We start from the raw sequence: 122,907 nt of genomic DNA on the forward strand, positions 1-122,907 counted from the left end.
TGGAAAACATGAATTTACCTGTGTGCAAAATTCATTTGAGTAATGTTGAGTTACAGCAAGATAAGCTTATAAAGCTCTCATAAAGATCTTTGCATGTCACCTACATTTTGCAAATTAATGAAGATAAGTAGCAATAGCTCTTAGATCGAAATGCTACACGTTGTGTTTTACAGCATTCTCTGGGACGTTTACAGAGTCAATGTTTTGGCTCCCAACAATCTGGGTCCTCATTTTATCAACCTCAGAAGGATGGAAAGCTGAGTTCAACCTTAAGCCCCATCAGGATCAAACTCCAGGCTGTGGTCAGAGTTTGCTTGCAATACTGCCTCCTAACCACTCCGTCACCACACCTACTTAACCAGCCTTTGTTTAAATCGGATTGACAGGCATAATTTTCTTATAAATTTGGGATTTGAATGACATGTCATCTTCAAGTGTTGTCTGTCTTTTCTCCACTTGTTATATCTTTACTGTGTCAATGAATGCCGAGTCTGACAGCTGTCAAAAGGAAGGATGTACAAGATTTTTCCCAACGGCAGTCTTAAATACCTTCTATTCTTCCCTCACTGGAATCCATTCTACTTCTAAAGTATAATCACATGAATGCTGGCTTGGTTTTGGGTGGGGTTTTTTTAACTGTTTTTGCTTCTTCACATGCGCAAAAGCTAATTTTTGGGCACGGTGCATGCGCCACCATCTTGTTTTTGGCTTTTTTTTGCTGGTTTTCGGCACTGTGTATGCGTGCACACAAAGTACATGTGCAGCCATATGGTGTGGAAGGAAGCAAACCCGCGGCAAGATACGTAACCCTAATTCTAACTCTAACCCGGGGTGGGCAGCAGGCAGGACGGGGTGGAACGCAGTTCCAGCGGCAAAAATGAAGCTTTGTGTGCAGCTCCAGCTGATTGGCGGCTGTCACTTCCTGGATTACTGGTCTCGGCTCGGCTCTCCTTTTTCCCCTGCTGCTGCTGCTGCTGCATCTGGGCTCCTTGCTTTTTTCCTCTTTCCTCCTTCCTGGCCTCAGACGAACTTCCCTCTCTCCTGCCCGGCTCCCCTCCAGCCTCACGCGGCCACCTCCCGCCTGGGGTGCAAGCAGAAGGCCTGGGTGGAAGCGGCGCTGGCAGCATTTATGCTTCTGGCAGTCCCCGTTTGCCTGGCTACCCAGCCTGAGGCGGGTGGGGGGGCGACCCAGGAAGGGGAGCGTGGGAAACATGAAGCAAATTGTCACCCCAGCGAGCGACACTGGTAAGGTTGTAAGTCGAGGACTTAACAGTTCACTTGAACGATGATGATCACATAATCACATGGCTGGCAAGCCGCTCCTACCCAGTCACATGACCATTAAGCCACACCCACAAAATAAGCCACACCCACAGTGTGGCAGTAAAAATGTTGGCTGCCCATTACTGCTCTAACCCTAACCCTAATCCAAATCTAACCCTGTTTATAATAAAGAAGACGGTTAGTATTAATTGTGGCCTGGACTATCTCGAGAGGTTTAGAGGGCCTTGAGCTTAACTTTGATGTTTCCTGACTTGCTGGGTGCAGTCACCAAACTTTCTTTGCCATAGTGTGGGGCTGGTTTGCCATTGGTTGTTTCCCTTATATTGTTTTGATTTCCATGTACAATGAATCTGCAGCAGTGCTGGTGCTTCCTCCTGGCCTCCCATGCAGTTAACATATTCATTTCTTTGTACGGCTCCTTTGTTTGCCAATGAACAGAGCTGGCAAACAGTTTGCAGAATGTTAAGAGCCACGCAGGCCTCTTGACCAGAATTGATAATGGGGGATAGAGAAGTTAATAGCCTGCCTACAACTTTGGGGAAAAGTTAATGTTACCGTATAAATACAGTAACACATAGGGAGCAAGAGTTTTATTCCACAGCTAGTTATGTGGAAGCCTTGATATAATTCTTTACCATCTTCTTCTTGTGCCATATCCACCATCTTATTCATTTACTTTATTTGTCAAAACTTGTACAAGAATCGGGCTTCAGGCCTGGCTACAGCATGGAAACTGCTTTGGTCACACTGATGGATGATCTCTGGCGAGCACGAGATAGGGGGGTCATTCCTCTATCTTTGTGCTACTTGACCTCTCAGCTGCTTTTGATACTGTTGACCATGGTATCCTTCTGCAATGACTAAGGGAGCTGGGAGTGGGAGGCACCATGGTACGGTGGTTCTCCTCCTATCTGGCTGGCTGGTGGCAGTCGGTGTTGGTAGGAGAGGTTGACCCCCAGGCCTCTCTTTTGTGGGGTGCCTCAAACAAACAAACAAACAGACATAAGTAAAGTAGGTACAGGTGAAAAGAACAATAGGACAGTGAGACAGGGACAGTAGGCACAATGGTGCACTTATGTTTATGCACACCCCTTATAGACCTCTTAGGAAAGGGGTGAGGTTGACTGTAGACAGTCTAAGGCGGTGGTGGGCCCGACCCTGAACGGTGGGGAACACGGTTCCGGTGGTGGCAATGTAGCGTGTAGCCTAGCTCCAGTGGCGCTGCTGGGCGTGCACGCACCCCTGGCGTTTCCCCGGATCTATGCCTGCCCTGCCCTGCCGCAATCCCTTCCTTCCCACGCTGCGAGCGCTGCCTTCCCCCGCCATGAGTCCCTCGCTCGCCTCTCTCGCTGGCTCCCCACCATCACCCGCACTCACGCCGGCTCTCCCCCCTGCCCATCCCTGCTGCCGTTCACCGCGAGAGCGATAGACGGGTAAGGCGAATGGCAGCAAGAAGGTGATGTGTGTGGGGGCAAATGGTGGTGGGCAGCGGCGACACCGGCGAGTGGGCACTTACCTGTTTGCCATGGGCATGCGCAGAAGCAAAAAGGACCCGGAAATTAGACACATGCGCATGAGCGTGTACACTGGGGGGGGGGGGAGCGGAGGCATGCTCCTGGCCCGTTCCGGTAGGGCCGGGAATGGTAGCCTGCCCCTGGTCTAAGGTTAAAGTTTTTGGGGTTTGGGGAAGAAACTGAAATCTGACGTTGGGGATCATGTTGGGGATCCAATTTTTATCAACAGCCGCAAGTAAAGGAGCTGTTGAGTTTTGTCCAAACCAGGCCCTGAGATTTTGAAGCCATGATATATTTTTTCTGCCTGGTTCTGTTTGCCTTCAATCTTTCCCTGGAGCATTAAGTAAAGAATGCAGTATTTTTTTCCCAGGTGTCGCATCACATGTCTGAACTATTCTAACTTTCGGTTTTGAATGGCTTTGATGACTTCCCTTGGCTTTCCCAGGCATAATTCAAGGTTGACTCAGTCTTCCATCCATCTGAGGTGGGTACAAATGGGGACCCGGATTGTGGGGGCCATAGGCTGACTCTGTTCAAAAAGTGTTGTTGTAAGCCGCCCTGAGTCTAAGGAGAAAAGCGGCATCAAAAATAAATCGAATAAAATAAATAAATAAATTCTGTACCGTAGCTTTTCTTTAAGTTTACATTTTCAGCACGCCAAGTTATCTTCCACCTCAGTTGGTGCCTTTGAGATTCGATCACAAATTTCGGAGGGAGTGTGGAAATGTTAAAAAAGGGAAAAACAAAAGAGAACCAGAAAGGAAGAGATTGAGTTGGCAGTTTGGGTGGCATTAAAGAAAAAAAAAAGGACAGAGGAGAAGACGGCATTCAGGCAGAGCGGTGGGTGAATAGAACTTTGGAAACATCGCCCTGAAGGAAGAGTCTCCAAATCCACAATAGGAAAGGGATAAATAAAAAGAGAGTTATAAATTCATCTATTTGCTCTCGCCTGACCCTTGCCTCCACGGCTCTTCACAGCAACTACCCTGGGAAAATGGACAATGCTCTCCCCTGTCACAATATTGAGAAAAATTGAAATGGCGAAGAAAGACCAGCAGATGCTTTATTGTCTCAGACGTTTCCACATAATTAGCCGGGAATAAAACTCCTCTGCACGCTTTCATTGCCTTGAATGAACTTGGATATTGCTACACAGTAGTGTTTTATGATTCATGCTCTGTTTTCCAGTGGCTTTTTTTGAAAACTGCCAGCTACTTTATCATTGCTGGCCAAGCCGGGGCCCACAACTTAAAATGCAGCAATGCAAAGTTAACTGTGTGTGACAGATGTCCATGAAATTGTTTAACACACCCACGCACACACTCACTTGGAGACAAAAAAGCTGGCTCCCTCGCTCCCCTTTTAGCTTTTGTACGAGGGCAAGTGTGTGTGTCTGTCACAGGTTCAATGTTGTTATTAAACATAAATTAAAGCTTGAACAGCAAGAAGAGAGGGGAAAAACACAACAACAGCCCATTCACTCTCTCTCGCTCTCTCTCTCATTTTGCCACTAGACAAAGATAGCGAAGGGAGATTTGGCTGTAACTAGGCTTACGACTTGCCAAAAGGAGAGAAATCGGACAGCAAAAAGGAAATAGAAATAATATTGCGGAGGCCAAAAAGGGTCACTTATGAGACTAGCATAGAAATGTGTTGTTTTTATTCAGTAATGGGACCCATCACTGTATCCAGTAGTGGGGGTAGTAAGTTTATACACTATTGAATACTTAATAGTTTTTGTTATTGTCCTTCCTTCTCTGGTACCTTAGTATGATCCTTAATTACTTTTAAAATAGGAAATAATTAAATAGCATGTTTTTACCCATAAATGCTTTAATCATTATCTAGAACTGAACTTTTATAGCAATTAAAGAAAATTGAGCTACTTGCCTAGTCTGTGATCATACTGAACCTTGTGGGTTCAGTACAAAACCATAAAATGTTACTGTGCCCCTCAACACATAATGCTGTCTATCATTTATCCTTTTTTGTGGCTATTCAAATAATGTGACTTAAATCAATTAAAAAAGAGTCCAAGCAACTATTTGAAAACTTATCTTGGTCGGGAAGCCTGAAGAAAGGAACATGACTGGATTTTGAACCAAAATAACTCAGACCCACCCCCAAAAATTTTTTTTAACTTAGAAATAGAGTTCCCCAGATGGCTGAGCTTTACTCGCAGATAATTATTCATAAATGAACAGTATCAATCTAGATATTTTTTAAATATTAACTCATTCTGACTCTAAGATAAGTCAGAATACTTAAGGTAGTGAATACACTATCAACTAGCCTTCTCTGTGGGGGCCCCAGCCCTCTGGAATCAGCTCCCCTCAGAGATTCCCACTGCCCCCACCCTCCTTGCCTTCAACAACAACAACAACAACAACAACAACAATAATAAACAATAGTAATAGTAATAATAATAGTAAAAATAATAGTAATACTACTACTACTAATAGTAGTAATAATAGTAATAATAATCATAGTAGTAGTAGTAATAATAATAGTAATAGTAATACTGTAATAATAATAATAATAATAATAATAATAATAATAATAATAATAATAATAATAATTTTAAAAAAATTAGATTTGTATGCCGCCCCTCTCTGAAGACCTATTTATGCCGCCAGGGCCATTGGATCGTAGCTCCCTGACCAACAAGTGTATTAGTATGTTTTGTTGAGGGAATGGTAATGAATATTTTAAAATCATATCAGAGTTGTTTAAGGTCTTTTTAACCATATTAATTGGATTTTTAGATGTATTTGTTTTATTTTTTCTGATAAGACAAATTCCTGGTGTGTCCAATCACACTTGGCCAATGAAATTCTATTCTATTCTATTTGTTGTGAGCCGCCCCGAGTCCTAGGAGAGAGGCGGCATACACATCCAATCGATCAATCCATCGATCAATCCATCGGCGAAAGGTCGAGGCGCGCACCTGCATCTCCTCAGAAGCACGGGGCCTCTGGCTGGAGCCCGTGGGTGGCCCGTCTCGACGTCCCCTTCCCAGCCCTTGGGCGATGACCCTGGCCAGGCCACTTTTATGCCCGTGACAGCTTCATGAAGCGCCAAACACGGAGCGCTACACGGCATGAAATCGGCCACAAAGCGGGGCCAGAGGCAGGATGTGGGGACAATATGGCTGATTAGATCTGGAAGCAGATGCCAGCGGGGGACATTGTCCCGGTGACTGGGGAGGCGTCGCCCCTGAGGTAAAGACGACAACGCGGGGCCCCTCGCGCGCCAGGAAGAAAAAAAAGGGGGGGGGCGCGCGGAATCAATCAAGCCTCGGAAAGAAAATGGAGGGCGGGAGAAAGGCTGAGGAGAAACTCGTTCTTTTTCTCCCGCCCTTTTTCTCTTTCACGCGGCTGAAGCCCGGACAGGGGGGCGGTTCAGCTTTTGGCAGCTCTCGGAAACCCGGGCGGACAATGGCTTTTTAACAGATGGGAAGGCGAGTAAAAAGGGGGCCGAGGGCGGCAGGGGGGAGAAGAAGGCCGTTTGTTTAGTCTGCAGGCGTCGGCAGGTGGCCTCGGCAGGACGACCCCTTGCCTTCCATGACACTCGCCGGCCTTTCTTTCTTTCTTTCTTTCTTTCTTTCTTTCTTTCTTTCTTTCTTCCTTCTTTCTTTTCCTTCCTTCTTTCTTTCTTTCTCTACCTCGCTCCCTCCCTCCTTTCTAATGCTCAACTTTTCTAATAGAGTTCCTCATGCTGTGGTGACCCCCAACCATAAGTCTAGCCCCAATTTTCCCAACAGAGCTTTAAGTTGATTGGCAGGAAGGTCCGAGCGACACCCCCACTGTAAACGTTTCATTGGTCAGATGGTAAAAATATGTCCCAAGGTGCCAGAATAGAAGCTTTAGTTCCAAACACCAAGGGGAATTTCTCTTTTCCCTTTCTGTCTTAGGTGACCCCTGTGAAATGGTCATTCGACCACCTAAGGGGTCCTGACCCCCAGGTTGAGAACCAATGGTATAGAAGAACCCAGCATTGAAAAATATTTATAGCGAGGCCGTCAAGGAGGCAAGTTCTCCACCCAAAGAGTCTGCATCCCATTCCCTTTAAAAACCAGATCTCATATTTTAGGTGTAGGTTAATACTTAGGTAGATTTTGATGTAGAGTGGTGTGAAGTCAAGTAAGTATGGTTTATTAAACAAACCAGGATTAAGCAGAACGCCATTTCACGCAAAGTGAAAATCCAGTCTACGGGCCATTGGAGTAATTTTGTTTTTAAATACATAGAAATCCTGACAACATTTGTTCTGGCCCATATCATCCTGTGAGTGAAAAGAAATGAAACTCAGCCATGGAAATAGAACTTGAAAAAAGGAGAAACTTCAAAAGAGAAAAAAACTGTTCAGATCTTGAACAAATTCCATGTTAAGAACCAGATTCAAAAACGGCGTTTTTCCATCTTGTCAGCTTTAAGATGTGTGGACTACAACTCCCAGAATTCCAGTCAGTACCTTAGTTTTTTAATAGAACCTGACTCTGCTCAATACATCGTCTTTTGCTACTAACCTGTATTTGTACTGTTCCTTCTCTTCTATCCTGCTGGACTAACTCAACTTGATTTTCAGTTTCCCTTAGATAAAATTGAGCCGATCTAGTGGTGTGTCTGGTGCAGGGGTAGGAGGCAAAGTTGGCTCTTCTGTGACTTGTGGACTTCAACTCCCAGAATTCCTGAGCCAATCATGCTAGCTCAGGAATTCTGGGAGTTGAAGTCCATAGGTCATAGAAGAGCCCACTTTGCCTACCTCTGGGATACTGGGATTTTTCTTAGTCACCACAAAAAATAAAAATAAAGCCTGGTTTATTCTTGAAGCAACACAAGCAAATGTAAGCTGCAGCTTTTTCCATATTACCTGGACCTCAGAGCGCCTTTCAAGTTGCTAGACCACTGTGATTCAGTGATAACGGAAACTAAAATGGGATTCAATTCATGTGGGATGCGTACGAATCCCACAAACTCTTGTTAATCCACATCTTTCCCCAGACCTGCACAGTCATTTTTGTTTGCCTGCTTTTGGTACAAACTGAGACTCTAGTTGAACAACTTTATTAAAAAAAAATACTGTAATAGAGTTTGGGTTGAGCTATGATATATCCGTGATACGTTAAGAAGTTTCCACTTCTAATTCAAATGAGTAGTTACAAAATTTCTATGAATCATACAATTTCTATGAGGTCAGTAAGGGGCGTGTTTAAGCGCACCAGCCTGCCTCCCGTCCCCTGTCCTATTTGTCTATATATCCTATCCTTCTTTATATATTTTTTATTCCTTTCCTATATCTTTTCTTCTATTCTCTCATTGATATTGTATTCCTATATTTTTCCATCATTGATACTTTCTACTATGAATATATCCTCTGTAACCTTTGTCAACTTTTGGACAATGAATGAACGAACAAACAAACAAACAAACAAACAAACAAATAAATATCTAGAGCTCCCATTTTAAATTACTCGCTAGATCCGGGGCATCAAATGCAAGGCCCGAGGGCCAGATCCAGCCCATGGGATACTTAGATTTGGCCTGTCCAGCCACTCTGGAAACCAAGAAGGGTCAAGCCACACCCCCACAATAAGCTCCACCCACAGTGGGGGTAGGAGAGAACGACCGAACCTTCCCTGGTCCCCACGCTCCCCAGGAGAAAGACGCTGAATGGAAGGCGGCCAACAGCCCCCAGGTCCTTTCAATGCCAGGCCGTGCTGTTTCCTCACTGGGGGATTGTGGTGATTAACAGTAGCCGTTCTCCCCCGGCCCCCCCTCCCCTCCTCCAGCCTTTTAATGTATTCATTGCCTAATTTTCATACATGCTGATTGAATAGTGATTTCTTCTCCAAAGGCTGCGCGAGCCACAACCGCCCCCCCCCCCCCGACTAAATGTAAAATCTTTATTCCAACCAATGTCTAAATCATTGTTTTCTGGCGGCGCCGATCATGTGGCACCCATTATTAATAGCTCTGGTCTCTCCGCCACTTGACACGGCGCTCTAGCTGTCACTCTGCTCTCTGGCTCGTATGATTCTTGTCCTGGTGAAGTGCCAGGCGCGGCCTTCTCCCATCCGTCACTGTCACCCACCCACCCAGTGATGAATAGCTTGGCCGTGGCGGTGGTGAGGCCGGGACTGGGATTCACATGCGCCTGGCTTTTACCAGCTCCGGCCCGCCAGCTGAGGCCTTTCCCAGCTGAGGGAGCCTGCAACGACCTGGAAAAGCTCGGGGCCTTCCACACCCACTCACCCACACGCCTTGGATTAGTTAAAAACTGCAACAAATCCTAATGTGATCATGTCACTAATTATGCATTTAATTCAGTTATAAGGAGCTAATGGCTCCCACAGTGACAGCTTTTACTGCTAAAAGGCAATTCATTCCCGAAACGGAGAAATCTAATTACACAAAATGGTTCGTCCTAATCCTTTCAAAGAATAATCTTATTTGTAGACATTAACATCCCAGATGCTGCTGCTGTTTGTCCATTATGACAGTGTTTGTCCTGAATAATGTATAAATAGCTCTTGCTGGACAGTTGCGTGTCACTAAATCAATACAATTTGCTGCCTTCTGTTACATTAAGTCAGTCTGGGCAAGCCAGGGAAAATTAACCTTTTGTTTCCCACTCAAAGGGCCCCTTGGAATTAAAAGGAATATATATATATGTAGATTGTTCTGAGTTCGGGTTTTGCCCTGTGTAATATTTTGCATGTCTATGCGACGTTTCGGTGAAATCACATTCACCATCATCAGGCTGAAGTTCCAAGCTTCGTGCTGTTGTAAAATGGATATATATATATATATATATAAATGGAGCTGGGAGAATGAGAGAATTTTTTCTCTCTGGCTTTGCAAAAAAACCACAATATGTGCAGGGCAAAAAGAAATTTCAGTGGGAATGTTGGTGGCGGAAAGTGACTTTATTAAAGAGCAAAGGGAAAAACGAAGCAAACGTGGTTTGGTTCTGTTTGGAGATGTCAAGAATCTTTCCAGCCTCTCTTCTTTCTTTCCTGGAAAATGTTGTTCCTCATTTGATAGTGCTTGGACTTAATACCCAGTCCGAGGCTTGTTGAAATGATGCACCAGATCCTGAGCAAATGAAAGAGGGCTGCTGACATTTTAAGGACCGCAAGGTCTTGCAACTGCTGGGAACAATTTAACACATATTTATTTATGTTTATTTATTTCATCCCTCCTTTATTGTTTTTATAAATAACGTAAGATGGCAATCATATCTAATATTCCTTCTTTCTCCTAGATGCCTCGCAATAAAAACACTGTGAGGTGAGGTCACCTGAGAGAGAGTGACTAGCCCAAAGTCACCTAGTAAACCTTTATTTTAATGTATGCTGATTAATGTACATTCAAAGTGACAATAAAATTATTCTAAGTCTAAACTTTCATGGCTAAAATGGCAGTAGAACTCACTGGTTTCTAGCCTGAAGAAATAAGACAATCACCCTAAATACATCTGAGTGAGAATTTATATTAGAACTATTAGCTGGATACCCACACTTCGCTATGAATTTATGTGATCGGGCTTGATAAATTGATAGTTAAAGCTTGAAAATCTATGTAGAATGTATAACTCCTTAGCATCAGAGCATGTTAATATAAAGCAGCTGGCAGTTGAAACAGAGCTCTTTTCGGGTGGGGAGGAAGAGTAGAACACCTAGCGCCTTAGCATCAGAGTGTGTTAATCTAATATTGTATAAGAAATACTAATGATCTGATGGTCATTTTGAATCTTTTCTTAGGGTCCACGTAGAAGCCAAGAGAAACATACGTGCCAAGTTTCACCTTTGGAGGCGTTTCTGGAGATTTCATGAGTGAGTGGTATTTGGCTTTTATCTGAATAGTTTCTACAGTACATGTGACTGAAGGCATACCCCATTGTGGTAAACTGCTCTAGAATGAGTCAGGACCAATGAGGTTCTTGAAACATCTGCAAGAACACACCTCACAACTGTTAGCTCCTACTTTTTGAGCTCTTATTATTCCCATTAATTTACTTATATCTTTGCTGTTGTTTTCAATAATAATTCCTCCCTATGTTGCTTAGGAATCTTCAGATTTATTTTTCCCTCTTATCATATTACACTTATAAAAATCAGTCAAAAGATAATTTTAGAATAGAAAACTCATGTTAACATTAGTCCAACTGGAACTGTACCTCGCTTATTAAAACAAAAACCAAAAACCAGAAGTTGTAAATGCTCCAACGGTGGAAGTTTATAAGAAGAAATTGGATCACCATTTGTCTCTGAAGTGGTATAGGTTTCCTTTATTTATTTATTTTATTTATTCCTTTTGTAAATCCTGTATTAGAAAATAAATATTGGTCTATACATAATTTGAATGCATGAAATGTATAAAAGTAAAAGGGAACATTAGGAAAGGGACAGTAGGCACACTTATGCATGCCCCTCACACACCTGTTAGGAATGGGGTGAGGTCAACAGTGGACACGTCTAAGGTTAAAAATTTTCTAAGGTTAAAATTTGGGGGGGGGGTTGGGGATGAAACCACAGAGTAGGGTAGTGTATTCGAGTTGGACTATTTATTTTTATTGATTGATTGATTGATTTTGTCCATTACACAATGAGGGTTATATTGGGTATACATATAGTAAATGTATAATGAAGGTTATAGAGGATGTACTCATAGAAAAATATATCTATGAAAGAATAGAAGAGAAGATATAGGAATAGAACATATCAATGAAAGAACAGAAGAAGAGATATAGGAATAGAAGAAAGGTATAGGAGATATAGGAGAGCAATAGGAGAGGGGACGGAAGGCACTCTAGTGCACTTGTACTCGCCCCTTACTGACCTCTTAGGAATCTGGATAGGTCAACCGTAGATAATCTAAGGGTAAAGTGTTGGGGGTTTGGGGATGACACTATGGAGTCCGGTAATGAGTTCCACGCTTCAACAGCTCGGTTACTGAAGTCGTATTTTTTACAGTCAAGTTTGGAGCAGTTACTATTAAGCTTGAATCTGTTGTGAGAACTAGAAGATCTCCAAGATCCCTTCCAACTCTGTTATTCTGTTCTGTTCTCTTCTATTTCATTCCATTCCACTCTACCCTACCCTACCCTACCCTACTCTACCCTACTCTATTCTATAGTTTATGGGAAATTATTAGCAATGCAATCGAAAGAGCAAATTTAAAATACAAGAAAACCCATGTGAATTAGCCGTTGCGACAGTAGTTATAAAAGCCATGTTTCAAGGATTACAAAGCCCATCCTCTGTGGCTCTCACAACGGTAACTAAGTGAACTGTTGTAAGTTAAGGCTCACCTATATTTCTTCAGCATCTGGGCTTTAGAGAGTGCAGGAGATGGCTTAACAGACTTCCGTGGATGTTGGCAAACTGTCACGTCTTCTGGTTTGTTTGGGGTTTTGCTTTGTGCTCATCCTCTTTTCACTAGGATGCCACCAAGTAAACGCACACCCAGATTCCCAGTTATTGTCTTAAGTGGCAGTTTGAAGGCTATGCGTTCTCCTGTGGTGCATGTCCCACAAGACTCCAAAGTATATCTTTATTTATGCTTTCAAAGGATGTGACTGATGGCAGCCACTTTGCTTAATTGAATATCCCACAATGTTGTCTCAGAAGAGAAGGCAAGGCAGCGAAATACAGACAGAGCCCGTTTAGTTTTGCTGATTTGCACAATCCTGAAGCCATGTGGGGTGGGAGTGGCACATTGCCACACTTAAACAGAAAGCCAGGAAGCTTACATTGGCCGTAGAATAAGATGAAGACCGTGGCTTTCGGTATATCCGTAAAATAAAACACAGTGGTCCCTCTACTTACGAACTCAATTTGCTCCATGACCACGTTCTTAAGTACAAAGGTTTGTAAGAAGAAGCAATTTTTCCCATAGGGATCAATGTAAAAGCAAATAATGTGTGCGATTGGGGAAACCACAGGGAGGGTGGAGGCCCTGTTTCCTCCCAGGAGATTCCTAGAGAGGCCCCATGGAGGCTTTTCCCCACCTTTTCTGGCCCTGTTTCCTTCCAGGAGATTCCCAGAGAGGTCCCACCGGAGGCTTTTTCCCGCCTTTTCCGGCCCTGTTTCCTCCCAGGAGATTCCCAGAGAGGCCCCACGGAGGCTTTTCCCCGCCTTTTCCGGCCCTGTTTCCTCCCAGGAGATTCCCAGAGAGGCCCCACGGAGGCTTCTCCCTGCCTTTTCCAGTTACAATTTCAGAGATTCGGGTTTGTAATTGGAAAATGTTTCTTGAGAAGAGGCAAAAAAATCCTGAACACCTGGTTCTTATCTAGAAAAAATCGTAAGTAGAGGTGTTTGTAGGTAGAGGTGCCACTGTATGTGAAAATATTGACTGACCCCTCACATCCTGGACACAAACTGCTTCAGCTCCTGCTCTCAAAACGTCGCTGCAGAGCCCTGCACACCAGAACAACTGGACTCAAGCGCAGTTTCCCTCTGCTAAACAAACGTGCAGTGATTTGCCCATTCTTTGGCATCGCCTTTCTTTGCAATTGGAATGTAAACTGACCTTTTCCAATCCTGTGGCCACTGTTGAGTTTCCCAAATTTGCCGGCAAATTGAGTGCAGCACTTTCACTGCATCATCTTTTAAGATTTTGAATAGCTCAGTTGGAATCCCGTGGCCTCCACCAGCTTCCTTGTTGCTCGGATTTCCCAAGGCCCATTGGATTTCACGTTCTAGGATGTGACTTGTGGTGTGTTTTTTCTAAATGCAGTGAGGTTGAATGTGCAGTTTTAGAAGAGCTGTGTGTGTGTGAGAGAGAGAGTGTGTGTGTGTCTGTACATACAGATACAGTATATATGGTAGATAATGTATCTTTTTCTGTGCCTGTGTGTAATATATATATACACATATGGAATATACACATAGGATTAAATAGTATATTTTGGATGTTCAGTAGTGTTGGGCGAACCAGCTGAATAAAATACAATATAACAATAGAATAGTTAATTGTGACCCATTAAAAAGAGCTTTATAGAGGATTGCCAACACCTTGAGTTGCCTATGCTGAACCATAGGCAGGTTCTGGCCTTGCTTCAGTGCTCAGCTTATTGCAGAGTTTGTGTCTCTGGCTGGGTTGATGTGGCCAGGCAGGAAAACCTGACTGAGCCACCGGAGTTTTGCCACTCCTCCATCACTGTCAATAAGCAAGATGGAAGGTCCTTACATCATTTCATCTACTATTTCAATGATTACATAGATCATTGCCTCCCCATTGTTTCAGTGATGGATTTAATTAACTTCCAATTAATCACAGCGGGTGATATTTAATGCTCAGCCTGGCGCTCAGGACAGTGTCACAGACCAAGGATATATTTTGAAGGCTTCGGTAATCAAGAGGTCAGAGAAGATAGATGCTCCCCATTTGAAAGACCAGCCAGGAAGATAAATTTGTCCGTCCACTCCACTCTCGCTAGCTGGTTTTAGGATAATTGTTTTGCGTTCAGATTATAACTTTGTAAAAAAGGTCTATGGGTGAACTCCATAGCAAGACAAAGAAAGAGACAGAAGGTGACCAATAATTGCGTTCTGCTGGAAAGGACTTCACCTGGTCATAATCCCCACATGAAGACAACAAGAGAATTTTGAATGCAATTTGAATTGTTTGATGTGATGTGAAATGGCTTCTTCAGAAGCAGCAATAAGAATACGGGCAGAGAGAATTTCACGATTACAAACAACCTGCAGATGAGGGGAAGGGATTGTTTCAACTTCAGAAGTCACATCACTTCTTCAGAGTGCAAAGGGGTTGGGGAGTGATCTCCAGCATCAGTTCTATTGTATTTTTATAACAATTTCAGTAGGCATTGCAATTAAAAATAGCAACTAATACAAACTAAAGAGGAAAAAAAAGAAAAACAGAAAGTACAGAAAAGGAAGTTAGAAACATGAAAAAGAAAAAAATGAGAATATGCTAAAAAAGAAAAGAAAAGAAATATACAAATAAATCGCTTCCCCCTTCATCGCAAATATAAACAGTAATGTAGTAACTTCTCTTAAAATACAGTATAACAAAAAAAATAATCTTTTTTCTATAATTCATCAGTTATCTATAAACAAGTCATTTAAGTTCTGATGCAAAAAACTCCATTAAGGTGATAACAACATACCTATTTTATCCTTGATCAAATAAACAAACTTTTTATTCTTTCCTTTTATTTGATTTTTAATCCCTTCAAATAATGTTCTCTAATTGATTGCTGTTTACTTTAACTGGGTTAGAGAATGTCCTCATGTGTCAGGGCATTGTTACTGTATAACATTATCACTATTGTTTTTTGTTGTTGCTGCGTTTGTTGTTTTCTTAATCTTATTTTCAATGCCAGTGATTGTATGTTACATACTATCCATAGGCCTGAATGAATACAATAACATATATTTATTTTATTTATTTATTATTTGGATTTGTATGCCGCCCCTCTCCGAAGACTCGGGGCGGCTCACAACAAGTGAAAAAAAACAATCCAATACAATCCAATTAATATAACCATTTCTTCATCTGTTTTTTTTTTAATTAAGGCACAAGTTTCTGTAGTCACCCTTTAGAAAACTAGCTACGTTCCATCACATAATATTCTCAGAAAATTTGTAGAAATTAAGGGTCATTTTTTCTCTTTTCTTCTCATTCTTATTCAAGGGGATGATGGCAAGGGTGAAATTCAAAAATTTTCCCTACCGGTTCAGTGGGCATGTCTTGGTAGGCAAAATCTCCATCCCCTTCCTGCTCCACTCTGGCGCCAAGCGGAGGTGGCGTTTGCCGGTTCTCTGAACTATTCAAAATTTCTGCTACCAGTTCTCCAGAACCTGTCAGAACCTGCCGAATTTCACCCATGGATGATGGGTATTATATACTATACTACTACTACTATTATTACTATTACTATTATCATTATTATCATTATCATTATCATTATTATTTATTGCATTTATATGCCGCTCAATTCCAAAACAGACTCTGAGTGGCTACAATGGTTATAAATGCAATACGAGTAAAAAAAGCAGTAAAATAATATCAGTAAAATCACATATCTCATTAAACAAAAACCATGCGTACTAACAATCAATCTTAATCTCCGAGTCTTCGGAGAGGGGCGGCATACAAATCTAATTAATAAATAATAATAAATAAATAATTCCAGGCCTGCCGGAAAAGCCAGTAGAAAGGAAGGCTTAAATCTTTCTCAGTTAGACATTGTTACGTATTGAGCCGACTGAGGGGAAAGGCACAATGGTCACACTACGTCATAAAGTAATATGTCGCTTATTATGTCCGAGGGGAGGTGGCAATAACAGAGGCGAGCGGAGAGCTAACAATAACAAGCCTTGATTCAGGTTGACAGGAAGGCAACAGCAACACAACCATAAACACAGCTCTGGAAGTGCAGTCAGTCTCAGACGCGTTGGACAGCTCTTTTATAGGCAGCTGTCAGTCGCTGTGGCCAATAGGGAGCCTGGAATGTCCTGCTCTGCGGCACTTCCCGTCTTGGCCAATCAGGAGTGTTGATGGGGTTCTCTGGTGTCCTGAGGGAACAGAACCAGTAGTGGGTTGCTATTGGTTACGGATAAGAACACTGCGCTGGTAGCAAACGTTGGGCTGCGTGCATAGCTTCACTTCTGTGTGTGTGTATGCGTGTCCAAGCATTTTTTTTGCTTCTGCGCATGAGCAGCAAGCAAAATCTCGTAAGGGTACGTCGTGCATGCTTGCAAGATTTTGATAATTTTTTGCTTCTGCGCATGTGCGGAAGGAAAAAAACCTGCCGAACTCTCTCGCGCGCATGTCCCTCACAAGATTTTGCTTCCTGCGCATGTGCAAAGCAAAATTTTTGCCATAGAAGCTGCCCTGAGTCCCCTGGAGAAGGGCAGCCTAGAAATTTGAAGGAAGGAAGGAAGGAAGAAAAAATAAGGAAAGGAAGGAAGGAAGGAAGAAAGAAGAAAGAAAGAAAGAAAAAATAAGGAAGGAAAGGAAGAAAGGAAGAGGAAGGAAGGAAGGAGGGAGGGAAGGAAGGAAGAAAGAAAGAAAGAAAAAATAAGGAAGGAAGGAAGAAATAAAGAAAAAGGAAGGAAGAGAAAGAAAGAAAAGGAAAGAAAGAAAGAGTTTGACCTGATAAAAACCAGGTTATCTGCACACACAGCTCCACCTCCTCCCCTATTAAGTGTTTGCCATTTCTGGGAGCCCGCAGGGTTTCTTTCCTCTCTGAATTTCTGAATGCTTAACCATGTAAAATGGCATACGTATACATTGGGGCACATGAATCAGCGAGAAGGTCTGAGTGGGACTGAGAGGAGCATCGTCTTCCTAATGAAAGCAGAAGATAATGTCTCTCTTTCCTGTGGCTAATCGGAGAGTGCAAAGTAATTATCTTTCCAGTGACTTTAAATCTCTCTCTGCGGCATATATAGATATGTATATATATTGCCCGCCCAACATGTCAGTGCAACTCCTTCATCTGGCACACAGCTGGCCTGTCTCACGGCAGATCCCTCCAAAGAGTGATTTAAAGTTGTTTTCCATCAGTATTAAAACTAATGAACAAGAGGGATTGCGCTGAAACAAGAAACATCTTGACACGCTGAAGCTGTGAGGTGCCTGACAACAGCCATCCTGCCTTGGAAGCCATTCTAGACACCCCAGCAAGAAGCACAATAGTCTGGGGGGGGGGGGGTTTAACCAGAATATCTTTCTTTCTTCCTTCCTTCCTTCCTTCCTTCCTTCCTTCCTTCCTTCCTTCCTTCCTTCCTTCCTTCCTTCCTTTCTCATTATTTCCTTTTTTCTTTCTTTTTCTTTCTTTTCCAGAGGGCTGGGGCCACCACAGAGAAGACTCTTCCCCTGGGGCCCGCCAAGCGATTTTGTCTAGTTGAGAGGACCCAGAGAAGGCCAACTCTGTGGGACCTGATCGGTAGCTGGGACTCAGGCGGCAGAAGGCGGTCTCAGAGATAATCTGGTGCAATGCCGTGTAGGGCTTTATAGGTCATCACCAACACTTTGAATTGTGTCCGGAAACCAATCGGCGGCCAATGCAGACCGCGGAGTGTTGGAGAGACATGGATTCGCACAGCTGCCTTTTGCACGATTTGTATTTTCCGGACATTCTTGAAAGGTAGCCCCATACAAATACAATGTTTTAGATTTAGATTCAGGGCAAGTCACAGCAAGAAAAGAAAATACAACATCTAGAAATATTAAACTAAAAACATCCTGAAACCCCCCTTTCTTAAAAACCAGTCGCTCACCTTCATCCAATCATGCACGCAAGGGCATTTGGCAGCTGGGCCTAGATGTTAAAGTGAGTGGCCTCAAGTCTGTCGGCAGAGGTGGGTCTTTAAAGCAGAGAGGGTGGGGGCGGTACGAATCTCTGGAGGGAGTTGGTTCCATAGGGCCAGGGCCACCACTGAGAAGGCTCTTCCCCTAGGCCCTGCCAGGCGACGTTGTAAAGCTGATGGGACTTGGAGGAGATCAACTCTGTGGGACCTAACCTGCCACTGGGACATGTCAGGCAGCAGATGCCCCCGTAAGTAACCTGGTCCAAACTTACTTACTGACTTACTTACCTACTGTATTTTTCAGTGTATGAGACACACCTGTTTCCTCCCTAAAAGAGGCTGATAATTTGGGTGAATGTAGCTTTTTCTCCCTCAGCCCTAACTAGGTGCTAACGATCTTCCCAGCTCTTACCTTGCAGGCTTTTCCATTGTTTCTCTCTGCGAAGAATGTTTTCCAAGCCCTAAGTCTTTGCAGGGTTTCTTCCATTGCTCTATTTGCTCTGAATGTTTCTTTCCAGGTGCTCATGATGTTCCCAGCTCTTACTGGCTTGCAAGCCCTTTCATTGTTACTCTCTCCAAATAAAGTTTTTTTAAAGCCCTAACCAGGAGATAAAATAATGTGCTGGCTAAGGACGCTAGCCAGGTGAATACCTGGTAAGCAGATTCTTTTCCCTATTTTCCTCCCCAAAAACTATGGTGCATCTTATACTCCAAAAATATGGTACTTACTTATTTATTTATTGGTCAAACATGCACAAGATAGCAGGTATAGGTATAAACATAAACATAAGCAAAGTAGGTACAGATGAATGAGGACAAGAGGGCAATAAGACATGGATGGCAGGCGTGATTTATTTATTTATTTTGTTTATTTATTGGATTTGTATGCCACCCCTCTCCGAAGACTCGGTGCGGCTAACAGCAATAATAAGACAGCATATAATAATAATAATAATAATGCCTAAGCACCTCTTGTAGACCTCTTAGAGACCGAGAGAGTCTAAGGTTAAAGTTTTTGGGGTTTGGGGAAGAAACCACAGAGTCAGGTAGTTCACTCCAGGCATTGATCCCTCTGTTGCGGAAGTCGTATTTCCTGCAGTCAATTTGTAAGCTCTTATTTCTAGGGTCTTCCACAAAAGAGACAAGAGCATCTCCCCCAACTAGAACAATGCGCATCCCCATGACAAATATTACTCCCTGTAAAGCATTGTAAAGGGAGGAACATCGAAGTGAAAAGGTCTCCACTTCATATAAATGCTAATGAAGGATGAGATGGGGGGACTGTTGAGCAGGAGTGTGTTTTCGGTGGACAACTCAGCAAAAATGTAGATTCAGTGGGTGACTTGTGAGAGAAAACAAATCCATGCGGAGAATCACTGAACACAAGGCAACATACTTTATCCTTCCTTTATACAAATCTATATTGGAGTTTTCAAAGCGAAGAAAGGGGCAACAAACCATCTCTGGGATGGCAGGAGAATGGAGCTAAAAGCTGATGAAGAACAGCAAAACAAATCAAGAGACACCATGGTTTGGAATGAAAAAGTCCCCTAAGAATATTAATGACCAGCCACATGGAGACTCTCCTTGCCTGGAGTGGTCCAAAGTCTGTCCTCCGTGCAGTGAGACATCAAAGGCAGCTTTGTTCCTTAAAACACGTGAGCAGGGTTGTTCTCTGATTAACTGCCTCTTTCTTTGACCAGAGGACCAAAGTAGTGGTGGAAGGATAAATCCAGGTCATGCTCTCTGAAGTCAGATCAATAACTCAATCAGAAACAGGTAAGGCCTAAGCTCGGCTCTACATGTTGTCAGTCATGGAGTTTTTAGATCAGGCAGGTGTGATCCAATCCAGTCAATCTAAGAAGGATGGGAAAACCATTGATCTTTGCTCTCATTACTGCTGGAGCCATTCTCACTGACACCCGGGGAAGCCCCCCCATGGCAGGAACGAAGGGGGGGAACGATGCGCAGTGGGAGACCTGCCGCGATGGGATCAGTTATTTAGCAGGCTTCTCTATGAGGAGCTAAGCAAGTGGCACTTTAAGAATTTATTCTACATTGTTGTTGTTGTTGTTGTTGTTATTATTATTATTATTATTATTATTATTATTATTATTATTTGTTAGATTTGTATGCTACCCCTCTCTGAAGACTCAGGGCGGCTCACAACACAAAACATTACAAATCCAATATTTAAAAACAATTTAAAACCCTTAAATCAATCATACATCTCATACAGACTATACATAAAGCGGAAACGGCCCAGCTCTATTTCTACCTTGCTCTTTTAGTGGTACCCACATACATCTGTATGAGATTTCTTCCTGCAGGCTTCAAAAGAACCTCGTGAAGTCGTCTTTCTCTGCCACTGGGTTACGGGCACCCAGTGAGGTTTCCCTAGTTAAAATATCACTTTTTTTTTAGAAGCACAGAATGTCAGGGTTCCAAGTAATAATCCCACAGTAAACAAAACTCTGAGGCCGGTAGATTCCTTAAAGAATAGTTTTATTGGATATATCATATTTATTTATTTATGATTTATTTATTTATTAATTGGATTTATATGCCACCCCTCTCCGGGGACTCAGGGCGGTTTACAACATATAAAAGCAATATATGTATGTTTACAACATATAAATGCAATACAAATCCTAAATCCAATTAATATAAAACCCACCTATTTAATCTAAAATCTCCATTATATTAAAAATCAATCAACATACATCTTATTCGTCGGCCAGGTGGCTAGAGTCTAATGGCCCCAGGTCTGGTGGCATAAATGAGTCCTTAGACTCTTACAAAAGGTGAGGGGGGCAGTATGAATCTCTGGGTGGAGCTGATTCCAGAGGGCCGGGGCCCCCACAGAGAAGGCTCTTCCCCTAGGTCCTGCTGACTGGACCTGGTAAAAGGCCGACTCTGTGGGACCTCACCGGTCTCTGGGACTCATGCGGCAGAAGGCGGTCCCACAAGTAATCTCTTCCGATGCCATGTAGGGCTTTATAGGGCACAAGCAACACTTTGAATTATGTCCGGAAACCAATCGGCAGCCAATGTAGTGTCTAATGGAGTTTGTCTGTTAGGAATAGAGGGTCTAATTCGGGAGTGGGGTCCTACTGGTACGGTCCACTCTGCTAGACCGTACCAGTAGGAACCAATTACCAATCGCCTAATTTGCGCACGATGGCTGCAGTATCAACTTTGCTGGGCCATTGTGCACACCACCTCTTTCCCCAGATGTTTGGCTTTATTTTGCTTCCCATGCATGTGCGGAAGCGAAATCTCGTGAGGGGATGAGACGCGCACACACGGGCATCTCCTTGCAAAATTTTGCTCCTGTGCATGCGCAGGAAGAAAAATCATATCACATGATCAAGCCACTCCCACCTGGTCACATGGCTGGCAAGCCACACCCACAAAATCAGCCACACCCATCGTGTGGTAGTAAAAAAATGTGCAGCCCTTCACTGCATAGCAGCCAAGATTCTTTGGACAATACCTGTATTCACAAGGGCACATCCAGAACAGATCGAGTATAAATCAGTTCACATTATGTGCCTGTGTCATATAAATATAAGTGCATATATGCCCAGTGATGACCGACAGCCTATATCAGTGATGGCGAACCTTTTTTCCTTTGGGTGCCGAAAGAGTGTGCAGGCGCGCTGTCGTGTGTGCCCAGACTCATAATTCAATGCCTGGGGAGGGCGAAAACAGCTTCCCCTGCCCCCTGGAGGCCCTCTGGAGGCCCTCTGGAGGCCGGAAACGGCCTGTTTCCCAACTTCTGGTGGGCCCAGGCTCCAAAGGCTTCCCTGGAGCCGGAGAAGGGTAATAACACCCTCCCCCATCCCCCCGGAGGCTCCCTGGAAGCCAAAAACGCCCTCCCAGAGCCTCTGTGTGAGCCCAAAATCAGCTGGCTGGAACACACAAGGAGGTTGGAGCTGAGCTAGGGCAGTGGCTCGCGTGCCAGCAGATACGGCTCCATCGTTCCACCTGTGGCCCCCGTGCCATAGGTTCACCCTCACGGGCCCATATCAACCTAGAATTGAGGAACACACTGTTGGCAGCTTGAGTGTCCTCGTCCATGAAGAGTCTCTCTTTTGAGATCTTTCACTGTCAACTCACATGCCTGTCTCTTTCATTCTTGCCGAGTGCAAGGGGAAATTTGTCAAGGGACTGGTGTCACTTTGGTTCCTGTCAAACACAAAACCTGTCAGCCCTGACAATACCTCCAGCCTGTAAAGAGATCGGGAGCACCAATAAAGGCCTCGTTGAAGTTTCAAATTTGTGCACCAGTAACTGTTTTCTCTGTCATGTGCCTCTGATTTCATGCTTTACAAACCACGATGAGCTTTGCCATAGATCATGGTTTCCATTTTGTCCTAGAGAAACAAGGTCTGACCAGGGCACATCAATACATTTATTGGTAATGCAGGCAGGGAGGGCTGGGGAGAAGGGCAAGGGGGTCAAAGGCAATTTCAGAAGACTTCCAGCAAGCAAGGAAAACATATCTGTGGTCCAGTGAAATAATGCTCCAACTCTGAGTTTTATTGTTCTATCTCTTCGTACGTGTTGGAATACAGGTGATAGAAACACAGAAGATTGACGGCAGAAAAAGACCTCCTGGTCCACCTAGTCTGCCCTTATACTATTTCCTGTACGTATTTTATCTCAGGATGGGTCTATGTTTATCTCAAGCATAATAATGATAATGATAATTTATTCGATTTGTATGCTGCCCCTCTGCGCATGTTTAAATTCAGTTACTGTGGATTTACCCACCACGTCTGCTGGAAGTTTGTTCCAAGCCTCTACTACTCTTTCAGTAAAGTAATATTTTCTCATGTTGCTTCTGATCTTTCCCCCACCTCCACCTCCACATTCCTTGGGGCAGGAGCTGGACCAGAGCTAACCACAACAAATATGTGTGTACACATATGGCATATGGACATAGAAGTAAATAGTATATTTTGGATGTTCAGTCACAGAATCTCTTTGAGGCGAGGAGACCCAGGCACCCTAAACCTAACAATAACCCAAACCCTTGACGTCAAGCTGGTCACCTTTAAGGCAGTCACATGACCTTTAAGCCATCCCCTGGTCACATGATCGTCAAGCCACTCCCGCCTGGTCACATGATCGTCAAGCCACACCCACAGTGTGTTGTAGTAACATTTTTTGCAGCCCTTCACTGGTACTGATCTGCGCAGAGGTCACTGCACTGGTCTGCAGTTACATTCCCCACCATTCAGTCAGAACTGAAGAAGCTTCTTGGGTGAGAAGCAAAACATTTTCAAGGGAAACAACCCAAGAAAGTCTAGTTGCCTTTTGGAAAACAGCACATTTATAACAACCATGACCTGGATAATTGAGAATCTCTGTAGATAATTGGTCATTATTTTTTTTCCTCCCAGTCAAATCTACAACCGCAAACCTTTTGGTAGATCAGACTCCCAGCTAAGGACCAACAGAACCAGCCTTGCTTCATTTTTGCCAAAATATTGTTCCTGCCTAATGTATAACAGTCATTGATATAATCCATGGAAAACGGCGAGAGAAAGAACCAGCAGAGCAGTTAGAGTCAGGGCAGAATTAAAACATGACCGCCTTGTTTACGGGATGGAAGAAGTGTTCCAAATCGTTGAGTCATTTTCATTTTTCAAACCGATGAAAGGACTTTGGATAAACTATTATCACATGATTTAATATCAACACGTTGAAGCTCAAATTATATACAATTTAATCTATAATGCATAGCACTCACATAAAGCTCAAGAAAAATAATGTCAGATGGTGTAGTGGAAGAAGGAGCATAAAATAGAAACGGTCTATAAATATTAAGAGGAAAATCAATCAAATAGTTTCTAAGGGTTTTTTTCTAATTCAAAAAAAGGGGCTTCAAAGTGGTTGCAGACTTTCTGCCATAAATATAACCAGCTACATAAGTGTAAAGTGTTGTTTTTTGTAGACTCAGTTCAAAGATTAGGTTCAAAGACCAAAGGAAAATAGAAGCAGAGATGTGTCTGAATTTCACATACCTGGGTTTGGAAATAAGAATAGCTGGAAAGATCAAAACTTTCCTTTAGATAACATGATAATTAATAAATTAACAGATTGTGCTGAAATTACCAGGCTGGCAAAACAAGAATTGCAAAATAAACAAGGAGATTTTTTTATATATATAGTATGGGAAAATTTTTACAAGTGGCTACAAATTAGAAGAGATAATACAAACAAGTCAAATAAACAAACAGGAAAAATTGTTAAAATGTGACCAACAAAGTTCATGAAAATAGTAAATGATATAGATTTAGGATAGAGAAGTATAGACAGTGATGGGCTACTACGGGAATGGTCAGCAACGCAGTTCCGGTAGCAAAATTTGGAGCTCCACCCCAGAGCCACCAATTTGCACTGAAAGATGTTGAAACAAAATGCATAAGCCCACGGCCACAGGGTGGTAGTAAGAATTTTGGTAGCCCATCCCTGAGTATAGGTATATGTGTGTGTGTATATATGTGTGTGTAAAGCTAGAAGAAGTAATATTGTGAAGTGCGAATATATCTGGAAATAAAATAGTTGTAAAAGTGGTTGGTATTTACCTTATTTGTTTATATTTCATGTATTTTTGTACATCTTGTTTATAGGTTGTTTGTTTTTAACTCAACAACTTAATAAAGATTATCAAATAAGATAAGCAAAAAAAAAAAGAATATTAACAAAATAACAGAGTTGGGAGTGATCTTGAAGGTCTCCTAACCCAGCCCCTCGCTCAGACATGAGATCCTTCCACCATTTCAGAGAAACGGTTGTCCCGTCTTTTCCACAACTTCTGAAGGCAAACTGTGCCACTGTTTAGAATAGAACAGAACACAAGAGAAGATGCTAAGAAGATGCTGCATAACCTCTGTCTAAAGTGAAGTAGGGTTTCCTACCTAAACAGGGGTTGGACTAGAAGACTTCCAAGGTCCCTTTCAAGTCTAATATTCTATTCTATTTGTCTGAATGGAAATAGTATTTCAGTGTATCTTGAGGTCATCAGTTTGGGGAGGACCAATATGGAGCAATTTTATTTTCCCCTTTTAGAAACAGAAGCCCAACACTTATATGGCATCACTGCGTCCAGAAACCTCTTGCGTTGCTTGCTGCTAAAATACATTCTCTTTGGCTCCCTTTCCCATCCGCATTTCTATATAAAAACCCCTGCATGCAGTCAAATGCACAATTACCCTTAAAAGGCACAATGTTTAAAAAGCAATCCCTTGGTTTGTTTGTTTTTATGTACTACTTAAAATCTCAGCTAATATGGGATCATAAGGACAGAGCAGAAGTAATTTTGTTCTGAAATACATTTTTTTTTATAGCGACAATTTGCTGGAAGCAAAACTTGTGCTTCAAAAAGACCCCGAAAAGAAAATTAAGGAAAAAGAACAGGAAGTGGCTGTTTATTCGGTTCCTGGGAAAATTACCGTGTTCTTGCTGATATTTATTCAGCTGAACTTTAGAGTAGGACTTGCACCCCAGACTCCATAAGGTCTCTCAGTATATTTTAGTGTGAGGAGGAAATGGTTCTCTAAGATCATTGGTGGTTGCAATTGTTTTAATTAACATACAAAGTGTGTTTTCTTCTTTGTCCCCAAAGCAACAACTGAAGTGGGTATAAAACATAATCACATACTCTAATCAAAACCCAGAAACCCAATTAAAATGTATCAGCGAACTGAAGAATTAAAGAGAACCCACCAGTATAAATGCTTGTTAGTAATCAAGCCCACATGAACAGGTCTTTCACACTTTAAATGGATTCCAAGTGCAAATATAAAACTAGAGGTGGAATTTTACCAGTTCTGACTGGTTTGGATGAAGCGGATGCGCTGACTATCAGGTGGGACAAATCGGTTTGCTCCGACAATCAGATAGGCCTGGCCAGCCCGCAGTGACCCACCGTATTTTTCAGAGTATAAGATGCACCTTCCCCCCCCCCAAAAGAGGGTGGAAATGTCGGAGCGTCTTATAGGCTGAATACCATCATTTTTGGCCTTCCAAAGCACCATCCCCCATGTCCCTTGAGCTGGTGATGAGATTTGAACCACTGACCTGCAGATCCACAGTCAGCTTCAGTGGCCTGCAGTACTGCACTCTACCTGCTGCGCCACCCCGGCTGTTCGAGGGCCCCTGATGTATGAGACCAGTTGAGGCCTCTCTCGTTGTCTTTTCGAACTAACAAACAGCATCCGTCATGAGCTACAAGGATGGCAAAATGAGGCCTTTCCCACAACATCACTGCATTGACATTTGGAACGTTGTGTCTTTTGCATGTTAACATCATCCCACTTGTTATTCTTCCACACCGAGCCTGCAGGTGTCCATGCAATCGATACCGTATTTCTAATTTAAGGCAGCACCTAATTTATTAATAGACTGCTTTTAGACAGTTGCTCTTCAATTCATATGGATTTTCTCATAATCTGTTTTCTTCTGGAATGTAATTGCATTGAAATTGTTAGGTAGAAAGGTGGGACATATCAACGTTTTCAATAAATAGATTAAATCCCAAGGTGTATGCTTTATTATCAAGAGAGCTACTTAAAAAAAATACATTAAAGTAATTGAAATAATTTATTTATTTTATTTCCAAGGCAGAGGCTACAGATTCAAATCTTAGTAAGGCTATGGCTGGCTGATGAGAGCAAATAAGCTTGAAATAGATCTATACTAGTCTCCCTTCCATTTAATTATCAGTAAAAATATGTTACACACACACACACACACACACACACACACACACATTTTATATAATGAATTAAACATAAAAGCTAATGGGTCCCATTTGTTTCTATTAATGTTGGAGTTCTAAACGTAATAAATTGATTCATTGTTCATTCCGAACTAGGCGGCCGGTTTCTTTATATTCCGTCCGTTTTGCATGAATTCACCCTTCAGTTGTTTCTGTTCTGCTTTTCAACTTGATTCTGAAGTGTTTTTCAAAAATTCGGATTCAAACAGATATTTAGGAATGTGCAATCGAAATAAGCGCCCGTCAGAGAAACGTTTCCACCGAAAGTTGGAGGCTTTGAACTGAGAACTGCAAAGCAGAATCCTTGACAAAGTGTGAAATCCGACAGGTCATTCCAGATTCTCACTTGAGTCCAAGTTCGCGCAAATCAAGTCCCTTCAACACTGAGTTCTCCAAGATCAAAAATCGTTTGAAGACTCTTTACATCAGGGTTTATTAACTATTATTAATTTATTTTCTTTGACAACTTAAAGACATGTGGATTTCAATTCCCAGAATTCCTTGAGACAGTTGGTCCACAACACTTAAAGTTGAGAAACGTTGTTTTATATTCTGTTTCCATGAATAGATCAGATGGAATTTCCAGGGGTGATTGGGAAGAGAAACATGGGCAGTGGAAGGTATAGCCAGTCGAAATGTATCCAAAATATTTAAAAAGACGTTGAGACTCTAGAACAGTGGTTCTCAACCTGGGGGTCGGGACCCTTTTGGGGGTCGAACGACCGTTTCACAGGGGTCACCTAAGACCACAAGAAAAGACAAATTTCCCCTGGTGTTATTAAAGCTTCTATTCTGGCGCCTTGGAGCATATTTTTACAATCCGACCAATCAGGAGTTTACAGTGGGGGTGTCCCTCTGACCTTCCTGCCAATCAGCTTCAAGCTCTGTTGGGAGAATTGGCCCTAGACTTATGGTTGGGGGTCACCACAACATGGGAAACTGTATTAAGGGTCACAACGTTAGAAAGGTTGAGAACCATTGCTCTAGAAAGAGTGCAGAGAAGAGCAACAAAGAGGATTATGGGACTGGAGGCTAAAACATATGAAGAACGGTTGCAGGAACTGGACGTGGCTAGTTTGATGCAAAGAAGCTGCCGTAGACTACATTACAAGCTGCCCTGCCTCATTTCAGATGAAAGCAAAGGAAATACAACAATGTAACATGGGACTTACCAAAAAAATGAATTTCATTTAATTAAATAAACAGCTGAGGGATGAAATTTCACTAAAGAAAACATTGGTAATCTCGTGCGACTATAGAATTCATTTGGGAGCCTTATTCACTCCAAAGTAGATTCACCACAAATCAAGACTTTTAAATATTTTCAAGCCAGGGAGAAACACAGAAACATAGAAGACTGACGGCAGAAAAAGACCTCCTGGTCCATCTAGTCTGCCCTTATACTGTTTCCTGTATTTTATCTTACAATGGATATATGTTCATCCCAAGCAGGTTTAAATTCAGTTCCTGTGGATTTATCAACCACGTCTGCTGGAGGTTTGTTCCAAGCATCTACTACTCGCTCAGTCAAATAATATTTTCTGATGTTGCTTCTGATCTTTTCCCCAACTCACCTCAGATTGTGCCCCCTTGTTCCTGTGTTCACTTTCCTATTGAAAACACTTCCCTCCTGGACCTTATTTAACCCTTCAATGTTTCGATCATGTCCCCCCTTTCCCTTCTGTCCTCTAGACTAGATGTTAAGTCTTTCCTGAGAAGTTTTATGCTGAAGACCTTCCACCGTTCTTGTAGCCCGTCTTTGGACCCGTTCAATTTTGTCAATATCTTTTTGTAGGTGTGGTCTACAAAAGCACATAATGTCTTCCTCCTGCACCCAGATTTCCCTGTGAAGCAGGCAATGTTACAAAACAAGGTGGGAAACTTCCGTTTAGCTGCTTCTCTTCCAGAATCTTGATTAGACTTTTTATTTCATTGGAGTCTCCTGACTCCCCTTTTATTTTGAGAGCCAAAGCTGCTGACCCACTCAACCACAAAGATGTTTTCTGGGGCCACTAAAAACAACTGTTCACCGCAAAAATCTCAACATTTGGTCTTTATGCAAAGGAATGAATACATGAGACTTAATCTCACCTATTGCCAACTGAGGAGAGCCCTGGCCAGCAGATGGGCTCTGATTGCATCCACAGAGCGCATGGATTTGCTCTCTCTCCTAGTTTGTCCAGAAATACAGCCAATTTGATCGATTGGTCAAGATGCTAAGCTAAAAACCAGAAGGCTGTGAGTTCTGGTCCTGTTTAAACATGAAAGTCGGCTGAGTCACTTTGCGCTGGACATCCGGCCCAACTCACCTCACAGACCTTTTTTATTATTACTCAAAAGTTTTTTATTTATAAAATATTTAAAAAAACCATAACATATACAAAACAATGGGACACAATACAGATGGATAACAGAAAGAAAAAGGCACATGATGGTCCATTCAGTATATGCATTATATTGGTTATTCCCTTCCCCACCCCTAAAATTCATTTTTCAATATCTATTTCAGTTTCAGTTAATTTAAAATTTCTCCTTCATACTTTCAACCCTTTCATCTTGGTTCTCACCTCTATCCAGTTATACAGTTTGTTCCAGGTTTCAAACTAATCTGTATCCAATTTATCCTTTAATTCTAACATCAGTCTGTCCATCTCTGCTCATGTTATAATTGGATGGATGGATGGATGGATGGATGGATGGATGGATGGATGGATAGATAGATAGGTAGATGATAAATAGTTAATTAGATAGATAGATAGATAGATAGATAGATAGATAGATAGATCAATAATAGATTGATTGAACAATCGAACGATAGATAGAACAGGAAGACAGAGATAAAGAGAGAGAGATATACATTCTGTCTCTCTCTCTTTCTTTCTGTCACATACACACCCACACACCCTCACCATGTTGTATTTATATGTGTGTGTTGAGATTGCACCTTCCACACCTGCTTGTCAGTCTGGCCACCTATTGTACTGGCAGAAATTTCTGTAAAATTGCAGCCCAAGACACCTCCAACTTGGAGAGGATGTTTCAGCACCAAATAAACCCATTTCGTCAGACAAAGGTCAAGTCCAAGGCCAGATTTAGCCACATAGGTTGTCCATAAATCCTCCACCGCCTTCCCTTCTTTATCTCAATGCATCATTAAATAGTTTGGGGGGGGTGTATGCTTTTTTTTTTTAAAGAACGCCCTGGTGTCATTGCTTTTGACAGCCTTATGATTATGTTTAATATGGGGGTGACCCAGAATAACCCTTTAATGCAAGATCATGATGCGGCAGTGTTTATTTATTTATTCTTCCGCCTTTGAAACGGTGACGGTGATTAATAGGACTGCCTTCTACTGCTTGCCCTCTCCTTTCCAAGGCCACCCTTCAAGGACATCTATTTCTTTATAAAATGCTGATAAATCTAATCTTTCTTCCCTGATCTATGCAAATGAGGGCATGTTTAGTACTCTTCGTATTCTCATTTCGTAAAAGGCAAAGAGCTGCCCATTTAGACTGGAACCTAGCTCTCACTTTGGCCCAAACCATTTAAGATTAAACACATTGAATTGCTGGCTGATCTCAAAGACTCAATGTTCCACTAATAGTGAGAGGGGGATCCGAATTTGGCTGAGGAATATGCTGTTTTCTTCAGTTATCCCCATTTCACAGAGATTGGGCTTTTATTTTTTTTATTTTATTAAACTTATTAAATACATTTACTGTATTTTTCAGAGTTTAAGACACACCGTTTTCCTCCCTAAAAGAGGCTGGTAATTTGGGTGCGTCTTATACTGTGAATGTAGCTTTTTTTCCAGTCCTAACTAGCTGCTAACGATCTTCCCAGCTCTTACTGGCTTGCAAGCTCTTTCATTGTTACTCTCTGCAAAGAATGTTTTCCAAGCCCTAAGTCTTTTTTTCCCCATTGCTTTACGTGCTCCAAATGTTTCTTTCCTTTCATAACCAGGTGCTCATGATGTTCCCAGCTCTTACTGGCTTGCAGGCTCTTTCATTGGTACTCTCTCTGAATAGTTTTTTTAAAAACCCTAGCCAGGGGCTAAAATAACCTGCTGAAGGTGACCAGATTAAGGATGTTAGCCAGGTGAATACCTGGTAAGCAGATTCTTTTCCCAATTTTCTTCCCCCAAAACTGACGTTCGTTTTATGCTCCTGTGCATTTTGTACTCCAAAAAATATGGTACATGCCACCCAATTCCTGAAGGACTCTGGGCAACTCCTTAAAGCTTTGCCACTGGATATAAAACGTACTACAGATGCCTCAGTGTTGTGTTGTGGGAGGAGGGATGAAGCAGGGAATTAGCTTGGGCTCATTACATAAACACAAAAGGATACAAATGTGGAAAGTTGGGGAGAATTAAACAAATACATCCATGCACTGAATTCAGAGGCCTTGAATCTAAAGCCCACGCCCTCTACTATTCTCTTTTCTGTAACACTACATCCCACCAAGAGGGAGGGGGGCAGCTGAGCTCAGGGCTACCACACTTTTCATGGAAACATAGAAGATTGGCGGCAGAAAAAGACCTCACGGTCCATCTAGTCTGCCCTTATACTATTTTCTGTATTTTATCTTAGGATGGATATATGTTTATCCCAGGCATGTTTACATTCAGTGGCTGTGGATTGACCAACCACGTCTGCTGGGAGTTTGTTCCAAGCATCTACTACTCTTTCAGTCAAATAACATTTTCTCACCTTGCTTCTGATCTTTCCCCCAACTCACCTCCGGTTGTGCCCCTTTGTTCTTGTGTCCACTTTCCTATTAAAAACTCTTCCCTCCTGAACCTTATTTAACCCTTTGACATATTTAAATGGTTCGATCGTGCCCCCCCCTTTCCCTTCCGTCCTCCAGACCAGTGTTACCCAACCTTGGCAACTTGAAGATATTTGGACTTCAACTCCCAGAATTCCCCAGCCAGCGAATAAACACTGCTCCAGACTATACAGATGGAGTCCATGAAGTCTTTCCGGATGAGTTTTATGCTGAAGACCTTCCACCATTCTTGTAGCCCGTCTTTGGACCCGTTCCATTTGATCCATCTCTTTTTGTGTGTGGGGTCCTTTTTCCCCTTTAAAACTGAAAGGGCAGGTCTTGAATACAGGGCTTTGAGGTATTTTCAACTTTCAACAATGTGAGTATCATGAAAGTCAAATGGAAGCAGCCGAGTTGGGACGAGGGCAATGAAAAATAGCTGAGCACAAAATTGATGTCAATAGAGTCTGACTCATACCAGGAGGGAGAAGGGCAGGAGTGTTTCTGGAATTAGGTGACTGTAAAGATGCCCCTGGATTGGAGAATGTAGGCGGTGCAAACACTTCTTAGGCACAGGTTGTCCTCAACAACCACAACCGAACCCTTTGTCAAGTGTGGCAGTTTTGGAGTTTTGCCCCATTTTATGATCGTAATTTGCCGCACTCCTGACAATTCAAATAATGCATATCTAAAGTTTCGCATTCGCACCATTACTGTAGGCTGAGAAAAAAAATGTGGTGCATTATTTTCTGGGCAACCTTTATAATATGATGATTATTCTAACATTGACCTGTGTGAATTTAAGGCCTGGTTTTCCTTGGCAGCCCTTCAGTCCAGACTCTAGGATCCCTTCCTAATAGATCTGCATGGTTGTCAAGTCAGTCTGATATGACTCATCCCTCGGCTCAATACTTTTCCTGCCTGGTTTATTGTTCTAGCCGAAAACGTTGACCTCTCTATGTCCTACCTGGTAATTTGACAGAACTTTGCAAGGATGCACTTCATTAAGCTTACTCTTGCCTTAGGGCAGCTCTAAATAGTATCCGATTATTAAAATTTATCCTTCAGGGATCTTTCAGGAATGCTGTGGCTGCTCTCTAGCCCAACACCAAAACACCTCTAGCAGATGGGCGAGAATTAGCCTCCAGGAATGCTTTTGAAATAACGCCTGTCCTTTCACCATCCGTTTTCATCACTATTGAAATCCTTCCAGAATGTCTAAATTAACCTTCACGGAGAAGTCAGAATGGCTTTAAAGTTCTGGAAAGATTACAAAAAAATAAATTAAAAAATTTAGAAAAGAAGGAAGGGATGGAGGGAAGGAGGAGGGAAGGAAGAGGGAAGGAAGGAAGGAAGATAAATATATTTATATTTACGATTAACATTGCTGATTTCATTTGCATAAATGACAACGCAGGTTTGGCACTCCTGAGTTAGAGTGTAGTACTGCAAGCTTACTATGCCCACGGCCAGGGATTCGATCCTGATTGACTCAAGATTGGCCCAGCCGTCCATCCTTCTGATGTCAGTAAAATGAGAACCAGATTGTTGGGGGCAATATGCTGACTGTAAACCGTTTGGAGCGGCCTGTATAGCACCAGTTTGTCAGAGGGCCAGTCGTGAACGGAGCGTAAGGCTCTGCCCACCTGCCTGGATGCCGCCATTTGGGTTCTTTTACCCACTGCGCATGCCCAAAGCGTTCTGTTCATGTGCAGAGCAGCAAAGGCCTCCTGTCTTCAGCGCTACTTGTGCCCCCTATGTGGCCTTTGTAGGCTCTGGGGCCACGCACAGCTGTTGGTGCAAGAGTTGGCAAAACATTGCGTGAGGATGTGCACACGAGTAAGATTTTGGTGATTTTTGCCGATATTTTTGCTTATGCGCATGCGCATAAGCAAAAAATCAGCTAAAATTGCTAACATCTCATGGGCGTTGTTCTGCTGGGCTCTTGGCACGAGCCCCTAATGAAATGCAAAGGTAGAAAAAACAGACACACACACGTGATAAGTCAAGAACAACGTCTTTATCCAAAGAAAAATAGAAGCAAACCCCCCTTTTGGTAGTCAAAGGGCTCACTTTCAAAGCAAACAGACTTGAATGCAGTGAAAAAACAAAAACAAAACAAACTCAAAGCAATTAACAAGTAGTTGTGAAGTCGTCACAGCTACTCTCCTTCAGACGTTGTCCAACTCACACATTTGACTATTATTTACGTTCAGAGTCCTGATATCAAAGCACAGAGTCCTTGGAGAATCCGGAGAGTCAAGCCACATCCACTATCACGAACAGATAATCTTCCCCACTGAGAGGCCGGCACGCTGCCCATTTAACAGCAGCCCTAATTAGTTGAACCCCACCCAACCACAGGTGAACTCTCTTATCTACGTAGCTGCTCTCTCCTATTCATGGCCCTTCGCATGCGTGCGTCTATGACTGCTTCTTCCTCAGAGTCCAGTGAAGATGAGGAGGAGGATGAATGGCTTCCTAATGGGCTGCCTGCCAAGCCCCCCTCTGAGGGTCCCATTTCATGGTCACTCACTTCGCTGCCCGAAGCAGCCGGCAGTAAAACAGGCCTCTGACCCTGGGGTGATTCACCCACATCCACCCCCACAGTCCTTGGGGCAGGAGCTGGGCCAGAGCCAACCACAACAGGCGTGAGTCACCTTCACATGAGATTTGCTTGCTGCACATGTGCAGAAGCCAAATCTCACACGGAGTGTGTGTGCGCACGTCAGGGGCAGCTGCACACACATCCCAAAACTCGCTACTGGAATGTAGCACATTACTGTTCTAGTCGCAGGCCAACACTGGCGCACAGGGTAAAAGAACCCAAATGGCGGCATCTGGGCGCGTGGGCGGAGCTTGAAGCTCCCTTTATGATTGGCTCTTTGATGACGGACACACATAGCGGACTGGGAGTATTTCACCCCTGCTATGGAGCAATTCATTCATTCATTCATTCATTCATTCATTCATTCATTCATTCATTCATTGACTTACTTACTTATTAGATTTGTATGCCGCCCCTCTCTGAGGACTCGGAGTGGCAATTTCTGTTTTCTACATGTTGCCCTGTGATTGAATAAAGTTTGGATGTAAATGATGGTCAGGTTTGCATAGCTTTAATCCTAAATTAAATTCTTTCACTCCGTATTATTTAGCATTTCTCTCATCCAAATTAATGTTTCATGTGGCTGTATTCTGCCTTTCCCCTTATTTTTAAACCTTTCCTTGAGTTCCCCATACTTTTTCTTCTCTTGCATGGCAGTGCATTTAAAGCAGAGAGAGAGCATGAAAGGATTTTAAGGAGGCGGGAAAATTAACCAGAAGAAGTAAATCCCCGAGACCATCATTTCAAACGTCCCCTTGTTTTCCAGCCCGCTGTGCCAGCTCTGACCTGTCACACAGAAACATTTATTTTAGCAAAATATTATTTTAAAGTCCTGCTAACAATAATTAGGAGCAAATTGAGTTTTATCAAGTAACACAAACGAGGGGATTTCAGAGTTGGATTTCAGCTGGTATTTTAATGAAGTGTCTGTTAACAGCACAAAATCTTCTGTCACACCAGCAGCTGAGTTTCATATACAGACCTTTGATAGAGGAACCATATGTTAACACTCAGGCCCCTTAATCACAGATGACCTCATGAACTAACACTTGGGTCATCCATCACCCAGGCCACACATCTTTCCTTCTTCACATTGGCCAGGCTCAAGTGGTGTAACTACACTGGGTCCTTTCAAGACTATGGAGAGTGGACTTCACAGAGAGGCCTTAGTTCCCATCTCACCAACCACAGAGCTCCACTTCCTTGTCTTCTTCTACCAGGGGGAATTCCGTATATGCCAAGAATCCATTCCAGGAGATAAAGCAGACTCATCACTTCTACCTGCTTCTCATTCTTCTTCTTCTTCTTGAGAAATCTGTACACAGTGGACTCGGGGAGGCTCACAACATAAATGAAGCTGTCGTCCCACCCTCCCATCCTCCTCCTCCTCCTCGGAAAGTGGCAGGGAGGCCAGCACCGGCAGGAGTTGCAGGGGGCCCATTTCCTCCCCCCTCTTTTCTCAACAGCTGGTCGGCACCCGTTCCCCTAGCTACTCAGACCCAGGAAGGAGAGTGCCGGAAACGCCAAGCAAATTGTCACTCCAGAGAGCGACACTGCTGAGGTTGCAAGTCCAGGACTTAACAGTTCACTTGAACGATGATGATAGTTCAAGCCACTCCCACCTGGTCACATGGCCTGCAAGCCACTCCTATCCAGTCACATGACCATCACGCCACACCCACAAAATAAGCCACACCCACAGTGTGGCAGTAAAAAATTTGGCTGCCCATTACTGGATATGGGTTCTGCTTGAGCAGGGGTCTAGACTAGAAGACCTCCAAGGTCCCTTTCAGCTCTATTCTGATTGGTTGATTGATTGATTGATCTACATTTTTGATACAAAAATATGTCTACAGCTTCATACATAACTTGAAGAGACAGGAGAACTTGATTTTGAAAATCAACAGCAACAATCTGATTAACTTTGAATTCATGAATTGCCATTTGAATAATTCCATATTATTATGCCTGAGGAAAGCAATGGGATTTTGTTCCTCTTTAAGTGGTGGGCTCTGCAAATGGGAGCCTGGCAATTAAGCCGAGTTCCTTATTCTGATGGTCCTGTAATCTGATTAGTAAAAAAACCCCAGAAGGGTCCGCTTTCTGACTAACCATCAGTTTTATGAAAATGAAAATCCTCTTGAAATAGGCCGGGATGTTCCACCTACTACCGCTTGCCCTACATTTGAATAACCGGGTGTCCTTCGCTTCCCCTGTTTCCCCTGTAGCGCTGAATAATGTCCGAGAGGGTTTATTTTTAAATAGAGGACAATGTATCACCTGAAGCACGGGAGGAATCAAAGATCTTTTCTGCAATTGCCATTCAAGGTTGATTTAAGAGAACAACCAATGAACAACAAAGCCACTGGAATCTCCTTCCAACGCCAGAAGAAACTTTCTTTGGTGGGATACCATGACTATGACTGCCCAAAGGGGCAAATGTAAAATTCAAAGGTACATTGATCGATGTTTTTAAGAGCCAGCTTTCGAGCACTTCATTGCTCCTCAGTGTTCAGTTTATTGTGTTTTCATTTAAACGGTGCATTGATTAAGAGATTTTAAATCCCCCTCTTTTAAAAATGGTGGGAATGTTCAAAGAATTGCTGGATCACTCAAAGCAAGAGCAAAACTCAACAGGTTAAAATTTGCTAGGAATCATCATTAATTTATTAACAAAATGAATTAGTACTAATTGATAAAAATAGCCAGTAGCTTTCTATTTGAACGGCGGCAATTAGGCACATTATAGTGCGTTCTGGGCTCAACCACATGGAACCCTCTCTCCAGTTTCCCCTAGAGCAAGGGTGGGCGAAGTGGGCTCTTCTATGACATGTGAACTTCAATTCCCAGGATTCCTAAGGCAGCATGATTGACTCAGGAATTCTGGGAGTTGAAGTCCACAAGTCATAGAAGAGCCAACTTTGCCTACCCCTGCTCTAGATCAGTGATGGTGAACCTTGTTTTCCTTGGGTGCCAAAAGAGCATGTGGGCGCGCTATCGTGCTCGCATGTGTGCCCACACCCATAATTCAATGCCTGGGGAGGGTGAAAACAGCTGCTCCTGCCCCCCCCCCCCCAGGCTCTCTGGAGGCTGGAAAGGGCCTGTTTCCAAACTTCTGGTGGGCCCAGGAGGTTCGTGTTTTGCCCTCCCCAGACTCCAAAGGCTTCCCTGGAGCCGAGAGAGGGTAAAATCACCCCCCCCCTGGAGGTTCTCTGGATGCCAAAATCGCCCTCCTAGGACCTCTGTGTCAGCCAAACATCAGCTGGCCGGCACACACCTGCACGTTGGAGCTGAGCTAGGGCACCGGCTCGCCTGCCAGCAGATATGTGGGCCCTGTGCCATAGGCTCACCACCACTGCCCTAGATCTGTAAGAGTTGCAGGTTGGCTTTAAAAATCCATTTCCGAAAACAAAATCAACTCATGACTGATATATCTCTCTATTGGTTGATTTATCTAACTTATTTAAGAGCGCTGAGTGTCTACCAGGATTAATGAATTTCATAACGCCCATCTATCTGTAAAGACAAAGTCCTACGTGTCCTTAAGAAATCGAGACTCCTTCAATAATTCCGATCCCTAAATTAGCCCACTTTGCTTTTTTGGGGTGGTGTGTTGGGGGGGGGGGGAAGAGATTAGATCCAAGGATACAGTGGTACCTCTACTTATGAACTTAATTCGTTCCGTGACCAGGTTCTTAAGTAGAAAAGTTTGTAAGAAGAAACCATTTTTCCCATAGGAATCAATGTAAAAGCAAATAATGCGTGCGATTGGGGAAACCACAGGGAGGGTGGAGGCCCTGTTTCCTCCCAGGAGATTCCTAGAGAGGCCCCACAGAGGCTTCTCCCTGACTTTTCCAGCCCTGTTTCCTCCCAGGAGATTCCTAGAGAGGCCCCACGGAAGCTTCTCCCCACCTCTTCCGGTTACAGTTACAGAGGCTCAGGTTGTCAGTGGAAAATGGTTCTTGGGAAGAGGTGAAAAAATCTTGAACACCTGGTTCTTATCTAGAAAAGTTCGCAAGTAGAGGCTTTCGTAGGTAGAGGCGCCACTGTATTCCTTTAAAGGACACTTTCCCATTGTGTCATGTACAGAGTACAGAGTCTGGCTAGCCTTACGAATGCCGTCAGTTACCTCACCATTTAGGATAAATGATGACATCATTGGCAGGACGTTCTGTGCCCTGTTATACCACCGCATTAGGTAATCTTGGTGCCTGTGCTCTCTGCTGCCCCCCTCTGCCCATCGTAAATAGCGCACGTCTCTGGTGCTTCCCTCCACATTGCCCACGATCTATATTAGGCAGAATTGGGCTACACATGTATAATCGAGCGGATTTCTTATGGGTGGTAAGTCATAATTTTACCATTTAAAATAAACGCATAATTTCATTTCTAAAACCTAAGTGGAGCTTCCCCCTCCCGCCAGGCGTGTTTTGTGCCAACCTCCCCAATTATTTTGATTTTTGCGTACATTTAGGGCGAGCTCCATTTCTGGGAACCGAGTCTCTCGCGCTTGCAAGCAGATTCACGTTGCATCACAGACAGTGAAATCATTTGTGCTGACTTGTCTCTGTTCCCAGTGGAAACGCTCCTGCCAATTAAATTAAGTGATTGTCTTGATTATTATCAGAGGCTCGTGGGAGTCCATCACGCTAGGACACCGTCACTTTTATTTTATGAATTGCTTTAAGTGGGCATTGCATGAAGCTTCACCCCTTGGAAACGGGGAGGGTCTGCGAGGCTGCCTTCTGTCAGCAGCTGCAGTCGAGAGAGGGAGGCCCCGGGTTGCAAGAGGGAGAAAGGGATCCCACCAATTAAGTGCAGTCAATGCGGCTTTTAAGGGGAGGGGAAGGAGCTCCACCTGATCAGAGAGGAATTGCAACGGCAGTTAGACTTACATGCCGCTTCACAGTGCTTTGAAAGCCCCTCTAAGTAGTTTACAGAGTCCGCCTGTGGCCCCCAATAGGTTGTGTCCTTTTATGGCAGCTCATTCACCTAGGGGCCCCACCTGTCACTCAGACCTCACCTGTGGATAATAAATAATAATAATAATAATAATAATAATAATAATAATAATAATTATACAGTTGGCGGAACATAGCATTGCATGGCCAGTTCTTGGAGAAGATTGAAGGCAAAGTGGATAAAGAAAAGACCTGGTCATGGCTTACGAGTGGAATACTCAAAAAGGAGACAGAAGGACTAATACTGGTGGCACAAGAACAGGCCATTAGAACAAATGCTGTCAAAGCCAGAATTGAAAAATCAACAGACGATCCAAAGTGCAGACTCTGTAAAGAAACAGATGAAACAATTGATCACATACTCACAGACTGACTACAAGCATAGACATGATGCTGTGGCACCGATGATCCACTGGAACTTGTGCCGGAACTGCCATTTACCAGTGGCAAAGAACTGGTGGGATCATAAGCCCAAAAAAGTGGTCGAAAATGAGCAAGCAAAACTACTGTGGGACTTCCGACTTCGGACCGACCGAATTCTGAAGCATAACACACCAGACATTGTGGTCGTGGAGAAAAAGAAAGTATGGATCATCGACATCGCAATCCCAGGAGACAGCAGAATTGAGGAGAAGCAGCTAGAGAAATTAGTGAAATACGAAGATCTAAAAATCGAGCTGCAACGACTCTGGCATAAGCCCGTGAAAGTGGTCCCAGTGGTACTTGGCACGCTGGGCGCAGTGCCAAAGGATGTCAGCGGACATTTGAAAACCATCGGAATTGACCAAATCTCCACCTGTCAATTGCAAAAGGCCGCTTTACTGGGATCCACACACATAATTCACCGCTACATCACGCAGTCCTAGGTGCTTGGGAAGCGCACGACTGGTGATGAAATACGGAATCCAGCATAGTGATCTCGTTTGCTGTGTTGTATTGACATAATAATAATAATAATAATAATAATAATAATAATAATAATAATTTATTAGACTTGTATGCCGCCCCTCTCCGAAGATTCGGGGTGGCCTGGGGCCATGAATGATTGAAAGTATGTATGGTTTTTAAGCGTTATTAATATCCTTTTATGCCAGTGATGGCGAATCTAGGGCGTGAGTGCCACAGCTGACATGCAGAGCCATATCTGCTGGCACACGAGCCGTTGCCCTCGCTCAGCTCCAACATTCATGTGTGTGCGGGCAAGCTGATTTTTTGGTTGACACAGAGGCTCTGGGAGGGCGTTTTTGGCTTCCAGAGAACCTCCAGGGAGGTGGGGGAAGCCTTTGGAGCAGGGATGGGCTACCAAAATCTTTACTACCACCCTGTGGGCCTGGCTTATGCATTTTGTTTCAACATCTTTCAGTGCAAATTGGGTGCTCTGGGGTGGAGCTCCAAATTTTGCTACCGGACCTGCGTTCCTGACCGTTCCCGTAGGAGCCCACCACTGCTTTGGAGCCTGGGGAGGGCGAAATACGAGCCTGCTGGGCCCTGCAGAGGTTGGAAAACAGGCCACTTCCGGCCTCCAGGGGCCCTCCGTGGGGCAGGGGCAGCTGTTTTCTCCTTCCCCAGGCATTGAATTATAGGTATGGGCATGCGCACACTCACCCTCTTTCGGCACCCGAGGGAAAAAAGGTTCGCCATCCCTGGCTTTATTAAACCTTCTCATCAATGCTTGTTCCCTCTTCACCGAACTAATTCACAGCTGTTGCAGGAACAAGGGCAAAACGCTGCAATATAAGCTGCTGGCCGAACATGTTGCTGTTCATGTTCCCCCCCCTCACTGCTCTGGCTGTTTCCAGCGTGATTTTGCAAATATGCACCCACCACCACCCAAAGATATTAACCTCAGCATTTGCATCCCTTAACTTTGCTTAATGGCTCTGCTTAATGCGTAATAGAGTTTCAGATAAGGCGAAGGCCTCCTCCTCTTCCTCCTCTTCCCCCGAAAGCAAAGCCAGGCATTAAACAAGCCATTTCTTACCCCAGGAACTGGATGCTGGAGATGTGCGGCTCATTGGAAGTCTTCTTCCTATATGCTCAAGTGTCCCTGGAGAATTTGGAAAGCTGCACATGAATATGTAGACCAGCAGAAGACAAACAAAGCAGATGCTGAGCTGATCTCTTTGGGGCATCTTACATCACAGAAGCTAACATATGGCTCTCCATCTTCTGTCCCCCCCCCCCCCCGCCCTGCACCCCCGCCCCCTACCAATATCATTCCTTTCCCTTCCCTGAAACGATAAGATGCTTAAAAGGCTATCTCTTTTTTTTTTTCATTTGCTGCTATGCAGCGAAAGGACAAATTGTGGGGCAGGATTGTGCTGGAAATGTGCAAAAGACTATTGTTAAGGCCTTTATAACTCCACAGCTGCCTGCCGTAGCAATCCAAAGGGGGCTTATTTTATTTTATTTTGGTTTGGTTTGGTTGACTTTAGTTTAACTTAGTTTAGTTTGTCCAACATGTATGAGATAAATCTTATGCTTAAGACTTTCCACCATTTTTGTAGCCGAAAGGCTGGCCAGAAAAATGGTGGAAGGTCTTAAGCATAAAGCTTATCAGGAAAGACTTTGTGAACTCACTCTGTAGAGTCTGCAGGACAGAAGGAAAAGGGGGGACATGATCGAGACATTTAAATATGTGAAACGGTTCAATAAGGTTTAGGGTGGAAGTGTTTTTAATAGGAAAGTAAACCCAAGAACAAGGGGGCACAATCTGAGGTTAATTGGGGGAAAGATCAAAAGCAACATGAGAAAATATTATTTGACTGAAAGAGTAGTAGATCCTTGGAACAAACTTCCAGGAGACGTGATTGGTAAATCCACAGGAATTGAATGTAAACATGCCTGGGATAAACATGGATCCATCCTAAGATAAAATACAGGAAACAGTATATAGGGCAGACTAGATGGACCAGGAGGTCTTTTTCTGCCGTCAGTCTTCTATGTTTCTACGAGATAACAGGTATAAGCATAAACATGGACATGATCTACAGGAAATGAGTACAAATAAATGGGGACAGTAGGACAGGGATGGTAGAGCACGCTGGTGGGCTTATGCACGTCCCCTTATGGACCTCTTAGGAATGGGGTGAGCCCCATGGTAGATATTTAAGGCTGAAACTGTGGAGGTTTGTGGATGTAACCACAGAGTCAAGTAGAGCATTCCAGGCATCGCCCTGAAGTCGTATTTTCTACCATCGGGTTTGGAGCGGTTTGCCTTGAGTTTGTATCTATTGTTTGCCCGTGTTTTATTGTGATTGAAGCTGAAGTAGTCGTTTACAGGTAGGAGGTTGTAGCAGACAATTTTGTGTACTATGCTTAGGTCAGACTGTAGGCTCCAATATCTGAGCTTCAACTCCAGTATCTGTGGTTCCCCAAAACAGCCAGGGCTGATTTCCTTTAGGATGGTTGCATGCTTTTCAACAAAAAAAGAAGTTCCTTTCTTGAGGGAAGCTCATTAATCACAATTTGCTTACAAGTCTGAGATAGTTTCGCCTGCTCTCTGTCCCCCTTGAAGACCCTTATGCCAAGTATTCCAACATAGCAAGGAAGATCAAAACATATGCCTCCCATGGGCTCAGTCCACCCAGATTGTGGTTTTCCCTTGTGGAGAGAGTCCAGTCCAAGACGTCCTTTCAGGTTGCATGTATCATTTCTCCATCAGAGTTTATGTTTGAGACAATCACTCTTAGCAAGCCCAGTATTAGAACACAAAATACTTGAGCGTCTGCCATGAGCTCAGACTGTTCCATTTCTCAGTTCTACAGCAGCCGAACGTGAGAGGGCTGAAGTCCAGTTTGCTTGTCGAGGAAGACCATTTCTTTGGAGTATAAGATGCAACCTTTTCCTCTCTAAAAGAGGCTAAAAATTTGGATGAGCTTTTTGGGTGAGAAGTGAAATATCTTCAAGGAAAAATGAAGCCCCGTTGCCTTTTGCCAAAGCCCCTTTCGAGACCACCAGAGAAGGTATTCAACACTTGACCCGTCTCCCTGCTGCCTATGTATGGACAGATCCCCTGTTCTGCTTTGTTTGAAGCCGGAAGGATCATTAGTAGTAACCCTTTAGTCCGGGATAGTTCTATCCTGCCCCCACCCCTCTTGTAATAGCATATTACTAATGCCGCACAACGCAGCCCTATCTGCCTTTGCATTCAAATGTGCCCCATACCGCTGAGTAACAGATTACCTACTAATATAATTAGTTTCACCCACTGTTAATTGTGGCAGATGGTAATCTATCTGAGTAGCCAAAATTGCATTAGCTTCCAATAGGATTTGCATATATTCAGTCACGTTTCTCTACTACCTAGCATTAAGGCTTCCACTGTCAAACATGTGGATTGCTGGGGAATAAGTAATATTTAATAGCATTAACCGAGCCCATCTTGCTCTCGGTATCCAAATCTTTTTATACGCTTGTCAATTCACCCGGATCACTTGGTTGGCAGAATTGACCGTGACTTTTCTCCTCCTTACAAAGGAAGAAGAAGGGAGACATGGTCACAAGAGCTCAGGAAACCCCCTTGCTTCTTGGGCTTCAGGCCGTGCCAACAAGGGGGATTCTGAATCTGCAGAAAATGTACAGATAATCCTTGGCGAATGATGGTTTATTTTGTGGGTGTGGCTTGCCAGCCATGTGACCAGGTGGAAGTGGGTTGATGATCATGTGACTGGGGGTGGCTTAAGGGTCATGTGACTGGCTTAAAGGTGGCCAACTTGACATCATTCACGTCCAGGGTTTGGGTCAGGGTGCCCGGCCTCTCCTCCCTTCAAAGAGGGACAATTTCCCTCTCTATTTACTATGACTGAACATACAAAATATACTATTTAATTCTATGTATATGTGCCATATATGTACATACATATTACACACAGGCACAGAAAAATATTATTATTATTATTATTATTATTATTATTATTATTATTATTATTATTATTATTATTATTTTATTGGATTTGTATGCCTCCCCTCTCCGTAGACTCAGGGCGGCTAACAACAGTGATAAAAACAGCATGTGACAATCCAATATTAAAACAGCTAAAAACCCACACCCACAAACCATATGTCATCTACTATACAAACTGTATGTGTATGTACACACACACACACACACACACACGCACAACTCTTCTAAAATTATACACATTCAACCTCATTTACTGCAATAGGGAAAAAATACCCAGAGCCCAGAAGGGGGAAAAATAAAAACAATTCAAAATTTTTCTACCGGTTCTTCGTATTTGACCAAATTTTTTCTACCTGTTCTGCGTACCTGACTGTACCCGTAGGAGCCACCACTGATTGTAAGTTTAACACTCGTGCGTAATGCTAAATAACCACTTCAACATCTCCCAATCCAATTAAGATCCTCCACCTCTCCTGAGCTCTCTGTCTCTGATAAAATTGTTTCATAGTTCAAAGCACCAATAGATATTTGTAGATTTCAATTTCCAAAAGACATATTTCCCATTATGTTCTCTCACTCAGCATATTCCAGGAACACCAGCAAAGCATAAGAACAGCTGTGGCAAAATTCATTAAAACATCTGACTGAGGATATTTTCCAAATTTCTTCTGCAGTGCTCAGTCATCTCTATCAAATACTTATTTTAATCATTTTAAGGGTGTAACACTCTCGCCCACACGTTCATGTGCTCATCTATTATTCTATCATTTGGTCTTTATTTTAATTGCCTTGGCAACAAGGAACAGGGGTTTCTCCCCCACCCCCTCCGTTATACTTACATGTATTAGCATTTAAAATATTAGAGAATAAATGCCAAGTTAAGGATAATCACTTCGAGTTGACCTTCCGTGGTGGTAGTTGGTTTCAAAGTACGTTCTGAGGAACCTTGAGGTTCTTCAGAAGTTTATTGGGGTTAATTCAACAAAAAGATTAATAGTAAAAGTACCTGAAAATATGTCCACTCTGACTGATTTATCTCTGCAACGCATGAGCTTAGTTCAAAAGGTGATAAAAAGATCTGGCCAGTACATTGGTGAAGGAGTTAGTTTGAAAACACAGAGCTTGAAACCCCAGGGCTTAGTGAAATAGTGGTGTATATCAGAGGTAGAGTTTACTTACTTTCCCTATCGCTTCGCTCACCCATACCCAGGGGTGGGCAGCAGGCAGGACGGGGTGGAACACAGTTCCACCGGCAGAGATGAAGATGCGTTCGCAGCTCCAGCTGATCGGCGGCTGTCACTTCCTGGATTGCTGATCTCGTCTCGTCTCTCATTCGCTGGCTCAGGAATTCTGGGAGTTGAAGTCCAGATATCTTTAAGTTGCCAAGGTTGGGAAACACTGCCCTAGAGGATCCTAGGAATAAGATGGAGGTAGAGATGGAAGACAATCACTTATGCAGGGGTGGGCTTCAAAAAGTTTAGCCAGGTTGCTGGCTGGGTGTGAACATTTATTTTGTTTATTTATTTGTCAAAACATGTACAAAATAATAGGTATGGTATAAACATAAACAAAAGCAAGTAGGTATAGGTAAATTTGGACAATAGGGCAGTAGGACAGGGAGGGTAGGCACAATAGTGCGCTTATGCATGCCCCTTAGAGACCTCTTAGGAGTGGGGTGAGGTCGATAGGGCGTGTATGCCCTGTTGGTACCACTCCTGGTTCTGGTCACAAAGCCATTTCTGCACTGCACAAATCACCTCTTGGTCATCCTCAAAATGTCTAACCAGCGACTAACCGTACTTCTGTCGACTGCAGATTCTCCATAAACTGTGCTCAAATCCTCAGATGATTGTTCAAGTTACATCATCTGCAAAATAAGACAAACCAGGCCATGTTGGTTGTTTACTTCACTAAACGCGCAGAGGTCCAGAAACTAACGTTCAGTTTCTTACTTTTTCATACATCAATTCTTTCTGCATGTCACACTGCTTAGAGTTTAGGTCACAGCCAATTTGGCCAATAGTATTTAGGAAAGGTGGAAATCCATAAGAATTACAGTCCAAAACCTCTATCGTTTGCCCTTCTTCCTCCTCATCAAACTTCCCTACGTTGTTCTATGCGTCTTTGCTATGTATGGAATTTATGAACACATCAGCTGTTATAGATTAGTTCGTGCAAAGGAGTATAAACAAGAGAGTTATTATTATTCAGTGGAGGGACAAAACCTACAGCTGATCAGTAATAGCCGTGGATGATTCCTTTGCAATATCTGGCAACAGCATCTGGAGTGTTTTTTCCTGAAGAAAAGGGCCATTGATCCAATTCCTCTGAGTTGTTTTGATTAAACTTCTCCGTGCTCTTCTGTCACCCCCTGATTTCTTTCAAGAATAGATGGCATAGCATAGCATAGCATAGCATAGCACAGCACAGCACAGCACAGCATAGCATAGCACAGGACAGGGAAGGGATAGAACAACACTACAATTTTAGATTATTATCTTGTCAGTTTGAATACTTTTGCGTGATAACCTTTGAAACATATCAGCACTGACATTTTTTTATGCCCAGGAATCTGGAGAGAATCTTTAGTGATTGGCAGTCAAAATACGGTATGTGAACAAACTCCATTGAGAAATAACTCTTGTGAAGATAAGAAATCTATCTGTGCTCCTAGACCTGGGATATTGATGTTTGTAGCCGCCCTATGAAATGAGCATGAATGTTTGAGTTGGCTCTGAAAACGGCCTTGAGATTATTAGCCTTCTGAACAGCTTGCTCGATAAACCAATTTAACCAAAGTATTAGGATCTATGCTGATTTAATCCTGCTATGCCAAGAGGGGCAGATCATCTTTAGCTCTGCTGTGTGTCACTTGAACTGGTGTGTGGATACCACGGCAAATCCCACTCATTAAGCTCAAGTATGATTACTTTAAGTAGTTTGTATATTTCATTCTAAATCCTGCTCTCCATTAAGTCCTTCCTAATGCTTTCAGAAGAAACCTCCATCTCGCCACCTAATGGTCACACAGGGGAACTGCTAGATAAAGTTGTTTATATAAATAAAAAGGTAAATTTCTGCTTGTTCAAAATCTTCAATCTCTGAAAGTTCGTCACCGATTGCTTTGAAATTTTGACGTAAGGTTGAATTTGAATACACGTGTGTTTTTATATACCTATATTATATAGATGTCACACCTGTGACAGGTAAAACCATGGAGGTGCTTAAAACAGGACCTTCTTCACCGATTGCTTTGAAATTTTGACCCAATGTTGCATTTGAATATGTGCATGCTTTTATATACCTACCATTATATAGATATCACACCTGCGACATGTAAAACAGCACCAATAAAGCTGTATGGCGAATGCTTTCATTCCCCATACATGAACTAAGGACCGTTGTCTTAATTAGATTGGATCCCACAATGACATCGCCTTGGCTCTTGCATCGTCCGAAATAGCTGCGGCCTTGCTACCAGGTGGAAGAACTGTTCATTCCATTTTGAAATGGCCATTCAACATGCAACACGCAAAGGTCTTGCCCTCTCTGCAACTCCCTTCCTCCAGAGTTTATGCCAGGCTGGGCATCCAGCAAAGAGACACTTTTGTTGCGTCTCTTTCTGCTTTCCCACTGCCTCAGTTTCACTTTGGGAACACAGATAGTCCTTGACTTGTGCCCAGAGTTGGGACCAAAATTTCTGTGGCTGAGCAAAACGGCTCCTGAATGGATCATGGCTGATTTGATGACTGTTTTGCCAAGCAATTCGCTGCAGTTGTTAAGTGAATCATGAGGTTGTAAAAACAAAGATAGAAACATAGAAACAAAGAAGATTGACGGCAGAAAAAGACCTCATGGTCCATCTACTCTGCCCTTATACTATTTCCTGTATTTTATCTTAGGTTGGATATATGTTTATCCCAGGCATGTTTACATTCCGTTACTGTGGATTGACCAACCACGTCTGCTGGAAGTTTGTTCCAAGCATCTACTACTCCTTTCAGTCAAATAATATTTTCTCATGTTGCCTTTGATCTTTCCCCCAACTAACTTCAGATTGTGCCCCCTTGTTCTTGGGTTCACTTTCCTATTAAAAACACTTCCCTCCTGAAACTTATTTCACCCTTTAATAACAGATTTAAATGTTTCGATCATGTCCCCCCTTTCCCTTCTTCCCTTCTATAATAATAATAATAATAATAATAATAATAATAATAATAATAATAATAATTTCCCTTTTTAACAGCACCATTGACTACCTTGCCCAAACAGGTTGTATATCTACTTTAATGACATTAATAAATATTACTGTGGCTCTGAACTTTTACAAATTCCTTCAACATGATTGATTTCATTTTAAAGGACTAGAAAAAGCAAAGTTTGGCTGAATTTATAATGGAGGAGACTTCAACCTTGGATTCTCTGATTCATAAATTGTCCCTTTTCTACTATTGACATCTCTTCCTAGGCCCTGTTGTTGCAAGATTGAAAAAACAAGCGCAATTATTCAAATTAAAAATGATTTGAGTTTGACATGATTGTTTTGAATTCGAAAGTCATTGTTCTACCCTTTTCAGACGTGTTCTGATGCCGCTTTGATCGTGCTGGAAGTCTTCCAAGCTCTTAATGGCCTTATTTGGAATTCAGAAAATATGTTTCAAGTTTGAAGCAGGTTTGCATTGTCCAAGTTGGCATCTCACAAACGTAATATATTAATCATAAATCTGTCAGTCTCTTAATGATCTGGAGACAAGGCAAGGTTGCCGATGTCCCTCCCATGTTCCAGAATCTTCTGGATAGATATCTTGGCTTCCACTTCCCTCTTCAGATGGCTCTGTCACCAGACCTTATTCATGTATTTACCTAACTTCTATGGCTACCCATCTCAGTAAGTGAATTTGGGTGGTAATTCAAGGGGCGAATTCCTGCACGCTCACACAGTCAGTTTCTTTCCAGCTCTAAGAGGTGCTAACAATGTTCCTAGCTCTTACCGATTTGCAAGCTCTTTCATTGTTACTCTCTCTAAAGAATGTTTTTTCAGCCCTAAGTCTTTGCAAGCTTTTTTTCATTCCTCTACTTGGTCCAAATGTCTTTTTCCAGCCCTAATCAGGTGCTAACGATGTTCCCAGTGCTTATTGGCTTGCAGGCTCTTCTCTCTCTCTCTCTCTCTCTCTCTCTATCTATCTATCTATCTATCTATCTATCTATCTTATACCCAGGTGCATCTCACACTCCAAAAAATACGGTATTCTTATTTTCTTACCTTGATGGCTAATATGAGACATAATTTCAGACCTAGAAAGCCAGTTAATATTCCCTGGAAGACACACTCAAATATTATTATTAAGCAATTCTTTATCCATAATCTGCAGATTGTGGGATATATATTTGGGATAGAAGGATAAGTGACCTAGTGGAGCTTTATTTCCAATTCCTGGTGCCGGAGAAATGTGGTTCATGTACAACTACCTATTCTCTATTCCTACTCACATTGTATCATTGTGTAACGGTCTTATACAAAACACATTCTGACTTGCACAGACAGCTGAGAAACAGACTTTTTTCACCTCCTGGGGAAAATAATTACAGAACAACAAGTATGATGTGAATTGTTTGCATGAAATCAGAAACAAGGAGTTACAGATATAGCTTACTCAGTGTGTACACGAAGAAGGAAATACAAAGAGGCCAGAATTGCCTAGAGGTTAATTCTCTGCCTTACAAGGCAAATGTTGCAGGTTCAAGTCCCAGTGAGGGTATGGCTAGCGGATGAGGCCAAAATAAGGCCGAAATAGATCTATCCTAGTCTCCCTAATTTTCAAATTCAGCAAAAAAACATGTGACATATATTGTAAAAGCAAAGCTTTTCTTGCTGCTGTACATCTTTATCACAGCCAAAGGCCAATGATATTAATTAATCATATTAATTACTAACAAACAAAATGAAACACTTTTTTCATAAAATAATACATTTCTATAATAAAATAAAATACAGCTTACTCTATAGTACTCTCTACTACAATAAAGTAAGATGCAGTCTACTGTACTGTACAGTCTATTACAAAAATAAAATAAGATACTGGCTACTAATATTATACAACATGATATCTACTTGAGGAGTTACACTGCAGTTGTGAGTGTAAGTATTTACACCAAATTTTGCCAAGTTGTAGATAATATAGTCATCCTTATGTGATAAAATCCCAAAACAACAAAACAAGAGCAAACAGCTTGGGAATTTCAGCAGAATTGAAGTAATGTACTTACAGTGAGTATCTGTAAAAATTACAGTATAAAAGCGTATGGATAACATTTTCAATTGCTACTGATCCTCCAGGGCAGAAATGCTCCTTTAAGGAATATGACTATATTTGCTCTGTAGATCTGTCAATCGCCATGTATCGAATGCTGCTCTTATGAATACTCTCCTTTGTTTAGATGATATCAAAAAGAGAAGATTTCCCTCTAGAGCGAATGACCCCAGTCTCTGATTCCATCAGATAATGACACCATGTCGCTGAAGATCAATATTGTCCAATTGTTGCCTCACAGATGTTGCAACTTGCTTGTAGCTCAGGGAAAGAAGCGATTCAGGGGAGAAACGGACTTCTGCTGGGACGGAAAGATATTAGTGGATATATGGGGCACCAGATCAGTCAGCATCCCACAATTATTCAGAAAAGAATTGCAAATCAGGCTCTAGGTTTCTTTTTTTTAAATAATCTGAGAAACATAGAAGATTGACAGCAGAAAAAGACCTCATGGTCCATCCAGTCTTCCCTTATACTATTTCCTGTATTTATCTTTATTAAATATTTACATAACAGGACAACCAAACACAATACAGACTCTCAGTTTCAATAGCATTCCAATCTGTGAAGCTGTGTTTTTGATCAACTCAGAAGCGATAATATTGATATTATTTCTTACACGATACTTTGTAATTAGATTTGAGTTGCAAATATTTAAACAACCATTAGATGGTAGCATAGAGATATTCAGTGTCATGCTGCCATCTAGTGGTTATGTTATTTCTTGATTTCCAATTAACTGATTAATCAAAATGTAATGGACCTTTAGAGAAATGTCAGAAGCATTTCCACTGAAATTTAATTTATGATATTGGATTATACGAATTTAGTTGATCTGATCCCATCTCTTGAAGTGACAGTGAAATATAGAATTTGCTTGTGAAATAACTGATTGCTGAAGCTCATATTCTGTAGCTGTGGACATTTCAGTATAATTTAAGGACACTAATCAAACAAAAAATAAAGTTTGTCATATGGCTATATTTTAAATCAGTATATTTAAAAATCAAAACAAAAAAATCTTAACTATAACCCATGTGTTACATTTTCTGAAGATATTCTTGATGATTTAATATACAATTATGAGTTGTCATAATTACCCATTTTTCTGTATATCTTACCAACCTTGGCCACTTGAAGATATCTGGACTTCAACTCCCAGAATTCCTTAGCCAGCATTCATTGGCTGGGGAATTCTGGGAGTTGAAGTCCAGATATCTTCAAGTGGCCAAGGTTGGGAAACACTGCTTTAGAGGCAGACAAAACAAGCAGCTCAAGCAGTTTGATTTCCTGTTGATTTAGTTTCATTTCTCCTTCGCTGGGCCTTCCAGCAGCCGCCTTCAGTCCTCCCTCCCTTGTTCTCTTGTAAGGAAAATGAAAGAGATGACGGAAGTCTTTATTCCGGCTGTGTTCAAGTGGGGGTTTTAAGGCTTGCTAAGATCATATGCTATTTTATGCGTGAGTTTTCCATTTCTGCAGTAGTTAGCAATATGAAATTCTTAACACATTTTATCCAGGGGGAAACTGCCTGATTGAAGTTACTTTTTAAAAAAATTCTGCTAATACTCTGTAAAGAAACAGAAAAATAAATTGTTGTATAAATTGTTTATTCAGGGAGAGAATTTCCAATTGTCTTTTGTTTCTGTCCAACTTGCTTACGTAGCAATTTCATGTAGTAAAATGGGGAAAACTGCATTCAAATCATATTAAACCATATTCAGAATTTAGAATCCTCCTTTCTTTCACTTGGCACCGTTTCCTCCAATAATGGCCTGACTTTTGCTACTAGATCTTTGAAACATGTATTTTCTTTTTTCTCTAGAGATGTACACTTTCTTTTCTGAAGTTGAAAAATCTTCTCCCCCCCCCCAGTAAACAATCGCTGAAAGTTCAACACAAAAGCTACTCCATTGGTCATTTAGCTCTCTGTGCATATTTAGCACTTGGGGGTGGGGGATATTTAATTTGCCAAATTTGAGATGAGACTCAGCTTCACTTTCAGGTCCTAAAAGCAGGCAATTCAACTTGCCTCCTTCTCCTGCACCATGAACTGGTCACATGAAGCAGTGCTACCTGGTGTCCTTATGAACTTAACCATCACTTACATTAAAACCCGAAGATCGTGAAAAGAAAAAGCCAGCTGTTCAAAACTGCTGAAGTTCTTAAGAACAATACAGTTCATCTGTCTGGAACCCACACTGAATTTCGGACATAAACACTCTAGAAAAGGTCCAGAGATGCTTCTAGTGAAGAGCCCTCCACTCCTCCACTCGCAACAGAACCCCCTACGCAACCAGACGTACAATCCTGGGTTTAGAAACCTTAGGACTACGTCACCTTAAACACGATCTAAACATAGCCCATAAAATCATCTGCTACAACGTCCTTCCTCTCAACGACTATTTCAGTTTCAACCACAACAACACATGAGCACACAACAGATACAAACTTAAAGTAAACCGCTCCAAACTCAACTACAAGAAATACAACTTTAGTAAATGAGTAGTTGATGCATGAAACCAGACTTTGTAGTATCGTCACCTAACCCCAAAAACTTGACCCTTAGACTCTCCACGGTTGACCTCTCCCGATTCCTAAGAGGTCAGTAAGGGGTGTGCATAAGTGCACTAGAGTGCCTTCCGTCCCCTGTCCTAATGTTTCTCTCTTACTAGTATCAGTTATATAAGTATTGTTATATCTCTGTATACCACCAATACATACTTGACAAAAGAAATACATAGAAATAATAAATAAATAGAAATAATAACTAACTAACTAACTAACTAACGAAAGAAAGAAAGAAAGAAACACAAAAAGAAGCAAATTCTTGTAAACAGATGTCAAGGTCAGATACTTGTAGAATAAATTTCATCTCCAGCGGATCCCTGACCTAGGATGGTGGTAACGTGTTTAGCCTCCAGTCCTGCCAAAGAGTGGTTTACTTAATGACTTTTCTTGTCTCCTTACCCCCCACGCACCCTCCTCTAAGGCCAACCACCTTTGACGGAAAAGAGTTTGTTAAGAGAGCTCCATGTCATTGAAAAACAATGGCGGTTAACCCTCCTCATCAACAGATGTTAACTGCAAAGTGATAATACAGAGGAGGGCAGGGAGGCGAGACGGGCCGTTGTTCCAGCCGAAGTTCGTCTTGGTAAACCAAAAGACCCACAGGATCCCCGATCCCAGCCGGATTTCATACTGCTTTTCCAAATACCCAGCCCTCTGCCTGGTCTGCTTTGATGTTCTCTCCCAGATGGAGAACACTGTACTTCCCCCTCTGCCTGAGCAAATAAAGGCAAAGACATGGGAGTTTTCTCAGCAAATACAGTCAGATGGCTTAGGCACGGCTGCCTTTCATAGTGCAATCCTTGGAATTGAGTCAGGCCACTAGTGGACCGGAGCTAAAAAAACATTGAGTGATGTCCCAAGAAAAGGCAAGGAAAAGGAGAAGGGTGTGCTCAAGAGGGCCCAGAGAACACTGAGGACAGGTCATAGTTTTATGGAAAAAATTAGGCCTCCTCACTTATCCACACTGGCACCGAAGGGCTGCAAAAAAATTTTAATACCACACTGTAGGCGTGGTTTATTTTGTGGGTGTGGCTCACTGGCCATGTGACCAAGTAGGAGTGGTTTGATGATCATGTGACCGGGGGGGTGGCTTAAAAATCATGTGACTGACTTAAGGGTGTCCTTGTTTCCTCCCAGGAGATTCCTAGAGAGGCCCCACGGAGGCTTCTCCTCACCTTTTCCACCCCTGTTTCCTTCCAGGAGATTCCTAGAGAGGCCCCACGGAGGCTTCTTCCCGCCTTTTCTGGTTACAGTTTTGGAGGCTCGGGTTCATATGTGGAAAAGGTAGAAGTGAGAAGAGGCAAAAAAATATTGAACACCCAGTTCGTATCTAGATAGGTTCGTAAGTAGAGGCGTTCGTAGGTAGAGGTACCACTGCACATAAACGCACAGAGAGAGACGCACATACTTTATGTATGACTTTGAGGAAATTCCACTAGTCCAAAGCCGAGCAACAAATAGAGAAATAAAGTCAATTAAATGTGCTTTCCCTCTCTCTCCCGCGTATGGTGGGCGCATGCGTGTGCTGGTCTACTAATACATATGCACAATCAGGTGGCTACACAGACCCAGGCCCTGCTCACTCACACATTGTTTTTACATTTAAATATATATTGCTTTTAAATTTTAAATGTAGATGCGCCTGATAAGAGCAATGTCAGCAGAGAAATTAGATTGTGAAGTCAAGTGAAGAATCCTCTTCGTTCAGGTGGTTCAGGCGGCCATCAACGTTTCCACTGCGGGAATTCGGCACGGCACCCAAAGCAGAATGAAGAGGGGGGGGATCCCCCCTACTTTCTGCCCCTCCTTCTTAAATGGGGCAACTATTCTAATAACCCACTGATATTGTAATCTTGCAGTAACACTATTTTATGGACTCGGGTTTCAATAATCCAATCAAGCCCAAAACTGGGCTGGGGTTTATTTATTTATTTATTCGATTTTTATGCTGCCCTTCTCCTTAGACTTATTATTATTATTATTATTATTATTATTATTATTATTGTGTTATTGCGACACAAGGAAAACCAACCAAACCAAACCGTCCTCAACTTACCACCAGAATTGAACCCAAAATTTGTTTAAGTAGGTCAGTCGTTAAGTGAATTTCACCCCATTTTATGACCTCTCTTGCTACCGTTATTGAGGGAATAACTGCAGTCCTTAAGTTACTAACTCGTTTACTCAATTAATCTGGCTTCCCCCCCAATGACTTTGCAGGTGAGAAGTTTGCAAAAAGTGATCACCTGAACACCCAGATTCTGTGACCGTCATAAATATGGATAAGTTGCCACATGTCTGATATTCGATCATGTGACGATTGAGTTGTTGCAATGGTCGTTAAATGGAAAACCCCCCCAGTAATTTTCAGTATTGTAACCAAACTAGTGATGAACTGCTGCCCCCACAGGGAGGGGGGGCACAATGGGGGTCGTATGTTTATGCAACATTTATTGAATACTTAATAGTTTTTTTAATTGTCCTTCCTACTCTAGTACCTTAATAGAATCCTTTATTACTTTTAAAACAGGAAATAATTAAATAGTATGCTTTTACCCGTAAATGCTTTAATCATTTTAATCATTATCTAGAACTGAACTTTTATAGCAATTAAAGAAAATTGAGCTACTTGCCTAATCCGTTATCATACTGAACCTTGTGGGTTCAGTACAAAACCTTAAAATGTTGCTGTGCTCCTCAAGAAATAATGCAAATAATTTGTCCTTTTTGTGGTTATTCCAATAATGTCACTTAATCAACTGAGAAAGAGTCCAAGCACCTATTTGAAAACTTATCTTGGTCGGTAAGCCACTCCCACCCAGTCACATGACCTTTAAGCCATCCTCTGGTCACACGGCTGACAAGCCACTCCCCCCACCCAGTCACATGACCATCAAGGCACACCCACACAATAAGCCCCGCCCCGCAGTGTGGTAGTAACATTTTTTGCAGCCTTTCACTGCTTCCAATGGCCACCAAATGAGCTGCTGGGAGCTGAGGGCTTTGTTGCGTGAATTCTGTGACTGACAGAAGGTTTTTCTTAGCCCATCAGAAATCTATCTAGGAGGCTTTTAGGCTCTTGGAAGCACCTGGGAAATAATTCCCAAATTACGCCTGCATTTCTACCCAGGTCTTGTAAAGTTTTCCAAGGCAGAGGTTGCCAAATGAGGCCTCCGTTATAATGCCCAGAGTCATCTAGCAAATCTAAAATCAATACCCCCATTTTTATTCTAAGTTTAAAAGTGCTGCCAAGTATATTAATGTGTCCGTTGCGCCTCCTTGTCTGCATTTCTGCTTTTGTTCATTTCTGAATGTTTACTTCTTAAGACACGGACCGCCAGATTATTTCAGCCTCTGAAGATAATGGAGTACAATTACAGAGATGGAAAGGATCTTGAGGATCATCTAGCCCAGGGGTCCTCAAAGACTTGTGGACTTCAACAAATACCTTCAATTTGCCAAGGTTGGGAAACACTGGCCTATGGCACACACGCTATAAGTTCGCCATCACTGCTGTTATGTTTGCACGTTGCTTAATAAAGGAGACCACCGATTGGACCAGATGCAGCCAATAGGAAACCGCAGGCGCGACCAATAGAAAGCCTGCAAAGCGCAGCCAACGGGAAGACAGATCTTTGTCGAATCTCTTCTTAAAAATCTTCGGTATTAGAGCATCTCATTTCTGGAGGCAAGTTGTTCCACTGACCAATTGTTGTAACTGACAGGAACTGTCTCTTTAGTTCTAGCTGGAATCTCTCCTTCTTTAGTTTCCAACCATATTTCGTGTCCTGCCTTCAGTTGCTTTGGGGAACCCTCTTCCTTGTGGCAGCCCTTTAGATATTGGAACATTGCTATTGCGTCACTCCACTAGTCCTCATCAGACCGGATTGCTGATGTTCTCCTCATCCTTGTGGTGGGCCTCACATTCTGATCTTAGCTGAACCTCTAAGATTTTAATCAATATTGATTGTTTCTTCACTGCTTATTTGACCCCCATGACAATCATTAAGTGTTGGACCACATGGTTCTTGACAAATGTCTCTTTCTCTTTTATGTTGCCGATCAGTTTCCGGTCACAATTCAAAGTGTTGGTTATGACCTATAAAGCCCTTCATGGCATCGGACCAGAATACATGCCTTCTGCCGCACGAATCCCAGCGACTGGTTAGGTCCCAGAGAGTTGGCCTTCTCCGGGTCCCGTCGACAAAACAGTGTCGTCTGGCGGAACCCAGGGGAAGAGCCTTCTCTGTGGTGGCCCCGACCCTCTGGAATCAACTCCCCCCCAGAGAATCTAATAAATAAATAAATGTACACTGAGAGCATCTGCACCAAGACAAATTCCTTGTGTGTCCCATCACACTTGGCCAATAAAATTCTATTCCATTCTATTCTATTCTATTCTATTCTACTCTATTCTACTCTATTCTATTCTTCTGCTCATACAATACACAATTTCAGGCAGATCCACCCATTTTCAAGCATTGAAACACAGGAGCAGCCAGGACTCTAGGCTCCTTCCAGATTCTCCATGTCCATAATCTTAGGGCCACACTTGGAGAGGAGCGATGGTGACATCCAGGCCAAAAGGCTGGGCTCCTTCCTTCCACCCTCCAGCCGAGCTTTCCTCCAAGGTAATTTGGTATCTGCTCAGCAGACTATTGAGGTGGTTGTTTTTGGCTCTTACAAGAGAACTGATCCCTGAAGTGAAGCCAAGAACTTGTAATCGTTTGCTTTGACTGTTTGTTCAACAGTCTGGTTTTCTTGGGCCTTGGAGAAGTTTGATGACAGGCTGACGTCCAGTTCCAAGGAGCTCCACAGTCCTGGAGAAGATGCTGAAGTTGGTACTAAAGGTCCAAGGTCCTTAGGTGCATTATTATGAAAAGTGCAATTCTCAACACTGTCCAGGGCATCTAAAGAAAATGTATATAAAACGTTTTACCATTAGCATCACTCCCCCACAAGGCTAGCAAAGATTTCACCTGATTTATCTCCCAAATGTTGGAAGTGTAAAGAAAAAACTTGGCACCTACTAACACAGGTGGTGGATTGGTCCACAGGCAAAGAGTTGCTAGAACAGGATTTATTTATTTATTATATTTGTGCGCCGCCCCTCTCTGGAGACTCGGAGCGGTTCACAACAGGAATATAAAACAAAACAGTCCAGAGGCTTCAGTGAGGCCTGTATATATGCATGGAGTGAGCTGCGCACGCCTGTGCATGGGGAGAGCATTGCATTATGGGTGTGAGCACGTGCGCAAGCCCTACCATACACGTACATGCCCTTTTGGCACCCAAGCAAAAAAAGGTTCGCCATCACTGCTGCTAGAGATGAATCCTTGGTCCATTCCATTGGACTATTTGCTTTGGAGGTCAGACAATATATGGGAAATTTTCATTCCCAGTTTTTAGAAAATCCGTGGGAACACGTGGCAGTTTGCACCAAGAAGAGGGCAGCTGTGTTTATTTTCTAAGTCTGTACGAGGCAGCTCAGAGTCAGGACAATTAACGTGGGTGCTACTATTATTATTCTTAGAAGAGACATTTTAAAAAGATTTTTATCCTGACTTGATTATGTTTATAAATAATTCAAGGCGGTGAACATATCGAATACTCCTTCCCACTCCCCCCCTTTTTTTAAACCACAACATCAACTCTGTGTGGTTGATCTGAGAGAGAAAAGGACTGACCCAAAGTCATCTTCCATGTTTAAGGCAGGGCTAGAAGTCCCCGTCTCCTGGTGTCTCGCCTGGTGCCTCAAGGTATCAAGCTAGAAACTAGGAGATTGTAAATTCTGCTCTTGTAGTAGATACAGAGCTACCTGGGTGATCCAGGACCAGTCACTCTCTCTGTCTCAGCCCTAGGAAAGAATAGCCATAGCAACAGCTTACAAAACTTTCACCAGACCAATCCTTGAATACAGCTCATCTGTCTGGAACCCTCTAGAAAATGTCCAGAGATCCTTTACGAGAAGAGCCCTCCCCTCCTCCACTCACACTCCTACAAAACTAGACTTAAAATCCTGGGCATAGAAAGATTAAAACTACGTCGCCTTAAACACGACCTAAGCACAGCCCATAAAATCATCTGCTACAACGTCCTTCCTGTCAACGGCTACTTCAGCTTCAACCACAGCAACACACGAGCACACAACAGATACAAACTTAAAGTAAACTGCTCCAAACTCGACCACAGGAAATACGACTTTAGTAACCAAGTAGTTGATGCCTGGAACTTAGTACCAGACTCAGTAGTATCATCACCTAACCCCAAAACTTGACCCTTGGACTCTCCACTGTTGACCTCTCCCGATTGCTAAGAGGTCAGTAAGGGGCGTGCATAAGCGCACCATCCCCTGTCCTAATGTTTCTTTTATTCTTTTATTAGCATCATGTGTATGAATATTATTATATCTAAAGTTTCTTATTTTTTCATGTTACTAGTATCATGTATATGAATACTATTATAGCTTTACACACCTCCAACATGCAGACAAAACAAACGCACAAACAAACAGTGCTTTACAACCCTCTCTAAGCAGTTTACCCAAAAAACCTGGGTCCTCATTTTATCGACCTCGGAAAGATGGACGGCTGAGTCCCCCGTGAGCCTGCTGAGACTCGAAGTAGCTTGCAGGGCTGCACTCTAACCACTGCACCACCGAGGCTCTGTTGAGCAATGGCCAAGCACTTCTGAAATCTTGTGAAGAAAAATGCAGGGCTATATCCAGGCAGGCAGCTGAGGAATTCAAGATTGGTGAAGTTAAAATGAACTCACCTGACCTGGAACCTGGGGCTACAGTTCATTTTAGCTTTCTGCCCACATGTCACCAATCTCTCCAATGGCTGGCTCAAAATTAATTAATGGTAAATGAAAATATTTTGATTCATTTACTATCATTTACAATTCATCCAGGACATTAACTTTACCACCAAATATCTAAGTAGAATATCCAGCAAGCCTGGAACGATATGGCTCACATGCTTTGAAAAAACCTCATCTGTATTTATGAAAGTTATTCATTCATTTAAGATTCCAGAGTTTGATTTCGTTAAATTTGAGAATGGTATCATTTCTGTTGATGGAAAGAAGTATAACTGATCTTAAAAAATGATTCTAAATTCTGGATTTATTTTAACGTAATGTTACATTTTAGCTTGATAAATTCACAATCTTGCATGTGGTTCGTGCAACATAAGGCTGTCTCAGTAAGACATAAATTCAGCTATAACACAGAAAATATTGCTCATAATTTTCCAAAATGCCTCCTTTATTCAGTTTAGCCAGCATTATTCCACATTCTTTGATAAAGCAAAGTTACAAGGCCAGTGCTCATGCATATATAGGAGCCTGAATAAGTGCCCTACAGACACCGTCATAGGATAGAACTTAGAATAGCAGGCTTACAAGGGACCCGGGAGGTCTTCTGGTCAAACCCTACTTGAGCAGGAGGCTCCATGCCAATGACGGGCTCCTACGGGGACGGTCAGGTATGCAGAACCGGTAGAGACATTTTGGTCAGGTACGAAGAACTGGTAGAAAAAAAATTGAATCTTTTTCTTTTTTCTCTCTTCTGGGCTCTGGGTCTGTTTTTCCTATCGCAGGAAATGAGGTTGAATGTGTATAAGTTTAGTACACACACAGTTTATATAGTAGATAATGTATATTTTTGTGTGCCTGTGTGTAGTATGTATGTACACAAATGGCATATAGACATAGAATTAAATAGTACATTTTGGATGTTCAGTCATAGTAAATAGAGAGGGAAATTGCATCTCTTTGAGGGCAGGGGAGGCCAGGCATCCTGACCCAAACCCTGGACGTGAGTGACGTCCAGTTGGCCACCTTTAAGCCAGTCACATGACCTTTAAGCCAGCCCCCGGTCATATGATCGTCAAACCACTCCCACCTGGTCTCATGGCCAGCAAACCACACCCACAAAATAAGCCACACCCACAGTGTGGTAGTAAAAAAAATTCAAGCCCTTCAACTGCCTTATACCATTTCAGATAAGAGGCTGCCAATCTCTTCAGGCAAGAGCCTGAAGACCGGTCTATGTCACCAGGCATGGGCCAACTAATGTATCCCCTTTTCTGACCATTAAAGTTATGAGTGAGTATGATTGTGTAGTATCGATTATTTTTTAGATAATGGGTTTTAGTTACAGTTTTTAATTATTATATTTATTTCTGTATTGTTTTATTGTTGTTGTGAGCTGCCCCGAGTCTTCGGAGAGGGGCGGCATACAAGTCCAATAAATTATTATTATTATTATTATTATTATTATTATTATTATTACTTTATTACTACTACTACTATTACTATTACTATTATTAAAAGCCTCCAGCTTTGAGGCACCCACAACTAACCAGTGGAAAACAACAACTTTGGATGGTCAACGAACTGCCACGAGTCAAGGACTAAATTTATCACCCAAGAATCTGCTACTAGGATCAAAGAGATACTAAAATGTCTGGATTCTAAGAATCTGAAACGGTTCTTGGATGTTCTGGTTTTTAAAAAAAATTATTATTATTATATTGATGGTCTTTGACTGTAATAAAGGTCTATTATTATTATTATTATTATTATTATTATTATTATTATTATTGTTATTATTCCACTAGTTAATTGTTCCCATCGTTAGGAAATTTCTCCTTAATTCTAGGTTGCTTTTCTCCTTGATTATTTTCCATCCGTTGTTTCTTGTCTTCTGGTGCTTGGAAAAACAGTTGGACCATTTTAGGCTTCAGAGAGAACGATGGAGACACACCATCCACTATATCAGCTTTTTATTGCTTTCAGTTCCCAATTTACTTCAGATGCTCTCATATTGCCCGTTTCATGATGGGCATTTTTTTCCACTGCATAAACGCTCATTATCTGAGAAGCCAGAAAGCATCTCCTTCCGTTTTAGGTGCTTTTGCTGACATCAATGAGAGGAACTCTGACCATGATGTCATAGTATTTATGGTGAGCTCCTTGACCTGAAAGCCACAGGAAGTTTGAAAAAAAAATAACATGAAGGGATCAATAAGAGCCAAGAAATTCATATGGGCTAAAATAACACTTTGTGTAAGGTGTTTGCTATAATAACCACGCTAGCCTTGCTCCCTTGCTTAGAATTTATGTTTCTAAATTGAACGGCCTCCATAATTATAATCATTAAAATATTGGAAGATCATAAAGTCAAATTTTGCTCAAGGATTTTGTTTTACAGGGACGGTTTGCTAATTTGATTTCAGCCATCAAACCAGTTAATAGAGGTTATATTGCACCAACTACAGCTGTCCGGTAATAATCGGAGAGAAGCTAATGGTTCACTTGATGCTTTTCCCCCCTCTATACTTGCTTGGACCATTATGAGCTCTTGACTCTATACAGGCAGCAGGTCAGGGTGGCATCAGCTATCAACCAGCATGGCAGTTTTTATAGTGGTGAAGGATTTTTGCTCAGGGATTTCGTGTAGTTCTATGCTACCCTCATTTCTAGCAGGCTCAGTTTTGTGATGGGAGATGGCCTTTTTTTTTTTTTTTGTTATAAATTTCCAGTACAGTGGTGCCTCTACTTACGAACTTCATTCATTCCGTGACCAGGTTCTTAAGTAGAAAAGTTTGTAAGAAGAAACAGTTTTTCCCATAGGAATCAATGTAAAAGCAAATAAGGCATGTGATTGGAGAAACCACAGGGAGGGTGGAAGCCCTGTTTCCTCCCAGGAGATTCCTAGAGAGGCCCCACAGAGGCTTCTCTCCGCCTTTACCAGCCCTGTTTCCTCCCAGGAGATTCCTCGAGAGACCCCACGGAGGCTTCTCTCCACCTTTTCCGGCCCTGTTTCCTCAGAGGAGATTCCTAGAGAGGCCCCACGGAGGCTTCTCTCCACCTTTTCCGGCCCTGTTTCCTCCCAGGAGATTCCTAGAGAGGTCCCACAGAGGCTTCTCCCCGCCTTTACAGGTTACAGTTTCGGAGGTTTGGGTTTATAATTGGAAAATGGTTCTTGAGAAGAGGCAAAAAAATCTTCAACACCCGGTTCTTATCTAGAAAAATTTGTAAGTACAGGTAGTCCTCAACTTATAACAGTTCATTTAATGACCTTTTCTGGATCCTATGGTCACTTGATTAAAATTCAGATGCTTGACAAGTGGTTCATACTTATGGCAATTGCAATGTCCTGGGGTCATGTGGTCAAGTTTCACAAATTTCTGACAAAGTCAATGATTCACTTAACAACCATATTACTAACTTAACAACTTCACTGATTCACTTAACAATGGTGGCAAGAAAAGTTGCGAAATGGAGCAAATAATGTTTCATTTAGCAACATTAAATTTTGTGCTCAGTTGTGGTCATAACTCGAGGGCTACTTGCGGTGAAGGGCTGCAAAATATTTTACTACCACATTGTGGATGTGGCTTATTTTTTAGGCATGGCTTGCTGGCCATGTGACCAGGTGGGTGGTTTGACGATCATGTGACTGGAGTGGCTCAAAGGTCATGTGACTGGCTTAAAGGTGGCCAACTGGACGTCACTCACGTCCAGGGTTTGGGTCAGAGTGCCTGGCCTCTGCTCACCTCCAAGAGAGACAATTTCCCCATCTATTTACTATGACTGAACATCCAAAACATGCAATTTAGTTCTATGTATATTACACACAGGCACACAAAATATGCATTATCTACTATATAAATTGTATATATGTGTACATACACACACACATATGCACAGCTCTTCTAAAATTATACACATTCAACCTCATTTACTACAACAGGATAAACATACCCAGAGCCCAGAAATGGAAAAAAAAAGAATCAATTTTTTTCTACTGGCTCTGCGTACCTGACCGTACCTGTAGGCGCCCATCCCTGGCTACTTGTACGTGGTATGACTCCTCCCCTTTATGAAGTCTGTCCTCTTGTCCACCCACTCCCACTACAAGGCCTTTGTTCCAAAGTCCTCAATCTTCACAACTCGGGCTTGTCGAAATCTGCAATAGATTATCAGCTCAAAACATTTTTTGCAGAACATCAAAGGTGACAAGTAAAAAGACAAAAAGGAGAAAAAAAATATCTCCATAGTTTAAAAAAATATTTAGAAGTGGTTATTTCAGAAGATTTTGTGCTTCCTTTGATGCACATCCTTCCAAAGTGACATAATCCAATTCCCTTCCCTGGGAACTTTTAACACTGAATGTGGCTGTGCAAATATGTTTATTTACTACTTAACATCATTTTAGTTCAATCAGCTTTTATCTCCTTCTTCTTTAACAACCATCCTATGACCAAACATTTGAAACATTTAAAAAAAAAACAATTGCCACGATATATTTCAGTCTGAGAATCTACTATTTTTGGTCACAATGCAAAGCTCGCCTCCCACGACAACAGAGTCCTCTGGTTTGCAACAAAAGCTTGAAAATAACATGTCCCTGTTTCACTTTATCCCTTCGGAAGGAAGGAAGGAAAGAAAGAAAGAAAGAAAGAAACTACAATCCTATACTTGTTCAACAAAACAAATGAATAAATAAACAAACAAACAAATAAATAAACAAATAAATAAATAATATAAATCCAATCGACAAACAAGAAAGGAAGGAAGGAAGGAGGGAGGGAGGGAAAGAAAGAAAGAAAGGGAAGGGACAGACAGAAAGAAAGGAAATAAAGAAAGAGGAAGGAGAGCAGGAAGAAAGGAAGAAGAAAGAAAAAAGAAAGAAAGAGGAAGGAAAGAAAAAAAGAAAGAAAAAGGAAAGAAAGAAAGAAAGAAAGAAAGAAACTTTGGTGCTAACTTTCCACCCTCTCCACTGTATCCCTTTCCCCCCTCACTATAAGTTGAGTTTTGTGTTTGTCTTTCTTCCAGAAAAACCCAAAGAGGTCCCATTATACAAGCAGGTCAAAGAGAAAGCAAATTGAGGGCTAACAAGTGTTGGAGTTCAGCAGCCAGACAAAGTGAGCGTTGACCAGGGAGGGAGGGAGAGAGAAAGAAAACACCGGAGCAGCCTTCAGAGGAAGAAAAGCCCAGCTGAGCGATCTGAAGGATGACAAGCTCAGTGGAGGAGCCCAAGCTGGGGCTGTTTGATGTGGGAGGTCCTGGAGGCACCTGCTGGGGGTCCCCCTGGGGACATCTCATTACCCGTGTCATCAAAGCCCCCCTAGGGCCAGCGAATCATAACATTATCTCTGACATAACCGCCGAGACACCCGGTTCCTCGGGCAGTCTATAAACATCCCTGTAGTAACCAATTCATTGTACCTTGACACCCCGGCTCGGGCTCCCTGCCCTTCAGGGCGCCCTACGAATTGCCCCAGTCATTCATCAAAGTTTCTCAGAGTGCATTGCACACCGCCTTAAATTTAATTAAAGCAACCTTGACTGCATTGCAATCCTAGGGGAGGGGTTTTGCCCCCCTCCCTGGAACCTTTGCGGCTATTGTTAGGCCGGACCACCGTTGCCTTTTAGACGTCTTCTACCCAGCTGAGGAGGTTTCCTTCACCTCTTGTCTTTCACACTCAACATCTTATATATATATAAGTCACATGTTTTTGCTGAATTTGAAAAGGGAGATTAGGACTATATAGCTGAAGGGATTTGGATACTGTAGCCTAGAGGTTAATTCTCTACCTTACAAGGCAAATGTTGCAGGTTCAAGTCCCAGTGAGGGTATAGTATATACAGTGGTACCTCTATTTATGAACTTAATTCATTCCGTGACCAAGTTCTTAAGTAGAAAAGTGGGCCTAGGCAGATCAGAGTTATGCCAAAAACTGATTCTGAAAAGCCAAGGCCCTTGGGCACAGAAAGTGTTTTTCCTGAAGGAAACGTATGTTTTTGCATTTCAAAAGTGCTTTGGGGCCTTGGGAGGGGGAGAAATCCGCCCCTCCCGCAGGAAGGACATCTAACTGCATCAAAGCCAGGTCAAAGCCCCCCCCCACGCCCCCTCCACAAACCTTCCATGTTCTACAGCTCCAGAATCAGTAGCATCATCCCAGCCCAGCGCATTGTCAATGCCGGGCTATGCAAACAGGAAGACGGATGGTTTCTCAGGCAAACTTGAGCGCACAATGGGAAAGGTGCGGAGGCAAAGACATTATAACCGCCTCCCTTTGAAATGACCTGACAGTTGACAGATGAGTATCCATAAAACCCACAAAGGCCGCCTGTGTAAAGCCCCTGCGCCCACCCCGTTCTCCCTGGGAAACTATTTACCTTCAGCTAGGAGAGAAAATATTATTTTCTAGGGCAATTATTTCCCCGACTTTAAATGGGGAAGGGGGTCATTAAAAAGCTTCCTTTGTTCTGAGTTCTCTTCTGCTGAAAAGCACAAGTCGGAGGAGCCTGTCTCCCTTGGAACGGTTGGGCTGAACATGTTTCCCAGAAATGGGGATGTGCGGGAGAAGGAGGGGTGGGGAGAGAGTTGTGTCCTTCTGCTGCCCGGAGTGTGGGGAAGTTTATTTATGGTTTACAGGGTGTGTTTGGGACGAGGGACGCTTGCCTGTCTCTTTGGGAGAACATAGACACCTACAGTGCATATAGACAGGCAGGGGTTGTAACGGTGCGATGCACATGCAGCTTCGGGTCACAGAAAGCAAAACCTCACGAGAGGACGTGTGGGCGAGAGAGATTTTGGCATTTACCCTGTTGCCGAAATCTCTGTCTCGCACGCGTGTCCCCTCACAACATTTTCCTGGCACAGAATGCGAAATGCACGCACAGAAGCAAAACCTCCTGGGACACACACACCGGAGACATGGAGTTGTGTGCGCAGCTCCATTTTCGCTACCGGTGTGCAGTGTGTCACATATCGGATAGGAACACGATCCTGGACATAGGGATCAGTTGTTGCAAGTGAACAGATGAACAAATGATGGGATGACACCAGTGGTGGGCAGCAGCTGGTGCATGCAGGTACGAGGTTCCGGTAGGTTGGTTGCATCCAGGTGCGAGGTTCCGGTAGGTTGGCTGCACTCAGGTATGACGCTCTGGTAGGTCGGCTGAACCCAGGTACGAGGTTCCAGTAGGTCGGCTCCACCCAGGTGCGAGGCTCCGGTAGGTCGGCTGAACCCAGATATGAGGTTCTGGTAGGTCGACTGCCCAGGTACGAGGTTCCAGTAGGTCGGCTGCACCCAGATACGAGGTTCTGGTAGGTCGGCTGCACCCAGATACGAGGTTCCGGTAGGTTGGCTGCACCCAGGTGCGAGGTTCCGGTAGGTCGGCTGCACCCAGATACGAGGTTCCGGTAGGTCGGCTGCACCCAGATACGAGGTTCCGGTAGGTTGGCTGCACCCAGATACAAGGTTCCGGTAGGTCGGCTGCACCCAGATACGAGGTTCCGGTAGGTCGGCTGCACCCAGATACGAGGTTCTGGTAGGTCGGCTGCACCCAGATACGAGGTTCCGGTAGGTTGGCTGCACCCAGGTGCGAGGTTCCGGTAGGTCGGCTGCACCCAGATACGAGGTTCCGGTAGGTCGGCTGCACCCAGATACGAGGTTCCGGTAGGTTGGCTGCACCCAGATACAAGGTTCCGGTAGGTCGGCTGCACCCAGATACGAGGTTCCGGTAGGTCGGCTGCACCCAGATACGAGGTTCCGGTAGGTCGGCTGTGCCCAGGTACGAGGTTCCGGTAGGTCGGCTGTGCCAAGGTGCGAGGCTCCGGTAGGTTGGCTGCACCCAGATATGAGGTTCCGGTAGGTCGGCTGCACCCAGATACGAGGTTCCGGTAGGTCGGCTGCACCCAGATACGAGGTTCCGGTAGGTCGGCTGCACCCAGGTACGAGGTTCCAGTAGGTCAGCAGACATGCATGTGAGGAATTGGTGAGATACTGGTGATTTTTGGCATCTTTTGCTTCGGCGCATGAGTGGAAGCAAAGAAATAGGAAAAAACCCACCCAAATCTATACTGCGCCAGCATCCTCACTCGAGCGAGATTTGGGCGATTTTACTTGCTAAAAAATCTAGCCAAAAATCGTCCAAATCTCACACACACAAGGTTGCTTGCGTGAGATTTCAGTTGCTGCGCATGCACGGCAGTTGAATCTCGTGCGAGTGCGTGTGATGGATGCGTGAGCACCGGACACACACACACGCAGCATTGGCGGCTGGTAGCCCGTCACTGGATGACACAACTCCGCCTACTGTTCCCGCCTCCCAGAAAAAACTGAGAGAGCAGAGAAAACGGAGTTGACAGGGGAAGGGGAAGAGATAGGTGACCTTCTGGAGATCTTTCCTAGAAAGCAACATGAGAAAATATTATTTGACTGGAAGAGTAGCAGATGCTTGGAACAAACTCCCAGCAGATGTGGTTGGTCAACCCACAGGGACTGAATTGAAACATGCCTGGGAGAAACACAGATCCATCCTAAGATAAAACACAGGGCAGACGAGATGGACCAGGGGGTCTTTTTCTGCCGTCCATCTTCTAGGTTTCTATGGATTTCACCGCTGAGCTGAATGCCGTAGAGCCATTGGAAGCAAACCCACCGACAGTGGCTGTCCAGCATTGACATCATGTGACACCCTCGTCACCTCCTTCCCAGTTGATGGTGGGTGGTCTCCCTCCCCACTCCCTTCTTTTCCACATGCTTGTCTCTCCTTTGTCCTTCCCCAGCAATTGGACAGAAAGGCCGGGCGGAGGGGGGGGGGATGTCAACGGCTGAAAGACGAGATTGCTGGTTGCACCGAAGGTGGCAGAAGAGCATTGAATGCTGCCACCAGGAAGTGATGCATAAAGTCATTCGATGTGAAGGGCCGGGCAACAGTGCCGAGATTTATCTGGGAGTTTAATCAGAGAGAAGAATTGCAAAAGAAAAGGATGGAGATGGCAGGAGCTGCAAAGTTATGTGCTTGACCTTTCTATAACTAACTCTCCCCCCTCCCCCTCCCCCTCCTCTTCCAAAAGAGATTAAGAAGGAGAGAAAGCAATTCCAGGGCATCGCGGCTGCCTCTGTCAAAGGAGTGGACACCTATTCCTCTCCCTCTCTTTAAAAGGAGAAATGCAGATGAAGTCAGACTGATGGACCTTAACCTGACACCTCAATAAGATTCCTCTGCCAGCCAAGTGACTGTCCCTTATGAATTGCTAGATTGCAAAGAGGCCTTTGGCTTTGCCAGAAGTCCATTGAGCTGCTCCGTTGACTTTCTCTCTCTCTCTCTCTCTTTTTTTGGTACTCTACTATTATTTACTTTTTCAACCGGTTCTCTAGGCTCATCATCTTCAACCTTCTGAGTCTCAGGACAAATATTTAGACCGGATATGCACCGATGGACTCACGCTTACCTAGTACACTTCGTAAAAATAATATTTATATGGTAATAAGTGAAGGGTGAAGGTTAGTTCTCTAAGCTTGTGGGTTGGCTTCCGGACGTTTCATTAGCAGGCTAGGTCAGTGATGGCAAACCTATGGCATGGGGGCCACAGGGGGCACATGGAGCCATATCTGCTGGCACGCGAGCTGTTGCCCTAGCTCAGCTCCAACATGCATTTTTGGCTCACACGGAGGCTCTGGGAGGGCGTTTTTGGCCTCCAGAGAGCCGCCAAGGAGATGGGGAGGGCGTTTTTACCCTTCTCCGGCTCCAGGGAAGCCTTTGGAGCCTGGGGAGGGCAAAACATGAGCCTACTGGGCCCACCAGAAGTTGGGAAACAGGCGGTTTCTAGCCTTCAGAGGACCTCTGGCGAGTGGGGGGAGATGTTTTCGCTGTCCCCGGGCATTGAATTACGGGTGTGGGCACTCACGCATGCACGACAATGTGTGCACATGCTCCCTGTCCTAATGTCTTTTTATCTTTGCTATCTACTTTATACTTATGTTAAACATACTTTAATACTATATTTGTTTGATAAATACAGGAAGGAAGGAAGGAAGGAAGGAAGGAAGGAAGGAAGGAAGGGGAAGGAAGGGGAAGGAAGGGGAAGGAAGGAAGGAAGGAAGGCAATTTCTGGAGATGTGACTGTAAGATTTGACCATTAACCGAGAAGTTAATGAAAAGAAGGCGGAAAAGAAGCGAGAGGGGAGGAGGAAGGCCGTACCTTCACGTCAGCACCTGAGACCTTGGGGGGGCTGAATAATTGATGTCTGTCATCAGTTTGCAGACATGCAAAAGAAAACAGAATAAAAAACAAAACAAAGCAAAACAGAAACGCATATGGCCTAAGAGGAACATTTATACAAAATGTAGGAAAATAGGTATGACGCCAAAGCTAAGATAAGGAATCGTTGAGTCTGTCATCTGCTGCGCTATCACTGTCTGGTCTGGTGCTGCAACCCAACAGGACCGACACCGACTTCAGAGGAGAATCAGAACTGCAGAAGAAACAATGGCTGCCAACCTGCCTTCTTCCATGGAGGACCTGTAGACTGCACGAGTCAAAAAGAGGGCGGGGGAAATATTGACTGACCCCTCGCATCCTGGACACAAACTGTTTCAACTCCTACCCTCAAAACGTTGCTACAGAGCACTGCACAACAAGGCAACTAGACACAAGAAGCGTTTTTCCCAAATGCCATCACTCTGCTAAACAAATCATTCCCTCAACACTGTCAAACCTTTTACTAAGTCTGCACTATTATTACTACTAGTGTTTTCTCATCATCCCTATCACCCATCTCCTCCCACTTAGGACTGTATGACTGTCACTTGTTGCTTGTATCCTAAGATTTTGATTAATATTTATTATTTCTTCATTGCTTATTTGACCCCTGTGACAATCATTAAGTGTTGTAGCACATGATTCTTGACAAATGTCTCTTTTTCTTTTATGGACACTGAGAGCATCTGCACCAAAGACAAATTCCTTGTGTATCCAATCACACTTGGCCAATAAAATTCTATTCTATTCTATTCTATTCTATTCTATAAGAAGACAGGTTTTAAATTTTTGATCAACCCAGAGGAAACCGTTATCTGCCGGCCCCGCTTGATAAATAGACCAAGGTTCACAGCAAACGACATTGTGGTTAAACTGATGATCTTGGCTTGCCAGTAAAACTTCGCCATCATCAAATCTGATTCTGTAGAGATCATGGCAAGCTCCTGGCTGATCACTTCGTCACCCTTCAAATTCACGACGGAATATTAAGTTATGGCAGTTAATTTGGGAATGAAAATTAAAAATTAATTGGTGGAAGACCCAGGAGACACAAGGACGTTTGGAAGAGGCAGCATTAAGTGAGTAACAAATACCCAGAGTAAAGAGTTTTATAGAGAAAGAGAAGATATAAATATAACGACTATAGAAAAGGCACCGCTAGTTTAAAAATATACAGCATATGTCATCCGTCTGTTAAATAGGAGATGAATTGGGATGAGCAGCATTCCGGGAGAGGTAGAGAGGGAGGAAGGGGAACGGGGAAAGGAGGAAGAAGAAGGGGAGGAAGGGAGGAAGGGGAGAGAAGAAGGAAGGTAGAAGGAGGAGAGAGAAATAGGAGGAGGGTCCCACAGGTACATAAGAACCTAAGAAGACCCCTGCTGAATCAGGCCAAAGTCCACTGAGTCCAGCATTTTATGTCCCATAGTGGCCCCCCAATTGTCCATGGGGATCTGGAGCAGAAAGAGAAGGCAAGACCCTCCCTTTCCCTGGACCCCCAACAAATGGGACCCAAGGGAACCCTGCCTGCCTCAACCAACCTAGAGGCGGCACTTGGACATCCCTTTCAATCACCATCATGGATACACTTGGCATCCCTGAATCTGCCTCATCCTGCCTTGATGCTCTCCAGGCTGACAGCTGTCACGACCTCTTCTGGAAGGGAATTCCATCAACCAACGACCCTCTGGGTGAAGAAATAATCTGGTCCAATGCCATGTGGGGCTTTATAGGTCATAGCCAACACTTTGAATTGTGTCCGGACACCAATTGGCAGCCAATGCTGACCGCGGAGTGCTGAAGAGACCTGGGCGTACCTGGGAAGTCCCATGACATTGCATTTTATGGGTTGGGTAATGTGCTTTTTTAAGAAAAGGCAGCCCTGCAACATGTTTGTAAAAGAAATGGCAGCTCTCCCTCTCCTCCCCCTTCCCCACAATGGAAGGCCTCTCAGTTTACACACTGAAATATGGACAGTTTAAACATCTGCGCCATTTGATTTTTTGGAGCCTCGGGAGACCTGCGAGCACCCCGTGTTCTTCCAAGATTAATGGAGTCTGGGATTCTTTTAGCTCGCTCGGAGCACCAGCGAGAGGAGATCACCCACAAATCTGTATGTGCCACAGCAAAGAACATATCTCATTAATGTATGATTAATAGCCACGGGTGGAGTGATTAATTAGTCATTTTGACAGTGGATTCAGCAATAGTCCACACTTTTGCTAAAGCAGCGAGGTGGGGTGGGCGGGTGGGCAGGAGTCGAAGGGATGAAGGAAATTCCCCCAATCAAGAAAAACGGGGGGGGGGGGGGTCTTCAATTTCATCTTGTTTGCTTTAAAGAACAAACCTTCCAGAATGAGACCCTTCAAAGATGATGGATCGTTCCTCTTTCTACCTGCAAGTTGGAAACTTAAGGTGTGTGTGGGGGGGGGGGGATATCTGTTTTTTTCTCTTTAAGTATTTGTGGACACAAGAGGTTGTGTTTTATTTTTTGCTCCACTTTGCCATCAAATTGGTCTGGTGTATTGTTGATAGAATAGAATAGAATAGAATTATTTATTGGCCAAGTGTGATTGGACACACAAGGAATTTGTCTTGGTGCAGATGCTCTCAGCGTACATAAAATAAAAAGAGACATTTGTCAAGAACCATGTTCAGGTTGAGTTTGACCCCAACAGCCTCCAGGCACCGGCACATCACTTCCACCACTTCGCTGACTGGACATGGGGTGGAGATGTGCAGCTGGGTATCATCAGTGTACATTTCCAGGAACGTGCACTTCCAATCATGCACTTTTGTCAGGATGTGTACCAGTGCGTAAGGTCAGCAGCATCTTCCCCTGGCAGCAGTGGGTCCTTCCCAGTTTGGACCCGGTCGGCTGAATCATTAACAACTCGCTAGTGACATAATTTTGACGTCAGGGACCTGGTTCTGTCTGTGCTGATTGTGATCATAAGTGGAGAAGTGTCTGTAGTATGTATGAGACGAGTGTGTCACTCTGGCGCTTGGATCAAAGGAGCTGAGACCTGTCTCACATTTCCCTGTGTGATGGGTGGGCAGCCTCCTCTTGGCCTGAACAGAAACATGAAATCTGCTACTCAAGCTGTGCTTTCCAAATTGATCCCGGCCTCTAATAACACAAAGAGGCACAAACATTATGTAAATTCTGCTTAAATATCACACACACACACACACCTAACCCCCTTCAGAAACTTTTTCTCACAGGAAAAATATATCCAGCTGGGTCAAGTTTCAATATTTCAAAAGAAATATATATTTCCCCCCAGAAGGCAGATTTGGCTAACAATGGCATTAGGCAGGCAGAGTTTATTCCACCTCTTGAAGTATAGCATAATATTTATCTCCGCTGGCAGCCCTTTGGGCTACTCAGATGGCTGCCTTTTCTTTTAATATACTGCTAATGGTTTGGATCAGATTACCATATGATAATATCTCGTAGCATACAACATGGAAGCAAGAGGCGTTGCGATTATAAATGCAGAGTGGGTGAGAGCAGTAGACCAAAGCGCTACCTTCGCTTTCCTGAAATGTTCTGTGTTTATTTAGCTAGGCCCCAAAACGAGGAACTTTGAAGTTTGGTAGGAGAAATGCTTGGTTTTCCCACCAAAGTCACACATGCTTAAAATGCACAACTTTGCTTGGGTGTGACCGTTATAGCAAACTTAACGGTAGATACTGCAAACTTAACAAAGAGATGGATAAAATTGAACGGGTCCAAAGACAGGCTACAAAAAGGGTGGAAGGTCTTAAGCATAAAACGTATCAGGAAAGACTTCATGGACTCCATCTGTAGAGTCTGGAGGACAGAAGGGAAAGGGATCGAAACATTTAAATATGTGAAAGGGCTAAATAAGGTTCAGGAGGGAAGTGTTTGTAATAGGAAAGTGAACACAAGAACAAGGGGGCACAATCTGAAGTTAGTTGGGGGAAAGATCAAAAGCAACGTGAGAAAATATTATTTCACTGAAAGAGCAGTAGATGCTTGGAGGTTGACTCAGCCTTCCATCCTTCCAAGGCAGGTAAAATGAGGACTGTGGAACTGACTAAAAGGACTTATGAAATCCAAAACAGAGATAAAACGGTCTTCTACATTGTTTGGGATCAGTGGGTAAAATGGGTAAAATGATTCAAACACAGTGAAAAGTAAAGGAAACGAAATAAACAAATCCAAAAACACAAAGAACTCACCCCAAATAGGAGAAATATTATATTTCAGATAAGAGATATAGCCAAAAATAATATATCTTTTTCTTGATTGATGATTATCTGATAAATTGTGAAAGGGAAAAATAATTAAGATATACAAATATATACAACAAATTTTGAAAAGTCGCAGTTTTAGCAATACAGTTGTGTGTGTAATGTTTTGTCGGTTTCTTACTATTGTTTGTTTTTGTTGTTTGTTTTTCTTTAATGTATTAAACTAATAAAGATTATTTTATTTTTAAAAATGAGGACTCAAATTGTTGGGAGCAAGAGGCTGATTCTGCAAAGCAGTACGAAGCGGTATATAAGTCGATGCGTGACTGCGGCTGTGGCTCAGAATGGGAGAATCTCCACTTTCTCGCGAGGTGAGTGTTTCACTTGATGCCTAATTGAAAGGGACGGTTTCCCCCTTTTAACAAAAGCTGCGTTTAGTTTCAGTTCATTGAAGCTAGAAAGATATTTTTCCCCAGTACAATTTCTTCCTTTCAAAGAGGAGCGGAGTAAGAAATTTATAGAACACTTCGGATATTCATCTTGGTTGCAATTAAAATGCATCGCTAACTCTCCGTCCAGACTTTGGGGGATTTGAAAAATTAAAATGTCATTTTGTAAATTTTCCCCCCCTCAAGGCGGTAAACATTCTGTGAATTAGTGCATTGTTCTCAGCAGTTGGCCACAACATTAGGCAATGTTTTGCGAAATTCAGCCTTCAGGTCCATATTTCATTCCCTCCACAAACCCAGAATTTAGCACACGCCTTCTAGGCCATGCATATGCATGTAGGTAAACCCAGACCGTGAAACCGGATAGAGACGGTTTCAAATTTTATGGCAAAATCTGACACTGTCGACTTTGTGGCGCTAATTCTTAAATCAATCGATCCAGATTCGTTTCATAGGGTGGGAGAAAGTTGTGAGAAGAATTGGCAACCCAGGCGTAACTTCTGTTTGCTTAGCAACAGAAATTGTGGTTGTAGCTCAAGGACCAATACTGAAAAGATGGCTCTTCAAGTTTCTAAAATGACCAAACTAAGGAAGTGAAGGATATCATTTCTTTGCTGTAATCTGTTTCTCTTGTGAGGTTCACATTTTAATCCACTGAGCTATTAAGAGTGACTTGCAAATTACCCCATCTAAGCTAAACCCCATCACTTTAAAGCTGAGGTTTAACAGGAAGGATAAATCCATCCTTTCTCTCCAGAAATAAGGTTATTATGTCTCTTTCTGTCAATATAAGTTTACAGCATGACTTTCTTTCTTTCTCTCTCTCTCTCTCTCTCTCTCTGCCTTCCTTCCTTTCTCATTCTGTCTCTCTTTTTCTCTTTTGCTCCTTTCTTCCCTCTTTCTTTCTTTCCTTTCCTTTTCTTTCTCTCTTTCTCTCGCTCTTTCTCTCCATCCTTCCCTTCCTTTTTCGTTCTTTCATTCTTTCTTTTTCTTCCTTCCTCTATCTCCCCCTTCCTTCCTTTCTTCTTTTTCTCTTTCCTCCTCCCCACTAATATATATAACACACCCATATTACCCTTTATTTATTTATTTTATCTATTTATTTTGTCAAGTACATATTTGTAATAATGTACAAATAATAATTTGTAATGTCGTTTGGTGAGACCCAGAGGAAGAGCCTTCTCTGTGGCGGCCCCGACCCTCTGGAACCAGCTCCCTCCGGAGATTAGAATTGCCCCCACCCTCCTTGCCTTTCGTAAACTACCCCTGGCCTGGGCCTTGGTCACGTCCACCCAGCAACTAGGCAGAGAGCCCGTCGCTAACATTTTTGAAGCCACCTCTGCGACGTACTCTCTTAACCACGTTTCTCATGGTTCTCCAGGCTGTGGCGATCTGCACTTGCCCTGTGGCATTTATCTAGTATGACATTAATGGCTGAAAGTTTCTAAAAAGCTGGTAAGATTCATTCCCCCGCAGCTTGAATAAAACTGACTCGAAACCAGTCCGCCCCTGGAGAAGAGCCGAGGGAGAAGGAAGAGAGACACCGTAGAGCCTTGTTTTCCACCTTAATCTTTCTTCGCCAGCCAGGGACTATTATGCCACATGTAGAAGCTGCGGCACAGAGCTGTCAGCTAGCGAGACAAGGCATCTCTCCAATTGGAAATTTCAGGGAGACGTTTGAGATGGGTCTCAAGAGCTGGGCTAATATAGAGTAGGACATCTGATCCTGGAGTCCTGTAAGCTGTCTGATTACTTCTGCAATAACTCGTTGGCTTCACTTCAGCATCCTCCGAGCTGGAAACAGACTCTGTTACGGCCTCCAAGCAGTAGCACTCTATATAAATGGAATTGCATTAGAAAACAACAGGCAGAGGGTGGCACCTGTGCATATTAATGGAAAGTTAACCTCCTGTAACGGTTCAGAATACAAAATCGATGCCCTCGCCTGTTGCAAGCTGCGCACTCGCGCAAATGAAAGCTTTTCAAAAATTACTTGGGAAATCAGCTCTAAAAATAAACCCAGGGAATCCCCGTTATCAAATTAGGTGCATCGCACTCCCCGGGAACATTATTTATTTCAAATTCAAACTTTTATTGTTGGAGTACAAGATGTGTACAATGAGATTGGCTGAACGTCCTTTCATGCCTTCTCTTATTTGTACTTTTTTTTTCTACTACAGAATACATAAATGCTTCGTGAACAGTGTAATTGTCTGCGTCTATTTGTTTATACAAAGTATAAATAAACTAATAATAAAAGTAATACAGTGGTACCTCTACTTAAGAACGCCTCTACTTAAGAACTTTTCTAGATAAGAACCGGGTGTTCAATATTTTTTTGCCTCTTCTCAAGAACCATTTTCTACTTAAGAACCCGAGCTGGGAAAAATTTCCAAGGAAATCTGAGAACAGGACGAAGACCCGGCCAGTTTATTGCCATTCCCCCTTTAATCCCGGCCATCTGGGCTGCCAGAGGAGCCTTTCGGTGGTGCTTAAGGAGGCTTTGGCAGCCCAGAGCGAACAGAAGGAGGTGCGTGCTCCTCCTCACAGCCTCATAGTCTCTCTTTTTATTTTTTAAGCCTTAAAGATTTGGATTTTTTTTTATTCTTCTCACCTCACCTTCTTCCTTCAGCACTGACTGTCCTCCTCCTCTTCTTCCTCCTCCTCCTCCCACCCAAATTCCGAGCTTTTATTTCTTTCCTAATGGGTTTGCACGCATTATTTGCTTTTACATTGATTCCTATGGGGAAAATTGCTTCTACTTAAGAACTTTTCTACTTAAGAATCTGGTTACAGAACAAATTAAGTTTTTAAGTAGAGGGACCACTGTATTAATAATAACAACCATAATTAAAATACAAATAGTTACTTATTTGTAATAAGAGTCTTACATCATTTACTTATCATATGCAATAATGATAATACTGGTAGTAATCATCATCATCTATTCACACAAAAACCTCCTCTTGCTTAACCATTCCTGCCTTCTAGCAGCTCTGTGTACCCTAGCATCAAGAAAGGGCTCCTCCACTTCTCTTGAGTCACTCATGTGCACCTTGGGAGATGCAGAAGGCCCTGGTTGGCTTTCAGCTTCTGACACCACACCCTCTCTGACCTCCTCGCTACCGGACTCAGGGGCCAGATGCATGGGCCTATGATACCGCACCACAATCGTCTCTCAATCCTCGGCATCCATGACCTGCTGTGCAGGATGTGGAGGGGCCACAGTACCTGCATCTAAAAAGTAATAAAAACACAAAGTGTAAAAAGTTCTTGAAAATGAGATGGTGAAGATCTTGTGGGACTTTCGAATAATGACAGATCATCATTTGGAACAAAAAATGGCAGGTATCACGGTTGTCGAGAGCCAAAGAACACAGTGTATTGATATTGCTGTACCAGGAGATGCCAGAGTTGAAGAAAAAGAACTGGAAAAAATTATGAAATATCGCAACCTGGCCTTTGAAACTACACAGCACAAAAAAATAAAGGGGACACTTAAACAACACAATAGAACTCCAAGTCAATCTAACTTCTGTGAAATCCAACTGTCCACTTCAGAAGCAACACTGATTGACAATCAATTTCACCTGCTGTTGTGCACATTCAACCTTGTACAGAACAAAGGATTCAATGAGAATATTTCATTCCTTCAGATCTGGGATGTGTTATTTTTGGATGAAACGTGTAACCGTGATACCCAACGGTCATCGGGGCACTTAGTACCATGTCCAAGAATTTCACAAAACACATCAAGAAAGTGCAGCTTCCTGCAACAACACCAGCTGTGCTGCTCAGAACATCATATATTTTAAGAAGATACTTGACTGACACCTAGGACATTGGTAGCAACCCACATCAACCATTAGCGCCAGTCCATGGTATTTGTGACACTTGTTTAGATGTTCAGTTGACTGAGTTTCATGTTTAATGAATAAAAGAGATAACAATAACAATAATAATAACAACAATATTTAGCCTTTGGTTTCAGGATTCTTTATGTTGAAATCTACATTTCCGTGCCCCTGTTCCTGGCATAGATAATTTAAGGGACGCATTTTAGTTTTCCTGACCTGCTCATCACATTTTCTAAGCCAAAACTCCTTGAACTTAACAGTTTGAATAGTTGTTGGGGAATTAAAGAAGAAGAAAAAAATCCAGAGCAATGAGACGTGTTGTTTTCTATGGCAACAGATTGTATCTTCACGGACATTTCCTTTAGAAAAAACCAGCCCTCCCTTCTCCTTTGACCTGCTCTTCTTCCCTCTGAAAAAGGAGGCCATAACTTGAAACACTGAAGCCGTGAATATCCGACATACTGCAGCTCGTTTAGTAAGACATTTATGCGGTATAAAGTGATCCTTCGGCATAATAAACCATTTCTTAACCAGGTCCCCGAACTGTGCTGGAAACCTGGACGTGTCCAATAGACTTCTGTCTTGGAAGCCTGAAAGTATTCTCCGCAGACAGGAATTGCCGGCTGCATCACGACACAGCAGCTGCCTCCTCCTGCAGAAAGCAAGGCAGTAAATCCCAGGCAACAGGACAAAGAGAAGGAAGCCAGGAAAAAAGAAAAGAGTAGAAAGAAAGAAAGAAAGAAAGAAAGAAAGAAAGAAAGAAAGAAAGAAAGAAAGAAAGAAAGAATGAATCAAGGAAGGAAGGCGGGGGGGAGGGAAGGAAAGGAAAAAAGAAAGAAAGAAAGAAAGAAAGTCATGCTGCAAACTTAGAAAAGAAACGCATGAAACAGCTCAGGAGAAAAACTCCCCCCTCCCATCTCGAAAGGCAGGGATCTCGAATTCAAGGCCTGCAGACAGATCCGGCCCGTGGGATGCTTAGATCTGGTCCGTGAGACCGGCCTGGAAACAGCAAACGGGTGTACTGTATATGGCCTGCCTGCCTGCTTCCGTCCCTGGCTCTTTCACTCGCTCGCTTCTCTCCTTGGATCTCTCTCTCTACCTCACTTCCCTCCTCGGCTGTCTCTCTTTCTCTCACCTGTCCGCTATCCCCCCCCTCTCTCTTGCCTGCTTCATCCCCGTCTCTCTCTCTCTCTCTCTCACTTGCTTCCCTCCTCGGATTTCTCTCGCTTGCTCTCTCACATCCCTCCTCCCAGCTTGCTTCCCCATTGTGACTGTCATGTTTAGGGGCGTGTCTGGAGAGCGCGGAAATGCCTACAGCCACGCCCCCAAGCAGCCACAATGTCGGGTAATCCAGAATATTGGATTATCGAAGGATGGAGAACCGAGACTCTACCAAAAAATAAAGAAAAAAGATGGCGGCTCCTGAAGGACGGGCACTGGAGCAGTTGCGTGCAAATTGCACAATCTGGCCGCCACTACTGGGGCACAGTCCCCTACCCCACTGGTAGCCCTCCACCTCTGATATGCACTCAGCACTCAGTGATCTGGACCCACCATGAGGCGTGAAAAGTGTTGACTTTGCATAATCCAATTCCTGGCTAAAACTGGATTTACACCCTTTCCTGCAAGACATCACATCAAGATTCATTCCGCTTAACGGAACATCTGTCATTGCAGATGTGCCTGCTTTCATCCCGCTCCCCTTTAGCCATTTCTAGCAGGGTCCATTGTCGCAAACGCTATTGTAAATCCTTTTGCCATCCTGGTTCCTGCTTCACTATTCAAGACTGAATCACACCGAGTGAGCCAAGTCGGTGTAGTAACCGTGTGGGTTCTTTCCGCTCACTGTTGGTAAGGGGAGTGCTATTATTTTTAATCCCGCAATTAATATGAGCCGGCACTACTGTATGGATTTATTATTGACCATATGGCCATTAATTGCCATGGCTTCCCCCAAGTTGCCGCCCAGAACATCTGCAGCTCCTGTGCGTAGCCGCTTCCTTCCTTGGCTTCGCAAAGCCACAGCAACAGCTTCGCCAGTGGACACAATGGCAGAGCGCTGCCTGCAGCAACATGCTCTCCAAAGAGCCATTAAAAGGAAACAAGGAAAAAAGCATGTTTTCAACCCAAACAACAAAGGAGGGGGAGCCATTATCCATGATGTTTCTCATCTGTTCCAGCTGGAGTGATTTTTAATTGCAGGCTGCTGCAGAGACGTCTCAAAAGCAACAGCTGTTGACAGGCATGGAGGGAAGCAGCCCGAGAAGGATTAACCGTTTCATACTGACGGAGAGTCCGGCTAGAGGCAGTCATGGGCAGCCAAAATCTTTACGGCCACATTGTGGGTGTGGCTTAATGGTCATGGGGCTGGGTAGGAGTGGCTTGCTGGGCATGTGACCAGGTGGGAGTGGCTTGAATGATCATCATCCTTCAAGTGAACTGTTAAGTCCTTGACTTACAACCTCACCAGTGTCACTCGCTGGGGGGACAATTTGTTTTGCATTTCCCGCGCTCTCCTTCCTGGGTTGCCCCCCCGCCTCAGGCTGGATAGCGAGGCGAACGGGGGCTGCCGGAAGCATAAATGTTTCTAGCGCCGCTTCCACCCAGGCCTTCTGCTTGCACCTCAGGTGGGAGGTGGCTGTGTGAGACTGGAGGGGAGCCGGGCAGGAGAGAGGGAAGCTCATCCGAGGCCAGGAAGGAGGAAAGAGGAGAAAAGCAAGGAGCCCAGACGCAGCAGCAGCAGCAGCAGGGGGGAAAAGGAGAGCTGAACCAAGACCAGAAATCCAGGAAGTGACAGCCGCCGATCAGCTGGAGCTGCGCAGGCACCTTCATTTCCGTCAGTGGAACTGCGTCCCACCCCATCCTGCCTGCTGCCCACCCCTGTCTGTAGGTGAACCGAATGCATAGTGGACAGAAGGAATAGAAGGAATTAAGGAGGAAATTGTTTGGTTCTCAACAGAACGTGAACTCTTCCAATTTGCTCATTTTCTAGCCAATGACCAGGCTTCTTTAGCTTGGAAACCTGACAGACATGTGTGGACTTCAACTTTCAAAATTCACCATCCCTGGGAATTTTGAAACCTGGGGTTCAACATCTGAGAGAATAAATATATTAGAGACAGTGATGGGTTCGTACTGGTATGGTCAGGGACGCAGAACCGGTAGAAAAATTTTGGTCAGGCACGCAGAACCAGGCTGAACCAGGAGCAAGTCACCTCTGTTGTCCTTCCCTAGTAAGCGTTTCATTGGATATTATTTTTTACAGACCACCAACAACCGAAGCAATATAAATTATGAGTTTTGAAGCCTATCTGCCTGGAATCTCACTTCCCAATTATTATAGGTTAAGTGATGTAGGTAGCCCTTGCCTTACAATAGTTCTGTGAGTTTGTTGCAAAAAGTTCAATTTCCAAAGCACACACAGATGATTAATTCAGCTGATTCATAAACTTCTTTATAAACATAGTAATGTGAGTGTGGAGTGTTGGCTCAGCTGCTGCAAGCGGGTTGGTTGATTGAATTGAAACATCCAGATAAGTTGGTCGGGTAACATCTTGAGTAATTGATGTAGTTGATATGTGCAGATTAGTTGATGTTTGCAGATTAGGGTTGAAATCCTGAGTAGTTGTGGCAGTTGATGCCTGTAGACTAGTCAGCTGTTTTGTAATATATGTCTGTGGTGTAATATCCCAGGTTTTGGTTTGGCTCCGAGTTTGTGGTCTGGCTTTGTGTTTGTGGCCTGTGTTTGCTTTGGGGGGGGGAGCAGAAGGAGAAGGCAGGACCCTCCCTTTCCCTCGACCCCCAACAAAGAGGACCCAAGGGAATCCTGCCTGCCTCAACCAACATAGAGGTGGCACCCGGACATCCGTTTCAATAACCAATAGTACGAGTGTCGCCTAGAAAGTAATGCACCACATTTTTTCCCCTCAGCCTACAGTAATGGTACAAATGCGAAACTTTAGATATACATTATTTGAATTGTCTGGAGTGCGTGTGCAAAGTTTGTGTTTCTTCAGACAGATAGTGTAGCTGCAGCTGTGTTTCGAAATTGCATCTGTAAGTGTTGTATGTTACAAGCAGTGGGTTGTCCTTGAATTTCTCACTGCGGAGAAAGAAACTGTTGGGAACATTCACAAATGTTTGTGTACAGTTTATGGAGAATCTGCAGTCGACAGAAGTACGGTTAGTCGCTGGGCACAGAGGGTGGGGCCATGAGAGGTGCAGAAATGGCTTTGTGACCAGAAACAGGAGTGGTACCGACAGGGCATACGTACCCTTGTGTCTCTCTGGAGGAAGGCCATAGAACGGGACGGAGATGACGTGGAAAAATAGGGAGTGTAGGAGAAACATCGTTCTTTCTTGTGTGTAAGTTTCATTGTGTTCAATAAATAATTGTTGAAGAAAAAATGTGATGCATTAGGCCAAGTTAAGCCAAGTTGGATAGATGGGGCCACCTGCTGTGACAGCTAATGTGATAATAATATATTCAAAATATGCATAATATACTGCTTCTGCTTTTTGGAAGTCGATTACTTTTTTCTTGGCAGGTTAAGCTTTCCCTCAGATTGCACCCAATTTGGGGACAAGAATTGATGAGATATTCGTAAAAATATTCTTCACGAGTTAAATTGATTTTATAAAACAAGCAGGCCAGAAGAATAGTAGGTGTGTTTTTCTGTTCAAATTTTTTGGGCAATTTTCCCAGCAAAATTCTAGAAAAAGGAAGGCCCAGTAATTAAGCCAGGGGCGACAATGAGAGTGTTAATTTTATATGCAGATGAGATTAATAAATTAAGGGCAATTTCTTGCATATAAATGAGAAGACAGCCCATTAATATGCTTAATCATAACTTTGTTCTTTTTCTTAACTCAAAGTTTTCAAGGATTATTTTTCATGCCGACAGGTTCCCCCCCTCTAAGCTGTTCCCCCCCCCTTTTTTGTATAGAAGATCATAATAAAAATGCTTTGAATTATTTATAGCAGCTGTCCAAAAATGGCTAATATTTTCCCACTGTCAGTGAATGAGGAGGCAAAATTAGGTGTATATCATTTTATCTACTTACTAAGCAAAACCGATGCCTCCTTTTCTGAAAACAAGCCCCTTTGAAAACAGCGAATTTTACTTATGGGTAAAGCATATCTTAATACAATTTCAGTATAACAATGACCAATTGGTCAATGATACACCCTGGATCACAAGACCCAGTAAGACCACGCCTGGAATACTGCATTTGGTCACCACATTACAAAAAAGACATTGAAACTCTAGAGAGAGTGCAGAAGAGAACAACCAGGATGACCAGGGGAATTGAAGCCAAAACATATGCAGAGCGGTTGCAGGAACTGGGCATGGAGAGTCTGGTGAAGAGAAGGACCGGGGGAGACAGGAGAGCAGTGGTCCAATACTTGAGGGGCTGCCCCAGAGAGGAGGGAGGGGGTCAGGCTGTTATCCAAGGCACCAGAAGGCCAGACAAGGAACAATGGGTGGAAGCTGACCAAAGAGAGATTCAACCTGGACATAAGGAGGAACTTTCTGAGGTGGGGGCGATTAACCAATGGAACAACTTGCCTGTGGAGGTTGTGAGAGCTCCAACCCTTGAGATTGAATGGCCATTTGTCCGAAATGACGCAGGGACTTCTGCTTGAGCAGAGAGTTGGACTAAATGACCTAAAAGGTCACTCCCAACTCAAATAACTAAGTAAGTAAGTAAGTAAGTAAGTAAGTAAGTAAGTAAGTAAGTAAGTAAGTAAGTAAGTAAGTAACATATTTTTGCTGATAATGAAAAGGAAGAGAGACTACTATAGATCTACTTTGGGCATATTTGCCTTCATCAGGTAGCCACACCCTTACTGGGATTTGAACCTGGGACCTGTGCCTTGTAAGGCAGTGGCCTTAGCCTCTAGGCTACAGGCTCATCTCACGTATCCGCTTGTATCAGGAAAGGGTTAGGTGTGATTTATTTATTTTTTGGTCGACTCCCCCTGGTGCATTGAAGGAGCATCACAGCTTCCTTTTTTGCCTCTTGGCTCCACCAGGAGCCACATTCCAAGGCAGAGAAGCATTATATGCATATATATCTGCCACTTCCACCAGGAAGACCATCCTCTACCTACGTGAATTGAGGTGGCGCAGTGGTTAGAGGGCAGTACTATGGGCTGACTGCTAGATCTGTAGCTCAGTGGTTCAATTCTCACCACTGGCTCAAGGTGGACTCAGCCTTCCATCCTTCTCAGGTGGGTCAAATGAGGACCCAGATTGTTGGGGGCAAGAGGCTGATTCTGTGAACCACAGAGTGGGCTGTAAAGCAGGATAAAGCGGTATATACGTCTAAAGTGCTATTGCTACATTCCAACAATCAGATAAAATCAAAATGAGCAGAAATTCTCAAACGCTCAGGGAACAGGAAGAAAAACAAATGTCTCTTTTACTGGGGGTTAAAAAACCCTAATGGCTTCTGGGGGAAAAATGACAAGGCCAATTTCAACCACACATGGTGGGAAGCCATGGAAGCAAAAATGCTGGAGGTTTATTCTCGCCCAATAGGCTGGTCCTTAACTTTTTAATCATTCACTTTCAGCAGACATTAGAGTGCGCGCGACATGTTCAATCAGATTCATTGCCTTTCTCTCTGTTGGAAGATGCCCAAAACGATATAAGTCACCCGATCCAGGTCTCCCAAATCAGCATCAAACAGATTAATGGGACGACTCGCTCCTCTTTCTGGCTTTTAATATCCTGTTTCTGTCCTTTAGGGATGACTTTAGACTCTCTCCGTATTGTTATCATGTGTTAATATGATATCGCTTATCCCATCGTTCGAACAAGAACAACTGCAGCTCTCCAGTTCATGATCAGGGGGAAATGAGCCATGCGCTGCCCACCTGGTAATATCTGAATATAGCTACGTTGGGCAATGCGGCCTTATGGAAATAAGTCCAGAGGTGGGATTCAAATAATTTAACAACAGGTTCTGTGCCCTAATGCTTGCTGGGTGGGCATAGCCATGGTTTGACAGGATGCACTCCTGGGAGCAGTGACGGGCTCCTCCAGGTACGGTCAGGTACACAGAACCAGTAGAATTTTTTTTTTTTTTTTTTTTCCCCTTCTGGGCTCTGGGTATGTTTTTCCTAGGGCAGTAAATGAGGTTGAAGGTGTATACATTTTAAAAGAGCTCTGTTTGTTTGTGTGTGTGTGTACATACGCATACACTTTATATAGTAGATAATGTCTATTTTTCTGTGCCTGGGTGTAATATGTATGCACACATATGGCATATGTACATAGAATTAAATAGTACATTTTGGATGTTCAGTCATAGTAAATAGAGAGGGAAATTATCTCTTTAAGGCAAAGAGAGGCCAGGCACCCAAACCCTTGACATGAATGACGTCAAGCTGGCCACCTTTAAGCCAGTCACATGACCTTTAAGCCGCCCCCTGGTCACCTGGTCATCAAGCCACTCCCACCTTTTAACTCCACCTTGTCACCCACAGTGTGGTAGTAAAGTTTTTTGCATCCCTGCACTGGTGGCTGTGTGTGGAGTTGCAAGTAGGTGTCATGGATCAGCAACCTGGACTATTAAAGTTTGCTGCAAAATCAAAACCAGAAGCCCACACAGATAACTAATTCAGCTGGATTCAATAACAACTTTATAAACATAAGAATGTATTTACAACACCAGAAGTAGAGATATTCTTCAATCAGACGGCAGAGAACAGTTAAGTTTCATTTCAGCAGAGTCAAGAGTGGAAGAGCCTTAAGCTTCTCAGTTTTGATTCTCTGCACAGACTCAGAAGTGGTTATCTCCTATTGGCTGACTCAGTTGCTATGCCTATTCATTGGCTGATGTGGCTCTCCCACAGTGTGGTGGTAAATTTTTTTGCAGCCCTTCACTGCCTGGGAGCAAAATGGGCCGCGGGCGGTGGTGGGCAGCAGCCAATGTGCTCAAGTGCTCCGTCCCGTAGTTGTATGCCCCCAATGCACCCCCTGTGAGATTTGGCCTCCACCTAGAGGGGCCCCACGGAGGCTTCTCCCCGCCTTTTCTGGCCCTGTTTCCTCCCAGGAGACTCCTAGAGAGGCCCCACGGAGGCTTCTCCCTGCCCTTTTCCGGTTACAGTTTTGGAGGCTGGGGTTTGTAAGTGGAAAATGGTTCTTGAGAAGAGGCAAAGAAATCTTGAACACCCGGTTCTTATCTAGAAAATCTAGAGGCATTTGTAGGTAGGGGTGCCACTGTATTTTAAAAGAAGCAATATATGCTAAGCTTTTGACATCTGGCCCCTAATAGACATATTAGGAAAGCAGATTAATTCTACATGGAAAGCCCAAATCACCCACACAATAGAGGCAGTTAAAAGGGATGAGCACATGATAAGATTTCAACTCATCCCTTTCATTTCCTAAACACTTTCACAGCCGTAACTTCCCAGAATTTCTCATTTGTCTGTAACTGTTATCTCCCGTTTCAAATGCCAAAAGACATTTTGCCTAGGGAAGGGGGGCTCCAAGGAGATCTAATCAGACCTTATTGCCAGGGATACAAATTGTTCATGGAATATCTCCATTGTTTTCTCCCCCCAAAAATAAATAAAAATAAAAATTATTATTTCAACACCATGATTGAGTTCCAAAGGCAGCTGGCTACCAGAGTGATGAGGTTCTCATACAATAAAAAACATTTCTTTCTAACTTGTTGCTTGAATAGGGACTTTTTTCCGACTTTTTCCCCGTTGCTTTTTTGCTTCTGCACATGAGTGGAAGCAAAAATGCAGCGAAAACGGCCAAAATCTTGTGCTTGTGCGCAAGAGATTTTGGCAATTTTTGCCTATGGTAAAAAAAACCCAATGCGCAGCAGCCAAATCTTGTGTGTGCACCAGATGCGCATGCACATACAGCACACTGTCAGTGCCGGCAGTGAAAGCCCATGACTGAACATAGGGGTATCAATCTCAAGGCCTCCGGGCCAGATGTGGCCCACATGGTGCTTAGATCTAGCCCGCAGGGTCGCCATGGAAACGGTGAAGGACATGCGTGCAGTGCCTCTGCCATCGTGTGCGGCCATCCCGGATTCCATTTTGGGCCGTGAAGGCCTCCTGAAGCCCTCTGTCGGTGAAAATGGAGCTGGGAGGGTTGTTGACAGAGTGCTTGGGCCGCCACAGACATCCTGCCGACATGAGTGACATCATGCTGGCCACTCCCACCTTGGCTACACCCACCCTGGCTCCCCGAGGTCAAACCCAGCCCTGATGCGGCCCTCCGCGGTGGGTTGCTATTGGTACAGAATGGTTCTATGAACCGATAGCAGCAGCGGGAGACTCCGCCCACTCCGCTTCTGTGCAGGCAAACTGCTGGCGATGGCATTTAGGACCCATCCCTGGTGGCCCTCAGTGACACCCCTGCTGTAGTAGGACAGAACTTTCTTCTCTATTATATTACAGTGATACCTCATCTTACAAACTTCATTGGTTCCAGGAGGAGGTTCGTAAGGTGAAAAGTTTGTAAGACGAAACCATGTTTCCCATAGGAATCAATGGAAAAGCGATGAATGCCTGCAAGCCCCAAACTCACCCCTTTTGCCAGCCGAAGCCCCCGTTTTTGCTGGGATTCCCCTGAGGCTCCCCTCCATGGGAAGAAACCCCACCTCCAGATTTTGCTGCAGGGGAATCCTGTCGAGGACTTAACAGTTCACTTGAACGATGAGGATCGTTCAAGCCACTCCCACCTGGTCGCATGACCATTAAGCCACACCCACAAAATAAGCCACACCCACAGTGTGGTAGTAAAATTTTGGCTGCCCATTACTGGCTGCAATGCATTATAGGCTGAAAAAGCTTGACAGGAGGTAACACTTCATTAAAACCCAAAAGCTCTGAAATCAATGCAGCCATGGCAGCAAAAGTCTCCGCGTTCTAAATCTTCTGGAGCCAAAATGTCGGGCTGAGTTTTCATTAATTAATAGAGTGCCTCATGGGTTTCTCAGAAGTAATAATAATAATAATAATAAGACATGAAGGAAATAAATCTGCCAGACCGAATTATATTTTGTTGTACCTATATTTCAAAACCTACCTTTATTCATGAAAAGAAAATCAATTATTTGAAGCTGAAACTGCAAACTATTTTAGGGAAATACACGCACACACACACACACACACACACACAATTTTCTTTTATGCTAATTTCCACGTTTTTTATCTTTCACATTTTTTGCATTATGAGTATGTGAAAACCACGCATATAGAAACACTTTTTTCTCTCTTTTCTACATGCATGTACACATGAATACATGATAAGGCAAAAAAAGACAGCTGTCATAAATTGGCAAACATTTGGCAGTAATTCAATGTACAGTGGTCCCACTATTTAAGAAGGCCTCTACTTAAGAACTTTTCTAGATAAGAACCGGGGCTTCAAGATTTCTTTGCCTCTTCTCAAGAGCCATTTCCCACTTAAGAACCCAAGCCCCCATGCTTAGACTCAAATAGGCTTAGACTCAAGTATAAGACCCTATGGTCTTCGGAGAGGGGCGGCATACAAATCTAATAAATTATTATTATTATTATTGTTATTATTATTATTATTATTATTATATTCAAAAATAAACAAATAAGCATCAATTTTTTCAGTTCATTTATATTTTTCTTATGATCAGGAATGTTCGATTTTGTATATCAAACCTTTTGGGGGAAATCCATTTGTAGCCTAAAAAAAATATAAACTGACATGAAATGCTCAAAAATGGGGGCGGGGGCTTTTTGATCAAAATCAACCAATAGAAAGCCCCTGGAGCCTATGGATGGCCAAACATGAGCCTAAGGGGCCTACTGGAGGTTCGTTTGTGAACTTCCGATAGGCCCATTGGGACTGTGTTTCACCATCAACAGAGTCCAGAGGCTTCAGTGTGGCCACTCCTACCTGGTCACATGGCTAGCAAGCCCCACCCACAAAATAAGCCCCACCCACAGCGTGGTAGTAAAAAAAATGCAGCCCTTCACTGGTGACGACAAGCGTAATTAGGAACTGGGGGATGCGTCTGGCTGACCGTGATTGGAGCCCGGTTGCAGCCCTTCCTCATTCCAAAGAAGAAAGTCGGGATCCCTCGCGTTCCAGAGACCCAGATATGGAGCAAGAGACCGAAAAAGACCCATATCAGGGCAGCCTCAGACTGAAGAGGAATCTCCATCGCAGCCGTTCTAACAGCCAAACCAATTATCCACTTTGCTTGATTTGTTCAGGCCGGTGATAGACAGCCATCTGTCAGGGGTGCTTCATTTGAATTCCTTTGCTGACCTCAGTGCCCCCTTCCAACTTCTATGATTGCCTTCCTCCCCTCCCCACCACCACCAAGGATGGAGACCCCCCAAACAAACCCCCCAGTTGGTGACTATTCACTGTCCCAACGTTTTTCCTTCTGCCCTTCGCATTCTTTGTGTGTTCAACCGGCCCCCGACACCTCTCCTGGTGAAACTGAGGCTGGCAGTGTTTGGCTTCATTTACCGCCCGGCCCACATCCAACCCACCCAGCCACCAAGGCTCCCTTGTATGCCCACGTTCCATTGAAACTGGGAAGGGGCTGGAATATTGTCTCGTCATGCATTTTAAAGCAGCCGGGGTAGAAAATAATGGGGAGTTAATCAGATCACCGAAACCTAATTCACTCAGTATTGATTGGGATGGTAGCTAATGGGACGGCAGACCAGTTTCAAATTACAGTAAGCCTGACGTATCCTAGAATACCAACGATTGGCTCGGAGGAAGGAAACACCGCCAGCACCACCACCTGACCGTGAGGCCTGGGCGCATGAGAGGGCTGCCTCCCCAGAAGGCTGGAATGCGTAATGCAAGGCGGCATTTAGCTAATTAATAGGAGGCTGATCCAAGCTGGCAGTTCGAAGCTGGCGGCCTCCTTTGAAGAAGCCTGGCCTGGGAGGCCCACGGACTTGAGACGTCCAGGAAGAGAAGAGGAGAGAGGGGAAAGGTAATGCAATTAAAACGAGGCTTTGAATTATATTAATCAGAAGTTCCATCTCTCTGACTTTAATGCAAGGCTGCAATTAAGCTCTTTTCCCTTTTCATCAGTCAAAGGCTGCAAAAAATTTTTGCTACCAGACTGTGGGCGTGGCTTATTTTGTGGGTGTGGTTTTCTCTGCCAAGTGGTCAGGTGGGAGTGGCTTGGCGATCTTGTGATGAGGTGGTGGCTTAAAGGCTATATGACTGGCTTAAAGGTGGCCAGCTTGACGTCACTCACGTCAAGGGATTGGGTTAGGGTGCCTGGCCTCCCCTCCCCTCCAAGAGATACAATTTCCCTCTCTATTTACTATGACTGAACACCCAAAATATACAATTTAATTCTATGTATATATGTGTATATACATATTACACACAGGCATACAAAAATATACATTATCTACTATATAAACTGTATGTATATGTACAGAGAGAGAGAGAGAGAGCTCTTCTAAAATTACACACATTCAACCTCATTTACTGCAATTGGAAAAAAACATACATTTCTTTAAAAAAAAGAAAAATAATAATAAAAAAATGAAAAACATACCCAGAGGCCAAAAGGGAAAAAAAAAGAAAAAAAAATCAAAATTGTTCTTCCGGTTCTGCGTACCTGACAGTACCCACAGGAGCCCATCACTTCTTTTCTTTTCTTTTTCTTTTTAAAAAAAAAATTTTTTTTTTACAAGAATAGCTTACAATTAGTGATGGGCGAACTGAACCCGCACAATTCAGGTCCATACTGAATTTTTCGGTGTTCGGTATGCTGAACACGAACCCAAAATTTTTCCAAACTTCGGGCAAAGTTTGGGGTTGCGTTCGGCGTTCGGAGCTTTGACGTCACCAGCAGGTTGCTAAGGACGTCAAGGTGATCACTTCCTGGAATCCAGGAAATGATCACCCTGGCGTCCTTAGCAACCTGCCGGTGACGTCAAAGCTCCGCCCCCGGAATCTCTTCGTGGGAGGGATTCCCCAGCTCCTTCAAAGGGAGGTCTTCATGTAAAGATAAACATTGTTATTTTTACGAAAAAGGACGCCGCAGCGGCGCTGCAAGCAAAGGGCGGTCCTTTCACATAAAAATAAACATGTTTATTGGGTCTGGATGGTGGCTATTCAAATAATAATAATAATAATAATAATAATAATAATAATAATAATAATTTATTAGATTTGTATGCCGCCCCACTCCGAGGAGTTAATGTGACTTAATGAACTGAAAAAGAGTCCAAGCACCTATTTGAAAACTTATCTTGGTCGGCAAGCCACTCCCACACAGTCACATGACCTTTAAGCCATCCCCGGTCACATGACTGTCAAACCATTTCCACTTGGTCACATGACCGGCAAGCCACACCCACAAAATAAGCCACGCCCGCAGTGGCAGTAAAACCTTTGGCATTGGAAACACGGGTGTGTATTGAAGTATTGATTTCCCCGTCTGCCCTAAGGAATCTCAACCGCCCAGTAATGAAGGAAGTGGCAGAAATAATGATAAAGTCAAAGCTGGCTTTCTGTGTAGCAATAAATAACTTTCTAGAAAGTAGAACAAATAGAGAGGTGTATAGTGGGTGAAGGAGACTATATTTTGAATCGGACACTGTTGAGTTATAGGAATTGATTTCTATCTTATTCTCCTATTTCCAGTAAATAAAGATATTTCGTGGTACCACTTCTAAGTGTTTTATCACTGATATCATCAACAGAGCCGCCATTGTGAAGTCATTACAGCCAATTATTTCCTCTAGCTAAGAGCACCTGGTAGGATGAAACGATTTTTTAAAGAGAGCCTCCTTTCTCAGAAATCCCATCCCACCCGATATATGATCAATAACTCATCTTAGGCACAGTAATTTCTTTAAGAATGCATTCAGCTCTGAATTTTCATTCAACCATTAGATTTGTTGGCTAATCTAAGACCTCGCCTACAAAAAGAGATGGATAAAATTGAACGGGTCCAAAGATGGGCTACAAGAATGGTGGAAGGTCTTAAGCATAAAATGTATCAGGAAAGACTTAATGGACTCAATCTGTAGAGTCTGGAGGACAGAAGGGAAAGGGGGGACAGGATCGAAACATTTAAATATGTGAAAGGGTTAAATAAGGTTCAGGAGGGAAGTGTTTTTAATAGGAAAATGAACACAAGAACAAGGGGACACAATCTGAGGTGAGTTGGGGGAAAGATCAGAAGCAACGTGAGAAAATATTATTTTACTGAAAGAGTAGTAGATGCTTGGAACAAACTCTAAGCAGACGTGGTTGGTAAATCCACAGTTGCTGAATTGAAACATGCCTGGGATAAACATCTATCCATCCTAAGATAAAATGCAGGAAATAGTATCAGGGCAGACTAGATGGACCCTGAGGTCTTTTTCTGCTGTCAATCTTCTTTATTTCTAGGTTTCTAGGCTTTTACCTGTGAACATCGCCGAAATTTTGCTCACTTGCTGCGCATGCACAGAAGCCCAATCTCGTGCAGGGGCATGTGTGTGCACATTGGGGATGCGCAGCTGCATGCTCAACTCCCATTCTTTCAACTGAAGCTGCGCACCGCCGGTCCGCGTAACCAGCAGCCCATTACTGGTTTTGTGGCTACAAACCACACTTCCCCCTAGATATAAAGCCACCAATGGCTCTGCAAGGAAATGACATCAGGGGCGATTCAATTCGTCCCCTGCAAAAATTTGCAAAATTAGGCCATGGCAAATGACAATGATTCACCCTGTGAGATGCAGTGTCTGTCTTAAGGGAAAGAGAAGTCTATTAAGTTAGCCCTGGAGTGACAGGCCCACTCAAACCTAAAAGTGCCATGTTAGCTAATCATTGCCCTGACAATAATTGTCTCCAATAGAACTTCTTTATAGATTTGGGATGTTTCTCTCAGGCAAAAAGGCTTCGCAGTTGTGAGCTAAAAGGATTTTAAAAATTCAATCTTAAGGAAATGTCCCTGAGTTCTGGGCTAAACAGATTAGAAAGGTCATTTAAAAAACCCAACTTAACTTGCTGAATAAAACCATTTTAATGCACTCAAAGTTACAAAGGAATCACAGTTGGAACCTTTAGGCCAATGGTCAGTCTACTTTATTTTTCTCTCATTAGTAAGGACAGCAAATATCCACTTTTGGATTCTCCTGCTGCAATTGTCTCCGGTTCATTATTCTTCATGATTAGAAAAAGGAGAGACCAGCGCTAGCTGAAGAGGAATGTTTTGCCTTTATTTCAGTGCAGTCAGGCGGTAGGGAAAGCAAGTAGGACGCTTGGCTGCATAGCTAGAGGTATCACAAGCAGGAAGAGGGAGATTGTGATCCCGCTGTAGAGAGCGCTGGTGAGACCACATTTGGAATAATACTGTGTCTAGCTCTGGAGACCTCACCTGCAAAAAGTTATTGATCAAATTGAAGGGGTCCAAAGACAGGTTACAAGAATGGTGGAAGGTCTTAAGCATAAAACTCATCATGGACTCTGGTCATCTTAAGTAAAGTAGTACATAACTCTAAGTGCTATACCTATTCAAACATGCTTGAAACCTCAATAGATTAAATAAGAGCTTCATGGCTGTATTCATTGATACTACTAAAAGTTAACTTACACTGGGGTTTTGTTTGCTTTGTTTTTATATGTTTATAAAACACACGTGTTTTGGCCAGTTTGTGAATCAATGTATTGTAGAACCCTGGAAATAGTTCATGAAATAAAGAGGGACACTCAGTAATGGGCAGCCAAAGTTTTTACTGCCACACTGTGGGTGTAGCTTATTTTGTGGGTGTGGCTTAATGGTCATGTGACCAGGTGGGATTGGCTTGAACGATCCTCATCGTTCAAGCGAACTGTTAAGTCCTCAACTTACAACCTTACCAGTGTCGCTTGCTGGGGTGACAATTTGCTTTGCGTTTCCCGCGCTCTCCTTCCTGCGTCGCCCTCCCGCCTCAGGCTGGGTAGCTAGGCAAACGGGGGCTGCCAGTGCCGCTTCCACCCAGGCCTTCTGCTTGCATCTCAGGCGGGAGGTGGCCGCGTGAGGCTGGAGGGGAGCCAGGCAGGAGAGAGGGAAGCTCGTCCGAGGCCAGGAAGGAGGAAAGAGGAGAAAAGCAAAGAGCGCAGATGCAGCAGCAGGGCAAAAAGGAGAGACGAGACGAGACCAGTAATCCAGGAAGTGACAGCCGCCGATCAGCTGGAGCTGCGCACGCATCTTCATTTCTGCCGGTGGAACTGCGTTCCACCCGGTCCTGCCTGCTGCCCACCCCTGGGTACAGTGAGCTGTATAAGTGAATGATTGTAATCAATGGACAAAAAATTCTTAATTTTCTTGACTATTAACTTGACTGGTATTAACTTGTGAATTACCTGATCCCTTATCCCCGTGTGCCCACATAATTCCTTCTATAATTTCACTTTTATCAAATAAAGGACATGTGAAATCCTGTATCTCAAAATCCTCTAACATAAGTAGATGAACAACTATTCTGTGGGCCAGGATTTTTTAAATATTTCCTGTGATCCTCTGCTTAGGAAATACAGATCAAAGAAGAAGGTTGAAAATGATTTTCGAATTTCATCCCTGTATAGGAAACACTGCTCCAACCATATGATCATCATAAAGTATTGTGCTGAAAATAATAGTGTGCAATCTAAATGAATAGCCAGTTAATGAATTCATTACACATAGCAAAACATCATTTAAAAACACTGTGGATAATTCTGACATGATCAAACCTTTCCAAAACCATTTGCAAAATATGAATCATTTTCTAAAATAATGGTAAAATTGGCTAGCTTCCAGAATATACATCTGTTCCAAGGTTTAAAAGAAAATACGTTTTACAATATAGAGAAAGGGGGGAAAAAACCCCACTTGATTTGTTTTGTAAGAATTATGTGGAATCTGCTGAGACATTTTGAGGAGGGGAACGAGATAGGGAGGGAGGGAGAAAGAGAGAGAGAGAGAGAGAGTGGGAGGGAGGGAGGGAGGGAGACAGACAGACAGAGGGATTCAAAGTGACTGCCAATTCTGCATTGTATTTTAGAGCCCATGAAATTTTGTAGAAAGGGCACCAGGCCTCAGGGGTCTTTCTCCCACTTATCTCCTATATGATCCTTCCCATCTTTCATAAAACGTACATCAATTTCTTGGTTCTGTTGTAGGAATAAGAGTCAGGTTATTAATCTGTGCAAAAAGGTAAGATATTTATTTTAGCAACGGTGCTTTTGTAACACATGAGGGTCGAGGAAATCCTCTCTCCATAGATTTTACTTTTTATTTTATTTATTTTTTAATTTTATTTATTTTGTCAAGCATGCATAAGATAACAGATATAAGTATAAACATGTTTCTGGATATTAAATTGATACGAATAAAAGGGAATATTAGGAGAGGGAGGGTAGGCACGCTGGTGTAATTATGCACACTCCTTATAGACATCTTAGGCATTGGGTGAGGGCAACAGGAGACAATCTAAGGTTAAAGTTTGGGGGGTTTGGGGAAGAAGCCACAGAGTCAGGTGGTCCCTTTGCAAAGGGGGAGGGGTGGAAACTAGACATTTGTGGGAGGAGTTTAGGGATTTTCTTATTTTTGAGGTTTCTAATTTATCTGTTTGTTTTTCTACAGCTGCCCATCTCAGTGAGTGACTCTGGGTGGCATGTATCATAAAACATAAAAATAAAACCGTCAAACGAATATGTATATGGCTACAAATAAATCCATTGCTCTGGTTGTTAATGCAGCCAGGAATCAAAGCTCTTAACTTTCAAGCCTTCCATTACCCAAAGTAGGTAACATCAGCAGCGCTAGGACAAAGTGACCAGATTATAACTTTGGTAAAGGGGGACACCATTGCTGGGGGGAGGGAACGACTGACAAATCTCTCCCAGCGCTCTTCAAAGCGTAAAATTGGGGAGCCAAGGGAAGAGATCAAAACAGCTGGCCTCTTCTTCCCCATGAACACACAGCTGGCCCCTTTCTTAAGAAGGGGGCACTGCCGGGAGACGTCGCTGGAGGACTGGACGGAGACCTGCAGCGGGAGTTGGGGGTCCCACAGCGTCAGGTCGGGTTTGGACCATCAGTTTGGGGCGCGGAGGTGGCTTGGGTCAGCTTGCCAGCTTGCTGGGAGGTTTGGGCTTAGGGGGCACCGCAGGCTTCCTGCTGGCCTGTGTGGGCTTGGAGCCTGGGAATACCGGTACGACCGGCTGGGCCCCGAGATCGGAGACGAACTGCACCAGGAACTTGTTCCCATCTGAACGGATGAAGCTGGGTGACTTTTCTCCGCAGAATTGCCCGTGGCTCAGCTGCATCGCAGCAGCAGCAGTGGGGCACTGCAGAGCAGGAGCGAGCAAGCGCACTTCTGCAAACTGACCGCCCGAAAAAATCGGGACTTTTAAAAAACACCACAGGACGCGGGACAAATTCCTAAAAAGCAGGACTGTCCCACCAAAAGCAGGACATCTGGTCACCTTCTGCTAGGAGGGAGTGGGATTTGCTTTCAGTTTGCTCCCTCTACAGAGAGAAATGCTGGTTACCATAGATGATCTTTGCCGTCCAACACTGATGGGTGACTCCTGATGTTCAGCCCGTGGGGGCCGCTGCTAAAAAGGCTGCTAAAGAGCAGTGATTATCCACCTTTCACATCTTAAGAACAGTTGCTGGAACTGGGTAGGTCTAGATTAATCGAAAGAAGGACCTGGGGAGGGGGGACCCAAGACAAGAAGCAACGAATGAAGACTAATCAAGGAGAGAAGGAACTTAGAACGAAGGAGACATTTCCTGACAGTGAGAACAATTAATCCGTGGAACAGCTTGCCACCAGAAGTTGTGAATGCGCCAACACTGGAAGTTTTTATGACGTTGTTGGATACCCATCTGTCTGAAGTAGTGTAAGGTTTCCTGCCTAAGCAGGGGGTTGGACTAGAAGACCTCCAAGGTCCCTACCAACTCTGTTATTCTGAAGTCTCACAAGTTACCGCTCCGAGTCCTTGGAGAGGGGCGGCATACAAATCTAATAAATTATTATTATTATTACTCTATCCAAGAGCCTGGGTCTTCCCAGATAGAAACAAAACACTGTATTTATAGGATTTTTTAAATTTGTGACTTTGAAGAGTCACTAAACCAATGGTCGTAAGTTGAAGACGATCTGTCATCTCTTCTACTGTTGGCCTTGGGCCAGTAATCAACTGCCACACTGTGGGCGTGGCTTATTTTGTGGGTGTGGCTTGTTGGTCACGTCACCAGATAGGAGTGGCTTGCCGGCCGTTGACCAGGTGGGAGTGGCTTAATAATCATGTGACCGGGGTGGCTTAAAGGTCAGGTGACTGGGTGGGAGTGGCTTAATGACCAAGATACATTTTCAAGTAAATCTCTTTTTCAGTGGATTATGTCACATTATTGGAATGCCACAAAAGGACAAACGATAGACAGCGTTATTGGTTGAGGAGCAGAGTCACATTTGAAGGTTTTGTCCCGAACCCACAACGTTGAGTATGATAAGAGATTAGGCAAGTAGCTCAGTTTTCTTTAATTGCTATAAAAGTTCAGCTCTAGATAATGATTAAATGATTAAAGCACTTATGGCTAAAAACACACTGTTTCATTATTTCCTATTTTAAAAGTAATTAAGGGTCATACTAAGGTACCAGAGAAGGAAGGGCAGTAAAAAAACCTATGAAGTGTTCAATAAATGGTGCATAAACTTACTACCCCCATAGCGTTCCCCCCTCCTCCCACCATGGGGGCAGCAGCAGCCCATTACTACCCTCTTACTACCCTCACTCGTTTTGTTTTAAATTCTCAAGTTCTCCTGTGTAGTTGTGGGAAACAACTTGCTCAGCTCCTGATAAGAGACACCATATAGAGGTGGGTGGTAGGTGACCACTCTCCGTCTCTCACTCTCTCTGTTTGCGCGTTGTGTGTGTTGTGGTGTATATATATCACAACAAGGTCAGGGAAAACATTTTCCTTTGAAATGAAAAAAGGAGGCAAAAGCAGGAATTTTAATAACAAACCTGACACAAGAGCAGTGTAATCCTGGCATGAATTATGCTCGGTCGTGAGCTTTTATTGGCAAGCGCCGATTGCTTTGTTCCTGCTCCCGACATAATATTCAAGGCTGGGTTTATGTTTGCCCAGGACTTGGGGGCTGTTTGCTCAAGTCCATGCAAATCAAAGACTTGATTTATGCACCGTTGCAGGGGAGGCTGGGACGTTCCATTTCATTTTGCAAAGGATTGTGGTGAGGAGTTCCACGCGGCCCTGGACTGACATGGTGAACTGGGCAGGAAAGGGCCCCGGAATTCATTACGTTTCCAATATGCGCGAATGCTGCATTTGAATGAAACATTTGTCTCTTGTCAAAAGGGAGTAATGTCTGCTGTGTGTGTGGCATGTACACAAACCCACAAAATACCTCCCATCTCCCCTATGGGTTTTATTGTCAGTTCTGCAAAGTAGATTATTTATTTATTTATTTTATTTGCCAAGTACCTATTGGTAGTATACAAAGAAATAACATGATATTGGTACTAATAAGGGACGGAAGGAACTCTAGTGCACTTATGCACCCCCTTACTGACCTCTTAGGAACCTAGTGAGGTCAACGGCGGAGAGTCTAAGTTTTGGGGGTTAGGGGATGAAGCAACAGAGTCCAGTAGTGAGTTCTATGCATTTACAACTTGGTTGCTGAAGTCATATTTTCTACATTCGAGTTTGGGGCTGTTTTTTTTTTTCCCTTTCTTTCTTTCTTTCTTTCTTTCTTTCTTTCTTTCTTTCTTTCTTTCTACATACTATTTAATTATTTCCTATTTTAAAAGTAATTAAGGATCATAGTAAGGTACTAGAGGAGGAAGGACAATAAGAAAAACTAGAATCCGAGTCCAAGCTGCAAGGAATAAACTGGAATCACTTTATAATAAGTAAATAGCTCTATTGCTCTTGAGTTAAAATGGTAATTATAAAATATGCCCCAATTCAGGTGGAGGGGTGTGAATGTTGTCTGGTGGTGGGCACCACTCACTGAGCTCTTGTTGTGTGTTGTGTGTGTGTTTTATATTTTAAAATCAATTTTAAAAGTTATTTAGAAACAAAGGAAGTTTTTGGTGGGAGAGGGCCATCAAGGTCACTGGGCGGGATAGACTCTTCCGCCAAGCAACTTAATGCACTTCAGGTCTGAGCTTTTTGTCTTGCCAAGCCCTGAATAGACTCTTGATCTGAAACGCAGAAGCTATTTTCTTTGTTCATTTAATGAATGGTATGGTGATGAATACACATAAGGCAAAATTGATCCACTTAATTCATCATTTGTACATATGTATGGATTCAAAGCCCTTGTAAATTGATTGTGGGATTAAAGAACGGTGCCTGTTCCACCCGAGCTATTCAGAAGAAGAAGGGGGGGGGGTCTAAGTGGAACTTTGAGCTCCCAACTATCTTAAATGTTATAAAATTGACCCCTACCAGAAGCTGTTTTTTAAGGAAGAACAAATGGAAACTCTATGGATTATTATCCATCTTTTCTAAATGTTCAAATGGATCTATCGGTAACTGTGTGTTCTTGGGCAAAATTGACAACAGTACCGCATGCCACTGTTTCCCAACCTTGGCAAGTTGAAGATATTTGGACTTCAACTCCCAGAATTCCCCAGCCAGCGAAGTCCAGATAGCTTCAAGTGGCCAAGGTTGGGAAACACTGCCGTATGCCATGTTCTCCATGTCTTATTTTTGAACAGTAAAATAAACCAGGATTATCACACTCATAACGAGGGTCCCAGCTTGAGAAAGAAAAAAAGAAGCTTGTTGAAAAACTACTTTGGGTTTCATGGTAGTTCACAATCCAGAATCTTAATTACTATGAGAGGTTTAAAGATAATAAGTCATAGTAAATAAGGAACATACACCCTACATACACCCTATTCTGAGCAGAGTCAGGTTACAAGCGGTGTGCCACAAGGATCTGTTCTGGGTCCTATTCTTTTTAATATATTTGTGAGTGACATAGGGGAAGGTTTGGTAGGGAAGGTTTGCCTATTTGCCGATGACTCTAAAGTGTGCAATAGGGTTGATATTCCTGGAGGCGTCTGTAATATGGTAAATGATTTAGCTTTACTAGATAAATGGTCTAAGCAATGGAAACTGCAGTTTAATGTTTCCAAATGTAAAATAATGCACTTGGGGAAAAGGAATCCTCAATCTGAGTATTGTATTGGCAGTTCAGTGTTGGCAAATACTTCAAAAGAAAAGGATTTAGGGGTAGTGATTTCTGACAGTCTCAAAATGGGTGAACAGTGCAGTCAGGCGGTAGGGAAAGCAAGTAGGATGCTTGGCTGCATAGCTAGAGGTATAACAAGCAGGAAGAGGGAGATTATGATCCCACTATATAGAATGCTGGTGAGACCACATTTGGAATACTGTGTTCAGTTCTGGAGACCTCACCTACAAAAAGATATTGACAAAATTGAACGGGTCCAAAGACGGGCTACAAGAATGGTGGAAGGTCTTAAGCATAAAACGTATCAGGAAAGACTTCATGAACTCAATCTGTATAGTCTGGAGGACAGAAGGAAAAGGGGGGACATGATCGAAACATTTAAATATATTAAAGGGTTAAATAAGGTCCAGGAGGGAAGTGTTTTTAATAGGAAAGTGAACACAAGAACAAGGGGACACAATCTGAAGTTAGTTGGGGGAAAGATCAAAAGCAACATGAGAAAATATTATTTTACTGAAAGAGTAGTAGATCCTTGGAACAAACTTCCAGCAGATGTGGTAGATAAATCCACAGTAACTGAATTTAAACATGCCTGGGATAAACATATATCCATCCTAAGATAAAATATAGAAAATAGTATAAGGGCAGACTAGATGGACCATGAGGTCTTTTTCTGCCGTCAGACTTCTATGTTTCTACAGATACCTCATAAATATTGGTTTAAATTGGCTAAAATCTCAGGTCATGGTTTGTGGCCAATTTGCTACAAAGAGTTGTCCCTTATGTCTGAATTTACAAAGGCTCAATATATTGTAGTTAGGATTCACCTGTTTATTCTTACACATTCCCGTATACTTTCTTCAAAAGCTTTACACACTCTAAGAATTTAGCGCCTTGTAAGTAGACTTCAATTCTGAGTAGGCAACAGAAAGAACTAACGCACAGGACTCGTAAGTCAGCAGCAGAAAGAAAAATAATATATTATATTATAATATTATTATAATAATAATAATAATATTATATATTATATATATACATAATATATTTTGGGTGTTCAGTAATAGTAAATAGAGGAAAATTGTTTAAGGCGAGGAGAGGCCAGGCACCCTAACCCAAACCCTTGATGTGAGTGATGTCAAGTTGGCCACCTTTATAATAATGAATAATGATGATGATGATGATGATAATAATAATAATAATACAGTGTTCCCTCAACTTTCACGGGGGATGCATTCCGGGATGGCCCGTGAAAGTCGAATTTCCGCGAAGTAGAGATGCGGAAGTAAATACACTATTTTTGTCTATGAACAGTATCACAGTATCACAAGCCTCCCCTTAACACTTTAAAACCCTAAATTACAATTTCCCATTCCCTTAGCAACCATTGAGATTATTACTCATCATGTTTATTTATTAAAGTTTATTAAAAAAAATATTTATTAAAGGCGGATGAAAGTTTGGTGATGACATATGACATCATTGGGCAGGAAAAACCGTGATATAGGGGAAAAAACCATGAAGTATTTTTTAATTAATATTTTTGAAAAACCATGGTATAGACTTTTTGTGAAGTTCGAACCCACGAAAATCGAGGGAACACTGCAATAATAATAATAATAATAATAATAATAATATAATATAATAATAATAATAATAATATATTGGATTTTTATGCCGCCCCTCTCCGAAGACTTGGGGCGGCTCACAACAATATGCCAGTCACCTGACCTTTAAGCCACTCCCCGGTCACATGATCACCAAACCACTCCCACCTGGTCACATGGCCGGCAAGTCAAATCCACAGAATAAGCCATGGCCACAGTGTGGTGGTAAAAAAATGTGCAACCCTTCACTGTTGTTAATCCATATTCCGCTACTCAAAAAATCTCCGCGAAGACATTGCCGGAGGTGTCAAAATTGAAGTGGTCGTAATGATCAAAAGCCCTGAAAGCCTCCGAAATGAAAAATGGGAGCAAGGTCGGCATGAAAGCCTCCCTGGACATGCTTGATTCTGCTCCAGGTCTCTTTGAGACCTTTCCCTCTTCCATTAGCATAGCCTTCCCCTCACCAGCCCCCGCTTTGAATTCATTGCATATACATGGGTCAGAATTGCCTCAAACCTCATTATATAAATATTGATTCCAATAGGGAAATCAATCGCCTTGCAGAAGCAGTGTTTTTTTAAAAAACTGTTTTTAAAAGCTCTATATTTCAAGCCTCCTTTTGAGCTTTTAGGGGGGAAGAAGGGGGCAGTTTGAACCTGCCCCCTAGGTGTGATTTAATTACATGGAAAGCTTGAATCTTAAAAACCGGCGGCTTCTGTCAGCTGGAGGGCCGAGGTTTCTATCTTGTTTCCCCAGCAGTAGATTCAAAACAGAGCTGCGACCTATAAGCTTTAAACTACCTGAGTGTAACAGAACTTGAGGCTCACATTTCAGGAATCCCTCCACCATTGTACGAGCGTCGGCCAGAAAGTGATGCACCATATTTTTTTTTCTCTTAGCCTACAGTAATGGTACGAATGCGAAACTTTAGATATACATGGTCCCTCTACTTCAGAACTAAATTCGTTCCGTGACCAGGTTCTTAAGTAGAAAAGTTTGTAAGTAGAAACAATTTTTCCCATAGGAATCGATGTAAAAGCAAATACAGTGATACCTCGTCTTACGAACGCCTCTTCATACAAACTTTTCGAGATAAGAACCCGGTGTTTAAGATTTGTTTGCCTCTTTTTAAGAACCATTTTCACCTTACGAACCCGAGCCCGGTGCGTGGGCTCTCTTACTGCCGCAGGGATTCCCCCGCCTTGTGACTGCCACCGCTGGGATTTCCCATTTGCTTGCTGGCCCCACCGGGATTCCCTGCCTCCTTTTGCTTGCACCTGCAGTCCCGAGGAGGGGAACGCCGGAGCTGCCCCATTTCCCTGCCACTTTCCCCTCTAGCCCTCCGCTTCCTCTGCTCCCCGCAGCCGCCCCATCCCGCTGCCAATGTCCCCCCTAGCCTACCACTTCCTTGTTGGGAACATTTACAAATGTTTGTGTACAGTTTTGTGGAGAATCTGCAGTCGACAGAAATACAATTAGTCGCTGGGCACAGAGGGTGGGGCCATGAGAGGTGCAGAAATGGCTTAATGACCAGAACAAGGAGTGGTACCGACAGGGCATACGTACCCTTGTGTCTCGCTGGAGGAAGGCCATAGAACGGGACGGAGATTAAGTGGAAAAAATAGGGAGTGTAGGAGAAACATTGTTCTTTCTTGTGTGCAAGTTTCATTGTGTTCAACAAATGATTGTTGAAGAAAAGAAATGTGGTGCGTTACTTTCTGGGTGACCATCTTAACAAAGTCTTGGTTCAAGTGAAATGTCCTAAAGTTTTTAAATCTTTTAAAACTGGTGCTAAATCTTGCCAGGTTTAGAGGTCTTCTTAATTTGGGGACTGTTATTGCCTTAGGTACCCAGCCAGGTTGAGAGAGAAAAAGATGATTGGCAGCCCAGGAGCACCATACACGACAGAATACCTTTGGGCAGGGCAGCCAGATCTGCCCGAAATTGCCACACCGCTTAAAGGCTGCTCCTGCCCATTTATGGCAAATGCATAATGCAAGAATCACAATGCTTTCTGGATCTTAAATGCCCGGCGTTTCCTTTTCTGATTTAATTGCGTTACATAAAGTTAAACTCTCCTTTCAATTTTCACTTAGCCTTAGTATCCACCTTGCATTTGATGCAGCCTCGTTGAGCAGGAAGAGGCAGCAAATCTCTCGCAGTTGGAACTTGGTTTGAAAACTGCACACAGCCCCACGTCTTTAAAAAAAGCCTAAAAGGTTCCATTGTAAAATAAAATAAACACCAATACTTGGTAAGAATTGATAGCTTGGTAAATTGTACCGGTCAAGGTGCAAAGATTGTCTGAAACCAACCAAATGAATTACTCTCTGATGTCCGAGGAGGACCTTGACATCTAATGGGTTGTGGGTTGTACACAATGTGTACGCAGGTGGATGCTAAGGCCTACACCAGCACGAAAAGTGGTGCCACATGTTGGGCAGATCATTGCAGCAAATTATTCAGTAAACCATGATTAAAACACCATGGGCCACGTGGTTGTCTGAATGCAGGCAGGTGAGTTCTTCAGGAACCCACGAGTCACATTATGTGAAGGCTGAGGAGCTAAAGAATATTAATAATCCATATAACCGTTCCATCTGGAAGCGATCGCAGAACATTCTGCTCCTGGAGTAATAGTCTTCTTCTGTCCATTGTAAACATGTTGGAATGTGTGTTTAAAACTAGTCTTTTGCCCAAAATATCAAATGGAATTATAAGTGCAACAAACGCAACTAGCTGAAAGATTTCGCCCAACCAAAAGCAAACAAACATAGACATTGCGCTTGTTATTTCAGATCGATGATGGATCCAGCTGTCTTCGGAGTTGGTCGTATTGCATAAAGATGGCAGGCACTGACCTAGTGGTGGGTCTCCTCCTCTGCTTCTTGCTCCCTTCTCAGCTTGGTTATTTCTTAGCCTAATTATCCCGTTGTGGATGCACTGGGTTTGCCACTGAGAACCATTTGAAAAGAACTAGAAGTCCAGAAAGCCATATTGGCCTCAAGCAGTGATGGGCTCCTACGGGTATGGTCAGCTACGTGGAGCCAGTAGCCAAATGTTCATTTTTTTTCTTTTTTCCCCTTCTGGGCTTTGGGTGTGTCTTTCCTATCGCAGTAAATGAGGTTGAATGTGTATAATTTTAGAAGAGCTGTGTGTGCGCGTGTGTGTGTACATACATTTTATATAGTAGATAATCAGGGGTGGGCTACTGCCCGGACCGGGGGGGGCAACGCAGTGGGGTAGCGAAAATGGAGCTCCACCCCAGAGCACCCAATTTGCACTGAAAGAGGTTGAAACAAAATGCATAAGCCACGGCCACAGTGTGGTAGTAAAAATTTTGGTAGCCTATCACTAATACATAGAATTAAATAGTATATTTTGGGTATTCAGTAATAGTAAATAGAGAGGGAAATTGTATCTCTTGGAGGCGAGGAGAGAGGCCAGGCACCCTGACCCAAACCCTTGACGTGAGTGACGTCAAGTTGGCCACCTTTAAGCCAGTCACATGACCTTTAAGCCACCCCAGTCATATGATTGTCAAGCCACTCCCACCTGGTCACAGGCTGGCAAGCCACACACACAAAATAAGTGTAGTAGTAAAAATGTTTGCAGCCCGTCACTGACCTCAAGTATCTCTGATGCTTCACCAACAGTTCAGCAACACTACCTCAAGGCAGGGGTGGGTTGTAAAATATTTTGTCACTGGTTCATGTGTAAGATCATGCACACGTGCAATGCTTCTGCACATATGCAGAAGTATCCTGGGCAGGTGGGTGGAGCCTCCCGTCCAGTAGCGGGTTGAAGCTGCTACGGGGCAATACGGTGTAGCAAAAATGGAGCTGTGCACGCACCTCCAGCTGACGGGCGGGTGTGTCGGCCCGAGATTCTGCTTCTGCACATGCGCCGAAAGTGAAATCTGGCATGAGGAAGCACAGATGAGTGAGATTTTAGCATTTTTTGCCGATGTTTTGCTTTTGCGCATGCACGGAAGCAAAAATATTGCCGCAAATTGCTGAAATCTCACTCCCGCACGCATCCTCATGCCAAGATTGTGCTTCTGGAGCATGCGCAAAAGCTGAGTGTCACGCCGATGCACGCCTGCCCACCCGCCGTATGCGTGCTCTCCCAGGCCGATCAATGGGAGGGTTCCCGTACCACTGGTGACTTCTAGCCCTTCACTGCTCCCGCCACCAGCGCTACCAGTTCTAAGAACCGATCCGAACCGGGAGGAACCTATTGCTGTTTCAAGATATTTCCAAAAGCTTCAAAGGAGCCAAAGTTTGAGAGGTCAGCATTTTGCTTTACCCCCTTGACAGCATATAATACTTGACCTTCTTAAGCTCGATTGATTACCAATTCAGTCCTGGAGTGGATTCGATATGGAGTGAATTCTGTACTTAACTTTAAAGAGTTCAGCAGTCTGGGCTTTCTGAGAAAACATGAATGCTACACAAGACAGACGGGATTCAGAAAGATGGAGAGAAGCTTGAACCCTGGGCTGAAACCCACAGAATTCTATTTAACAGAGAGAAATGCAAGACCCCACATCTGGGCAAAAATAATGAAAACAGCACATATAGAATGGGAGGAAGAGGTCTGAGCAGCAGCACAAATGAGAAGAACCCAGGTGTATTGGTCGATCACAGGTTAAACATGAGTCGACAGTGTGGAGCAGCTGCAAAAAAGGCCAACACAATCCTGGGATGCATCAAGAGGCGCATAGAATCTCGCTCACATGAAGGAATTATTCATCTCTACAGGACTTTGGTACGACCACACTTGAAATAATACTGTGTTCAGTTCTGGGGGCTCCCATTTAAAAAGGACATTGATTGACTAGAGCAAGTTCAAAGGAGAGTTACAAGGAGGGTGAGTGGTCTGGAAACCATGTCCTATGAGGAAGGCTTCAAGGGTCTAGGGATGTTTAGTCTGCAAAGGAGGAGACTGAGAGGAGACTTGACAGCTGTCTACCAAGATCTGAAGGGCTGTCACAGAGCAGAGGGGTCAGCATTGTTCTCATTAGCCCATGGAAGGACGAGAAACAATGGGATGAAACTGCAAGGGAGGAGATTTAGATGAGATATCAGAAAAAACTTTCTAACGGTAAGGGTGATGAACCGGTGGAACAGTTTGCCACAGGAGGTGGTGGGCTCGCCTTCACTGGAGGTCTTCAAACAGAGACTGGACAGTCCTCTTTCTGGGATGGTTTAGTGAATCCTGCATTGAGCAGGGGGTTGGACCCGATGACCCTTGAGGTCCCTTCCAACTCTAGGATTCTATGATTCCATGATTCTATGATTGTCTTCCTTTCACCATCCTAGCTAAGTAGGGGGGGAAAGGGGGAAAAAGAAAAAAAATCCAATTTTTTCTACCGGTTCTGTGTACCTGATCGTACCTGTAGAAGCCCACCACTGCTCTGCACATACATTAACTCTCATCATTCCTCAATCTCACCAACCCTTTCCCCTTCCTCCATAGAAATGGACGCCTTTGAAAGGCCTCCACCCTTTGGTGTCTTCAACGCAGCGATGGGCTCCCAGGGGAACGGTCAGCTCCACCCCAGAGCCCCCAGTTTGCACTGAAAGAGGTTGAAACAAAAGGCACAAGCCAGGCCCACAGGGTGGTAGCAAAACTTTTGGTAGCCCATCGCTGCTTCAATGCCTTCACATGATGGGTTAGGGGCAGTTGCTCCTTTGCAGCTGCCCAATGTCCGTCTTCTGTCCACCTGCCTTTCCTTGAGGACGATGGTCTTTCTTCTCGGTCCCTTCGTGATTCCCTCCGTTGCTGCAGAACGGGTGCTATCCAGAGGCAAGTGACCAGACGCGGTGACTTTCCAAGGTCCTTGTGGTCCCTTATTAACATTCTGTTAGCATAAGTCCTGACTTTATTATTGACTACATTGAATACACAATGCACTGACCTCTGCCATCTGCAACTAAATCTCTTCCTGCAGATCTATCAAACGGATTTCTTACCAGAAGGAGGGGGTGCCGGGGGGGGGGGAGATATTATGTCCTGGGAAAGTTTTTAACTTGCAACGGGGGGGAACAGCCTGTCCATTTGACACTGTTTAGCACATCAGGCCCTTATTATAATATTAAAACCTAATAAGTCGCCACCCTCAGGAAAACGAATGTTTCTGTGTAAACGATGCCACTGCTTTTTTAAAAACAAGGAAGACAATAAAAGCCTTGTTGGATCCGACCCGGCCTCCATCGATTCCAGGATTAATTTCCAGCAGTGGGGCAAACGTCCCCCCGTGTTTCCTTTCTAGCATCTGCCAGGCAAGCTGGAATTAACACACAATTTCTTAGGGCAGATTGCCCCCCTCCCTCCGCCAGCTGTGCTTTTTGCTGGGTTGTTCCCTCCGTCTCCCCGACTGGGTCAGCGCACAGTTTCTCCTCTGCCTTCTTCGGAACGTCCGTCCTCAAGGGCCTTTTTCCCACTTCTGCACCTTTGGAGCTTTTGGGTGCGGAGGCCAGTGAAGGGCTGCAAAAATCTTTACTGCCACACTGTGCGCGTGGCTTACTTTGTGGGTGTGGCTTGATGGCCACATGACCAGGTGGGGAGTGGCTTGACGATCATGTGACCAGGGTGTGGCTTAAAGGTCACGTGACTGGCTTAAAGGTGGCCCACTTGAGGTCACTTACATCAAGGGTTTGGGTCAGAGAGAGGGTGCCTGGCTTTTCCTCGCCTCCAAGAGAGACAATTTCCCTATTTACTATCACTGAGCATCCCAAATATAATCTTTAATTCTATGTCTATACACCATATGTGTACATACATATTACACACAGGCACCCAAAAATATACATTATGTACTATATAAAGTATATGTACAAAACACACACGCCCAGCTCTTCTAAAATTATACACATTCAACCTCATTTACTGTGATAGCAAAAACAGACTCAGAGCCCAGAAGGGAGGGAGGGGGGAGGAAAAAAAATCAAATTTTTTCTACTGGTTCTGTGAACCTGACCAAAATTCTTTTACCGGTTCTGCGTGCCTGACCGTACCTGTAGGAGCCCACCCCTGCTTCCAAATCTGAGATGTGAAATAAAAACAGACGGTCAAGGAGCCCAAATGCCTTGTCTCCCAATGGGCAGTCTTTCTGATCCAAGGTAAGGCAGTGTCCTCCCCTTTGAGGAGCAAATAAACCCCTGAGAGTAAAATACTTATTTGCAAAGCTTTGTCATTAGAGGGAGACAGGGATAAGATCCTGGTTGTAGCTTATGCAAAGGAGGACGGAGGAGTTAACATATTGGAAGGAGCTGCTGACATTTGTCCTGCTAGATTGAATCTTTAGTGTGACAGAATCACTTACCAGATCCACTGGCATCGGGTTTCCTCTCATTATTGACCCCTGCAGAGGAAGCCTGACAAGTCGGACTCTGGCAAAGTCCATTAAGAATGGGAAATAAATCGGCTGTTTGAGGAAACCCTGAAAACGGAGGGGAGCAAACTCACACTTTTTGCAACTTCAGCACAAATTAGGTTTTGGCCTAGAGCATCTGCTCTTCTCTGACCTCAATTCAGGTGCAATGCTCATTAACAAGCCCCCTCAAGGGACCCCCTCAAAAGCACCCCTTGGACTAGAACAATGACTACAGTACGGGTTAACCATCTTTTCAGCTTTTCTAAAAACTGCAGCTTTTCCAAACATGAAATAAGGGAGGGAGGAGGGAGGGAGGGAAGGAAGGAAGGAAGGAAAGGAGGAAGGAAGGAAGGAACATCAGCACAGGGGAACTGAAGGCACGCTGGTGCACTTATGCACACCCCTTTCTGACAACTAAGGAATCGGGAGAGGTCAACAGTGGAGACTCTAAGGGTCACATTTTGGGGGTTCGGTGATGATACTACAGAGTCTGGTAGTGAGTTCCATGCATCAACTACTTGGTTCCTGCAGTCGAGTTTAGAGTGGTTTACTTTAAGTTTGTATCTGTTGTGTGCTCGTGTGTTGTTGTGGTTGAAGCTGAAGTAGTTGAAGGAAGGAAGGGAGAGAGAGAGAGAGAGGAAAGATGGAAGAAAGGGAAGGGGGAGAGAGAGGAAGAAAGAAAGAACGAGAGAGAGAGAGAAAGTAATGTAGCTTTACTGAATAGTTTGACAGGGAATTATTTGTTTAGCAGAGTGATGGCGTTTGGGGGGAAAACTGTTCCTGTGTCTGGTTGTCTTGGTGTGCAGGGCTCTATTGCGTCGTTTTGAGGGTGGGAATTGAAACAATTTATATCCAGGATGAGAGGGGTCAGTCCCATTTTGGTGATGTCAGCATGGTTCTGCCTTCTCTTCAACTCCGAAGCTGGAACAATATTTTTTTTTAAAAAACAAAGCCCTGCTGTATTTAACTTTGGAAAGACCACGAGAAGTATGATCTGATGTTAATCACACAGACTGCCACCAGTTTAATCCTGGATCCTGAATTCTTCAAGTCTTTATGAATGATGTGGGTCAATGGAAACCCAGAACTGCTTAGAATTGTCAATAACAATATTAGGGAAGATCACGAACGTTCTGGAAGACAGAAATAATATTCAAAAATTATCTTGATAAACTAAAGAAATTTGCTGAAAGTGGCACAATGAAATTTAAGAGACAAAACGTTTTTCACTCCTATAAAACACACAGATGTAGGATAAGATCAGTGATGGGCTCCTACAGGTACGGTCAGGTACGCAGAACCGGTAGAATTTTTTTTTCCTTTTCCCCTTCTGAGCTCTGGATATTTATTTATTGGATTTGTATGCCACCCTTCTCTGAAAACATACATAGAATTAAAGAGCATATTTTAGATGTAGTAAATAGAGAGGGAAACTGTCTCTCTTTGAGGTGAGGAGAGGCCAGGCACCCTGACCCTAACCCTTGATGTGAGTGACGTCAAGTTGGCGATCTTTAAGCCAGTCACATGACCTTTAAGCCAACCCCCTCAGTCACATGATCATGAAGCCACTCCCATCTGGTCACATGGTGGGCAAGCCACTCCCACAAAATAAGCCACACCCACACTGTGACGGTAAAAAAAATTGCAGCCCTTCACGGGATAAAAGATTTCGCTTAGCAGCAGTCCTTAATGGAAAAGTTCTTGGAATGATAGTTGACAAATCACATTCAGGGGTAGTTGTGTGCTGTAACTGCAAAACAACAACAACAACAACAAGAGCCCCCGGCACCATTTTTGGCTGCATGACTGAGACTCGAGTTTTTCAATCACAAGACGCATTGGTCAATATCCTCCAATATCCTCAGCGGCCTGAGTCTTATTCTCGACCTTTTAAAGAAAGATTCGGCCCAATTGGACGGGCGGTGAGAGTGGCAGGAGCGATCGTCACGGACCAGAAACCGAGTCCTGTGCAGAAAGATTGAAAGTCCCGGCTGAGGCGCGATATGTTATCGTTCTTCAGCGCTTTCAAAGATGCCTTGTTGGAGGAGGTCAAGACCTGTTGTGTCTCATTCCAGAACGCAGGGCATGAAATAATAGCGCAAGTTGCATTCTGGCCTCTGCTGTTGGAAAATACTTCATTTCAGCAAGAGAAGGTTTGACAATGAAATCCATTATTCCGACAGGTGGCGGGTCCAGGCAGAGAGGAGACAGGACGCTTTAACATGGCTACCTGCCCTGAATAGGGAGTTGGACCTCAGTGGCGTCTTCCAAGTCAGGAACAACAAAACTTGTTCTTTGGGCGGCTTTTCCTGGGACCCAACTTCTCTGACTCTGTTTGGCCTCCTCCTGCTTCTTTCCTCCCTTCTCCTCCTAAAGCTGGTCCAGCCCCCTAGGAAAACCCCCACTTACTCTTCATCTAGGCTTCCTGGAGGGGTGGATGGTACCCAGCGATGGACTACACAAATGTTTACTACCCCACTGTGGGCGCAGCTTCTGCATTTTATTTCAACATCTTTCAGTGCAAATTGGGTGCTCTGGGGTGGGGCTCCATTTTCGCTACCCAACTGTGTGTCCCCCCCCCCTCTGGGCAGTAGCCCACCCCTGATTATCTACTATACACACACACATACAGCTCTTCTAAAATTATACACATTCAACCTCATTTACTGCAATAGGAAAAACACACCCAGAGCCTGTCTGTCTGTCTGTCTGTCTGTCTGTCTGTCTGTCTGTCTGTCTGTCTGTCTATCTAATCTATCTATCTAATCTATCCCATCCATCCATCCATCCATCCATCTATCTATGTCGCCCAATCCCGAAGGACTTACAGCTGCTTACAATATAAAAATACAAATACATTAAAAAAAATTAACACTCCCCCGCCTCAGAAAAACAAAACAAAAAACCTCCCAATAAAATAATGCCTGGAATGATGAAAATGTCACAAATACAGGAAAAAATTGTATTGTTGGAGTTCGCCCTCCCTTCCGTGTCCAATCTTATAAAGTTCTTCAGATTTTATTATTATTATTAATTGAATTGTCAGCCGTGCTCTGTGGCCAAGAATAGTAAGAGGCAGAGGGAGAGAGAGAGAGAGAGAGAGAGAGAGAGATGTAACCGTATATTTACACATCCCCGTCATCCCTTTGCGTAACCCCATTTTCACAGCTGCCTTGATTTAGATGGGCAGCAGATGTTGGAACTGAAAGCACCTGCTAAGAAAAGCGGATTCTTTCCAGCCCTGGCTGAGTCCGTCTCGGTGGGATGGTATTTTTCCCTGGCCTCCTTCCTGTGGTCCCCGCAGGGTCTGCTCCATTAGTCCACTTGTAGAGGCCACGGCTGTGGTAGGTCTTGGAAACTCCATCTTGGGTATCGGCCAAGTTGCCTTTGAGATTACAGCCAGGCCACTGCTGGTGGAAACGTCCAAAAGGCCAGAAGCCTTTTCTCCCTGTTCCTCCCTCCCCCACTGCTCTGTGTATACGAATCAGACCCAGGAGGAAGAAAGGATTAGCCGGTCTTCTGCTCTGCTTAAGAAAACAGAAGCTCCACTCATACAGGCTGAATTTACGACCCCTAGGCATAAGGATTGTCTCCAAACTGATGGAGGCACACACAGGGGTGGGCTGCTGCCTGGATGGGGGGGGCAGTGGGGCAACTGCGCTCCACCCCAGAGCACCCAAGTTGCACTGAAAGATGTTGAAAGAAAATGCAGGGCGCCCTGCATATAAGCCACAACCACCATGTGGTGGTAAAAATTTTGGTAGCCCTTCACTGCGCGTCCACGTTGGGCTGCAAAATAAATTGAATCTCAGGAGGTCTAGATCAGAGCAGGAATTGACGTGGAATAAGTTATTTATTTATTATTTCTTTGTGTATTGGAGAACTCGGGGCGGCTCACAGCATATCAAAAAATCGGGACTTTTTAAAAATGCCCCAGGACGTGGACAAATGGCTCAAAAGCATCACGGTCTTGATGAAAGCAGGACGTCCGGTCACTTTATGCAGGGGTGGAATGCTACCAGTTCGTCCTGTTTTGGACATGCCAGTAGTGGCCGCCACTAGTGGTTTGGACAATCAGTAGTGGTGGTAGCGCGAGGCTCTGCCCACCCACCCACCCAGACATTGAGATTTTCTTTTTTTTTTTAAACCCTCTGCGCATACACAAAGCCTTCTGTGCATGCCGAGAGGGTGAAAAAACCATGTGCCTCAAAACCAATAGGGACAGTAAGTAGATTTCGCCTCTGATTTGATGGAACATTCAGTGCCCCTCCTGGAACCCTTTGCCTTTCAAATCTCCCAGCAAAGAGCTGACTCTGCACTGCCCTGTTTGCTTGCTCCCTCTTTCCTCATCGGTTTTCTACCATCACGTGGAGGAGTTGTTGACAAGGGGAATCGATGGAGCAAAGGACGGCATTGCTCAAACACTTGCTGCAAAAATCACAACTGCACAACGGGCAATGCCCTAAGCGTTGTTTTGAGCGAAAATGGCATGCACAAGATAGGATAGAAATATCATATGAGCCATGGTAGCATAGTGGTTGGAACACAGTATTGCAGGCTAATTCTGCCCACTGCCAGCAGTTCAGTTCTCACTGGCTCAAGGGTGACAAACTTTAAGCCTTTTTTTTTTAAAGAAAGAGGGACTCTGAGGCGGTGAGGAGCCACCACAGGTGCCCCGACTGGAGTGACACGGAGCTGGCCACGCCCACCCTGACCCCCAAGGGAGGTCAAGCACAACCCTGACATGGCCCTCAATGAAATTGAGATTTGCAGCATAGTTCAACCAAGTTGGAAGTCTCTTCTGGCAGTGTAATATCCAATAACCCTGGAAATAGCTTTGCGGGCACAAGGAAAGAAGCAGGCAAGAAATCCCCTGTCTCCAAGTGTCCCAGGAAACGTTCGGACAACGGAACCTCACTCCAGGGACAAGTATACGAATCCCTTCAAGGATGACTATGACTCACATGATGATCTCTGCAAAATGTTCCTGAGTCACAGGTCTCTCGCATTTGTCAACTAAGCGGATGAACATGAAATAGTCTTTCTCTTGACGTGGTTCACAACGACTCACCTCCCACGTCCCTTGACACCAGCCTTGGACTGGATGCTCCGTGACAGTGTTAGAGTTGGGCTCCTTCTGGGCATGCCAGCAGATAGGTCGCATGGTCTATTTCAGTGTTTCCCAACCTTGGCCACTTGAGATACCTGGACTTTGCTGGCTGTGGAATTCTGGGAGTTGAAGTCCAAATACCTTCAAGTGGCCAAGGTTGGGAAACACTGATCTGTTTTACCCTGGATGTGTTGCCTGAAATCCCCAATAAATTCCTCATTTAGTCTTTATAGTGCAGCCATTGAGCTCCTCCAAGTCCACATGATTCCAGCTGTTTGCTCTTCAGCTATTCTGTCCAGCAGAGAGACTGTTTAGCTGCTGAACACCAGGCCCTTGTGTCCGGCACAGTGGTAGCGTTGCCAGGAGAGACAGACTCAGTGTCTTTCCTTAAGCTATGAATATGTGAGCCTGCTCCCACTGACCCCAGTAGCAGAAATGCCAAGCGAGGGAATTGGGTTACAGTTCTGGTGACTGATGGTCCATTTGGGTGGGAAAGTTCTAATTCAAGAGGCAGAATTTGCATTTGGAGCACAAGTTCTTTCGTGCGAAAACAAGTATCAAACTCAAATAAAGAACTCGAGAATTATGATCCTCCCATCTGATATTGCTTCAAGGTTGGGAAATAATATAGTGTTTCCCAGACAAATTCGTTGTGTGTCCAATCACACTTGGCCAAGAAAGAATTCTATTCTGTTCTATCCTATTCTATCCTCTTTTTCCCTTCCTCTGTCTTTCTGAGGGCTTGCAAGGGAAAGTGTCTGCTAACTTGCAGCCCCCTCTTTCAAGGGCCTGTGATTATTCCAAACTTGTGAGGTTTTTTTACCTGAAATGGAATCCTCCGTGTGGCTCAGGGCTCTACTACAAATAAACTTGCTGGGGTGAAGAACCTGTGAGCTTCATTTCCATGGAGTAACATCAGCCCATCTCTAAGGGGGGAAAAACTCCCAGCAGCAGCATTGAGCATTGCGAAGGAAAATAAAATCCCCAGCAGGTGACCCCAGCAAACCCCCCCAAGAAGATCTCTCTCAACCTCCCCATTTCTTTGGCTTTTCGGTTTTTTTAATGCCTGGGAGTCCGGCATCGTCTGAAGTCTACGCTCCTTTTTTTTCGGTAGTGTCCAAAGTGTTATTCACATTGTTGACAGAGCTTTGATGTTTTCTTCCAAGAGTTTTAGTTCAGCATTTGGGAATGTGGAGGTCACATCATTTCCCTGCACAGATGAAACCAGGGCTGTGAATTTAATACCACTGTTTATTCAAAAACAAGGAAGTCCACTTTGCCGCACTCCGAGGCTGGGACAAAGCACAAAAGAATCCACATTTGATCTGGTGATGACTGGAGGTTTTTTTCTTTCAAAAAAATCACTTTTACAGTATTCATATTTTCATGCATCGCTGGATAATCTCTTTGCTCACTAGGTGACAGTTTGTAGTTTCGACCAATTTTATTTTAAAGGCAGTTCAAGAAATTGTATTTATAGTGTTTCTCTACAACAAAGGTTCCCAAACTTGACAACTTTAAGGAGATCTTGGGGGTCTTCAGTTCCTAGAATCCTGGGAGTTGAAGTCCAGGAGTCTTAAAGTTGCCAAGTTTGAAGACCTCTGCTTTAAAAGAAGAGGGTTTTTTAAAAAGGAATTAAACTATTTCCTGACTGAATAATAACTCTAGAAATTAATGAATTTCCTTTTCTTGACGGCTCATCCATCCAATAGAATTCAAACCAACATTTATACAATTAGAATCATAACCAGGAGCTCAAAAAAGCTCAGATGAGAGAGGATCTGGCCCAAGGCATCTTCCTACTCTTGGTGTAAATGGAATTACAACCTTTCTTTCTGGAACAATTTTGTGCTTTAACATTCAAGGACCTAAGGGTATTTTCACAAACCTTGAATAAGTTGGGATTTTATCATAATCAGATCTTTAGAATTAGTGCAAAAATATAATTATATACTAATCTTTTATCAGCACATGCGCATAAGCAAGAAAAAGCCTGAAAATTGAGGAAATCTCACATGTGGAAGCATCCTCATGCGCAGCAGCCAAGTCTCGTGCGGGGGAACACAGGCAGGGGTGGGCAGCGGGCAGGACGGGGTGGAACACAGTTCCACCGGCAGAAATGAAGATGCGTTCGCAGCTCCAGCTGATTGATGACTGTCACTTCCTGGATTACGGATCTTGGCTCAGCTCTCCTTTTTTTCCCCTGCTGCTGCTGCTGCGTCTGCGCTCCTTGCTTTTCTCCTCTTTCCTCCTTCCTGGCCTCGGACAAGCTTCTCTCTCTCCTGCCCGGCTCCCCTCCAGCCTCACGCGGCCACCTCCCACCTGAGCTGCAAGCAGAAGGCCTGGGTGGAAGCGGCGCTGGCAGCATTGATGCTTCTGGCAGCACCTGTTCGCCTAGCTACCCAGGGGGTAGGGGCAGCCCAGGAAGGAGAGCGCGGGGAAAATGAAGCAAATTGTCACCCCAGCGAGCGACACTGCTAAGGTTGTAAGTCAAGGATTTAACAGTTCACTTGAACGATGATGATCGTTCAAGCCACTCCCACCTGGTCACATGGCTGGCAAGCCACTCCTACCCAGTAACGTGACCATTAAACCACATCCACAAAACAAGCCACACCCACAGTGTGGCAGTAAAGATTTTGGCTGCCCATTACTGCCCACAGGGGCACAAATCACCGTTTTTACTAACTAATCGACAATCCCAGTCGTACCAGCTGTGGCCATTACTGATTCCGACTCTCCAATTGAAGTGTCCTATTGTTCTGGGAAGCATCACTTTGCGCTGGTGTGTTTTCCACACGGTTTGGACAAAGGGTTCCAGGTTTGGGTGAGGTGAATCACAATATGACCAGGCCTTCAAACGCCGCCCTGACACGGTTGTCCTGAATCCCACATGGAACATGAATGGGCAGCTTTCTGCCTGTGCAACATAACATCAATTACGATATGTCACAGGCAGGTATTTTGTTTCCTACCCAGCGAAGGCCTTGCTGCACCTGTGCAGTGGGGAAAGGGCCTTTCTCAGCCCAATGTGAGTCTGGTGGAGATTGGTTTTTATTTTCTAAAGCCAGTTTATATCTCTTGTTCTTTGACAGCACCAGGTGGGCAAGACTTCCCCCTCCTCCCTTCTTGTATCTCTTTTCTCCCGTCAGGAGACACCACAGCATCAGGTTTCAGCCTCTTGCAACCCAAACCCTCCGTTTATTAAGAAATGTCCCATAAAAAGACAGGTGTGTTTCCCCCCTTCCTTTTAAAGCAGGACATTTGCTGTCTTTGTAATGGCCGACTGCCAAAGATTCTCTAAAGGTTAACGCAAGAGGTTTCTCTGTGAATTTGTCATAGGAATATTTACTAAAACGCAAACAGTGAAGGCCTGCAAAAAATTGTGGGCATGGCTTGTTTTGTGGGTGTGGCTTTCTGTCCATGTGGCCAGATGGGAGTGGCTTGATGATCATATGACCGGGTGCTGGCTTAAAGGTCATGTGACTGGCTTAAAGGTGGCCAACTGGACGTCACTCACGTCAAGGGTTTGAGTTAGGGTGCATGGTCTCCCCTCCCCTCCAAGAGAGACAATTTCCCTCTCTATTGACTATGACTGAACACCCAAAATATACTCTTTAATTCTATGTATATGTGCCATAGGTGCACATACATATTACACACAGGCACACAAAAATAGACATTGTCTGCTATACAAACTATATGTGTATGTACACACGCGCACGCCCAGCTCTTCTAAAACTATACACATTCAACCTCATTTATTTTGATAGGAAAAACAGACCCAGAGCCCAGAAGGGAAGAAAAGAAAAAAGTTCAAAAATTTTCTACCGGTTCTGCGTACCTGGCCGTACCTGTAGGAGCCCATCCCTGAACATGAAGCCTACAGGTTTAAAAGAAAAGGAAAAGAATCTTGTGGGTTAGGTGAGATTTGAAGACAGCTGCCAGTAAGGCTAAACTTTCTGGGTCATTTCCCCCCCCCTTGGGAAATATTTCTCCAGCACAAAAAAACGGGACTGCGAAATTTTGAGCGGCATTGTGAGTTTCTCTTTCAACCTTGGAAAATTTGGCAACTTTCCAGTAATGGAGATGTATTAACACCAAATGCAACTTAACGAAATAGGTGTCACGTTCGCAATTTGCAGAAGCTTTTTCTAAAGCATTAAATTCAATTAGACTCCTTAAGAGCTATTTGAGGTGGACGTTCGTTTGGCTCCGAGGGGTCAGGGGGCTGAGCGAAAGAAAGTCTGGAGGAGGAGGAGGAGGAGGAGGGGTCATCTGTAGGATCAAAACGATATATAAACAGTTAACATATCTAAATGCCTCCATTAGTGCCTATGAACGCAATAAATGTGCCAAAGGACCAATAACATGATTGAGAAAAGTCACTCTGCCGAGATGGCCATTAAGGCTGAAAGGGTCCCATTTATGGCCAGAAGGAAAAAAATACGCCATAAAATAACCATTCCCCCCCCCCCCAATGAGTTCTTGATTGCTAACTGTGAAGGCAACTCCTCCATCTGTCTGCAAGGTGGGAGCGTTACTTAAAATGGCCTGACGTAAAAGGTGGAGGGAGGTGTTAGGAAGATACTGGGCAGGTTTTTAAAAACAAATGTATGGTGACTGTTTCGGCTACTACGCGTCAAAAGATTGGTCTGGAGATTAAGGTACCCAGTGGGAAACCAGGAGGTGGTGAGTTCTAGCCTCACTTTAGGAATGAAAGGTGGCTGGGTGACCATGCGCCAATCACTAGGAGCTGGGGAGGTCTAGCCCCGCCTTAGGCGTGAAAGTTGGCCAAATAACTTTGGAACAATAACCTGGAGAGAGACAGTGAGTTCTAGCCAGTAATGGGCTGCTGTCCCCACCAAACAATGTTGTTTGGCGGGACCCAGGGGAAGAGCCTTCTCTGTGGCGGCCCCAACCCTTTGGAACCAACTCCCCCCAGAGATCAGAGTTGCCCCCACCCTCCTAGCCTTTCGTAAGCTCCTTAAAACCCACCTCTGTCGTCAGGCATGGGGGAATTGAGACTTTCCCTCCCCCTAGGCTTATAAAATTTATGCATGGTGTGCTAGTGTGTATGATTGGTTTCTAAATTGGGGTTTTAAATTAACTTAAATATTAGATTTGTTTACATTGTATTATTGTTGCTGTGAGCCGCCCCGAGTCTGCGGAGAGGGGCAGCATACAAATCTGATTAATAAATAAAATAATTAATAAATAAATAAATAAACCCAGTGCGGATCGTAAGGTCATTGATATATATGTTAAAAAGTACTGGGCCTAGGACTGATCCTCGTGGTACCCCGCTACTGACTTTGTTCCGTGTGGACATGGGCCCGTTTAGGACCACTCTTTGGGTGCAGTTGGTCAGCCAGTTGCCAGTCCACCTGGTAGTGTTGCTACGTATCCCACTTTTCTCTAGTTTGAGGAATAGTAGATATGTGGTCAACTTTATCGAAAGCTTTACTGAAATCCAGGCACACTAAGTCCACTGCGTTGCGCTGGTCAGTTGATTTGGTCACGGTGTTGAAGAATGAGGTGAGGTTGGTTTGGCATGATAAGTTGGAGACCTTTGCAATAGAGGCCGGCCAAGGATTTGCAGCAGGGAAGAGCTGGTTTTAGGCCAGAATGGTTTCATTGGGGGCTTTTGACCAGGCAGTTGCCAACCCCCCTGGTAGTGTTGCTGTCTGCCCCACTTGTCTCTAGGTTTCCTGAACTGCACGGACACATCACGCCTGCACAAACCTCCATAGCCACATCTAAATTTGGGAGGGGGCCCAGGATCTGCCGTATAATACAGTTTAATTGCCAGTGTTAGCAATGCCCTTGGCACCCAGGGCGACCTAAAATGATTTCAGGGCTTTTCCTTCCTAATCTCTTCCCTTCTCCTGTCGCTTGCACGGGGTCAGAGCCCACGCAGATGGGAACAGTCAGGCAGGGACAGATCTGGCCTGTCCTCACTTAGGCCGATGGCTACAAATTTGGGCTGATCTTCACGCTAGGTTAAATGTTTATTTTATTTATTTATTTGTCCAATACACAATACATATTGAAGAGAATAGACATGTAGTAATATATACAGTATAAAGAAAAGGATAGAGGAAAAGAAGAAAAGATATAAAAATAGAGGAGAAGATATATGAAAGGAAGACAAGATATATGAGATAAAGGAGAGACAATAGGACAGGGGACGAAAGGCACACTGGTGCACTTATGTACGGCCCTTACTGACCTCTTAGGAACCTGGAGAGGTCAATCATGGATAGTCTAAGGGAAAAATGTTGGGGGTTAGGGGTTGACACTACTGAGTTCCACGCTTCGACAACTCGACTGTTAAAGTCATATTTTTTACAGTCAGGTTTGGAGTGGTTAATATTAAGTTTGAATCTGTTGTGTGCTCTTGTGTTGTTGCGGTTGAAGCTGAAGTAGTCATTGACAGGCAGGACGTTGCAGCATATGATGTCTCTCCTAGCAGAATCAATGGGGGTGGGTGGGCAATGCGCAGGTATCGCGAACAGCCTCCAGAAATTGCAGCCGCCCTGCAGAACCAAGCCCACCAAGATCAGAGAGTAAGTGTATCAAACAACCTGTAATTAAGTCATGCCGTGTAAGCCCGGTTCCACTTGGAGCATGGGGGCTACGGGGGGGAGGGGGGGAGGATGCCTACAGTAATTGCATTTAGTTCATCTCCCGATCATAAGCGCTAATTCAATTGTGCGCCCGCTCTGCCAGTTCGCTGCCATTAAGCACACATTTAATTACTTGGCCAAGGATTAATATGCAGCGCACAAAAGGAAGGACATTGGGCCCTGCCAACGCACACAGCTGCCTGGCCATTTAAGCGCCGAGATAAAAAGGAAGAATATCACCGGGCAGCAAATCCATGTTTCGAATCCATCATTATTAGATGAACATTTGAGGCTTTTATTTCCCGCGCTTGTTCTCCTCCGCTGGGTGGGTCGCGTATTTCTCTGGGCCTAAGGAAGAGCCCTCGCCTGGGCGCGTGACGGCCCCTGGTATTGTTATCTCAATCACACCGCCAAGCAAGAGGCTGCCCCCCTCTCCCCCTCATACTTGTCAGGGGGGGCCCTTATCTTGTCTACAAGCAAGAGGCTGCAGCTCCATTACCACGTCCTGAGATAAGGAGCCGGCCCTGACATTATTCCCGCTCACCCAGCGAAAGTCTGACACGCATAGCAAGCACAGGCTTTTGAAAGAGTGGGGGGGGGGAGACAGAGACAGAGAGAGGAGACAATAAAGCCGCCCCCCCTCCGCCCCCTACCCCCTCTATCATCCCAAGACAGCCCATCAATTCTCCAGTTTGTACACAATCATTATTGTAAAGGAAACAAAAGCCCGTGTCAATTGCGCAGTGTTAGAAAACAGTCCCTCAAATTAAAACCATGTACCTAACTGCATCTGATGGCAGAAGCTATTTAGTGGTGATATTTTACAGAAAAGGCAATGAAAAGCAATAACAGCTTTATTTAATGTATCTGCTCGATCCAGCTGCCTTGCAGGGGCCTTAATAGAAGCTGTCGATCAATGTCGGCATCTTTGAAATAACTACGGCAGATTGCAATAAACAGGAAAGAAAAGAGACGCAGCCCCCCGGTCTGCCCCCTTCCTTACTTTCCTGGGCAACGAGATTGTCAGCTCTTTGTACAGTTTCTAACAGCAGTGGCTGATGGTTATTGTGGTGGCCATCAGTGATGGGCTTCTATGAGTATAATGCTTCTCTAAATAAACTATTGCAATACTACCATACAACTACTATTCCATCCACCATTGCAACTACCCACAAACCACTAAGCACTAAACCACCAACTCACAAACAACTAAGCACTATAATAAACCACCCAGCACAAACCACACCCAGGCAAGGGTGTTACACACAATCTTGAACAGGGAAACAGAAAAACCACGATCTTGACAAAACTATGAATCAGATAAACTTCCACGAGGCTAAACCAGCACACTGCTCTTTTTATCTATAGCACTAATTACAGCAGCCCCACCC

At 43.7% G+C, this 122,907-nt stretch overlaps 1 long non-coding RNA gene across 1 annotated transcript; it reads left to right on the forward strand.

The window, feature by feature from the left end:
- The first annotated feature begins 5,729 nt into the window (after positions 1–5,729).
- LOC139169994 (uncharacterized) lies at positions 5,730–74,640 on the forward strand. The gene is made up of 3 exons (XR_011559559.1): positions 5,730–6,019; positions 10,564–10,635; positions 74,550–74,640. It is a non-coding gene; the product is annotated as an uncharacterized lncRNA (long non-coding RNA).
- The last annotated feature ends 48,267 nt before the right edge of the window (positions 74,641–122,907 follow it).

The sequence above is a fragment of the Erythrolamprus reginae genome, chromosome 7 (assembly GCF_031021105.1).
Source record: "Erythrolamprus reginae isolate rEryReg1 chromosome 7, rEryReg1.hap1, whole genome shotgun sequence".
Taxonomy (NCBI): domain Eukaryota; kingdom Metazoa; phylum Chordata; class Lepidosauria; order Squamata; family Dipsadidae; genus Erythrolamprus; species Erythrolamprus reginae.